This window comes from Leguminivora glycinivorella, chromosome 5 (assembly GCF_023078275.1).
Source record: "Leguminivora glycinivorella isolate SPB_JAAS2020 chromosome 5, LegGlyc_1.1, whole genome shotgun sequence".
NCBI classification, from domain to species: Eukaryota; Metazoa; Arthropoda; class Insecta; order Lepidoptera; family Tortricidae; genus Leguminivora; species Leguminivora glycinivorella.
The window spans coordinates 20667914-20812092 of NC_062975.1; the positions used below are offsets into that span (position 1 = coordinate 20667914).

The 144179-nt window shown below is 37.5% G+C and overlaps 6 protein-coding genes across 13 annotated transcripts in view; all 6 read right to left on the reverse strand.

Moving 5' to 3' along the window:
• Positions 1-4310: 4310 nt before the first annotated feature.
• LOC125226303 (proton-coupled folate transporter-like) lies at positions 4311-14113 on the reverse strand. Of its 2 annotated transcripts, XM_048130243.1 has the most exons (8): positions 14022-14107; positions 13230-13797; positions 12674-12830; positions 11723-11824; positions 10947-11084; positions 6503-6586; positions 5374-5530; positions 4311-4436 (listed from the first exon to the last, which is right to left on the reverse strand). In XM_048130243.1, the coding sequence occupies exons 1-8, from the start codon at positions 14039-14041 to the stop codon at positions 4367-4369; spliced, it is 1296 nt and encodes a 431-aa protein (XP_047986200.1). In that variant the 5' UTR covers positions 14042-14107; the 3' UTR covers positions 4311-4366. The 2 variants fall into 2 exon arrangements, with proteins under 2 accessions (XP_047986200.1, XP_047986199.1); XM_048130242.1 differs by having other exon boundaries at positions 13230-14113.
• Positions 14114-18583: 4470 nt separating this feature from the next.
• On the reverse strand, positions 18584-31399 carry LOC125226575 (solute carrier family 46 member 3-like). 2 transcript variants are annotated; one of them, XM_048130574.1, is made up of 7 exons: positions 30425-31399; positions 29790-29949; positions 28189-28290; positions 27060-27197; positions 24743-24826; positions 21160-21316; positions 18584-18724 (listed from the first exon to the last, which is right to left on the reverse strand). In XM_048130574.1, the coding sequence occupies exons 1-7, from the start codon at positions 31217-31219 to the stop codon at positions 18601-18603; spliced, it is 1560 nt and encodes a 519-aa protein (XP_047986531.1). In that variant the 5' UTR covers positions 31220-31399; the 3' UTR covers positions 18584-18600. The 2 variants fall into 2 exon arrangements, with proteins under 2 accessions (XP_047986531.1, XP_047986532.1); XM_048130575.1 differs by lacking the exon at positions 27060-27197 and having other exon boundaries at positions 30425-31395.
• Positions 31400-34364: 2965 nt separating this feature from the next.
• LOC125226125 (solute carrier family 46 member 3-like) lies at positions 34365-51958 on the reverse strand. Of its 2 annotated transcripts, none has more exons than XM_048130000.1 (7): positions 51087-51958; positions 46662-46821; positions 44903-45004; positions 43038-43175; positions 41643-41726; positions 40561-40717; positions 34365-34579 (listed from the first exon to the last, which is right to left on the reverse strand). In XM_048130000.1, exons 1-7 carry the CDS (start codon positions 51876-51878, stop codon positions 34459-34461), a joined length of 1554 nt encoding a protein of 517 aa, XP_047985957.1. In that variant the 5' UTR covers positions 51879-51958; the 3' UTR covers positions 34365-34458. The 2 variants fall into 2 exon arrangements, with proteins under 2 accessions (XP_047985957.1, XP_047985958.1); XM_048130001.1 differs by lacking the exon at positions 51087-51958 and adding an exon at positions 47946-48765.
• A 2826-nt stretch (positions 51959-54784) lies between these two features.
• On the reverse strand, positions 54785-90639 carry LOC125226123 (proton-coupled folate transporter-like). Of its 3 annotated transcripts, none has more exons than XM_048129998.1 (8): positions 90581-90639; positions 68834-70058; positions 66591-66744; positions 64120-64221; positions 61893-62030; positions 60986-61069; positions 60076-60232; positions 54785-55034 (listed from the first exon to the last, which is right to left on the reverse strand). In XM_048129998.1, the coding sequence occupies exons 2-8, from the start codon at positions 69638-69640 to the stop codon at positions 54878-54880; spliced, it is 1599 nt and encodes a 532-aa protein (XP_047985955.1). In that variant the 5' UTR covers positions 69641-70058; positions 90581-90639; the 3' UTR covers positions 54785-54877. The 3 variants fall into 3 exon arrangements, with proteins under 3 accessions (XP_047985955.1, XP_047985953.1, XP_047985954.1); XM_048129996.1 differs by lacking the exon at positions 90581-90639 and adding an exon at positions 86437-86529; XM_048129997.1 differs by lacking the exon at positions 90581-90639 and adding an exon at positions 75511-75620.
• Positions 90640-103309: 12670 nt separating this feature from the next.
• On the reverse strand, positions 103310-134906 carry LOC125226411 (proton-coupled folate transporter-like). 3 transcript variants are annotated; one of them, XM_048130393.1, is made up of 9 exons: positions 134856-134898; positions 131800-131825; positions 116315-117117; positions 115894-116035; positions 112434-112535; positions 111118-111255; positions 110485-110568; positions 104144-104300; positions 103310-103440 (listed from the first exon to the last, which is right to left on the reverse strand). In XM_048130393.1, exons 3-9 carry the CDS (start codon positions 117098-117100, stop codon positions 103335-103337), a joined length of 1515 nt encoding a protein of 504 aa, XP_047986350.1. In that variant the 5' UTR covers positions 117101-117117; positions 131800-131825; positions 134856-134898; the 3' UTR covers positions 103310-103334. The 3 variants fall into 3 exon arrangements, with proteins under 3 accessions (XP_047986350.1, XP_047986349.1, XP_047986348.1); XM_048130392.1 differs by lacking the exon at positions 131800-131825 and having other exon boundaries at positions 134856-134906; XM_048130391.1 differs by lacking the exons at positions 131800-131825; positions 134856-134898 and adding an exon at positions 134810-134831.
• A 1073-nt stretch (positions 134907-135979) lies between these two features.
• LOC125226294 (proton-coupled folate transporter-like) overlaps positions 135980-144179 on the reverse strand; it is a 13329-nt gene continuing 5129 nt past the window's right edge. Inside the window, exons 4-7 of the mRNA XM_048130232.1 lie at positions 142845-142982; positions 142148-142231; positions 140294-140450; positions 135980-136112 (exon numbers count right to left, since the gene is read on the reverse strand). Coding sequence (XP_047986189.1) covers positions 136016-136112; positions 140294-140450; positions 142148-142231; positions 142845-142982 — 476 coding nt within the window. The 3' untranslated portion in view covers positions 135980-136015. The remainder of the gene's footprint in view (positions 136113-140293; positions 140451-142147; positions 142232-142844; positions 142983-144179) is intronic.

Here is a 144179-nt window from a genome sequence, read left to right on the forward strand (position 1 = left end):
ACGTCCCTTTTAGTGCTACAAAATATGCACAAAACCAATGCAAGATTCAGGCAAATTTCAACCGTATCACGTGGGAGTAAGGTTTATACGGAGGATGTTATAAGGACTGGCGCACACTGGTAAAGTCTTAAGTGTAGTGTGAATGCCGACTCGACTCCTCATTAACTTGTCTGTCGGTTTTAGACTAGTGTGGCCATAATTAAAAAAATAGAGGGATAAAATAAACAAGTTTTCGTTGAGGTTGTTTTATAATGTATTGTATTTGTATTGTATTTATTTATTAACGCACAAATAAACAGTTTTCATTAGAACAGTGTCCCACAAAACAGTTTTCACGGTTTGACTGTGGGATCGAGCAGTCTCTATTCTCTTACATTATCACTATGATCATGTATATATAATCTACATGTAACTATATTATCTATAATACTAATTATTATATGCAGTTTTTAAGTTAACTACGTAGCTTTTTCGAAAACTTCACTTTACATGTTTCCTGTCTGATGTCAGAGGGCAGGATGTAAGGCATGTAAGGAAGGCGTTTCTGAATAATGTGTGTATTTGAGTCACCTGCTAGTTTACGGGGTAAAACAAGCCAAAAAGAGCAAAAAAGGATAAAGATAACCTTTAGTAAAAGTTGCTATAGCGTATGTATATTATTAGAACCGTAAACCGGGTGAAATATTACGATGTACTATTCAAGAAGCGCTATTGGCCTAGCGGCTCGTACCAATGAGTTTTTCTGAACTTATGTGCGAAATGTAATTTGATATTTGCCAGTCACTTTTCGGTGAAGGAAAACATCGTGAGGGAACCGGACTAACTCCAATAAGGCCTAATTACCCTTCGGGTTGGAAGGTCAGATGGCAGCCGCTTTCGTAAAACTAGTGCCTACGCCAAATCTTGGGATAAGTTGTCAAAGCGGACCCCAGGCTCCCGTGAGTCGTGGAAAATGCCGGGATAACGCAAGGAGGATGACAGTGTTTTTTTTCTAAATTTCATACAACATAGTGCCGTGAAACCCTATCAGGTTTGTGTCGACACTCGATTCGTGGATACATTATAATTTAATTGATAATATATTATAGTATAAGCAGAACAAATCAGTTGACGCCTTAGTTGACTGTCAATGACGTCACTGCCTATACCTGGGTGCATAGCTATAGCGCCGTGCGCGCAGCTGGCACCCGGGCTGTCCGGCATTGGGTTTACCCTTGAATCGCCGACAGACACTTGTTCGAATATTATTTCAAATACAACGTTTCAAATAATTTCATTTCATCGACAGTTCATATCGTAGAACAATCGACACAAGTAAAATCAAACCGTAGACTTTTACTTCGTAGATAAGTTATTCCGAGTATACTTTATATCGTGGTATTTCAATTAGTGTTTTTTCATTTCATTTTGTTTTACAATAAATACAATTCATTACGCATAGTATTATTTCAATTATGATTTCTTCTAAAATTTTACAATTTAACTGTTTGTTTGGTCACAGTTCTAATCTAACCTAAACCTACTTTAAAAAAGGTTCTTTGTTGTGTAGGGTCGCAGTTCTAACCTAACCTAAATCTACTCTGAAAGCCGTTTGTTTCTGTTTGATCACAGTTCTAACCTAACCTAAACCTACTCTGTAAACTGTTGGTTTTTGTGTGTGGTCACAGTTCTAACCTAACCCTACTATATGTATAGACCGTTCGTTGGTGTTTAGGGCCGCAGTTCTAGCCTAACCTAAACCTACTCTGCAATACGTTTGCTTCTGTGTAAATCACAAGTCGAACCTAACCTAAACCTACTCTGTAAACTATTTCTTTACGCGTGTGTGTGGTCACAGTTCTAACCTAACCTAAACCTAATTTAAAAGCTATTCGTTGTCGTGTAGGTCGCAGTTCTAACCTAACCTAAACCTACTCTGTAAGCTGGTCGTTTTTGTGTGTGGTCACAGTTCTAACCTAACCTAAACCTACTGGTACTCTTATATAGGATTTAAGCCAATGGTCATAGTTTAATTATGGACGTATGTGATCTGCCACGATAAAATCGACAATTTGAAGTTTCCTAGAATAAATCATTTATAAATGTGTAGTACGACAAATGAGACAGTCTTGTAATAATACGTCGAATAAATGAATTGCGATGTTTTGTAGTTCTACTATTTGAAGTACTTTGAAATGAATCAGCGATGGAGAAATATTAGTTGAATAGTATTTATAATAACTAAGAAAATTTCAAATAAATAGTAGTTGAAACAAAATTACTCGAAACAATTTTACTCGAACTAAACTTTCGATGATTTGTTGTCGATGAAATGATATTCGATGAAAAGTTTGTCGGCGAAACAAGGGTACACCCCGGCATTGACTTCGTGGCGCTTGCAGCGAGCGGACGTCTCCTGAATCTCTGTGGTCGAAGGGTCGCGTGAGCCATACTTTTGTGTTCAGTGCAGTGCAGTGAATAAATAAGCAATCGTGTTAAAGTTAAGGCTAGTAGATTTTAAGCTTGTTCTGATAAATTATTGTTTGCGTTTAGCTTATGCTTGCTTAGATAATTAAATTGCTTTAAACTTAAATAAAACGGTTTCTAGATTAAATCATTTTTTATTTAGTGCAATCCTGTTGTTTATATCCTTATAATAGGATAAATGAAATTAAAGGTCTGGTCCGTTGCCAGGTACTCCTACCAGGTACTACCTACATTTGTTCACGGTTCGTTTTGGATCGTAGCGTAGTTATCTATCTCTATCTGCTCTTCCGTATTAGTGCGATACGGAAGGGGATTAAAATGTCCCAATTCTTTTTTTACTTACCTGCGTGCATAGCCGAATGCACAAACGCTCACGAAACGAAACGCTCGTAGATATCTATCTCTATTGCTCTAGCGTATTGGCGCGACAGAGCCATACTTGGCGTTTGGAAAAAGTTCTATGGAAAACTGTAACTAAGAAAAAACAATATGAAGATTCCCTCATTTGAAAGAAGGTAAAACAGACCACAAAATAAAAATCTGTCCAGGGGGGTTACCATGACGTGCTAAAGCCGTTCAGTTTAGGTTGAGAGCTGAGCTATGTAACTGCTATAGCTGTGTCCCTTTCTCTCAACCTAAACTGAACGTCTTTAGTACGTCATGGTAACCCCCTGTTCGTAGTTTCCAAAGAGTTTTTGACTTAAGAATAACTCGTGGGAACCCTACATTAAGGGCTCTTGTCAAACACAAGCTTTAATTTGACACTCGACGTGGATTCCGCTAAAGAATTGTAGGTCCAATTAAATAGTGAATGTGTCTACCCTCGAAATTTACTTTTAGTTCCAGACTTCACTGCGGAATGCAATATCTCTTAGATTACATTCCGTAAAGGTGGCTATGAGTAGATTGGAATCAAATTGAAACTAAAACATTTAAGGATTTAAAGTTGTAAGCTCAAACTAAATTAGAAAGTAGGGTGCTATTTATGAACCTATGCATGGTTTCTGACCCAGGTATCTAGCCGAGGTATTAACTTCATCACTTGTAACTTGTAAGCCTTTCATATTAGCATTGTTTGTACAATACCATTTGTATTGTAGATTAAATATAAGAAAATCATACCATCCCATACATTAAAATGCGACCGCCTAAGAACGTGCATACACTACACCACACATAGATGGCGCCACAAAAAATGCATTGTTGCATCGATTATTTGTAGATTGGCGTTAAGTGTCACTTTCGAGCTATAAATCTATGTCAAAAGTGACACGGCCATCTACAAGTATAATCGAAAGCTACAAGACATTTTTTGTGGCGCCATCTATGTGTTTTGTAGTGTATGCGCGCGTTCTTAGACGGTCGCATTTTAATGTATGGGATGGTATGATCTTCTTATATTTAGGGCTGGTTTTTCAATCGCCAGATAAATAATATCTGTCAGATAAATGTTAGCTGTCATTGTCATTTATACGTGTGATGAAAAGGATAGTGATAACTTTATCTGGTAGATATATTTATCTGGCGACTGAAAAACCGGTCCTTAATCTATGATATTCGTTAGACATTTTGAGCGCCTTAAAGTATGAACTTTTGCGCGGAAAGGCGATATGTGCTAGCAGAAAAAGAACACAATTCCTATCTATGCTATGAAACTATGATAGAGTGATTTTGAATCAAGACTGCGAGTCCCTATCGCACCTACACATAGTGCGATAGAGACGGCCAGATGTTTTATCATTTATCGCGCGACCATACTTGCCTGCCTGAGATGAGGTGGCAGGGTGGCAGTTAGGCTCGTCACGTCAGTTTATCCGTTCAGTGGGGAACAATCGGAAGTATAATATTGAGCAAGGATTTATTCGAAAATTCACCTATAAAAATATACAAACAATTTTCTTTAATCCACATTTTCTACGTCGGTCGATTTTTGTAGTTTTCGGTCTTTCATGTGTTCAAAGTAGAGCCACCTGAAAATAATAAATATATAAATAAATATTACTCACAAATGATAGCCCCAAGAGAAGACTATCTAGGTGTTATAGTTAAGTAGTAGTTGCAAAGCTAGCGACAAAAACATAGCGCCTGGTAGGATGTCCACTACCTGTCCATAACCCTATGCGGGATTAGGGCCAGTTGCATCAACGCCATTTAACAGACACATCATCGTCACGCAGTAAATGTCTATGGAACTTCCCATACAATAAAATTTAACGAACGCTTTAACGGTGACAGACGGTTTGATGCAACCGGCCCTTAAGCAGACTCATATCGTTGAAGGCATGAGACCTCAGGCCTCTCCCCCTACTAGATGGTGTGTTCAAGAGGAACAGACTCATAGGAGGGATATAGTCTTCAACAGAATGACATGATGTCATGATCCTCAGCATTAAGGGAATGATTAAGAAGAGATACTATGGAGACAACTGCCTATATAATACTTGAACAACTTACCATATGGCGATCGAAGGTAGCGTCAAGACAGCGCCTAGTAGAAACACCGCTCCTAATAGTAGGATGTTTAGCGTGGCATATATATGTACGGGAATAGAGGGGGCCATATACTATCTGTCCTTGCGTCTATCTGTTTCTGCCTATTTTTGAACAGCTTTGCTTGCCAAATTATGTGGTTATCGAACATTACCTACTTGAGGACAGTACCGAGCAAAAACTGTGTGCCTTTCAGTGTGTCCACTGTAGCCCTACGGGCATAGCCAGGCATATAAATATACCCGGCTGTAGCCGAATGGCATTTCTGCGACGCGAAACGAAAACGAAACGCCGCGAAAGGTAGTCTGCATAGAGATAGATATCCACGAGCGTTTCGTTTCGTGAGCGTCTCGTGAAAGTTTGTGCCATTCGGCTACGTACCCAGGGACATTGTGTTCTGCCTTTATTTGTACGTACCCAAATATGGCGATCGAAGGTAACGTCAAGACAGCGCCTAGTAGAAACACCGCTCCTGGTAGGATGTCCAGGGTGGCCATGTATACACGGGAATAGAGCGGGCCATACACTAGAGGCATTGTGGCCTCTGCCAGCCCGAAGAGGGAGTTCATTTTACCTGTAAATTGTTAAATTTGAATAATTTTATTATCTTGTAATAGCTGTTACTACCGACTATCGTCCTTCAGTAATTACATGTACGGAAAATTAAAAGTAAACGAATGGCGATCAAATAAATATGACCAAAGGCAGTGTTTGAAATAAACGCGAGATGAACATATTTCCCTGTTTTTCACACACATGTACTATACATGTCTGATTTTTTTTTACAGTTAATGTTATGGTTCCTCAAATGTCGATATTATTAAGTGTCAATAAAATAACTAGTACTACTATGTGTACGTGACGACAATTTAAACACTCGACACGAGTTATGAATTTCCTCTATACACGTGTATTATTCGTCGTTTTTCAGGAGCTACATAAATTATGGCCTCTTAAAGTTTCGATAGGTTACTAGTGTGATAAAGTAGCTTCCGGCAAAGGGGACATAGTGACGAAAGTGCGTTGGACATGGTCACAAGTTCGTCGATGAGACCTAGTTTGCGGCACTTGCTGACAAAAGGGAAAGAAGACACCATAGCGAAACGTCGCAATCGGTTGCAAGCTTCCCTTGTCAGCTATGTGGCAAAATATGTCGCTCTCGCATAGGTCTCATTAGTCATCAAAAGCGATGTCTCTCGGACATTAACACCATAAATCGTCTGAAATAGACGCTAAGGCCAGTAGTAAATAAATAACAAATAAATATAATATTATAGGACATTATTACACAAATTGACTGAGTCCTACGGTAAGCTCAAGAAGGCTTGCGTGGCGGAGTACTCAGACAGCGATATAAATTATACAAATACTTATATACATAGAAAACATCCATGACTCAGGAACAAATATCTGTGCTCATCACACAAATAAATACCCTCACCGGGATTCGAACCCTGGACCGCGGCTAAGCAGGCAGGGTCACTACGCGCTAGGCCAGACCGGTCGTCTAGTAAAGTAGCATCATGTGTACTGTAAAGCCACTTACCAAATTCTTCCCCGCTGACGAGTTTGGTGGCGATCGAGCGCATGGCAATAAACGAAGTTCCGTTCAGAATCTCCAGCAACGGAGCTGTAATGAAACCAAAGTGAATGCATTACTGCGCTAACTCGACTTCGAGTTTCACAGTGAGTAAATCCAATAGAAACGATAGACTAAATCGGACAAATCTTTGTGGCTGTCCGATATTACAGAAACTAAGTGTGCTATAGGTATTACTTCGAAATATAGTACCTAAGTATGTACATTGAAGTGCATTGTGGAACATGGGTCAAATATTGTAAACGAGTGTATAGTTCACGACGGCTTGCCGGAGCGATTTAAAGATTCGAGTTTGCAATTCTTACTTACCGATAGACACACAGTGTTTTCCATTACAATCGTATTAAAAAAAATAGGCAAAAAAATGTGGAGCTAGAAATTTCGTAACTCCCCCAGGACAAATCTTTTTCTATAACTCTCGATGACACCACCAGACCCTTTAGCATAACTTGCCTTGGCGCGTGCGAGTCCATAAAGTCGCCGTCAATAGAATTTGTGAACAATGTAAACCTTGTAGTCAAAATGTCTTTAATTTCTATTCTAAGGGCCTTATCACACTTGCGATTTGCGGGCGATTTGAAAGCGAAGCGAACACGCAGCGAGTACGCAGCGTGTTCGCCGCGAGTGCGCAGCGAGTTCGCCGTGTCTAGAGTCGAGACGTCATGCTGTATTCGTCAGCAAAATTAATTTCTATATTTTCTATCCACTTTTGTTTAAGTCGATTTTGTAGTAGCTTATTATCTACGAATGGGCAGATGGACAAGCAACAATAACGGCACCGTCAGAAGATTCAAACACTGTTGCAATGGATATTGCGGTGAACACGCTGCGCACTCGCGGCGAACGCTCTGCGCACTCGCGGCCAACTCGCTGCGCATTCGCTTCGCTTTCAAATCGCCCGCAAATCGCAAATGTGATAAGGCCCTAACCCATCAGATACTGGCTAAATCCATGTGTTATTTAATCAATTCATATCACATTATGATCCTAAACCTTTAAAATAATAAAATTGTGCTAATAGTTTGTTTACATTCTTGACAATTTCTATTGCAGGCGATTTTACATCAAGCGCGACTTCAAGTATGGACTTGCGCGCGACAAAGCAAGTTGTGCTAGAGGGGCAGATTTAGCGGAGAATTGCCTATCGAAGACTGCAATCGAATACCTCACATTTTAAACATTTAAAGTAGATATGATTTGCCATAAATAAATAAATAAATATTATAGGACATTCTTACACAGATTGACTGAGCCCCACGGTAAGCTCAAGAAGGCTTGTATTGTGGGTACTCGGACAACGATATAATATATAATATACAAATACTTATATACATAGAAAACGTCCATGACTCAGGAACAAATATCTGTGATCATCACACAAATAACTGCCCTTACCGGGATTCGAACCCAGGACCGCGGCTCAGCAGGCAGGGTCACTACAGACTGAGCCAGACCGGTCGTCAAACCATACGATCAATAAATAATGAATGACACACTTAATGAACAAGTGTGATGAAAAGCTACTTTCCATCTGAAATTCCAACACTAAAGTTCTTATAGCATAGCAAGGACCCTTCTGTAATGGAATGTATCCGTGCAAATGCAAGCGACATGTCCGTGTCGTAAGCCACGGTGTTTTCAGTCAAAGGAAAAATCAACGATAGGACGTGAAAAACAATTATATGCCGTAGTGCAAGTTGTTCGCTAGATGTCACTGTTACTCCTGCAAACTGGGTAATGACTTGCTGTCGTAATAGTACATTGTGCAACAAGGGGAGGAAGTTGAATATTACTAACGAGAGTAAGTTAAATCGCGACGGCTTGCCGGAGCGATTTAAAGACTCGAGTTAGTAATATTCATACTCCCCGAGTTACACACAATGGTTTTCATCACACTCGCAATGTAAAAAATATGTAAATAGATGTCAAAAAGTTAAGTACGGCACAAGAAATTTCATTATTCCCTTGGGAGAACGATTTTTCTATAACTCACGCCCCGCCTGCGTGCAATAATACATTTAAAGTGCGGGTGTGATGAAAAATATATAAGTATCTTTTGATGTCCAAATTTTTCGCTAGATGTCGCTGTACCACCCGCAAACTAGCGAACGGCATTCTACGGTTAATTATATGTAATTAAATGGTAATAGTTATTTGTTATACAATGGGGCAAAGTTGTATTTTAACGCCGAGTGTGGAATTGGTGGAAAATCAAGGTGTACATCTGGAGTATAGCCCTTTATGGATGTGAAACGTGGACAATGACCCTAAGAGATAGGAAGAGAATGGAAGCGTTTGAAATGTGGTGCTGGAGACGAATGGAGGGAGTTAGTTGGAGAGACAAGATTACGAATGAGGAGGTGTTACGAAGAGTAAATGAAAGACGAGCCATCCTGAAAACGATTGAAAATAGACGCGGAAAAATGATCGGACATTTGATGCGACACGACCACTTTTTTATTACTATTCTGGAGGGACGGATTGGTCGTAAGAGAGGTCGAGGAAAGCCCAGACGCAGCTACATGGACCAAATAAAAGAAAAAGTAGGGGCCGTGTCGTATCAAAGTGTCAAAGAGCTGGCACAGGATAGAAAAAGCTGGAAAATACTCCACCGACAAGAGATTAACTCTTAAGTTTGTGATGTGTGTGGAATTGAAAAACGAGCAAGTGAAAGGATTCTACACCGTGTTTCACTTAACACTAAAAACCTGAAAACAGTTTGTTCAGAATCGAGAGTAGAATCGATTGAGCTATATCTTGATGGGGGTAATATTTTTATTTAAATTTGTATTATTAGTTATTTTTAACGTGCCCATTCTATTGTACTCGTAATACAACATTGTGTATATCGCATTGCTAGAGGTTGTTTACCTTTTTTCAGTATTTAGGGGTATTAATACTGGCCGGTTACTTGGACGATTATTTTTTCCGCTACTAGTTTGACGTTGTTTGTCAGTTTAATCTTAATGTATATCATAAGTCATAACAAATTGAACTCGTACCTAATTACAACCTTGTCATTTTGAATATTGAGTTTATTTGCTTACTGCGATTACCTGTCCAATTTGAAATTTACTGTGACAAAGCTTTAAAGTGTTTTACAGTGACATCTTAGCTGTCTATTGGTAAACCTTATGTTGTTGCAGTAACGTACACAAATAAATAGTCTTATGGTTTATGATGGTAGTTAGCAATTATTTCATTGAGTGTAGAGCTAAAAGTCAAGTAGAGCTGTACAGAAAATTAAAAATTCAATTTAAAAAAAAGTAACGATCAGATTAAAAGATGAATACTCTAGATGAGTTTAAAAAAATAAAAATCAGTTGGGGTGTCTGAGGTTTTGAGTGATACCGGAAACACCGTGTATAGTTGAACCACGAGCGAAGCGAGTGGTTCGAGAATAGAATCCCGAACTTGCGAGTTTTTTAACACACGAGAAGTAAAATATATTTGCACCCGAGTGTAACACAAAACTTTTCCCCTCACTATAGCGAGGAAACTACAACGCAAAAAATGCGTTTATCACTGTTTCCAGTAGTTCCACAGGTGGTAAATCATCTTTATTACTAGATTCACCTACTTTTATCAATTTTAAAGCAGTCAATTTAACTTTATTCAAGGTCAAATTACTTTACCCACTAGTGGATAAAATGCGTTTTTACCCGCTGGTATTAAAGGACAAAACACGTGTTTCCGAGATAGTGAGGGGAAAAATATATTATCGTCATCTTTTTGGCAAATAAGTCCATGTAGAAATAGTTATATTAGTGACTGGTTGATGGATGATTACATCAAACTTAAAGATCCCGCCATATGTATGTGGCGTTCCACGTTTAAAGGGTCCACATGCTTTATTTGCTATAAGGAACCTTTAGGCATGGAAAGTCACATGAAAAGTTGTCGTAACTTAATAATAGATGGCGCTGCATTCGAAAATCTTGACTGATAACTCTATACCATACTATTCAATACAGTCGTAAGCATCGAACGCATCTCGTCAGACAGTGTTTGGTTAGAAACGTCACTTTTGAGTTTGACACTGACGTAATTTATCTGATCGTTTTATCGTATCTAGAGCTAATATGTGACGTATATTTAAATCAGACTATTTAGAAGGAAATTTATTTCTACCTCGAATCACGAGTTATTACAAATTATTATTTCATACCTTCTAAGGAGATGGGAAAAAAGTAACTTCTCAAGTATTTTCCGTTTTTTTTTGTCTCTGCTTGGTTGTAACGGAATTTAATGATCCAATAATTTTGAGTACCTAATTCTGCAGCAATGATTTTCTTCTACAATGATTTAAAGAGCTCGTGAGTCTGTGTAGAAAAAGTATAACATTATGAATGAAAATAAAATGAGCAACATAAGTACTATTTCTTCTTACCTAAATATATTTCCAAGTCGTTTCTAGCAAACGCATACGCGAAGGCCGCTACAATTTTACTGGTGTTCGATATTATGCCCAGGATGGTGTCGTCCAGTTTCATGTATTTGCTAAACAGGCTTATCGAAAATATTGTACCTGAAAATAGTTACCAAATGTAACGATGAATAATTGAGTTTTGGATTGGATTTCTTTTCTGATAAAAGAAACTGATAAAAAGGTAAAATGCAAGCTAAGCGAATACTGTTATGTACAATAAAATAATATTATTGTACACTATAAACACCGAAATTATTGATGCTATAATGGGTTGTAAAAGTTCATTCAGTAAAAATTGATAAAGGAACTCGTGACTGCTACATATTTACGAGGTATCATCAACATCTGAAAAAAAAATTACCATGAACTCCTACAGATCTGGGTACGTAGCCGAATGACACAAACGCTCACGAAACGCTCACGAAACGAATCGCTCGTAGATATCTACCTCTATCGCTCTTGCATATTGGCGCGACAGGGCCAGACTACCTTTCGCGGCGTTTCGTTTTCGTTTCGCGTCGCAGAAATGCCATTCGGCTACGGCACCTGGACCGACGCCACAAGGTATAATTGTACCATTTCTTTTATTTGAAGAGGTTAAATATTACAATACTGTTTGTTTCTTTCGTGTATTAATTTGAGCAAAAATTAAGCATTAAAAGTAATGTTGCGCTGACATTTATTTTTACTTACCCAAATATAATAAATATAGGATATTTGTATAATTGTGTTCTTACCAAGCAAATTCGTTACAATACTGTATGTTGACCAAATACTGTATTGCATTTCATCCCAATTGAATCTGTACCTTGTAAAGAGGTAGATAATGGAATATTCCCCTGAAACACAAAAATTAATTTAAGCATACCTAAGTCATTTTAGATGCTGAAAATAAAAATTATACATACACTGTAGGGCCAGTTGCATCAACCACATTCTACAGACACGTCATCGTCGCGCAGCAGATGTCTATGGAACTTCCCATATTTACAATTTAACGAACGCTTTAACGGTGACAGACGGTTTGATGCAACCGGCCCTAATTCTAACAGCGTATTCTTGATTACATTTCGAGATTAAAATATCGTATAAACTTTTCTGATTGTCGCCTAAGTAAATAGTTTCAGAGTTAATACAATTAAAAAGCAAATATTTCTAAGTATTTCTAAGCACAAAATGCTATTTACATGGCGATAATGCCATTATGGATCATAATCTAACTAGAAAGGTTGAACGACGTCAAAAAGTAACAAGTAAGACATTAAAAAAAAAGTTTTTACAAAAGTTTTTTTCGACAAAATAGTTTCATGTTCTCACTTTTGGCCTCATTAATGCGTAGTCTTTTGGTTTACTCATACTTATCACACTGCATATGCAAACATAAATTCACGCCTGTTGTATACCCAGAAGGGGTAGCCGAAGTACATATGTTGGTGGCACTTCTAGCGAAAAATAATAGCAATTAATTATAAAAAATATACTTAATGGGAATCCCACACTGGCTGCTATGAATGTTATATAACACAGTGTGACAGCTGTCTATAACTTTTATAACAGCCAGTGTGGGAGCTCCATAATTAGTAAAATTAAAAACGTAAATACCGCTGGTGACGCTGTTGACGCCGGTGAGCCTTAAATAAATAAGTGCTCCTTAAGCAATCGTTACTACCAATATTTACAGTGCTTACCGTGCATTGGACCAAATATAACACAGACAACTATAAGCAGCAGGCAAACTCGTAGGCGTCTATTGCCTTCTCCTTTTTTGAGGACAACTCGCAACGTCTCGGACACAAGTTTTACGTCGAAGAATTCGGCCACATGTTCTTTGCAGCTTTTTGTTTTCTGTAAATTTAAGTTGTTATTATGAAAATTATATTTATAGTTTTGAAGTAGGACCTGGTTGGTCATGCTCATGTCTATCGAAAGTCAGACGACTAGTGGAGGAGTCGATAGACCCAGAAATAGGTTAGCCAAGTAAAAGTACTTTAAATTAAGCCTAGGACGACTAGGACAGACAAACAATAAGCTTTGAGCATAAGACAGACTTTGAACATTTTAACATACTCAATGACAGAACAAGTTTAATTCATAGATTTTATTGTGATGTAGATGATGGATACTAATTGTACGATAAAATTAGTTCAGCGGGTTTAAACGTCGTTAGGGTATAGACAGGTAAATAGGCATAGTAGGAGATCATTATCATTAGGTGAAATAATGAATTCAAGTATACATTTTTACCTTTTTCTCTGGATTGTCTCGTTTCACATCTTCCAAATAGTAGTATCCATAAATAAGGCTAAACAAATACAGTCCGGCTGAAATTGAAAACACCCCATAGTATCCCACCCAAGTTAATAATACACCACTTAGAGCACTAGCGATAGGGTAGCCCAGTGACATGCAGAGATTCACTATTCCTACTCTGTACGTTCTGTTTTCCACAGATGTGATATCACCGATGTAGCTGAAGACACCTATGAAATTGGTGAACCAGCCTCCAGTGATGGCAGGGAATATAGCCTCCGTCAACGCCGCCGCCTCCACGGGCAATTCTTTAAAGTAGTATGTGTTCACCATGAATCCTAGACACGTTAGAAACTCGCCAACTATAGGCAAAAGTATGCATGGCTTCCTTTTACCGGTTTTGTCGCTCCATGCACCGACAAATAGGATTAGTAATACTGGCAAAGCTGTCTGTATCACGTTCTTCCAAGCTTGCACACTTGCTGTCAACTTCTGGACTTCTTCTTCATAGTATGTATAATTTTCTGTCTGCCGTAAATATAACGCGTCACAGATTTCATCACTGAAATTCAAATTGACACGACAAGCCTTTTCTAAATTTAAGTTCTGGGTTGCTAATGATGCTAATACACTTGGCATTACATAGCATGCCATCACTGGCTCTACTGTTGTATTGTCTTTTATTAATTTCAACCTTTCTCGTAACGTTAGTTTTGCTTTTGTTTTTGATTCATTTTTAACTTTATCTTCCGAATCATTTTTAAGCGGTGATGTTTCGTTACTTTCATTTTTGTTGCCGATTTCATTATTATGTTCTTCTATTTCTTTAATTTTTTTATCCATGTTCGTCTTTGTTATGTCCTGTTTGTCAGTATTGTGAACAATGAGAACTGAATAAAATTATGCTCTTCAATTATCTTTGCTTGTTGAATTTTAATCTTTAATAACTATAAATGTCAGTCTAGTTCAATATTGACTTGATATCGCCGTGTATGCCGAGATAAAAGATATTTCTTAGTATTTGTTTGTATACTAACAGTAATGGGACTGTAGTATTTAATTGTTAAAGTCCCTTGTCATAGATGATAACGTGGGTATTATCGAGTGCTATGCAATATACGTGTTAATAATATTATGAAGGTGAGCATGTAAATATTGACATCGACTTTGATATTTTTAATTAATACATACGCACGCCTATATTCCTATAAGGGGTAGGAAAGACTTATGCAATTGCTAAAATTCAGTTCCACTCTTCAATCAAGTTCCGGAACTTCTGCACCACTTAAAATACATTTTAGTACATTTGTAAATTTGCCCACCGGTCTGGCCTAGCGCGTAGTGAACCTGCCTGCTACGCCGCGGTCCCGGGTTCGAATCCCGGTAAGGGCATTTGTGTGATGACTGTGATGAGCACAGATATTGGTTCCTGAGAATCCTGAGTCTTGGATGTTTTCTAATATGCATATATTTGTATCTTATATATATATCGTTGTCTGAGTGCCTGCAACACAAGCCATCTTGAACTTACCGTGGGACTCAGTCAATCTGTGTAAGAATATCCTGTAATAAGTACCTATTTATTTATTTATTTGCGGCCCAAAGATGGGCGTTAAGGGGTGGAATGGCGAAATTGTGACATTGCAGTGACAGGTTGCTAGCCATGAGGCAATAATAATTGGGTTCATTTATGGCGTAGGCATGAGCCTACGCCATAAATGAACCCAATTATTATTATTATTTATTGATATAATTAAGTACTAATAGTAATTTACGCCACACGAATTGTAACTCGATATTACGTAAAGAAAGTAAGTTACGCAGACATTATAAGGCAGTGGCATATTCGTAGTAAAGTAACTTGATGTACCTGTGTGCGTAGCCGAATGCATAAACGCTCACGAAACGCTCACGATAATATCTCTTTCGTAGCTCTCTATCTCTATCGCTCTTGCGTATTGGCGCGACAGAGCCAGACTACATTTCTGCGGCGTTTCGTTGGCGTTTAGCGTCTCAGAAATGCCATTCGGCTACGGGGCCTGAAATCTGTTACATTTAAAGACGCAGCGTAGACTGAGTGAACGCTAGAAACGGAGCGTTCGGCGGGGCGTGAAGCGTCGACTCAGGACACTTGTGTGAGCTTCAATTGCTTGAAATGCACGCCACACGCCCCGCCCCGCTTCACGCCCTATACGAGCCTGCACTCAGGCCTAACTCCATCATCCTGTCCCGGCCGGTTTCGGTCTCAGCGACTGGGTATTGGCTTATTATTGAGAGCGACGGTCGTGAGCTCTCAGGTGGCTGACGTAGCCTATTTTTGCAGTGAATGTACGACCACACTCACTGCATGTCAGCACCCCTCCGATGAAATTATAGTTGATGGCTGCAGGTGGTCGGGCCTTTATCTCTCAGGCCTAACTACTGAGTCTTTAACTGAATAACGTAAATACTGTCGTTGATTTCAGTTACGTCAAGTTGTAATTATTTAAAACATCACCAACAAGTTTACTCAGTTTAGGTTGCCTCAAATTCAAAACTAATAAACACTTAACTTTGTCCAGATTTAACTCTAATTCATGTTCAAAATTAAACCATAAGATATCCATAACTTAAGTGCAACTGCGCCAAAGTTCGGAGTTTGGACTTAATGTTTTCGGCAAGTGAGCTTAGCTTAGGTATAAGGCCCGCTATCCATTAAATACTGACATTTATAGCTTCAATAGCCCTTTAATAGCTTAAGTTTGGATTACAAGTTGTATGGGGACCAATACAAGTCTACTATTTCTAATACAAATAACGTTAATGTTATATGCCGTTTTTTTATTTACATAAATTACGATATAATTAAATTATGGCAATTATTAGGTACCGTTTTTTACACATAAGTAGCTAAATAACTAAAGGAGAATTACGATACTATATACATATATATTTTTCCATTAACTGGTTTCTGCTGGCTCGATCCAAGGCTCTACTTCATAATATCCAAAATGCCTGCGCGCGGTTCTGATTCCCTATCCCCCGCCTACTCACATCACCGCTTACCTTAACAGCGGTGGCATGTTAAAGATGGAAGCGCCACACGCTTTTTGCATTTTCTCTTTTTGCTCTTCGGAGTGGTGCGCCATCAGCAACCACCGTACCTCTTTCACAGGCTAACTTTCTCTACACGGCCAACGAGAGAAGCTACCCGACTAGTTTGTCTGAAACACGGCAGCTCAGCAGCATTTCCTGGCAGTTTTAGATATTCTGCTACGAAGTGCTGGAATAATATACCACCCCCTAATCGCAACTCTAATGGTCTTGGCTCATTTTAGTGTGAACTAAAACAACATCTTTTAACCCTGCAGCTGTCGTGACATCTGCGAAGTGTGATCCGTGTGAGTGTTACGGATCGCGGTGTCCTATATTTGTTTATTTATTTATTGTTGTTAGTTTGTGTATCGTTACATCCCCCTCGCTCCTTTTTTATTCCCTCCCCCCCATATTTCATTTTCTTCTCCTCGCGACTCCTGATATTTTTTGTCTCAAGTTTTAAAAGTAAGTATATATTTTTCTGACTTTTTTTTGCTTTTTGTCTGTATTGTATTTCTATAAATATTATCTTACTGTGTTGCTTACTGCACCTACGCTTATTGTGTTGCACTATCGCCCGATCCTGGGCCCCACGGAAGACCAGCGCTGTGGCACCATCTGTGCCAGAGCATATGCTGAGTGGTGTCTAATTGCGGCCACTATACAAAACTTTATGTCCCTTCATGTTGTGATTATGTAATTTAGTACATAAGTATTTTCTTGGTTGCAATAAATGTATTTTCTTTCTTTCTTCTTTTTTCAGTACATACAAGAATGACGAATGTGATCAAGAAACAGTGTATTGTACTTACTTATTTCATAATACAGAACGGACACGACCTGAATGGGAGATTATCCATTTCACTAGCAGAAAGTTTCAAATATAAAGATTTCCGGTAAAGATCACACTTGTACCCAGCCGTGTGCGTAGCCGAATGCACAAACGCTCACGAAACGCTCACAATACCTCTAATATCTCTTTCGTAGCTATCAAACTCTATCGCTCTTGCGTATTGGCGTGACAGAGCCAGACTACATTTCGGCGGCATTTCGGTGGCGTTTCGCACCGCAGAAATGCCATTCAAATACGGGGCCTGGCACAGATATCTATGAGCGTTTCGTGAGAAGGCGAGAGTAGCGGTTAAATTAGCGGCGTTGCAGAAGCGACCAGTATTTGGGCGAATGAAGGCTATGTTTTTCGTGCGTCATCGTGAAATAAACCATCTTTAATGCATAGTGGACTGTGGCCCTAAACAGCGCATAACTAACAGCGCTAATCTCCCGGGTTGAGCAGAAGTCGGACAGCTCTGACGGGATTTAAGCTGTGCTTCAGTTGAAACTTTTTGATTTACCTCACTCCGTTGGTTAGTTCTTACTCGTGATAAAAAATAAGGTGCAAAAATATGGATAGTCAACCAAATCCTGGCACTAAAAAAGGCGCCAAATTTGAAAAATGTAGGGGGCTCACCGCCCAATTGCCTTCATAGAACGCGTGGCTCCCCTAAACCTTGATGATGACGAAATCATCGACGGCCCATAACACTTAAAATTGATTAAATATGTACAGTAAAAGTGGATACTATTAAATCTATTTGTACGTAGGGGTAAAGGTTTAATTTCAATAAAAATATTTGATTTTTGCGCCATTTTTTAGTGCAATGTCGGAATGCATGACGACCGGTCTAGCTCAGTCGGTAGTGACCCTGCCTGCTCAGCCGCAGTCCTGGGTTCGAATGCCGGTAAGGGCTTATTTGTGTGATGAGCACAGGTATTTGTCCCAGAGTCATGGATGTTTTCTATGTATATTACGTATATTATGTATTTATTTATTTAAGTATGTATATCGTTGCTTTACTTAGTTTGGGGCTAAGTTAATCTGTGTGAGGTATCCCCAATAAAAAGAGAAAAACAAGAAAAGAAAGAAAAGAAAAAAAAGAAAATATGTCAGGGACTGATTGTTAAATCAAACCAATGTAAATGTATGATAAATTGGTTAGATAGCTTGAGATGCCCGAAGGTGAAGGCCTTGATGACAATCGTTGGCGCTACGTGCCGCTGCCGATCAAAACTGAGTTTCGCACGCAAATGCAGTCTGGCTCTTCCTAACATATGTAAGGTAAACTAGTTTTGATGATTGTTTTGGTGTCATTTGCTGTATTATGATAGCAAGACTTTGGTTTCATTTGACATTCATTTGGAGTTTTATACATGGTGCATCAAATCAAAAATGTGAAATTTTTTAAATCTGGTGATCGGCTAAACATAAAAAATGATACTACATGTCACTGGGTTATCCAGCTTCTTTATTATCTATATTGAAAGATATTTCTGCGTCTCTATTAAGGGGCTCCATAACACCACGTTCTTCTTTTTTTAACCGACGTACTTCTCTTCTGTGTTCACATAACAGCCAACTGAAAAGAAGAGGAAAAATTAAATTTAGATTTTTAAACAGGAAAGTAGGTTGAGCGTGAAAAAGTTTATTTTATCCTCTTTTGACATTGTATTCACACTTTGATGAAAAATCACAGGAAAGAAAGTTTTAATTTTCGATTTATGCCTATGCGGAAAAATATTATGGAAAATAGTCCACAAGATGTACGGGTATTATATATCCAAATTTTCCTTCTTCATATAGGTATTATTACTTCATAAATAAATGTTAACGATTTTTTGGCAAAACTTCATAATGTATTATTATTTATCTAATAAGGAGTAAACGTACACGTTTAACAGTACACTGTTATAGGTATATTGAAACTATTAATTAATTAATAAACTATATTCAATATCATTTTGTAAGCTACATGACAACTGACGTGTGAATGAATGGTAAACGCGCTTGGGGTGGGGCTCGTAAGAGATGGTCTGACTGTGTGTAGAAGTCGACTGGCGGCAGCCTATATCGTGCAGTCCACATGGCTTATGACCGCGTTCAATGGAGACACGCTACTTGTAGTCGCGATCCCCAGCATTGAGGGAACGAGGAAGAAGAAGACAACTGTGTATGAAAAACAAATGAGTTCGATTGACAGTTCGCATCGTTCTGGAAAGTCTAGAACCATAGACCCAAGAGAAGAGCGGCCTGCTGTCCTTCCTGTAGTCTTTAACCATTACTTTCTGACCTATTAAATACAAAGCTGATCTCACTTCTCCCATGGTCCCTTTTTCCACTCTCTCCTGCACCACTTCTCAGGGGTTTATTAAGAAGCAAGGTATGCGCTAAGTGCTATGTACCTAACATCTTATATAAATGAAATTAGTTCCATCGGCTGCTGCTAGTATTAGCACCACTTCTACACTGAGAGAAAATACAACCAGTTTTCATGATCGTTCAACAAGTTTTTTTGGTTAAAATAGCGCCTACGTGCTCTTTGGTTCAAAGAACAAGCTACTTGTCATTTGAATCGGCAATATATTTGAATCAACAAGTCGATTTTATAAAAACAACCTGACACATATTGTTACATACGTTTGGCTGATTCAAACGGATAAACCGCAACAAGTCGAACTTGTTAAATTCACAATGCAAATTTCTCTCAGTGTACGCACCTTTAATAAATTTAATAAACTTTGAGGTAGAGATTTGAACTAACTCCTGATACTCACTAAGTACTTAACTTAGCTAGCAAGACAATCTACTTAAGTGTAAGGCTTGAATGCACGCACATATTTGGCGTGCAGCAAGGCGGTGCAAGTCAAGTCAAGTCAAGTGCGGCGTGCGTGTCAAACTATTGAAGCTCATACAAGTGTCCTGAGTCACAGTTTAATAAAGATCATACAGTAAGGCCACACCCGTTCCCCGCTGACAGTGCCGCCCACCCGCTCTCAGGTACCTCACAGTTACCGCCTGTCAAGAACGCGACCAGGCCCCGTAGCCGAATGGCACAGAGGCTCACTAAACGCTCACAAAACGAAATTCTCGTAGATATCTATCTTTCTCACATCTACCTATGTCACAGTTTCGTTTTCTTTCAACCCCTTATTTGCCAGGAGTGGCACTGAAGCCTTGGTAGTTTCGTGTGCTCTGCCTATCCCTTTATGGGATACAGGCGTGATTGTATGTATGTATGTTTGTATCTATCTCTACTGCTCCTGGGTATTGGCGCGACAGAGCCAGACTACCTTTCGCGGCGTTTCGTTTTTTTTTTTTTTTTTTTATTATAAAAGTACGTCCACATCATATATATTGTAGATTACATTAACAAGCATTCAAACAGGCATTAAGTACTGATATATATGACAATTACGGAGTACATAACATTCTCTCATATAATGCAGCGAGCTCCAACTAATACTATTATCTAACCTAGAATTACACAAGAACTAAATTTAAATTACTTAGTTTAAAAATATACGTTTTCGTTTCGCGTCGCAGAAATGCCATTCAGCTACGGCACCTGTCGACCTGTCATATCTCAGTCATACAAGCATACGGGTATGGTACACGTTTACCTACAGGAGTTTGGACTGGAATCTGCAATATGTTTCGTTAGTGTTTTAGATATGGCTGTATATTTATGTTATTGTAATTTTATTTAAAGACAACTAAGTGAATAATTGAACGACATCGAACTCGAGACCAATCTTTGCAATATCGTATCGAGTACGGCTATGTTCGTTGAAATATAATGAATAATAACATATTATTTACTCGCCTTACTAAAACTAATAGTTTGTCTTAAAAACTGCGCAAGTAACAGGTTTCATGGCACTCTGGTGTATGAACAAATGTAAGATTTTTAATATAGAATAAAAAAAAACACATCAATTTTGCGTAATTGGGTGTTGTCAGCCCCTTAAGGAAGGCAGTAATACAGTTTGAACAGCTAAGGGATTTTTTACTTACACGAAAACCGCGACCGCTGGCACAGACAAGCCAGCTCCCATGAGGTACACAGCGCCTGGCAGTACTTCCATAGTGTGGGTATACACTGTGGTGTATAGCGGCACGTAGATCAGAGGCATCAGGTTCTCCGTCAGTCCAAATATGGAGTTCACTTTACCTGAAGAAGTTACATAAATATGACATAATAGCGGGTCACAACTGGATGAGACTAGCCCAGGACCGGGAGAAGAGGTGTACTAGAAGAGGGTAAAGTGTACTAAAAAGGCCTACGCAGTGGGCGATAATGGGTTGATAAGATGATGATGATGATAAAAATAAAAATGTAATAGTTATTTGTATCTATACAAGGGGGCAAAGTTGTATGTTAACGCCGAGTGTGGAATTGAAAAACGAGCAAGTGAAAGGATTCTATAGTTGAACCACGAGCGAAGCGAGTGGTTCGAGAATAGAATCCTGAACTTGCGAGTTTTTTAACACACGAGAAGTAAAATACATTTGCACCCGAGTGTAACACAAAACTTTTCCCCTCACTATAGCGAGGAAACTACAACGCAAAAAATGCGTTTATCACTGCTTCCAGTATTTCCACAGGTGGTAAATCATCTTTATAACTAGATTCACCTACTTTTATCAATTTTAAAATAGTTAATTTTACTTTATTCAAGGTCAAATTATATGACCCACCAGTGGATAAAATGCGTTTTTACCCGCTGGTATTAAAGGACAAAACACGTGTTTCCGAGCTAGTGAGGGGAAAAATTCTTTATTCTCTTTAAGAAAGACACACACAGTTTAAGTGTCGGTGCCCCTTTTTAAGTAATAAATACCTGTGTTAAGGGGCGCCACTCTTCCTTAAGTGGTAATTAAACGGATTTTTTTTATTGTTACAATAGAAATACGAAATGAAATGATGATATAATACATTTGTTCATTTTGTAGTTTTAAACTGGAACCGGGACTCGTGTAACGCCGTGATGAATTTATTGGAAAACAAAAAATAGAAAAAAAACACCGAGAGATAGCCACGTTACGAAACTCTTATGTGCTCATCATTGGAATAAATTCCTTTATAGGGATTACACTCAGGAACTCTCTCAAATTCCTCCTTCAAAATAGCTTCAAAGCATGGTTTAGAACAAAATTTCGCCATGAAAATCTAGGCTTTAGGTTTTTAGTACACGAAATTACGAAACAAATACGGAAAAGAAAATTGTGTCGCTCTCTCGGTTAAATCTATTGTTTTAAGGTTGATTATGTATTGGGTTGGTAAGAAAGTAATGAGCGATCGATTGAATTCCACATAAAATTTTTGAGAGAGTTCTAGAATCTTCTATGGTCGAAAGTATATAAAGGGCGAGTCGCACAGTTTCTCGTCAGTCATTCACTAGCTGTCGCCGAGCTAATATAAGGAAGAAAATGGACGAATTAAAAGTGCATGTAAGGCATTGCTTACTATATGAATTTCAGTCTGGCCATTCAGCCGCCGAAGCAGTGCGTAATATATGTCAGCGTGTTGCTCCTGAAGTTGTGTCTGAGGCCACGGCGAAACGATGGTTCCAGCGGTTTCGTAGTGGCGACTTTTCATTATCAGATCAACCTAAGTCTGGTCGACCGGTGAAGATTGATGTAGCCAAATTAAAAACCTTAATTGAAGGAAATCCGAGGCTAACGAGTCGTACTCTTGCTACCGAGTTAGGCTGCTCTCATGTCACCATAGAAACACATTTACACGAGTTGGGAAAAAACTACAAATACAGTGTTTGGATACCGCACGAACTTGATAGAGATCAACTAAACCGCCGTGCCGATATCTGCATACAACTTCTGTCTTTTCGCCGCACATTCAACTGGTTGGACCATCTTATCACTGGAGATGAAAAATGGGTTTTATATATAAATCACACACGCAAACGTCAGTGGCTAGCTCCAAACGAAAAAGGAATAGAGGCACCAAAAACAGAGCCTCACCCGAAAAAAGTTATGCTGTCCGTTTGGTGGGATATTCATGGTATTATTCACTGGGAACTCCTACCAAGTGAAATGCCTGTTACCGCATCAGTATACTGTAATCAGCTTGAAAATTTAAACCAAAAAATCTGTCAGAATCGTCCACAGCATGCTAAAGTTTTTTTCTTACACGACAATGCTCGCCCACACATTGCAAAAGTGACTCGGCTAAAGCTATTGGAGCTAGGTTGGAAAGTGATACCTCATCCACCGTACTCTCCAGACTTGGCACCTACGGATTACGCATTGTTCAGATCGCTAAGCAATGCCTTGAATGAAAAAAAGTTCGATGATCAAGCCCATCTACGACAGTACACAGCTGAGTTTTTTGAATCTAACCCTAAGAACTTCTTCGCCGATGCTATTCATTCTTTACCAGAACGATAGAGACAAGTAGTAGATAACGAAGGCCGTTATATTTTTGATAAATGATTAAAATAATAAATTAAATAAAAATTACAATATTGGTTATGATTCGCTCATTACTTTCTTACCAACCCAATATAAAAATATATATATAATCTGAAAAAAAAATAACCTTTATAAATAGCAGAATGGATTTACCCTAGTTTTAAGTTAAGCGACACAATCCAAAATCGAAAACTCCCTTTGGTCGCGTTTTAAATCGTCACAAGTTGCGTACTTTTTTCTCTATTGGAATTTGGTTTGATTTTATATATAAACAAATAAAATAAATGTACTAATAGGTTAGCGTGCTGACAGATAACGTTCTGAGTGCGTAGCCAAAAGCACAAACGCTTACGATGATATCGTTATTGTACGAGTAGCTACCTATCTCTATCGCTCTTCCGTATTGGCGCGACAGAGCCAAACTACGTTTCGATCGGCATCTAGCGTCAACGGTTGTCATTTCGGCTAGACCGGCTGGAGATAAAGTATCAAGTTGTTTTTCTTCCGAAGTGACGTCACTTACTATGAACTAGGTAATTTATTGCTGGATTAAGATAAAGTATTTGAATTGAAATAGATAATTATGGGGATTTCTATTGTCAGGCTATTTCAGGTTATCTTTTGTTATTCATTTATAATATTTATTTTCATTCTAGTTATAACTAAGGACACAAGTAGCTTGCTAGATTTTCCTTTAAATCCTTTTTATTGTATTATCGTATACCGTTTTGCAACAATTTCCATTTTTCGATTATAGTGTTTTATTTTTTTACTCAAAGATTGTCTCAAAGTAAACGCTATACCGGTATAGTGGAAAATTGTAGTCTGTTATTTTCAAATATAAATAAATACAAACAAATTTATTAATTGTTGGAATGTGAGTAGTTATAAATTGGGTTAAGCAAAATACTAAATTTTGTATTATCTCAATCAATCAGACAGAATTTGAACTTGATTTAGTTTTTTTGTCGAGAAAGTTTTTGTGCGATAGGGATAATGATATTACCGTAAGCGTTTGTGGAACTAGCTAAGGGTACGTACATACGTAATTATGTACACACACACGTATTATCTATCACATGATAGATGCGCAGGATTTGATAAAATATTGAGTGCCTGATAACAGTTCGTAACTATCACGAGAATTTCGGCAACTGCTACTCACCTAATTCATCAGGCGTCACAACTTTTGACATTATGGATCTCATCGCTAGAAGAGACGTTCCATTCAATATTTCAACCAAAGGAGCTGTAAAATAAAAATATTACGTTGAATTAATTAATTTTGCCAATGAAATGACTTCTTCGGAACTTATGTGCGAATTGTCATTTGATATATTTTATTTGCCCGCCGATTTTCGGTGAAGGAAAACATCGTGAGGAGACTGGGCTAATCACAATGAGGCCTAGTTACCTTTCGAGTTGGAAGGTCAGAAGGCAGCCGCTTTCGTAAAACTAGTGTCTACGCCAAATCTTGGGATTAGTTGCCTAAGCGGACCCCAGGCTCCCACGAGCCGTGGCAAATGCCGGGATAACGCAAGGAGGATGATGATGATGAAATGGAATTTATTCCTCCTCATTACAGTCGAGTTCATAAATATGTGCACAACTGCACATTTTTTCACCTTATTGCGATTAATTAAGATGAAGAAAATATATTTGAACTCTACTGTACAATTGTACATGCCCGTACCACGCTAATCTACTTTTCATTTTCTCCATCATCGGCGCTACTTTGAAACTTACCCTAATGCATGCATTCCTAATCCGATCCATTTTAGTCACTCCATACATCCATCTCAACATTCTCATTTCCGTTGCGTGCACTCTTCTTTAATCCTCCAAACATGACAACAGGCAGGTCTTACGATCAATATATGAATCATCTTTAAAACATACTGCCAAATCATATATTCCATTCAAATAATTATGTATTGAAGATTAATTTTAGTCGTAAAATCTGAGCAAATAAAAGACTCAAGTCGTAAATACATATAGACGTCATGAGGACGTAGTTATTTAACGAACCTACAAACTGTGTTACATACACGTGTAAAAATATGTGACGTACTCGATATACAATCAATCTGTTGCTTAAGACGCAACAGGAGCGAAAATGCTAAAATGAAAAGGAGCCTCCCCTTCAATTTGGGAATTTTAGTTAAATATACTCGTGTTATTAACTAGATTTAAAAAAAATGACCATCAACTCAGTTAAAAGACAGATATTGCAAAATATGTTTAAAATCCAAGTGCCGCTCTCGACTGTTTCTTCCTCCAAAACTTCAATCAGAACGAAATTTGAGAATCTGAATAATAATGAAATACTTTATCTGCGTCGGAACGTTTAGTTTTTTAGGCTAATTGTGATCAATTTTTAATATCACACTTTTTTGCACCATAATGAAAAAGGCCGTTCTTGGAAATTTTTGATGGGCTCTTTAAAAATCAAAATATCAAAATAATCAAAACGGTCCGACACAGATAAAAATAATAAAATAAAATTAAATATGTGTTGAAAAAATCATTGCTCTGGCTTCAAAAACAAGGAAGGAAATAGTCGAAAACCCCCGAGTCGAGGAGTTTGTATGGAAAATTTACACCTCCAGGAAACGCTGCAGAAATGTAGTCTGGCTCTGTCGCGTCAATATGCAAGAGCGATAGAGATAGATAGGTAGCTTCGAAAGAGATATTATCGTGACCGTTTCGTGAGCGTTTCTGCTTTCGACTACGCACACTGTTGCGTCTTAAGAATGTCGTGTATCTCCAAAGCAATGAATCTTATTTTATTTTATTTAAACGTTATTGTTGTATGAGTGTAGCGCAGTGTGCATCTTAGACGAGAAGAATGTGTAATTACATTGACTTTTCATATATTTAGAAGAAGAATGCTAAATGGGCCCGTTTCTCGAAAGGTACAAGCCTTGTATTACAAGTGTGTTTCCATGACAACCCATACGATTTGACAGTTCGAGCACATGTAATACAAGGCTTGTACCTTTCGAGAAACGGGCCGGGGCCCTAGGACGTACGTAATATGGGACTCAAAGGATTTTAAAGCCGATTGAGGGTCCTACGGTAATAATACATGATTATAATATAAATACATAAATCAGATGCAGCATCTTGAGAGACACTGGTAGTGCACACATCACTAGTCAACCGCATCGACCCGTAAGTGATTCTACTGTGTACAAAACGGTATAATTTTGGTTAAAAACTAAAAACTAATAGAAATGAAATGAAAAAAATTAAACGTTTATTTTCCAAGTAGGCATATTACAATGCGCATATGAACGTCGAATAAAGCTACACCGGCTCTAACCCTACGCCTCAGCCTCGAGAAGATTTCAGTCCCCCCTCAGTTGGAGGGGGTATCCACTATGGGACCGGCAAGAAACTCGGCGGGCCAGTTCTTTTCAAAACATTATATCTTATAATTAACATGCATTAAAAAACAAGATACAGAGAAAATAACAAACCCATGTAGAATACCATTGCCGTAGCCGCAAAGCAGTATACAAAGCAGCCAATGATCTTGCTGGTCGTGGAAATGATGCCCAGCAAGGAATCGTGCCATTTCAATATCTTGCTGAATACGACAAGAGAGAATACAGTACCTGGAACAATAATTGAGGTGGTTGGGAAAGATGTAGATGTATAAAGCCTTCGCCACACATAAAGCGTTTTGATAGCGTAGCGTTAGCGGAGCGCAATGATAGCGATGCGCTTTCCACTCGCAATCCGCGCTCGTTAGTTCCCGTCGGCGTCCGCTACCGCTCCGCATACGTTATCAAAACGCGCATGTGTGGCCGAGCTTTAAGTGTTGCACCAAACCGTCTGTCGCTGTATTTAGTATTGGCATTTTTTTGTATGACAATTTCCATTGACTTTGCTGCTTTACGTTGTCGTGTCTATTAACTGTGGTTGATGCAACTGGTCCTTAGTCTAACTAATATAACATGCTTTTAATCGGTTCGGAAATTATTGTTTTCCCATTTAAACATACAGTATTCTTTCCACGCGGGAAATTTCACCTAAATCCTTGTAGCTGTTATTATTATTCAACTTTGTATCTCCTTTTTACAGCTTTAAGTTCTTCTCCTCTTAAGTGTTTCTTCCAAATTTGAACAGAATAGATTTAGCTATAGCGAACTTTACGTGAAGAAGAATTTAAAAATGTAATAAGTATATCATGTTAAAAATAGACAACCTTACAAATTAGGAAAAAAACGTTACACCTACTGATAACGTGATATCTGTTAAATACACGTGAATGGTCATTAAAATATTATTTATAAACGAGTAGGTATTTCGCACAATGGTACTTTACAATGTCAGATTACTACAAAAATATCGGACAACAAAGCACATCTACAACCCTATTGATTATTTTTTATAACAAATGACGAGACTTTATTCTCACATGAACACATCCATTTAATCCTATTGATTAAATTTAAGACACATTATTATATTACATAACGATAAATTACTTTTCAACACACTTCCTCAGTAAGTGTGAGATTACTAGCAGCGGGAATTATAGAAACAAGCTTTTTCTGGCGACGGAGATAGTTTTAAATAAAAGAAAACTACACAAATACTTACCGAGGGTATGAATGATAAAGTTGTATGTCTGGTAGATGCTAAACTGCAATTCATCCCAACCGAACCGGTACCTCGTTGACATGTATATTACTGATAGTTCGCCTGCAATATAAATATATAATAGTACATTACTACAGAGGCCGGGACAAAGGGCAACCCCATTTCCCGCCGAGGTATGTATAGTGCTTTTCTCAAACATGGTATGAAATAAATAAAGTCTACTGAAAATAGTAACTTTGGATGGCTGTATCTCCTAAACGGTGCGTCGTAGCGCAAAAATAATCGAATTTTCGTTCCCCTTTGTTGCCCCGTATACGCTTATAAAAAAACAAAAAGTTAAAAAAAAAATTAAAAAAAAACGAAAAAATTTTTTTTTGTATGAAAACGCACCCAAAATCAAATATTGTCTAGGGCCCGTACCAGTTGCAGTCGGCACGTCTATAAAGCCCCTTATAGTTTTTTTTAATTGGCTAAATACCTGGATGTTATGTCACAATTATCTGTGTTTGGAAATTAAAAAAGAGGACTTTGCCGGCCTTGGCCTGCAAGGTTTGTATGAAATTCCATTATCTATCAATCGTCCTAGCCGCACCTGCAACGTCATACTTCGCTGCCAATTATAAGGCACATAACATCAATATTTCATACCATGTTTGAGAAAATAAATATAAATATAAATCAATATAAATAAATATAAATATTGGGGACACCTTAAACAGATCAACTTAGCTCCAAACTAAGCAAAGCTTGTACTATGGGTCCTAAGCGACGATATACAATACTTAAATAGATAAATACATACTTATATACATTTAAAATATCCATGACTCAGGAACAAATATATGTGCAATATATGCAAGTTTTTAAAGAAATATTATAATATTATTTAGTTTGGTTAATAAATTGTTAGTCAAACCTTTCATGAGCTGTGAGTAAACCTATTTCACAATAGCAAAGATATGTAACTCCGTATAGACAGATAAAGTCTAAGAAAAAAACGTACCTCAGAACCATACAGAAAAAGGTACGGTGACCTAGATGGCGATACACCTTTGGAGGAGGTTCGGCTAGATGGCGCTTTATATAACCTAAGAATGACGACCGGTCTGGCTCAGTCGGCAGTGACCCTGCCTGCTGAGCCGCTGTCCCAGGTTCGAATCCCGGTAAGGGCATTTATTTGTGTGATGTTCCTAAGTCATGGATGTTTTCTATGTATATAAGTATGTATTTATCTATTTAAGTATGTATATCGTCGCTTAACACCCATAGTACAAGCTTTGCTTAGTTTGGGGCTAAGTTGATCTGTGTAAGGGTGTCCCCCAAAAGTTTTAAGTTTGTGTCGAGAGATAGCAGTCTATGCACTGTGATTACACATTTTACTTTGACAGTATAATAATAATACTCGATTCTCTTTGACAATAGTGAACATTATCGCCCGACAGTGACACTTCGCCTGTTTAAGAAAAAAAAATTGACGCAATGTTACTTATCAATTCAGAAATAAGCACAAAATTGTCAGTGTCAAGTGTCAATGTCACTGTGGTCTGTGAAATTCCGGGATAAAGCAAGGAAGAAGAAGTTTGTAGACACCATCAGCTCACCATACATAGGTCCAAACAGGACGCTGACTATGCCCAGCATGATAAAGATGCGTACGCGCCGATTATTAGGTCCATCCTTAAACACGACGCGCAGCGTCTCCTTGACGTTACTGAAGGTGAAGTAGAGGCGGACGAAATAGACGAATCCTCGGCGGTCGTGCTAAAAACCACTTCAGTTAGGGTAGATGGAAAAATCACAGGTACATATAATGGACATGTTCAGCACGGGAAGCATGGTCGCGCGATAGACGATAAAATAGCAGACCGTCCCTATCGCACTTACAAATAGTGCGATAGGGACGGCCTGCTATTTTATCGTCTATCGCGCGACCATGCTTCCCGTGCAGGAAAGGGAACGAACGATATGGGGCTTAATAAAAACATTGTTTAGACAACGATATCAATTGTATTATCTGTAATATAGAAAGATTGTAAGTAATAACATGTGTATAAGTTTATATTTTGTCGCTCTTACCAGTTCTTACGTAGCGCTGTAGGTGGGAAGTAGTCTCCTGCGCTACTATTGTCGTCATGTTTGCACACATGTGCATTGAGGATATTATATATTATTGGAAGGATTGGGTGGAATGAACTATACTATTCGTGGTAAATAACTAATTAAAAATTTTACTAACCTGTTTTTGTTCAATACTTCTTTTCGCTTCTTTAATCCAATACAAGTTGTACATTAAATTTATGAAATTTAAGCAGCCAGATAAACTGTAGCACCAATAATACCCATAATGTTTCAGTAAAGGGCCAACAATAGCCAGACCTACTGGCATAGATACCGAGTGAGAGAAGTACAGTAGACCGATTCTAAACGTTCTCTCTTCTACGCTCGTCACTTTTGCCATGTAGGAAAAGGCTGTCATCTGCACACTGGCGTACCCTCCTCCCAACCCTTCCAGCAAAGCTTCAGCTGCCACAAAGAAAAACAGGCCGGTCTCTTTCATGAAATATACTTGCACTAAATTGTTCACGCAAATGAGCATCTGTGCCACTATCTGAATCATAGGTATAACCTTTCTATATCCAGTATTATCACTGAAGAAACCTGTCAATAGTAGTAGTATGCATGGAACAGTAAGAATAGTGTATGTTCTCAGAGTGACACTGGGAGCTACATATTTCTGCAGAATTTCTTCGTGGTGCTTGAGGCTTTCACTTTGGTTCTGAAGTCTGAGAGAGGTGCAGATGTTGTTCCCGAGGTCTAAGTCCACTCTGCATGCTTTCTCGAGCATCACGTTTTGGGATGTTGCGATTGTGATCATGTAACACAATTGGTACAGGAATAGTACAGGTTCGTATGTCGCTGACTTTAAATTTGATCGAAAAATGTTGAATGCCTCATTCTTTTTCTTTTTCTCAGTAACATTTTCGGTAAAATCTGGCTCATTATGTTGTGATTCTACTAGTTTTTGTGCCATGAATGTTCACTTTACACTTGCACAAACAGTACTGGCAGTGGATATTACAATATAATAATGGATTGGCGGTCACGGTTTTGTAATGAAATAACATCGGAATAATGTTATTAGATACGTAAAAGTCTCGTATTCAAACGAAATAATGCCCATTTAATTTATATAGAACTAGCTATGATACCCGGCTTCGCTCGTTTATATAGAATGTATTTTGATAGTTGAGCATTTCTTTTTTTTGCCAATAAAAAATTTTTGATTGTTTTAGGGAATTTTAGGTCAATTGTATTCAGAAGTCAGAATTCAAAGTGTCCCAGAATTTCCATACCTACATATCGTCGCTGCGCGTGCAAAATTCGCTATGTGATTTTTAACGATTTTTCGTTTTCAATGCCATTTTAAACCTTATTTCTAAATACATATGCTCCAAAAACAGCGTCGAGCTCATTTCAGTATTACAGGTTTTATCAAAAGTAGGTATGTGATGCCCATACATTGAATGTTCTTCTTATAATCGCTAACTGCAATAAATCACATAACTACATTATCTTCTTATAACAGCAGTTTTGGAATTGCGCCTGCTATGTGAATTATGACACATAGCTATATTTTCGGAAATATTGTATAAAAAGATGTGTTAGATGTTTGTGCCCGATTTTTACAATCTCATACATATCGATAATTTTGTACTATTTGTAGAAATCGTGAATGTTTCCAAATCGTGTGTTTTGCGTCACATAGCAGGCTTTTCTTATAAAAATCTAGCCTACTCTCTTAAAACTTGTTTAAATGGTGTATGGTAGGTGGGTTTGTCGTCAAGTATAACCTCTATAAATGAGACAGAGAGTGTAGTTTCCCTTTTTATTGAGACTATGTCTGAAAGTACAGTCGCCATCAGATATATCGGAGCGCCCAAGGTACTCAAAAATATCTGAACACGCCTCTAACGCCATGGCAATACAGGCGTGTTCAGATATTTGTGAGCACCTCGGGCGCTCCTATATATCTGATGGCGACTGTACTCACTCTGACCGAATAGTTATTTTTTAATATTTGTTAAAAATAAATCATTTCAAATTGATTTTTAAGATTAACTGTCAGAAATTTATTAGTGTTTAGTATACTGACAAATTCCGTGTAGGGTTCAGTGTTCGTAAACGTACTTATATTACAAACTATCTAAATAAGATAAATTTATGCTAAGTAACTCAAAAAAACAGCAAGTGATTTAACATTGCCTTGAAGTGGTAAGACATCGTTTTGTATGAAATTTTGTGTGATAAGATCTATCTATCCTTTCTGGAAACATTTTATAAGAAATTAATGAAAATGAAATGTTTAATAAATGAAAAAACGCTGACTTGAGAAAATCACATAAAGTTTTGAATGACAAAGATTTTTTTATCTTTTTCGAATCAAAAGGGAAAAAATGGAACCCTTATACAATTAAGTATGTACTTTCTTGTCAATCCGTTTATCTATTTGTCAATATTCTTTATTTCGGAAAAACCCTATACTCAAGTGTACTGTCACAGTATAATTTATTTATTTATTTATTTATTTATTATTGTTCGGAGAACCAACAGCTATTAATACAGAAAGGTTAACTTAATTAGGTTACAAAAAGCCAATTACAGGTTCCCACCAATAGTAACATACTGGGAGTTATTAGGTGGTTTACACTATCACATTGCAATACTAAGCAACCTACTTAATCTAACTAGATTTTAAACAAAACAAAACAAAAAATATCATGCTTAAATGACACACTCGCTTTAAAAAACTACAGTCATCGGGTAGGGCAAGCTCACTCAAAGCTATTGTTCACTAATAAAGAGTACTATCGTACAGTATGGCCACTCCTGCTCCCCGCTGAAAGTGCCTCCCACCCCCTCTCGGTTACCTCACAGTTACCGCCTGTCAAAAACACGAACAGTCGACCTGTCATATGTCACTCATACAAGCATGGTACGCGTTCACCTACACTAGCTTAGACTTTGTGCTAGGAACGCGCCTCTTTCATATATGTGATCGCCAGTGTCCGAGGTGTGGTACTGTACCGTTCCTTGAAGCTGTATAAAAACCTTATTTCTAAGTACATAGGTTAATTGAGTTGAAAAAAAATCTATACTCTCAAGGAAGTCAAAATTAATAGGGTACTTCCGGTTGACTTAAACTATGAAATTTGGAAAATAAATCGTATTACACCATACATCAGTACATGATTATTAATATAGTTGTGAGAAAAAAAATAGTAAAATGTACACGTAACTTTCGGTGTTCGAGCCAGACTAGCATTATCCGGTTTTTTCAAGTTAAACATGCATAGTGAAAACTTATTCAATACATAAACGTTTACATAATACCACATTGAGCAACTTTGTAACTGAAATAACTTCCATTCATAAAAAATAATGGAATAAATATATTATTATAGTTGTAATATATTGGTAGTAATATATTAATTTAATCGAGTTTTTTATTATGGTATTGTGTATTAAGCTTATAGTTCTAATTCGTGTTTTTTCTGAAATAATTAATTCGAAAATTAATTGATAAATTACAAATAAACAACAACATAGTTAATTCAAATCATATCATTAAATAACTATGTGACGATAAAGTGCACAAATTGTATTTTGTTCCTTAAGAATAAAATCTAGTTATGTGATTGTAAGACACATACCGGTTATTTACGACTCAAATTATAATCGCTATGTAACATATTTATGAAAAAATATTTTTTTAACCTTATAATAACTAAAATATAATTTCAAGTAATTTCTTAATGTATGCAAAAGTGAAAATACTTATTCCATAAAAATATTGATTTATTTATGTTCAATAATTGCCGAAATAAACAGTTTTTTGTGTCTCCTGTAAAGTAGGTTAAAAACACATAGCGAAATTTGCACGCGCAGCGACGATATTTGTTACTTTCCATACATTTTTGTAACAAAATAGGAAAAAATCGTATGGGACAATTTTTTTAACTACTAGGATTGAAAAAGCTGGTAATTCTGAGTAGAAATAGCATTTTTTTTTTCAAAAATATCACACTTCATAAAAGTGGCAAAAAAAAAGAATTGCTCAGTTACTGTTGAACCCTAGGAGACTATTGATACTAGATACTAATGGAATAAATACCCCATTATGTTTATCAATATTTATTTTGTAATAACTTACACCTACGTATTTTATTCACACAATAAAACAACAATATTAATATATAATATGGCACTTGGCTAACTAAGGTCACTATTAACTTTAGCAGGAATTTCTACGGTCCCTTTAAGGGGCTCTGTAACTCCATTTTCTTCTTTTTTTAACCGTCGCACTCCTTTTCTGTGTTCATACAATAACCAGCTGCAAAAAAAGAAATTAATAGTTATATTAATACGATTTGCTCAATTTAAATAACTTCAAAATAATTACAAAAAAAGATTTCCTATTATTTACTTTATTAACACAGCACAGCATTACAGTTTGGATTTCTTTTAACCCCTTTTTGCCAAGAGTGGCGCTGAAACTTAGTAGTTCATGTGCTCTGCCTACCCCTTTATGGGATATAGGCGTGATTATATGTATGTATGTATGTACTTTATTAATTGTTTTTTACTCTGCTTCAGTATACAAAGGTAATAAACTTATTTTTATCATATCTTATCTTTATACAAAACATACGAGTATTCATTATAATAATCATATTTTCCCCTCACTAGCTCGGAAACACGTGTTTTGTTCTTTAATACCAGCGGGTAAAAACGCATTTTATCCACTAGTGGATAAAGTAATTTGACCTTGAAAAGAGGCAAATTTTCTGCTTTAAAATTGATAAATGTGGGTTAATCTAGTGATGAAGATGTTTTACCACCTGTGGAACTACTGGAAGCAGTGATAAACGCGTTTTTTGCGTTGTACTTTCCTCGCTATAGTGAGGGGAAATAATATTTAAGTGTCCCATTCTGAGTAACATAAATAGTTCTTCATCACCAAATAGCGCTGTGTCAGTGCTAATGCTTTAATACTGGAGGAGTATCTTCATTTCATGCTAGAACCTAGTTATTTTGAGAACTAGGGATCGAATTTACACATATTAAAAAAGCAAAAATCATCAAAAATAAATATATTTGTTTTGTAAGGGCGTTCTATTCTGTTTTCCATCAGCAGTTCTACTTCATTCACTCTGTGATACTCCCACCTAATAATATCATAATCAAGACTGTGACAGGAGTAGTACTCATTCCTAAGTCTTCTAGGATTTTACATGGGACTATTGTCATATCTTGTTTTTATTTATTTCTACAGAATATGCCTCTGTACAACCAGTACATGCCTAAAGAGGCTCCTGCTAGTGAAAAGATCCAATTTATCAGATTTTCTGTTGCAACTTGTGTGTAATAAAATTCTGTATATTATAGAAACTAGTTATAAGGAAAATTGCTACACCCCACCGGGGTCCATGTGTAACTATACTAACTATCCACAATATGTAACATCTATGTAAATACCATAAGTAAGTAAGTAAGTAAGTAAGTTTATTTGCGAAGAATAAGTAGGTACATTAGTGTCTTAGTTGGTAGGTGACATTTGGTTGCTTATTCTGCTATTTGTACTATACAGGTTGTATTAGCATGCAAAAATCTTAAATTAACTACTATTCTATCTGTATATCTTCAAAGAGGAAATCTTTTACACTGTAATAGCTCTTTTCAGTCAGCAACTGCATCAACTTATTTCTAAATCTATGTACAGGTAGCTCTCTTAAAGATTTTGGTAACTTATTAAAAACTTTCATACACATGACAAAACAGTGATTGGAATATAATGCTGTCCTGGGAACATAATTATGTACTAGTCTTCCAGGATCACGTTGGTTTCTAGTAGAGGCGCTTTCAGCTGTTGTAAATAAATACATATGCCTCTTTACAAACATGCATATTTCTAAAATATATAAACTTGGCAGTGTTAAGAGCTTAAGCTTTTTGAAGGATGGCTTGCATGTTTTGTAGGGGGCTAGATTACAGACAGCACGTATACATTTTTTCTGCGCTATAAAACCTCGCGCTGGGCCTCACGGCGTAGAGGAGCGTCCCCCGGTTGGTGGATGGGGGAATGGTCGGTAGCACAGCCTAGCTACGCTATCCGGCTAAGTCCGATGGACTCGCTGACCAAAGTAGGATGTGGTCCTCCAGCAGTTTGGGGGTTGTGCGGCGGGTTAACACCCCTCCCACAGAAAAAACAAAACGTTACGAAACCGACACAGAGAAAAATACGATCTGATCCCAATGACGACTTTCGGCGCGGAATAAAGGAACTTCGATTTGCCTCCTGGAATGTTCGTAGTTTGTATAGGCCGGGTGCTGTTTACCAAGTAAGCAAGGAACTCCACCGTTATAACATCCCGATTGCAGCATTGCAAGAAGTAAGGTGGCCCGGGAGTGGGGAGAGTAATATTGATAACAATCATGTTCTATTCTACAGCGGGGGGGAATATGGAAGACATGATAGAGGAACTGGTTTTATGGTATCGAAACAGGTGGTGGGAAATGTTATTCGATTCCAGGCAATTTCTGACAGGCTGAGTCTCCTGCGTATTAAAAGTACCTTTTACAATATCACAATCATCAATGCATACGCCCCAACTGAACTCTCCGACGATGATACCAAAGATAGCTTTTATGAAGAACTTGAGGCAGCTTATGACCTGATCCCGGAATACGATGCCAAGGTTGTTTTAGGAGACATGAATGCTCAAATAGGACGCGAGGATATATTTATCCCCACTATAGGTAAGCACAGTAAGCACGTGAAGTCCAATGATAATGGCGTACGCCTGATAAGTTTTGCTGCTGCCAAATCGATGGTCGTAACGAGCACCATGTTCCCACATAAAGATATCCATAAGGGAACATGGAAACATCCTAACGGGATCACAGTCAACCAAATCGATCACGTCTTAATTGACAGTCGTCACAAACGTATAATAGAAGACGTGAAAACTTACCGGGGTGCTGATTGTGATAGCGACCACTACTTGCTGGGAATAAAACTTAAAGCCAGAATTAAAGTAGTACGCGGAGAACGTAAAATGGAGAATGAAGGAATTAATCTGGAAAATATCAAAGATAAGGATATATTGCAAAAGTTTCAACTCGAATTAAGTAACAAATTTAAAGGTTTGGAAATGCAAGAGGATATTAACAAAATGTGGGAAGAGACAAGAGAAATAGTAACAAGAGCAGGGGTAGAAATACTAGGCAAGAAGAAGCGAAAGAAAAGGAGAAAATGGTGGAATGAGGAATGCGATCTAGCTATGGCAGAAAGACGACAACTTAAGATTCTTGTGGAACAAGACCTCAGATGGAACGATAAGTATCGAGAGACATGCCGTAGGTTTAGGAACTTAATGAGAAACTTGAAGAGGCAACATCTGGAATATCAACTCAGAGATATCGAAACTTTAATAAGGGCTAACAAGAGCAGAAAGTTCTATCAAGAACTGGGATTTATTAAGAAAGGATACCAACCTAGGGCGCAGTTTCTAGAAGACGATAACGGAGACCTTGTAGTAGAGACAGAAGCAATAAAAGGTCAGTGGCGTCAATATTTCATGAGCCTGCTCAACTGTCAACCGGTGAACAGTCGTATTGATGCGCAGACAACGGAAGGGAATGTGGATATTGTAGAAGAACCAACCTTCGACGAAGTTAGAAAGGCTATCATGAGGCTGAAAAACAATAAGTCCCCAGGGGTGGACGGAATATGTGCAGAGGTATGGAAATATGGCGGCGGGGCAGTGCAATCCAGATTATATGAGCTAATCACCAAGATCTGGAAAGAAGAGCAACAACCCGAAGAGTGGAACACTGGAGTGATATGCCCCATCCACAAAAAAGGATCCAGGAAAAAGTGTAACAACTACAGGGGCATTGCACTGCTCCCAACGGCATATAAAGTCCTCTCATATGTCTTACTGGGTCGACTCCAGCCTTATGCTGAAACCATTCTCGGCGACTACCAGTGTGGCTTCCGTCAGAACCGCAGCACCGTGGATCAGATTTTTCTGTTGAAACAACTGATGGAGAAGAAATGGGAGTACGCACAGCCAATCCACATTCTATTCGTGGATTTTGCCAAAGCATACGACAGTGTTGACAGAGAGATGTTATATAAAATATTAAAATATTTCAAAGTGCCTGAAAAACTAGTTAACATGATTATTGTCGCCACCAGAGTGAGCAAGATGAAGGTAAGAGCTTGCGGAGAACTGTCAGCAGAATTCGAAGTTGTTACTGGTCTAAAACAAGGAGACGCCCTTTCGCCAATGCTGTTCAACTTGGTACTCGAATACGTCATCCGAGAAGTTCTTAGGTATGAAGGGGGTGTGGAGTTGAACGGCAAACATAAGATCATTGGCTATGCTGATGACCTGGGGCTATTGGCTCAAAATGGGGACCTGGAGGCCATGGCTGGAATTGTTGAGCAGGAAGGGGAAAGATTGGTCTCGCAATCAACCGCCAGAAGACCGAATATCTACAGATGAGAAGATACAAGAACACCAGAATGAAAAGAGAAGATCTAGTAGTTGGAACAAGTACCTACAAAGGTGTGGATCATTTCAGGTACCTCGGATGCACTGTGACTGATACCAACCAAAGGGAAGAGGAGATAGATATTCGGATCCAGAACGCCCTAAGATGCTCGGCAGCGCTCCACCGAGTGTTAGTGTCCAAGCTGATCAGTAGACCAACCAAAATTCGAGTCTACAAGACTGTTATTAGACCAATTTTGATGTATGGGTGTGAAGCTTGGACACTGACACAGAAAGAAGAGAACAAGCTTTTAGTGGCGGAAAGGAAAATCTGGCGGAAGATTCTAGGGCCAATCAAAGAGGGAGATGGAACCTGGAGGCGCAGGAGAAATAGAGAGCTGGAAGAGCTAATGGCGGTGCCTAATATAATTGGCGAGATCAAAGCTACACGACTCCGCTGGCTTGGCCACCTGGAAAGGATGGGAGAGGATCGTGGTGTGAGAAGAGCATATGTGGGACGCCCAGGTGGAAAACGTCCGCGTGGGCGTCCCAGATATCGCTGGTGCGAGGAAGCCCTGAAAGACCTGTCCGCACTTGGTGTACCCAACTGGCGTGAAGTGGCGCAGGATAGGGCAGAGTGGCGATCTCTTGTGTCGGAGGCCAAGATCCTTTTTGGGTCGCTGAGCCAGTGAAGTAAGTAAGTAAGTAAGTAAGATATTAATTTGCAGATTTTTTAAAGTATCATTTATTTTACATTCATGTTCTTCAATATTTTCATTCTTTTTTGTTGTAACAATAAAGGATATGTCATCAGCAAACATAACAGTTTTATAGGGAATTATATCTGGTAATTCATTTATATACGCTATGAATAGTAAAGGCCCAAGCACACTGCCTTGCGGTACACCATAGTTGTTACATTTTAGCTCCGATCTGTATCCGGTCTCTACATTAAATTCATTTAGTTTGACAATTTCTACGCATTGTTTCCGATTCTGTAGATTTCTACGCATTGTTTAGATTCATAGTTTGCAATAACAATTTTACTTACTTACTTACGACATAGAAAGCCACTTATAACTACGTACACGGTGTAACATGAGAAATCCGTATCATTTCAACAGCGTAGGTATTCCTCATCATATTATAGGAGTAAAATGTCATACAAACTTTTCTGGATTTCGCCTACAGAGATTTTATTATCGATTAGATTATAAGCATTTAAATAAATAACAATTACTTATTATTTTTCAGAACAAAACGCTATTTTGATGGCGATAATGCCGTTATCGGAGATAATATAACTATCCTCGTTGATAGATATCAAAAAATAACTAGTAACGGGTTAAGAATTTCACCACCCCCTTTCTTCCCGTGGGTGTCGTAGAAGGCGACTGTGGGATATGGGTTAAATTGTGGCGTAGGCGAGAGGCGCTGGCAACCTGTCACTGCAATGTCACAATTTCGTTTTCTGTCAACCCCTTATTTGCCAAGAGTGGCACTGAAACTTGAGTTGTTTCATGTGCTCTGCCTACTCCTTCATGGGATACAGGCGTGATTGTATGTATGTATGTACCAACTAGTAACTCATTTCAAAAAGTATTAAAAAAAAAATGTTTTTATTTTATTTCAAGTGCCAGTTTTACAAATAACATTGACTTTTTATGTGAAAATACATCCAAAAAAATAAAATAAAAATTTTTTTTTTTGGCGAAATTAGCTTGACGTCATATAACATTTTATCTTTATTTTGCCCTCAGAAATGCGTAGTTAAAATCTTTCGGTTCTCTGTTACACCGTGTATAATACTTACAAGAAGACAGCGATCGCTGGCACGGACATGCCGGCACCCATGAGAAACACTGCGCCTGGCAGCACGTCCATGGTGCGAGTATACACTGTGGTGTACAGCGGCACGTAAATTAAAGGCATCAGGTTCTCAGTTAGCCCGAATATGGAATTCACTTTACCTGTAAAAAAACAGTATTTTAAATACAAACCATCAGACAACCGGATTATGTTCATAATCTAAACAGATCCGGCCGGATCGGATTGCAAATAGTTATTTGGGGTAAATCGTTGCTGAACTTCTCGTTATTTTAATATCGAAGAAAACAAAAAAAGGAGACTCTTCGAGTGACGATTTCCAAGCACACGTAATAAATGGAACTTGAACAGGAAAATCTTAATATTTTAAACTAAAATTAAAAGTAAATAAGTATACACCGTGTTTTTTTTATTTCCGTTAACTTTAAGGGAAAGTTCTTTTGATCAAATACAATTAATTTCTCTAAGAAACTGGCGTCTTAACTCTTACGGTTATCGAGTTATTAAAAAAATAAAGATAATTACTGAACTCGTGTTACTTGTTACGATGTTATTTGTTTTGACATGTGCCGTCAATCACTTGACACTTTTAACTTGAACGTTATTCTTAAGGGTCTCTCACACTAATTAAATTCATTAATTATGTATGAAAATGAAAACTTTTTTTTGCGAATTTAACTAAAAATTATATACGGGGTGGTTCCTGATAATGAACCTAACGACGTGTCTAATTTAACGGAAGACAAAAAAAACACGGTGTATAATTATGTAATGTAATTGAGTCAAGGATGCTTGTGTGGTTGTCCTTTGAACCGTCAGACTTATTTTGGTCATGATGATAAGGATATCTTTCCTACTCGTTGTTTTTTATAGTCGTGGTTGATACTAGAGATTAAGGAAATATATAATCAATATATAATCATACACTAATCCGTACGGTAGATATATTTAAAAATGATCTTTATTTACATGAACATAATTACATAACTAGCTAAAGTCTAAAATAAACCCTTGAGCCATTGTACCAAGGATACTGGCGACATTTCCTCCATTATTGGTTTTACTTACCTAATTCATCAGGGGCCACTAGTTTCGACATAATGGATCTCATCGCTAGAAGAGACGTTCCATTTAGAATTTCCACCAAAGGAGCTGTGAAAGAAAAAAAAACATTAATAAAGAGAATACAAACTTCCCGTATGTAAAGAGTACTTTATTAATAAGTTTTTTGCAAAAAAAAAACATTTTTGGCACAAGCTTTTATCACCGACTGTACCTTTCTTTCAACAGTCGTCTACTCCTCTCCGAGACGTTTCTAAAGTCCCCTTACTCGATGGGGATACGACGTTTCATAACAGAGTTCCTATGACCACCTTTCTGCTCCATCATCAAATCAGCTCCATGATACCATAATATTGCATTGTCACGTGATTTACATTTATGTAACATGCAAAATTTCAGCTCAATCATCAGAAACCGGGAAGTGGGTCAAATTTAGCTTCTACGTTTTGACGCACACTAACATACAAGGCAAGTTGAATAAAAACTTTTAAAATCGGGACTTAATCGCGTATTTTTAACTAGGTACATTTTTAAACTAACTTCTAACAGGGGACGGCGTTGTCCCCGTTAAAAATGTAGTTATACGCGATATTTAAAGTTATTACGTGCAATAATCGTGAAAGTTTAAACCAGTGCAAAGGCACCATGGTTTACGTACGTGCGTGCGTGCGTGCGTGCGTGCGTGCGTGCGTGCGTGCGTGCGTGTGTGCGTGTGTGTGTGTGTGTTTTTAGATTATTTTTTTCTGCTTTTATAACCCACTGGGTTTCTGAATTCTAATCAGAACAGAATAAAGATAGCAAAGTAGTTACATTATATACGTAAGTGGTATTTTGCATCTCAGAAATAAATTGGACACTAAAACAACCGAATAGGATCATTGATATGGCTCCTCTTTAACATGTGACCAAATTTGCAGTTTTACATAGACTTTACTTGTACTCGTAATATTTATGTGGTCTTATGGTAGTGTAAATAAGTGTTAAATTCTATTTTTTTTGACGGCCGGTCTGGCCTTGCGGATAGTGACCCTGTCGCCGTTTATTTATCTACTACTAGTAGTAATCTATATAATTATATAAACGGCAAAGTCCTGAGTGACTGACTGACTGATTGACTGACTTAAATAAACGCACAGCCCAAACCGCTGGTGCTAAAGATTCCAAATTTGGTACGTAGGTTACTTTTAAGGTCTAGGGGCGCACTAATCACTACATAGTATAAAACAAAGTCGCTTTCTCTGTTCCTATGTCCCTGTGTATGCTTAAATCTTTAAAACTACGCAACGGATTTTGATGCGGTTTTTTTTAAATAGATAGAGTGATTCTAGAGGAAGGTTTACATGTAGGTATAGTACCCGTGCGAAGCCGGGGTGGGTCGCTAGTGATTGATAATATACAAACCTATGTAGAACACCGTGGCCGTTGCCGCGAAGCAGTAGATGAACGAGCCGACGATCTTGCTGCTCGTGGAAATGATGCCCAGCACCGAGTCGTGCCATTTCAACATTTTACTGAATACGATGAGGGAGAACACCGTTCCTGTAACAAGAAGAAGAAGAATAAGAAAACATTTATTGACACACAAATAAAGATTGAACATTTACACAAATATTCATTTATTTATCTTTTCTCTTAGGCTAGGTTTTTTACAATATGAGTATAAAAGTAAAATAAAAAAAACGCTTACAAAACAATATTTAAAACATATAAAAACATTATAAAAAACCTAACCTAGGGTGCCGCCAGCATCGGGGTAGGGTCCAAGCTGTCGGTGATTAGGGCTGCAGCAGAGAGAGGAACCGTCGGACTATCCGCGCTGTGTCCAAGATCACCGCCTTCTGCATCTGACCCTTGATCCAGCCACCTAGCGAGAGTCTCTTAAGATGTTGGTCGAGACTCTTCGCTATGAGACCGTTCGCTGAAACGACTATCGGGACAATGATCGTCGAATCAACATCCCACATGGCGGTTATCTCGTAAGCCAACACTGGATACAATATTATTATTAAAAATAAGACAATTTGAACGCATGCCTAAAGGAACAGGCTCAACATATTATGCTGCGTCAGCCATTTTATCACAAATTGACCGCGCAGCGCTGATTTTACAGTCCATCCCCTTTTCTGAACCTCATTAACAACTATTCGGTGTAGGTGATAAAGGTACATATGTATTGATACTGACAGTATTAACAGATTGGTAAACATTAGAAACATATTTTCTGGCTCATTTTGAACTTTGAAACACATCGCTTTAGATAGGATATGGAAAAATCAATCTGATATGATAATATCCGCGACGTTTAAAGATCCATATCATATCTAGAGGAAAGATTTTACGTACAATTATCTTAATTACAATCGAGCTGTCTACCGCGGACTGACGCGGCGAGCGGCGTGACAAGCCAACGTCACCATTTCCATGCATTCATTGTATGGCCTTTAAAAATCTGTTTTCGCGTTTCAAATAGAATCGGGATGAAAAGTCGTCATTTCATGATCTGACTAAGATTAACCCAGGCATATCAGCCAGTCTCTATCGCACTATTTGTAAGTGCGATAGGGACGGCCACTAGACGTTTTATCATTTATCGCGCGACCATACTTGCCTGCCAGGATTTTCAGGATCTGTCTAATAAAACAGCAAATCGATAAAAGCATTGTATAAATCGATTTTTGTCTAGCTTCATTCCGGAAGGTTACATAAGGTTGCCAGTTTTGCAAAAATAATCGATTGTCTTGGAGCCACATGTAGGTACAAATCATTTAAAAGTGGAAAAACCTAAGCAGTGTGTCTACTGAATGCATGATATCTATTAATGAACATTAATGCACGTGATTGTAAATTTTCAATGTACGTTGACTATGAGACTGACACACTAAATATGATCCCTGACACCAAAATTTACAATGCGTCTTAATTTGCTGATAATTCAGCCATGCCAAAGTCACAATCGTGAACTCTTTGTGGCAAAAGAAACGCAACTGTCTCAGTCGATGTCGTACCAATACGGAAGAGTTATAGAGAGAGATGCACTATTGAGCATGATTGATTTACAACTTTTTAGTAAGAGGACGCCAAAGGACCGCATACGTCTTTAAGTATGAGGGCGCTGACGGCGTCCCGCTTTGAACCGCCTATATCGGGCCTCGCCGAATTTTTAAGTATGATGGCACGGAAGACGCCAGTCTTTACACTGCGTCATCATACAGCATCATCAGCGGGATAAAACTGTTTTACCTTAGAAAACATCTAATTTTACTTACCAACGGTGTGGGTGACGAAGTTGTATGTCTGGTATATGCTGAACTGCAGCTCGTCCCAACCGAATCGGTACCTCGTTGACATGTACATAACAGCAATTTCACCTGGAATCATAAAGCGTGTTTTAAAAAATAACATATCAAAGAAGTACAACACTATTTTTGAATTCAGCAAAGAATTATTCCCCTTCATTAGCAGTTGAAATTCTTGCGTTTAATAGGTACACACACCCGTATCACTGGCAGAAATGTCGGAAGAAAAAGTAATAGTTATTAGTTTTACAAGGGGGCAAAGTTGTTGTTTAACCGCACGTGTTTATATTGATACCCGAACAAGCGAAAGATTCCAATGATCTCTAAGACTCGCTAAGCTCGTGGGTCAAAAAGTGGAATATTGACCGTTGCGAGGGTCTTAAAGCACGAACGTAAGCCTGTGTGGTGACGGGTTAAGAATTTCACCACCCCCTTTCTTCCCGTGGGTGTCGTAGAAGGCGACTATGGGATATGGGTTAAATTGTGGCGTAGGCGAGAGGCTGGCAACCTGTCACTGTAATGTCACAGTTTCGTTTTCTTTCAACCCCTTATTTGCCAAGAGTGGCACTGAAGCTTTAGTAGTTTCATGTGTTCTGCCTACCCCTTTATGGGATACAGGCGTGATTGTATGTATGTATGTATTATATTTGAAAAATATTAGGTATATTTAAACTTCCATCCAGTTGGGGGGTTAGAAGAAAAAGACAAAAAGTCACTCTCCATTCTTTCAACCATGTCCACTTTAAAAATCACTTCAATGCGTCGCTCTGTTTTGCCGTGAAAGACGGACAAACAAACAGACACACACACTTTCCCATTTATAATATTATACTTCCCATTTATATTAAACGAATAGCAATTAAAATAATTGTATTATGTATAGAGGACACAGTTCAGATAAGAAAGCACATCAAATATTTTATATTTTATGTTGTGTAGGTAAATTACATATTTAATGATATTGAGATTCATATTATCTTTTTCTTCTGTGACAATTTGATATGTTTTCTCTGAAGAAAAACGACGTATTATTAACACTTTCGAAACCGGGCTCTACGCGGCGCTACGACATTTTCGCTACATACGGGGAAACCCATGTAATCGGCTACGCTTCTACGAGCGTTGTACCCGACAGTCGGGTTCTTGGTAGCGAAAGTGGCAATAATATAATTTATTGAAATTAATTTTCATAGAGTACCTAGTCTGTTCATATTCTTTGATGAATACTTTTGCATGTTAAATTGTATCTTGTTATTTAATGCATGTTAGTTATAAGATGTAATGTTTTGAAAAGAAGTTGCCCGCCGAGTTTCTTGCCGGTCCCATAGTGGATACCCCCCTCCCAACTGAGGGGGGACTGAAATCTTCTCGAGGCTGAGGCGTAGGGTTAGAGCCGGCGTAGCTTTATTTGACGTTCATATGCGCATTGTAATATGCCTACTTGAAAAATAAATATTTCATTTTCATTTTACTAATACTAATATTATAAATGGGAAAGTGTGTGTGTCTGTTTGTTTGTTCGTCTTCCACGGCAAAACGGAGCGACGAATTGACATGATTTTTTAAGTGGAGATAGTTGAAGGGATGGAGAGTGACATAGGCTACTTTTTGTCTCTTTCTAACGCGAGCGAAGCCGCGGGCAAAAGCTAGTATTATACAAAATAAAGTATAGTATATAGTATGGATTGTATATTCCATTTTGCACAAAATAAGTCACTGCCTGACTCACCGTACATAGGCCCAAACAGGATGCTCACAGTGCCCAGCAGTATACAGATGCGCACGCGTCGATTATTCGGCCCGTCCTTGAAGACGACGCGCACTGTCTCCTTGATGTTTGTGAAGTCGAAGAACAGGCGAAGGAAGTAGCAGAAACCTTTTCCATCGTGCTGCAAATATGATACAAATAATTTATTCAGAAACCACCATACAACTTTAAATTCTGAAAGAAAAGAACACTCTCGACTGATTCAGATTTCTTTAAAAAAAATCGGTTCATCTGTTCGGGAGCGGTTCGTTCGATGCCACAGACAGACAGACACGTCAAACTTATAACACTTAAAGATTAACAATTGAAAATATCAATTCTAAGTATAAACAATATATAAAAAGAAACCACAAACAGGTATTACAAACAAAAATAATCTAAAATACCTTTAGAGGTATAAAGGACTAAATATATTACACAGGTATTACAAACAAAAATAATCTAAAATACCTTTAGAGGTATAAAGGACTAAATGTCTTAAGTAAAAATATCTTGCCTACGCCACCACCACAACTGAACTCATATCCTACAGTCGATTTTTATGAAACCCACGGGAGGAAAAGGGGTGGAAAAATGAATTACTCGTTTTATTCCTATTGGCTAAATCGATTTGTGAAGGATGTCCCGCAATATTCGTTACGATTATTATCACTTAGACGTAGAGGTTTCTAAACAAATAAGTTTTCACCACACCAACTGGTAAAAATCCATTTTGCTATTCGAAATCGGATAGCAAAATTGCATTTTATGCACAAGAGTGCAAAGTAATTTCATACAAATTTTAACTTGATGCCTTGAGCTGGCGGGTAGAATTTACCTATAAATAATTAGTTTTGTAATCATAAATATTGAATTATAAGTATTTTGTTCGTGTTGGTGTGGTGAAAAATGTTGTGTTTCATTCGGTGGCAAAGTTTGTTTAACCTACGTGCGTTGAAATCCTCGCAACGCTCAAGATTCCACTCTTTGAACCGCTCGCTACGCTCGCGGTTCAATATAGGAAACTTTCGCTTGCTCGGGTATCAATATTGGCACGTGCGGTTAAACAACCCCTTTGCCTCCTTGCAAAACAAATACTTAGCTTTTATTTTGTCGTTATTTGGTCGTTATAGATATATTTTAACAATCGCTTAATAATTGTGTTGCGCCAGACCATCAAAAAGGAAAGGCAAGTTAAGCTTTTAAAAGATTTTTTCAAAGTAAATGTCTTTAAAGCATCAAGAAATCTATACTTAGTTTACTTACATTTTTCTGTTGCTCCGTTCGTTCAGGATCTCTTAATTTGTAAATGAAATAAATTAAATTCAAAATGTGCATGGTTAGTGACGTGAAGTATACTGCATAATAACCGTATCTTTTCAAAATCACTCCAGAGAGGCTCAGGCCTATGGGTATTCCGACGAATGAGAAAAACTGCACAAAACCTAATCGATATGTCCTGTTTTCTTCAGAGGTGATGTCTCCAATGAAACTGAAGACGCCCAGAAAGAATGTAGCCCATCCACCACCGCAACCTATTATAAGACAGTCAGCGAAAATTTGAACTTCAACAGGCAACGCATGGAAAAAGAACACATTCAGTATTGTGCTTATAGTTGCCAATATATCAGCGAACATGGGCACTTTCATCAAGACGATCCGTCTGCCCGTTTTGTCACTCCAGGCTCCGACGAACAGAAGAATCGTGCACGGTAGTAAAGAGTAAAGAACATATTTCACTGCCAACCTCTGGGCCACATATGTTTGCGCTTGTTTCTCATACACGGAGCTGACGTTGGCGTCTTGGTTTCTGAGGGAAGTGCAAATTTCGTCTCCCAGATTCAGATTAACACGGCAAGCTTTTTCTAACTGCAGAGTTTGGTTGGTGATCATCGCCAGCATAGCAGCCGTTATATAAATGATACCAGTCGGCTCAACTGTAACGCTTTTGAATATGTTTTTAAAAGCATTGTTTTTTTGTTTTTCTGGTTTAGCTCTCAAAGGTTCTATTTCGGATGCACTGGTTTCGGTCATTGCAAAATCTAACTACTAATAAGTGTTCTTATCTACGTAGACTACATATTACTGATGGTTTGCGATATTTGTATTGTAATTATAAATCAACGAATCAGATAAATTATTACACATTAGATAAGGACCGTAATCATTTCTATGTATTCATTTTAATGATATCTATTAATGTCTACGTATTCATTATTTGCGGTAAGATTAAATGAATATACAAATATTGAAACCCGAGATTAATTTCATTTAGGTTATATAAATACAATGTAATGCAAAAATATTATTTCAATTCAAAACGTTTAAACGTGTACGACAAACCCAAGTTAAAAACAATTGCAATTTATCTGAACTCCCTGTGTAGTGACTGGTTAAGAGTTTGACCACCACCTTTCCTCCCGTGTGTGTTGTAAAAGTTGACTGTGGAATATGGGTTTAATTTTGGTATAGGCAATGGGCTGTCAACCTGCCACTGCAATACACTACAATTTTGGTTTTTAGAGTGGCATTGAAGCTTACGCAGTATCGTGTATTCTGTCTACCCTTTTTAAGAATACAAACTCGTGTATGTGTTTTATTTGTACGTAAAGTCAAAACTCAGTAACAGTACTTTTTAACTGTTATCTATATAGGAGTGTGATTATCATTGTATCAGACCTTGATACCATCAAAATATAGTAAAAATATGATATATACACAATATTGAGTTGCCGCATTAATCACTACTATTCAGAATAAAGAATGTAATTTTAATTCAGGCAAGAATTTTGTCATAAAAATAAAATATAAAAACTAAAGTACCTTAAAAAAATTGAAAACTAAATTAAAATATACAAACTAATCAAAAAGACCTCCGCGAGCTGTACCGGATGCAAAGGTGCCCATCAAACTTGCCGCATTGCCACGGCAATTGACAACCTTTTGTCATTTTATTTTTGCTGTTCTTTTTTATTAAAGTAATACAATGAGCTCAACCATTACGACACTAATTAAGACGATTAAGATTTTAATGTATTGTATAGGTACCTAAACTTATTTGTGGGTAGTTGAATCTAGGATTTGTGATCGATCTGGGTTTTATGTAGTATATGCAGGTTGTGGTTTTTCTCCTTATTCTCCTCATCATCAGCATTTAACAGAAATTTTATAAATAAAAGCTTAAACGATCGGTTTTTATGTATGTAATCCAACTTAATATTCATTCAGCACATTTCTTCTGCAGGTACTCGATCGAACAACCACGAAGAGGGTACTCAGGTAACGTGTTCTGGTATCATACCTATTAACCGTTACCCCCTTATTCGTAATAAACGTAAAGTTATCAAGCCGATAAAGTCCATTTGTCCCTTTCTGTCACACCAATACGTCGAAAAGGGACAAACGAGCTTAAAACGAAGGGGGTTAGGATGTTAATGTAAATGGTGCTAAAACAATGTAGTGCTAAAACAATGTAGTTTAAAACATGTGTATAACATGATGACTAAGTTTTAGCTGTATCCATTGCTAACGATAGTCTTCAATGATAGAGGCATTAGCATTACATGTAGGAATAAAGGCATTGAATTCAATAACAGCGATAATTGTGCTATCGTTGTAATAATAGATTAAAAGGAGGTAGATGAAATAAATGTCACGCTCGTATTTTGACCACAGTCGCATTAAGACGCTACAGAAGCGAAAATGCTAAAATGGAAAGGAGTCCCCCTTTCAATTTGGGAATTTCAGTTAAATTTACTACTTAGTGTTGTTGTTATTAACTAGATTTATCGAAAAAAAATGTCCATTAAGAACAACTCAGTTAAAAGATATTGCGAAAAAATCTTTAAAATCGAGGTTTCGCTCTCGACTGTTTCCTCCTTCAAAACTTATTTAAACGGAACGATATTTGAGAATCTGAATAACAATGAAATAATCTGTGTCGAACCGTTTAGATTTTTTGGCTAATTGTTACCGATCTTGAGTATCACACCTTTTTTTGAGCCATATTGAAAAAGGCCGTTTTTAGAAATTTTTGATTGGCTCTAGCGTCTTTTAAAATAAAAATAGCAAAAAAATCAAAACGGTCCGACACAGATAAAAATAATAATAATCTGTGTTGAAAAAATCATTGCTCTATCTTCAAAAACCAGGGAGGAAATAGTCGAGAGCGTTTGTATGGAGAATTGACCTGTATCGTATCGTCTTATGTTTATTATAATGTCAAATGTTATATTTTTTTGTACAAACACATTTCTTTTTTGTTTAGCGATTACAGAATGATAGTTACCTACTTCTGAAACGTTATTTGATCCGCTACTAACTGACGTACACTCACCAGTCCACTTATACTACTAGTATAATATACTAGGTACTTTTAAAAATATATTATCTGCAAAAACATCATACCTTTTTTTGTTCTTCATTTCGCTCTGGATCCTTGAGTTTCAAAGTAATATAGATCATATTGCAAATGTGCATAGTCAACGCAGTGCCGTACACCGCATAGTAACCAAAATTTTTCAAAACAATTCCGGACAATCCCAGGCCTATGGGCATGCCGATGAATGTGAAAAACTGCACAAAACCCAGACGGTGCGTCCTGTTCTCTACCGTAGTTATGTCTCCTATGTAACTAAACAAGCCCAGAAATAAGGTAGCCCAGCCTCCGGCCAGTCCTACTAAAATTACATCCGAAAAAATTTGGACTTCCACAGGTAGTTCGTAGAAAAAGAAAACGTTTATGATGTTACTAATACAGTGTAAAATCTCTCCAATCATAGGTATTGCTATTATTATAATTCTTTTTCCAGTTTTGTCACTCCAAGCTCCGACAAAAAACAGTGTGATACATGGTAACACAGATTGTAGGACACTTTTCCATGCCAACCTTCGAGCCACATATTGCTGTACCTGTTTCTCGTACACGCTGATATTAGCAGTGGTATCTTGATTTCTAAGCGCAGTACATATATCGTCTCCAAGATTCAGGTTTACTCGACAGGTTTTCTCCAACTGAAGTGTTTGGGAACTGGTGACAACAAAGATACAGCCACAAAGAAAGATAGCACCAGTTGGTTCAACCGTAATGTGTTTGAATACTTTGAAGAAGTTACTGACACGTTTGTTGCCACTATCATTCGCTTTTACTTGCGTTCCAGCGTTTAAAGGCTCGGATTCTTGTTTACTATGATCTGCCATGGTCTTTCTCTATACTCTTACACCCGAAATTGATTAATTGTTACATTAATCAGTGTTTCGATCTACGCGTCCCACTTATCACTAAGGTGCTATTGGACGTTTTAGTAACACAAGCCGAAATTATCGTTAGATTAAGTGTAATCGTTGACTGGTATCATTTCATTAACAAGGTAAAATGTACGTATTCACCATTATAAGCAACAATAGCCACGAGTATTGATAACAGTTGTCCTATATGTCAAATTCTAGCTCAAAGTCACCACAAATAAAAATTCAATCACCTAGTTTTTCAAACCACGTCCAGCGCTTCGCCCATAATCCGGAGATCGCTACGGAAAACAACCGGCTTAGCAAGTGCGGCAAATATGCATTTTTCAAACAACTAAGTTTAGTATTTGCGGTACTTTCATTTGAAACCTTTGGACCACGGTAATGAGGCTTGCAGTTTGTGAAGGAGGTTGTCAATAAACTTGTCTATGTGTCTGATGACCTTGGAGCAGGTCATTTTTATGCATAACCACAGAGCCTGGTTATGCCACGGGGAAGCAAGCATCCTGGCGACAATGCCAATCCTAAGATGTACATAGATAAATTATATTTTAGTTCTATGTGTACTTCAAATGATTTAAACAATGTTTAGTATTTGGTTGGTCATAGTCAAAAACTATGATGAAAGTACTATCGTGTTTCAAGTTATCTAAATTAACTTGAATCACGATAGAGATAGGAATTTGTGTCGCGATTAGTGATGTATATCTTAATAAAAAAAAGTAATGAAGTTTTTACCACACTATTAATTATCAAGATAATGGGAAAAGCTAGTAGATATTCTCATCACAAACATAAAAATTAAATGAGAGCTAATATTTTTTTTATTAAGTACACATTACAAATGAGCTTACTCATGGTCATAGACTAGCCTAGGCGAAGAAATGACCTACGATGCTAGCTCGTCCAAAAGGCCTGTTCACAGAAATGAAATAGAATGTAATCAAAAAATCTAATTTTGAGTAAGAAATAAATACTACAAATTGCAGAATTGACGTTGGGATGCGGACTGCAGCATTACTATTCCAATGTTACTTCAGCGTGTACCTCTTTTTAGTTGCATCTGTGTTGATATTGACCATGGCTTTACCTGTTTCAACATTGCAGCCACACGTTACTGGGGTACTTGGCATCCGTTGGCTCGTTGGGTCGACGACATCCGGAAAATCATCGACATCCTAGCTCACGATAAGGATAAGTGGCGTACCAGAACAGAGGAGTGGGCGATAAGGGGCTGATATTCTCAAAAATAGTTACTTTAGAAGCAAAGATAATGGATATAGTCAATGTGAAATTTGTAGTCACAATGAATTTACTGCCAACTTATCACAATGTAAAGCGCTGGTAGCTTAGCGGTAAGTACGTGCGACTTTCGTTCCGGAGGTCGTGAGTTCGAACGTTATTTATTTAATGAGCTCTCTAATGAAATTTTTTTTGTAACAATAGGACCGATAACAGACAGATAATTCCAGAAATACCACGTGCACCCGTGCTCAGCTCTTTGTAATTTTGAAATTGCCGCCATTTAATTACCGTTGACACAAAAAAATTCGCTGGTAATTTATCGATAAAATTGATTGTAGTTTACGTCCTTAAAAACTCCGACGTCCGCTAACCAAACACACTGTATACATACCTATTGATCTTATAAACTAATAAAAAATCCAACAATTATCTACTTTTAAATACTTTTAATTTCAGTCTTCAAAATAATTGAAGGCAATCATAAAGTCGTTACATCCAGGGACCTATTTCTCAAAGTGAAAGTTACAAGCGGAAGTCCATTGACCATGTAAATTGTAATTTATCTTCGAGAAATAGGCCCCAGGTTGAATTAAGATTTATAATGTTATGTTTTCAAGCAAAAGAAAGCCCAAGCAGGTTTTTTGTTTGAAAACGCAACTGTGACGTAACATACAAAAAGTAACCGGCACCTCCAAATGGTCACTTTTAGAAAAAATACATAAAATTTTGTGTGACGTTTGCGCCGTCGAGACGTTACATATAAAACTGTTAAAAAGCTCATGATACGTATACGTATAGAAGTCGATGTTCACTTCGCCAAATAATTGGCCTGAAAATTGTGAATTTGGACACAATAGTGACACTCCGCCGTTCATTGTCACTTCAACAAGGAAATCGTCACTACTTTTAAAAAAACTTGTATCTTCGTCTGCCAATGAAAAGAAAATTGTAGTAAGTATGTATGGAACGCATATAGACTTACTGCGTTTTAACTTTGAGGAGCAGCGTGAGATACGAGATTTTTTCAAAGTAGTGACGAAATATTGACGCTGAAGTAACAATGTTTCTTATAAACCCCATATCAAAATAGGCCCCCATAACCCCATAACAGAATTGTCAATGTCAAGCGTCAATATCACTGCGGTGAAGACCACTGTCAGTTATTCGGCATTGTTGGGAGAATTGGTAATCAGCGAATGTAATTAACTTTATGTGGAAATTATCTATTATTGGCTTTCGTTCAGAAATACCTACTATTTCAAAAATTGGTAAATAATATTTATAGCACAATATTATAGGTACCTATAATACTGATTTCAACTGAAGTAGTCTTCTATAGAAAAAAAATTGGCATCAGAGTGGACATACATACTACGATGTTTACTACATTTTTATGCAGTGTATAGAATTGTAGTTAATTTTTTGGTAACAAATCATTGCTTACAGACTCGTAAATCGTAAAGTGTGTTGATATATATTATTAAAATGATGTCCGAAATTAAAATTCTAGACACTTTGACATTGGAGTCTCGAAAACTTTTTTTTGATCTGATTAATTTTTAAAAATACAGCGTCAAGTAAAATGTCAGTTACGTTACATTTTCATGCAAGTACTTTATTAACTAAATTTATTAAGAATCACCACTCAAGAAACACACAATATTGTGCAAAATCACTTTGAAACTGCGCGAGTTAAACTAAAATAGTTATTTTATAATTTCTGTATTTTCAATAGGTTCTATGTTGGGTCTCAGAAAGTCCAGAGGCTCCGCTTTTTTCTCCTCTGCGTCTCGTTTTTCTTGTGCTTCAAAAGCGATTTTTCTTGCACTCCTAGATTCCATTTTTATCTTAATGTAGAACATTCTGAAAATGAAAACGAACATTGTTAAAGTTTCCCGTAGGCAGAAAACCTTCGCAAATTATTACGTTAAAAGAAAACGTGATCTTGCGTTGTTCTCAAACTTTGAAGTCTATTTCTGCCTTCAATTATTATTATCTTAGACCTTTAAACGAGCAATTCTTGTATATTTATTTATATATATATATATATAAATATTATATTTATATATATATATATATATATATATACCGACGATCTCGGAAACCGCTCTAACGATTTCGCTGAAATTTGTTGTGGGGGTTTTCGGAGGTGAAAAATCGATTTAGATCCCGGATTAGCCTTAGATCCCGGAACGTGAATTTTCGTGTTTTCATACATTTTTCTTTCGCGTTAGTAAACGCAAAACATGGTCGTTAATTTCGCCGACCGCGCATCGGCTGGGCGTAGCTCAGTCTTAAGAGGTGGGTCTAATGTTCGCAAGCACATCGCAGGTGCCAGGGTTTCGATTTTTTTTTGTATTTATAAGAGTTTTTTTTATCTAAAGACGTGATATAATAAAATAGCCGCCCAGATTAACCTTAAAATATTTTAATACGAACAAAGAGACAATAAATCATTTCTTCGTATGAAATAAATAATTATGTAGATAATATTATTTCCTTGCTCTAATTACGATTTTGTTTTTATTGTTTTACGTTCTTTTTTACAAGCGACTAGATAACATGATTAGGTATCATATTGCCTTCGTGTTTCGTGTGTATGATAGTTGAATAATTTAACCGCCTAATTAGCTTCCTGTCTAAATGTTTCGTCGACTTTGCCATCACATACATACATATAATCTCGCCTGTATCACATAAAGGCGTAGGTAGGCAGAGCACATGACTAGTAAGTTTCAGTGTCACTCTTGGCAAAAAGGGTTGAAAGAAATCCAAATTGTGACATTGCAGTGACCGGTTGCCAGCCTCTCGCCTACACCACAATTTAACCCATTTCCACAGTCGACTTCTACGACACCCACGGGAAGAAAGGGGGTGGTGAAATTTTTAACCCGTCACCACATGGGTGACTTTGCCATTTGCCATATATAATTTATTTAGATCGATATGTTTAGTTTGGCTACCCGCTGTTGTACCTTTGACTTAATTTGATTTTTTCGGAATTTCAGCGGGTACGGATATTTATAGAAACTATTGCATTAATATTTAACCTGGAATATACTTTTTCCATAGAAATATTACACATAGAATAGTAGTTTCCATACAACTCATCGGCCAACAATGAAGCCAAAACCCGATCGATGTGTGCGTGGAACGCTCCTGTTTTACGCTCACCCCACGCTCACATGCATATAAAAATGTTGCCAGAGAAAAATGATTTCGCTCGAAGTTGGGATTTTTACAAAGTTACTTGTTACTTGGTTATATTAATTAATTACTACTTAATAAGTTTTTGTGTGTGTTCTATGGATATGTTGTAAGTAATGGTTGAAATGAATTTATTTTAATGAACATATTGTGTGCCTATACAAATAAATTTCTGTTTGGTTACCTATTAAGTATCTGAAGTTACCGGGTACATCAGAAACCCTTTTGATATGCTGCGACTCTGTCCGTCTGTCTGTCTGTCACATTTCTAAATATCTTAAGAACTGTTCTACTTATGATATTGATTTGTTTTTAACATCTACAAATTGGGAGCGTTATTATAGTGCTAACACATGACCGTACGAGGACCCTGCTGCACCAAAGTTATGCAATTACTATCCTGTAAGTGGGAGCGAGAAAGAATTATTCTTTTCTAGCTCCCACGTAGGTACAGGAATTCATGTGTAAACACATTTACTTTTAATTTATTAACATTGATTATCAGCGCAATATTTACACATGAAATAAAACTGTGAAATATCGAAAGTTTTAGTAGTGTGAAAAGCTTTTCCTTCGTATTTTTCCGGAAACGTTTGTATTTCTCATGATAGTTCAGTCAATTTCAGCATTTATTATACTGAGACTGACTGAAATACGAGTACCATGACATTCGTACGTTGCACAGACAGAAGCAGATTAGTCGGAAATCTAAAATGAAAAAACATTATGCTATAATTCTTAGCAAGAATTAGAATTTCGATAAAACAACAAAATTTATGTCTTTGAGAAAACTTAGGAAAATATTTTTTCATTTTAAAATGTATTTCTTTAAATATACATACAAAGAACCTAAAATTCCTGTAACTTATATTTTAAAAATCATTTGGCGGAAAAGAAAATCATTGGACTGGCAACATTTGTAAGAAATGGCGGACAATAAAAATTGCAATTTTAGTATTTACAATTTCGTAAAAATATCACATACTTTCGCGTGGAATGTAATATCGGGCGGTTTATTTTTATTATATGTTGTGTTATAACATCCATTCTCGACACAAACTACAATATTACTCGCAAATGAAATTTTTTTTCGGGAGATGTTTTTAGAACGACTTGAAATTGAGTACTGCGAGGGCCGTTCGGATACAATCACACAAGTGCGAAAAAAATTCGCACTTGGCATGGCTGCACTAGGACGTTCGGACTTCGGACACACCATCTGGTGTTATTAATCTAAGACTTTTTCAGTACCTACAGATGGTGCTTTTTTATCGCACTAGTGCGAGCAGTGGTTCATTTCATGTCAAGTCAAAACTTTGGAGGGCCATCTGTACTGTCTCACGCCGTGTCTTGCGTGGGCGACGGTCCCGTGACCGTCGCCGTCGCGTCTCATCGCATCGTCTACTTCCATATCGATAAGGTTTGATTTCGTATGCGTCACATCGCCGTCGCGCGACCATCGCGCGACCGTCGCCCACGCAAGCCACGGCGTTACGATATGCGCGCGGAAAGGAAATTCGTAACTCGTGTCGATTTAAAACACCCCATTCGGCCGTAAAATTTATCGCCACTCGTTTCGAACTTCCTTTTCTCCGCACTTACAATAATTGAACTTACTATAATTCTTTTAATATGATCTTACATGAATGCAATCGTAAATATCGATACTTTATTAACAAGCTGCTACAAGCTGTTACAGTAAACGTGTCAAGCAGTTCCCGACCAATTTCATCATTAGTAAGCCAATTTAGTCATTATTACCTTTTCCGTTGGAGCTATTCTAAGCTGACCTTCTCATTCAAGATAACGTCCTACTAACTACTTTTGCTAAAAGAAAATTAGTCTAAATAGTGTCAATCCATACTTATACTTACTAATTTTATAAATGGAAAGTGTGTGTGTCTGTTTATTTGTCCGTCTTTCACTCCAAAACGGAGCGACGATTTGACGTGATTTTTTATGTGGAGATAGTTGAAGGGATGGAGAGTGACATTGGCTACATTTTGTCTCTTTCTAACACCCCACTTACCTAAAATGGGGGTGGACTTGTATGGAGCATTCCGCATATTTGCGAATTTAACGCGATCGAAGACGCGGGCAAAAGCTAGTTTAACTATGTATGTAAATGTGACACAGATAATAAACGGATTCGATTCCCGGCTTCGCCACCAGTGGGCTTGATCGCTTTTTCTTTAGTGTATGGTATCTATTTCAGTTTATAACGTATAATAAAATTAAATAATATAGGTATGTATTTATACAGGATGATAGAAAAAGGACCGTTCAAACTTTACATTGTGAATTTGGAGGTTATAAATGTTATAATGAACAACTTTTATTACGGGACCAATGCTGAATCGCGAAAAAAAATTGGCTCTTCCATAGAAATGAGCGGCACCATGACAGTCAATGAAACATACATTTTTTTTGCGATTTCAGCGTTGATCCCATAATAAACATTGTTCATTATGACCTCAAAAGTCACTATGCAAAGTTTCAAAGGTCTTTTTTATATTACCGTGTCTAGAAAATACAACTGATGTCAAGAGATTCATAAAAAAATAAGTATTGTTACTAAAGTATCTCGCGGGACCGTAATATGAGTAGATTTTGTTTTTCTGTCTCTAAGACGGTCTATTATCAAATACCTTAGTACTGATAAATTGGATTTATCCATAGATAATAATATAGGTTTTGATTAGATCAAGGCCTGACACTACCATAACGACCTTAATTACTTTTATAGGTATTTGGAACAATGCCCGTGCAATGCGTGCATATACGATACGATACGATATGCTTTGCTGTGAGTAATTGTAAAGATGTAATAAAATAATTACAATGAATAAAGATAGGACTGGAACTGCAGCTATATAGATAAGGCAAAATAAAAGTGTCGATGAAGACAATTTTGGGGAATCTTTTCAAGCTCGCTCCAGACTATGCGTCAATCACAGCGCGACGCCGCGAACACGAGTGTGGAACTCTCTGCGTATCGAATCCACACTCGCGTTCGCGGCGTCGCGCCGTGATTCGCGCGCATAGTCTGGAGCGGGCTTAAGGGTTCGCTCGAAAATGCAAAAGGGAAATCTCTTATAAACTTTTTTAAATTTGAAAAAGCATTTATACACTTATTTAAGTATATAACAGTTGATGCTGCACTTAATATGATAACTATTGTTTCAGGGTGCAGTCTGCATGTAGATAATCGTGAAATAAGACCCCTCTTTTTTGTCTTTTTCTTTTGTTTTGTTTTTTTTTCGTTTTCTAAGCAAAATAACAGCAAGTGTCATGAACCCGAAGCTAAGACTGTTCATGAGAAATTTTTGAAATGACATGAAGATCCATGGGGAGCCATTTTTTGAACCACCAAAGGGTGTGTTCCACTGTGGATGAACAGTGCAGTGCAGGCACAGTGTCATCATCATAAGGCCTCGTACATCTCTTGATAGACGATTTAAACAAAGTCTGAATGCGAGAAAGAACTCTTTTCATGACTATATTATAGACCTATCTCATGATGAAGACTGTTCATCATCACGGCTACCATATCCGTGAGAGAGAACAAGTTTACCTCACAATATGCACACATTTTGGTTTCATAATTCGTCCACCATATCACGACAATATTCTGCCGACGGAGAGTAGTGTAATGCCAGATTATGACTGAGTCCAGAACATGGAACAAAACACTCACATCAGCACAATAGCAGCCGGAATGATGAAGCCAGCACTCATGATGAAGACTGTTCCAGGGAAGACGTTCAGGGTCCGCATGTAGATCCAGGTGTAGAGTGGCTGGAACATCAGTGCCGCTAATGTCTCCGTGAGTGAGAACAGTGAGTTTACTTTCGCTGAAAAAAAAAATGTTTTACAGACGATGGCAAGATCAATAAAAAAGGTTTTGAACTAGATAATGAAAGAAATATGGAACGGAAACAAGTGAATGATGAGATGAGGGGTGATAGAGAGGTATGGAAAAAAAGGACATGCTGCGCCGACACTAAATGACTGGGATAAGGACAGGTGAATGATGAATCAAATCAAGGGTGAACAGGCATCTTCTGCATTTTAACGTTATCTTGAGAAGCGGTAAATATTAATGTTAGGATAAGCCCTTGGAACTAATTTGACTAAATATAAGTATAAAAGCTGGCTTAATGAGAGCCGGTCGAGTAGCGCTCCATACACAGATATTATGTATCGTTCATTAAAGACAAGGTACTTTATTTTAGAACCAAAAGCAAAAGATTTGGGTGACAATACAGAGAGTATTGTCATCCAAATCTTTGTATTGTCACCCAAATCTTGCTTTTGGTTCTAAAATAAAGTACCTTGTCTTTAATGAACGATACATAATATCTATGTATGGAGCGCTACTCCACCGGCTTTCGCTATGCCAGCTTTTTTATATTTAGTCAATTTAGTTCCAAGGGCTTCTCCTAAAATTAATATTTATCGCTTCGTAAGATAATGTGAAAATTCAGAAGATGCCTGTTCACCCTTGATTTTGATTCATCATTCGCCTGTCATTATCCCAGTCATTTGGGATCGTCGCAGCATGTCCTTCTTTTCCATAAAGCGTATTTCCCATATGGTGTAAGTACCTGTTTCATCTTTTTCGACCAGTTTCGAAATAATGGACCGCAACGATGTGAAGGTACTTGCATTGAAAAATTCGACGACAGGAACTGAAACAGAATAAGTACGGATTTTATAATGGTGTTTTTAGTTAAGTTGCAAACAAGCAATACCTTGGTTAATGCCATAGGCAAAATGTAGCTGTACGATTCAGAATTATAGAGAAAAACACTGTTGATAGTCTTAACCATCTTAGTGGTGAATATGGGAATCCTACAGCAAAGACAGATTATAACAATGAGCGACGAGCGTTTCTTCAAAGACTTTTTTTTCTCGTACTAGTAAGCTATAAAAGTAACTGTTGTCTAGCTCTCATTGGGGTCTGTTGTCTCGCTGTCATTGGGGCTAAATTATACAACGCGCTTCCCGCCGAAATTATCGAATTGAACGATTCATTGTTCGATAAAAAACTCAAATCGCTATTAATTGAACTGGTGTGTTATAACATGGACGAATTCATGAACAGAGAAGTGGCCAACCCAACCACAAAAAATTGATAAAATCAAAGTTCATATAAATAGGTAAAAATAAAACTTTATAATGTAGATTTTTATCATGTGAAATGTCTTAATACTAATTTACTTAAGTATAAATTATTGTATTTATACTTACTTATAAAAAATTACGTGTAAAATATCATATTTTATCAATAAAAAATCTGAATCTGAATCTAGATATGCATAGTAATTTATTTGTTGCATATCCACGATATTGCAATAGTCCCTCTCATCCTCTAATCTCCAAGATATGAACAAACTCCAATTTTAAACTATTGCACGGCACCATTTGCCCCTCTGATTTTGGAGGTGTCCATGACCTGTAACCTAAGGCTTCCGCACTTATTAGAAATCATAAAAAAGGTTGCTTACATACCTAGATACATCTCGATATCAGTGGTCACGAAAGCAATCCAAATGGAGCCGACAAACTTGCTCATAATGGAGATGGTACAGAGCAACGAGTCTTCCACCTGGAGCTTCTTGCTTAGCACTGTTATTATAAACATTGCACCTGGGAACAATAAAATAGCATTCATGTATGACCTTCATAATATTTTGTCAGTTGAAGAAGATAAGAAGAAGCAGAAACAGGTTTTAGGGTACTTTTGATTCAATTCACCTTGAATATGGATGAATTTGGAATAAGTGCATTCACAAAGTCTTTTCGTCTATTTATATGATATATTGTGTAAAAAAAGTTTTTTTTGTATCTCTGATTTTTTTAATTAAATAGGCAGCAAACGAGCAGACGAGCCGCCTGATGGGAAGCAGTCATCGCCGCCCATGGACATAAGCAACATCAGGGGAGTCACTTATGCGTTGTTGACCTTTGAGAACCCTAAATATTCCAATTTTGCCATGTCATCCTATATTAATATGTTCAAGGCTTCAGATTAGATGCACTGATAGGATAGGTACCAAATTTACCCATCTTTGATATAGGTTGTGCGAAAATCGATTGAGAACAAAACGTTGATTGACTTTACGTGGAATTCACATCAACCGCTCGAAGTCGGCCTATTGTAAAATTAATAGAGGAATAAATAAGTAGAAATCTCTCTATATATCACTGAAAGAGGAAAATTTTATTGGCATTTTGCTATGCCACTGCGAGTTACAACTTGTCTGAAGTCATACCACGTCGCCACTTTGTAAAGTCGACGAAATATAATCTGAACCTACTGGGATTATATTTCCTAAACCAGACCTTTAATAATATTGAATTCGTATCGGCTTCAGGGTCTAGGATAGGTAAGCAATATATACCGGGTCCGTTTATAATTTGCGATAAGGAATAAGTTATGGATAACGCATTGACATGTTGCAGATGCACATAGGTTATCTACTTATCTATGATAAATTGCGTACCTAAATTATGTCACTTGACAGCCATGTACATTTTATCGTTGATTCGTTTTAGCAACTGAACACATACTTTTAATGGTTACAGAGTCGACATCTGTCAAAGCCTTTCAGTTTGTCTACTAACCAATTTCACCATTCCCTTTCCTCCCGTGGGTGTTGTAGAAGTCAATTGTGGGTTATGTTAGAGATGAATGTTGATGGATGGAGAGGGAGGGGTAAACCCAAAAAACGATGGATGCATTGTGTGAAAGAGGATATGAGAAAGAAAGATGTGAGTGTTGAGATGACGAAACAGAGAGAACGGAAGAGGAAGACATGTTGTACCGACCCCAAATAATATGGGATAAGGGTAGGAGGAAGAGAGGGCAGCAATTAGCAACACAGTCACTTAAGAGGGCTTTCATGTTAAAAATAGTGAAATCGCAGCCGAGCGCTCGATCATACCGTGTGTGGTATCAAATTAAAGGGCTTTGCGAGTAGTTTATAAATATATATCACATTATAGGACTTTTTCTACTTGGTCTAACAAAATTTGAGAAAATGTCCAAAAGTGGTAATAATTGTACCGGTGAAGGCTCGTTTTCAAAAAATTGGCAAAAATCAATAATAGCAATTTATAATCACTAAGGCGTAACAGCAATTTAAGTAAACGTTGCAGATTAATTTAGTACAAAACTTACTTCGATGTGATGTAGATTTTCAAAGAAATTGTCACTTAATTTTAGGTAATTTCTGAAAAAAATTGAATTCGCCTTAGGCTAGTTTACTCTTTTTCAAAAACTTAAAATAAAAATCTAGTATGAAATGATTGTGGTACAGGATATACAAATTATAAATTTACCCGTTTTAATATTCAAAATTGTCCAAATTTTACAAATAAGATCGACTGATTCAGCTCTATACGTGCGTTTTTCTAAACGTCCATTAGAGAAAAATTCATAATTAATTTAGTGAGTTAGTTTTCAAAAATCCAGTCTTATAAAAATCAAGATAATAGTATGCTCTAACTGGAACTTGAATTAAATAAATCTATTGGATAACGGAAAGTGTAGTATTTCACCGACTAAAACTATCAATTTTACATTCTTTTGACGTTTTTTTTGAAAGCAGCCTTAAATATTATAATCGGTCTTTTTCAATCCCTTCATCGCTAAAAGTGGCACTGAAGCAGTTTCATTTGTTTTCCCTACTCTTTTTGGCAATACAGGCGTGAGCTTATATGTATGTATACTAACCGATGGAATGCAATACGATGGAGTAACTGGTGAAGACACCGTATTTCACCATGTCCCAGTTGAGTTGGTTTCTCAGGTACAGATAAAATACTGAGTGTTCCGCTGAAAATAATAAATAATTCGTCATTAGTGTTAAAATAACAAATTAAACGTTAATTTTAATACCTATTCACTAAAATATTTTGTACGCATTTCAATTTGTAAATGGAGACTAGGTACGTGTTTATGGATAGTCGGTTTCTTCTCTATGTGCACGAATTTCACACAATAAAGATTATTCATTCTAGAACGGGAAGAGATGGCTCAGAATTGACGTAGGTGACTAATGGAAATAGTCATGTGATTTCTGAGCTATCAATAGAGTCATATTACGGCCCTCTTGACACCATTTCTACCAAAAACATCTGGCGGGCAAGCATGGTAACGTGATATGGCCTAAATGCCGCTACCGTGCTTGCCCGCCAGAGCTTCACAAGGTCTTCGTCCATTTTATAATGAGGCTAAGGCGGTGGCTCAATATACAAAGGCGTGGAAGGATTTTATGAAGGCCCTATCGCCGTGTGCCTGCTATACGGCCACAACTCAAAATTTTTAATTTTCTGGATTATTGCAGATTCGTATTTAAAATTGTTCAATTTACGACCTTATTTCGAGAGCCATAGCAAAAAAGGTCCTTAAGAGCCTTTTTCTCACAAGTGGCCGTATGGAATTGACCATAAATTGTCAGAATATTCCCTGCAATACGGCCACTTGCCAGTTTGTTCCCATGTAAACCGACGGCCGTTTTGAGTTGTGGCTGTATAGCACACGTTTTAAATGTAAGTTTTGAGTTGCGTCCTAAAAACTTGAGTGATAATTGCGATAAATCCCTTTAAATATTATGTCAAACAGTCAGTATCACACTAATTATTACAAAATTACCAGCCCGACGCCGAAACTACTACACAAAATGATTAAACAAATCTCAACTTTGTTTTCTTACAAGTGCAGTTCAATATGTCTCATTACTAAGGTCATCATTATTTTTAGCAGTCAGCACACGTTGTTCTCTACTTAAATTATTAAAAAAACTAGACTTAAGATATTTAACGGCATTTGTCGAAAGTGTCTTAGTTGTCAAAGCGGACCCCAGGCTTCCATGAGCCGTGGCAAATGCCGGGATAACACACAGTCAAGGAGGATGATGATTTGTCGAAAGTGTCTTAAGATCTGCCCTTTTTCCGCTAAACTTGGTTATGGGGCACTCGAAGGCTATATGGTGCACCGTCAGATCTGGGTGGCCACACTGTCACTCCACAGACTCGCACCATCCCCATCTGCACCAAAAAGATGAGCAGTTTCCGATGCCTGTCCTGATACGGTTCAGCCCCAGTATCGAACTCGTACAGCTCTGTAGGAAGAGCTCTGGCTACCCAGCCCATTATCCATGCCTCTAAGGGGCTTACTTGTGACCCACTTTAGTAGAATTCAATTTGAGGGGGTAGTCGAGACTTCAGTCTGAGAGCCTTTATAGCGCGTCGAGGTCTCGGTGGATGGGTAAACTTGTGTCTGCTCGAATCTTGGCGATTTCACGAAATAGGCACTTTTCTCGGCGGAAGTTTAGAGGTAAAATATGAGTCAGCACCGGCAACCAGTGTGTGGGAGTTGGTTTTAGGCAGCCTCTGATGAGTCGCATAGCTGGGCGTTACCGCGGTAGTATGGGTGCTGTTTGGCCACACCGCTGAGCAGTACTCGGCAGAGCAATAGACTAGGGATAGCGCGGTTGTCCGAAATGTTGCTGCGCTGGCACTCCAGGTAGTTCCAATAAGCTTGTGAATGATGCTGTTCCGGGTCTTGAGCTTCTCAGAGAGGCTGGTCAGGTGTTTCTTGAAATTCAGGCTTCTATCCCGGGTGACATCAAGATACGTAAGCTACAAAGTTTTGTTTGTTTCAATTTTAAATAAATAATTAATATTATTTGGTAATGACGTAATATAATGTTGATGATTACAAGCTAGTTACACATAATTATTGCTATCGTTACTTTCAAAGTTCGTAAATAAAATTATTTTAACTATTTGGTGTTTTTTCATATATATTTGCATGATACCTTTATTGAATAATATCGTTTAATTTTGGACGCATCTCAAAATCATAAAAAAATGTTTCTGCAATACAGCCATAACTCTAAATACCTGTCTTTCAGGCATTGTATCTTTAAAAAAAGATTTTTTTTGCGAAAAGTGGCGTGATCTTATGGAGGGTTATATCATTCCGAGTAAAAATAGCTAAATTTCAAATTCATAGACCTAAAACTCAAGAAGTAAGATCCTATTTAACATCCTCAACTATACTCTCAAAACTTTGAGACGCGATTTCTCGAAAAAATGGTTTTTTGAATTGTGGCCGTATAGCAGGCACACGGCGACTATGCACCTATGGGGTGCCCTAGGCAACAACAACAATTAACAAATCAAAATAAGTCAACTCACACATGCTTGGTCCGTAAAGTATGAAGACGCAGAATAGAGTGAGTAGTACTTTTGTCCTTCCATTGCGTTCACGTTGCCGATAGGCAACAACCACTGTGTCTGATACGTGTGTTATATCGAAGAAGGAGACGTTTTCTTCTTTTTTTCGTTCAATCTGCGGAAAAATTTAATATATAATAAACATAACGAAATCTGGCACAGATAATGAAAGGAGATCGGACATGTCGGGCTATTTGTATTGAGTACGCCTGTCGGAAGTTCTTGAACCCACACATTTGTAGATGGACCTTCCTATTGCGCAATACATCATTTCCAAGTCTGTGTATGTACATGCGAACGACCAGCGAGACATGTCACGCACGCACACGACGACTACAGTATGCTCAATGAGCTAAGTGGCTAAGTGTGAACCTGATAATTAGAAATTACAAAAAATAAGTCCCAAAGTAAGTTCAGAAAGTGACTAATTATTTCAATTGTGATGTAATATAATATGTATAAGTATGTCCATCCATGTCCAAGATAGCCATACTCAAGGATCGTTATTGCTCGTTTGTTTAGAATTAAGATACAATATAGGAGGTATATTCAAAATCAATTACTTTCGGTTGCTTTTTTATTTTGTTTCGTGTTTTTCTACACATTTTTACTAAGGTACTGGGGGGCAAATCTCGACTGGGGGTTAAATGTAACTGGCCAATTTTTTCCATGTTTTACAATGTTTGCATTATTAAAAAGATTTTCCTCCGGTTATATACATATATGGTAGGCGTGTTCAGTGGATACATGTAGAACTCAACATCATAGTGAAATAATGGAAAAAAATGGATTTGTTGCAATGGCCCCAGTCGAGATTTGCCCCGCTGTACCGTACTTAAAAAAGACGGTGCAACAATTTTTGAATATAAAGTTATTTATGTTTATTGTTTCCGAGTACGCAACGTGTCAAAAGGCGCCAATAGCCCAACAATATCTAAAATGTAAATCAATATTATACCTACAAATAATAAATATAATTATCAATGTTAGGTCAATGACCAAAACAAAAGTTAAAGGCCACAGTAACAGTAATAGGCGTAAAAGACAGATGTTTTCGATAATTATAATTATTATCCTCATTTAAAATAATTGTTTGTTTTCTCAAATTGTCCTTTAAATGTACAGTCGATTTCATAAATAAATGATTAAATCTAAGCCTACATAAATGATAAATGAGGTTAGAAAGGTACAATTTAAAACACTTTGACGACCGGTCTGGCGCAGTCGGTAGTGACCCTGCCTGCTGCGCCGCGGTCCCGGGTTCGAATCCCGGTAAGGGCATTTATTTGTGTGATGAGCACAGATATTTGTTCCTGAGTCATGGATGTTTTCTATGTATATAAGTATTTGTATATTATATATATCGTTGTCTGAGTACCCACAGCACAAGCCTTCTTGAGCTTACCGTGGGGCTCAGTCAATCTGTGTAAGAATGTCCTATAATATTTATTTATTATTTATTTATTTACTCCCTTCGGTCGTGTTTTAATTTATCGTCACTCGTTCCGAACTTCCTTTTTTGCGCACTTGTATCGTAATGTACTATTTCAGCATAGATGATGCTTTTTTATCGCACTAAATAGTGCGAGAAGTGGGTCTTTTTTGTCCGGTCGTTACTTCAGATGGCCGTAGTTTTACTAGCCTTGCGTTAAAAGTACCGTTTAATGAGCCTATTTATATAAATCTTTGTTTTTTATATGTCTCTTCAATTATGATGGACAAAAATGGACATCTATGACATTATGCAATTTACTTAAAATAAATAAATAAATTATTATAGGACATTCTTACACAGATTGACTGAGTCCCACGGTAAGCTCAAGAAGGCTTGTGTTGCAAGTACTCAGGCAACGATATATCCATACTAATATTATAAATGGGAAAGTGTGTGTGTCTGTTTATTTGTCCGTCTTGCACGACAAAACGGAGCAACAAAAATAACGTGATTTTTTTAAAGTGGAGATAGGTGAAGCCGCGGGCAAAAGCTAGTATATAAGTAATATACAAATACAAATACATAGAAAATATCCATGACTCAGGAAGAAATATCTGTGCTCATCACACAAGTAAATGCCCTTACCGGGATTCGAACCCGGGACCGCGGCATAGCAGGCAGGGTAGCTTACTGCTATAATATAGAAATCAAGAGTTAACGTATATGCACCGACTAGTAGGTATTAGACAATAAATGCATTCACACTTACCACAGGAAGGCCTTTGTCTCGCAACCACTGTTCTGGCTCTTTTAAGCAAAAACATCCGTATGCAAGAATCACAATAAACCCCACCAATGTCATACTGAAAATGCCGTAGTATCCCATGTTCTTTAACAGATATCCACTTATGCCGATCCCAAGAGGCAGGCCTGCTGTCATACAGAAGTTGACAAGACCCACTCGAAAAGTCCTTGTTTCCACTGAAGTGATATCACTGATATAACTGAACACACCAAGAAACATTGTCACCCAACCGCCGGTAAATGCTGGGAATATAGTCTCCATCAACACAGTAATTTCAACAGGGATTTCGTAGAAGAAGTACACATTGATCAGGTTACTGATGGACGTCAGTATTTCTCCAAGAATCGGGAGCAAGATGCAAATTTTCCGCTTTCCTGTTCTGTCACTCCACGCTCCTAAAAATATTATGATTATACACGGAATCGCTGTTTGCACCAGTCCTCTCCAAATGTCGATAGACGAGATCAATTTCTGAACTTCTTGTTCGTAATATGTGTAGTTGTTACTGGTCTTCTTTACTAGAGCATCACAGATTTCATCACCGAAGGCCTTATTTACTCTGCAAGCTTTGTCTAAATTAAAATTTCCCATTGCAAACCTTGAGATTACGCTTGGTATAATAAGTCCAGCTAACATAGGTTCAACTGTTATGTTGTCTTTGATATATGCTAGCTTTTCTTTGAACGTTTTATCTTTAAACTGTCCAGTTTCTGTTTCACGTAATGGATCATCTTCTAATTTTTCTGTAGATTTCTTCTTTTCTTCTACCATTTTGTTGTGGTTTGATACTAACAGTTTATTATCTATCACTACTCTTCCGAGTGTTATATTGTATACCGGCACATTATTGACTGATTAGCCAGTTCGATATCAATTTCGTACTCATAGACGGAGATAATATATAGTACTTCTTCCTTGATAGCAAGTTTTGATTTACAAATACTCGTGAGCTAGTTACTATTGATAGTCATAAGTGCTTTATTGCGATGTACCTTTCCGTTGATAATATTGTTACTCTTTGTAAATAGTTAATTTAACAATACATCGCAGACATCTCATTAGATAATTGAAGCACGTGTTTAGTATCACAAGTCATTAAGAGTTGTTGTCACATTAATAGGTACTAGTTTATAATGTTATTTTGATTTTAATTTTCCTTGTTCACGAAATTGCCATATAATAGAATTATCTGAAACAAAAAATAATGAGATGATGAATAACGCTAATCTAATCGTGCACTTATTCTATTTATAGTAAGAAAGTTGTTTACAAAAAGCGCGTAGGCTTTTTTTTTCATTACCTAATTAACAGTCTATAAATAAAAGAAGAAAACAAGTCTACTTATTTCATTAGGACTTGTATGAGTTCAACCAAAGACCTACATAACTTCGTATAGACACTAGACAGATAAAGTCTAAGAAAAAAACGTACCCCAAACCCATACAGAAAAAGGTACGGTGAGTTAGATGGCGATACACCTTTGGGATACGCTCGGCTAGATGGCGCTAATATTAATATTTGTCATTTTAAAACATATCAAGCTAAGAATATGTAAATCAATTATAAGTAAGTATATTTATTTTTGTTTGCATATATTTATATTTATGTATTATATAAGTATTTTTATGAAGTTAATCAGTTGTTTTCGATAATTGTCATTGTCATTTTTCTTTCTCCTTGCACCATTTTTACATGTCTCTGTTTGGCCCGATGGTTGACTAGTAGAGAATGCCATTAGGCATTAAGTTCGCCATTTGTACATTTTTGTTTTATTTGTGCAATAAAGTTTAAATAAATAAATAAATAAATATGAGCCAAATTGTCAAAACTGAGGTTCAAAAGTTTTAAGCCTGTGTCGAGAGATGGCAGTCTATGCACTGTGATTACACATTTTACTTTGACAGTAACTCTCTTTAATACTCTATCCTCTTTGGTTCAACCAATGCATGTGTGAAGAATTAATGATATAATACATTATACCTATAAGAAAACAAGGTAGGTTTGTGAAAACAAGTTTCATACTAGCACACCTCGGACACTGGCGATCAAATATATGAAAGAGGCGTGTTCCTAGCACACAGTCTAAGCTCGTGTAGGTGAACGCGTGCTATGTTTGTATGAGTGAAATGTGACAGGTCGACTGTTTGCGTTTTGACAGGCGGTAACTGTGAGGAAACCGAGAGGGGGTGGGCGGCACTTTCAGCGAGGAGCGGGAGTGGCCATACTGTACGACGGTACTCTTTATTATCCAGGAAAAGTGACATCCTGCGATTCAGGCATAGCCTTGTGCAGGTGTTACAGGCAACATCTATATTTTATATATTTAGCAGTGTTTAACTATAAGTAATACTGTAACATATCATGTCTAATCATAAGTTTCACTGTATCAATAAACTATTTTCATTTTTTCATTTTTCATTTTATTATACTGTGGTACTAGTAAAAGTGGTAAATCATGACACGAACTAACCACGCTAAGTCAGACCAGTACCGTTACCATGGGCTGCCCAAGTGAGAGCCGTATTACTTTACTCAGAAAGTAAGTGAGTTTACGTTTGTTTACAATATATTGTGCCTAACTTCACGCCAAAGAAGCTGCTTCTATCCCTTTCTAAGTTTATCAATAAACGGAGAAAGAACTATAGGCGCATGCTACGCCTCTGGCGTTTACGCGATGGAACTAAAATCATAAGTAAATGTAATTTACCTATCGAAATCTGTCAATATAGGTCTTCTGCAAATTTCTAAACATACGCACTGAGGGATTCTTCCTCTTTCACTTTATACTGATAAGAGTAAAAGAGACGCATGTCCACATGTCGATAACTTCGGTATTCGGTAGTAGGCCTCAAACCATAGGCCAAGTCATTCTGACGTGGCATTTCTGTCAAGTTACACAAAAATCCACAAATCACACGGAATTTTTACAATTATATTTGCAGTTTTAAATAAAATAATGCATTAATTTGCAACATGCAACATATTGCATTAATTTATAATATTACGTGAAATTCAAGATTAGCTAAAATTGAATAAAAAGATAAACCAGTGAACAAATCAAATAAGGTAATGAGTTATTTTTGGCCATCATATTGTACTATTTACAATTGAGATTATTATAATGCTCAAAGCAGTTTTTGGTTTCAGAAAGATGACGGAAGCTATGATTGAAATCAATATTTCCGAACAAACCCGTATGGTATTCAGTCAACATGGAAGATGGTTCAATTGATATTAATACTGTGGCACTCTGGCAGTTACGCTACTCAAAACCTTAGGGCAGCAGAGGGGAGCAGTACCAATTTATAGGTGTTTTTGTTCCGCGAATAATAAAATTTTCATTTGGATCCGTAGCTTTCTATGCAGACGTTTGTCTGCGTTTTTTTCGATTACTCATATTACTATTGTTTTTAAAAAAGAAATGCTTGCAGTGGTTGTACAAATGTTACACAGCGACGTAGGTAGTAGGTACGAGTAGGTATGTATTCTATATACACTGCAGAGGAAACTACATATTGTACAACAGAACTCACATAGCTCCGTATCTCGGCACTATTGTCGGTGGGTAAAAAGTACTTTCTCGCATTATCCCTTACAATTACCGATTGCCGACCGATTACCCCTATCCCTATCCCTAACCCTACCCCTATCCCTATCCCTATTAGGGTTTGCTCCCGGGAAATATCGGTACCGAAAGTACCGGGAATTCCCGGGATTTTCAGCCAAGCAAAGAACCGGGAAATGAACTTGAAGGCTGTAGGCATAAACCATATAATTTATGAATTTATTATGCACACTATTGGCGCTTTGTAAATAATTTGTAATTGTTCAAAAATATTTCTTTTCATTCATAAAACATTGTATTGTGTAGTTACTAAATAGTCATAAGTAAAGCATTTCAATATGTGCAATATTACTTTTATGATTAACAAAGTTATTGTTATTCCTGTAATTGTTTCTTCTGCTGTATGTTGTATTAAATATTGTATGTTTGCGCTGATGGCCAAGTTGCCAATGCTCCCAATAAATTTAAAAAAAAATTAGCTTTGTCAATTTTGATACAAGGACTTAGCTGAAATGTCAATCGTTGACGCTAAACCATGGACTTTAAATCTATGCGCTAAACGCCGATCGAAATTCAGTCTAGCTCTGTCATGTCAATACGGAAAAGTGATAGAGATAGCTAAGCTACGATAACGATGTTAATCATAATCGTTTGTGCATTTGGCTACGTGCCCTGCCAAAAAATTAGATACAATTTTTACTTGTTTCAAAATGCTTTTTCAACTCACTTTTGTATCAAATTATAATCTTCATATACACCCCATAATGGCCTAATCGCCTTCAAAAGTTCTACACCTTACCTTAGACTTTGTCGTTACCTATGTCGATGTCGTTGTAATTGATGTTTGATAAGTACGTAAACGCCGAATTTTAGGTTTTTAGTTTTCGTTTCACGTCAATTTATTAAATAATTAGCCTGTTACTCAAGAATATTACAAAATAAACAAAGTCACAGAATGAGATACTTTATTTCAGTAATAGGATAATTTTTTTGAAGCTTTTTTCCTTTGGTTCACTTCTAATATATACCCACGAGATATGGTGTTATGGTGACTATAGGTACAAGTATTGTGCATTGAGGAACTAACATGCCCATGAATTGGTACTGCCTGCTGCTGTAGGTAATCAGTTGATTCTTAACTGCCTCATTCATTATCAATTTGAACAATCTTCTACGTTGGGTTTGCTGAATACCATACGGCTGGCATGGAAATATTGTTTTCAATAATATCTTCTTTTTCTGAAAGCAACCAATATAATCATCTCAACTGTAGCTAAACAGTACAAAATGATGAATAAATATAAGCTTTGTAATAAGTATCAAACACTGGTTTCATCACTGGTTTATCTTTTTATCGAACTACTGACTAACTGGTACATTTAAGCTGTTCTTGAATTTCATGTAAGTAATATTATAAATTAATACATATTAGTCATAATTGTATTTAAAATTGCAAATATAATCGTGAAAATGTTGTGGGATTGTTATATAATTTGACAGTAATGACACATCACAGTGAATTGGTGGTTTACTTTTACGCTAGTGACTGTCAATGATTACTCACGTAAAGTATTGAGTTTTCACTAGAGACTGTCAAATAGTTCTGGTTCTATTGACTTCATACAATCAGAAAGAGAGCGCCTTAGCTGTAAAGTTAGGAACGTATTGAAAACTCGGAGTAAACACGTTAATAACTTATGGTACCGATGAAAATTTTAGTACGTGAGCGTTTCCGCTTGGAGCGCTGTTCAGTTTTTCCATACATTTTCCGTAACTCTCACTGAAAACGTAACGTATTTTTTAACTCAAAAAAGTCATGGTAAGGCTACAGATTAGAACCACGCATGCTAACGCTTAAGTTTTTTATTTTATTTCGCGCAATAAATATGTAGAGTGCCATATCAATCTAGTTAATAATATACATTATGGATAATATTTTAATTGGGTGAAATTACCCGCCAGACGAAGTTGTTCTCCTGTTTCTTACCTATGTAAGTTTTGTAAAACCATAAATTAAATATAACAAGATCATACCACCCCATACATTAAAATGCGACCGCCTACGAACGCGCTTACACTCCACCACACATAGCGAGGTGGCCTAGGGGTTCATGGCGTTTGGCCCGGATTGCTAAAAGACGCCGGTTCGAATCCGGCCTTCACCACTGGTGGTGCTCGTCATTTTTTCTTTAATATATGACATCTTATTTCGATTTTTAATTTATATATATATAGTAGTGTGACTACATAAAAAAAACACAAATCAAAATATTTGTTAAAATAATTTGATTTGTTCCCATAGTTGCGTACATAATTTCTATTTAATAAGTCAAAGAGAAAGATAAAAAGTAAATGAATTGACCGTGACTTCACTCTTCAGTATTTCATAGTAATTCCATAATAGCAAATCGTTTTGACAGTTCTTAAAAAGAAGCTGATTTGACTAGTAGGAAACTAGCCTATTGTATCACGTAAGTGTTAATATGCAAGTCACAGTTAAACTCACGAATTTGGTATTGGAAATCCCATAACATTGAGGAAGTATTGAGATCGGGAATTATTAGTACATTACGATACGAGTGCGGAATTTCCTATTCGCACGTGTATCTTATGACGTTTTTCACTACATGTTTTGTTATGTTTCGAACTGACAAGAAATGATCTACTTTGCGAACTAGTGCGTAGGAAAAGCACCATAATTATCTACTAAAAAAATATTACCTATTAGTTGTTTTTGTTACGATGCACCTACACTAGACCGCTTTATTCTGCAGCAACACTTTTTATTACAACGATAATATTAGGTAACTTACCTAGTTATTTTCTGTGTTGCCATTCCTCCACTATTACAAACAGGTTTTCATAACAGTAGGTAAATATATAATTACTATTTATTAGTTTAACACTACATAAAAAAATGGGATAGCAAACTATGCCTATGCAACCTTTTACTACACCGACCGGTTAAATGATATTTAGCAATATTTATTGTTTTAATAATTCATTTACCTTCTCGCAGTTTTTTTTTACCTATTGTTTTTTTTTCTAAGAAGTCTTACTTTTTTTAGGTACTTACAAAAATGTCAAGCTTCACAGCTCACAGCCGGCCAACTGCGCTTTGCGGTTGCGACTGTATTCCTGCCCGTTGCTGTCTCTTCGTATATCATTAAACTGTGAATCCAACTAAAACGTTCGTATCACGCTGATGTACAGTCAACAACACAGATGTGAGTACAGCCAAATTGCCAAAAGTTACACACCTTAACACTTTCGAAACCGGGCTCTACGCGGCGCTACGACATTTTCGCTACATACGGGGAAACCCATGTAATCGGCTACGCTTCTACGAGCGGTGTGCCCGACAGTCGGGTTCTTGGTAGCGAAAGTGTTAATGTGCAGGCAATAAACTTCTGTATACATACTTTTGGTACTTTGGCCAGTGGCGGCTAACTCCGCGATTCTATCGCCGCGCTACAAGTACATGCTGGCGGCCGCGAGTTCGCGGCCTAATCAGGGGTGGCGCGCGTTCTCACGGAATGCACGTTCGCACTTTCTATTGTTACATTACGTAGCGAGTTTTTTTCAAGGTTCATATACGATGTCCACATGTGGAATGGCTAATAATGCTTAGTTAAATAGATATCATGAATAAAATAGGACAATCTTACACTGATCTTATTGATTAAGTCCAACGGAAAAGTTCAATAAGGCTTGTGATGTGAGGCTGTAACAAAAATATATAAATACGGTATTTATACCTAGAAAGTACCCAAGACTTGAATATATAGTATAACTATTTATCTGAGAATTAATGCGTTTTAAACCATAGGCATTATCCTCAGACGCTGCGCACGTGCGGCTCGTTTCTTTGTTAGAATTTTGTAGGCATTTAAAAAGGCGGCATTTCGTGAACATCAAAGCAGTGGGCCTTCGGTACTTGTACTATTACATATTCTGTGCTTTGGCTGTATTCACAGCTGTGTTGTTGACTGTACCCGACCGGCTGTAGCTACTGCCGGCATTGTCGAAATGACAATCGTTAGGGCTTTAACACACTTACGATTTGCGGGCGATTTGAAATCGAAGCGAACGCGCAGCGAGTCCGCAGCGTGTTCGCCGCGATATCCAATGCGACAGTTTGAATTTTCCGGCAGTGCCATTATTGTTGCTTGTCCATCTGCCCACATTCGTAGGTAATAAACTACTACAAATATCGAGAAACTGAAATGGATAGAAATTAATTTTGCTGACGAATACAGCATGACGTCTCGACTCTAGACGCGGGGAACACGCTGCGCACTCGCGGCGAACTCGCTGCGCGTTCGCTTCGCTCTCATATCGCAATTGTGATAAGACCCTTACGGCCCAGCCACGACATTGGTCTAAGCGCGACAGCGGTGAGCGGCATCCATACGTACGAATGAAAAGTCCCATCGCTGTGTCTCGCTCCAATGTATGGCCGCCGCTCACCGCTGTCGCGCTTAGCCCAATGTCGTGGCTGAGCCGTTACGTGGCTATCGAAACGCAGTCTGGCTCTGTTGCGCTACAGCCGGCTTAGCCGCAATGCGAATCGTTGACGCTAATATATATAGATATATATATATATATATAGTCCTCCTCGCCGTGTCCGGCGACGGTGACTCCTCCAACGGTTATTGATCCGAAGCATGGAACGCTCTGATGTGGCTTGCGAAGCCAAACTTGGTTTTGAAAGTGCGATCACAGGTTGCGCAATGAAGCTGGCCGGCGGGGTTGTAGGTATAGCTATACGAGGGCTTCGGTCGTGTCTTACGGAGATGGCGTTTAGCATCCAGGTCTTCTAAACGTTGCCGCTCGTATTGTTCAACTTTTTTATACACAGTTGCGCGCCATTCAGTTCTACGCAACGCCATCTCCTCCCAGGAGTCACTCGGTATGCCGCAAGTGGTTAGGTGACGCTTGAGGACGTCCTTGTGGCGTAGGTACTGACCCCCCTGTTTCCTCTTTCCGACAGCGAGTTCGGAATAGAAAACCGCTTTGGGTAATCTACTATCGTCCATGAGTACGACGCTAAACGCAGTCTGGCTCTGTTGCGCCTAAATGGATGAGCGATAAAGATATATAGAGGCATTTTCAGAAATTGGAACCCAAAATTTGTGACAGTTCTTAACAAAAATTAACTCGATGTAAGTTTTGTGACGACAATTAAGAATAAAATTTGTCTCAAAACCAGCTTTTTACATGTTATAAATGTAGATTATTGCTTATAGTTTATATAATTAACACAAAGCATCGCCATTCAGCGAGGCAATGCGGCCAGCCTTTTGGGCACGCTGCCTGTTGGTGGCGACTTGCAGGGTGTTTTTGAGTTGTAGGTGTGTGTGTGTGTGTGTGTTTTTTTTAGTATGTACTTTTAGGTTTAGTTTATTGACGATGCATGTTGCGGATTTTCCATTGTCTTACTTTTTGACGAAGCTTGTAGCTAATAACGGATTTTGTATTCAGTTGACGAAGCCTGCGTTGCGGATTTGAGAATATGGTCTCTGAATAAATTATTATTATATTTACTGGCTTAAATTAACACAAAAGCAACATTTTTATTAAAATTTCATGCTTACTTTTATTGTCGTCACAAAACTGACATAGAGTTAATTTTTGTTAACAACTTAGACTAATTTTGGGTCCCAATTTTTGAAAATGCCCATTCTCCTCATTTGGCTACGTACCCAGAACAGCGATATAGACTAGCTAGCTACGATACGCTTACGAAGCATAACGCCTTGCGTGGGCGACGGTCGCGCGATGGTCGCGCGACGGCGATGCGACGCATACAAAATCAAAATTTATCGATTATGAAGTATGAGACGCGACGGCGACGGTCGCGCGACCGTCGCCCACGCAAGACACGGCGTTGCAATCATGGAACTTGCAATGGAGGATTTACCTACAAAGTCTACAAACTTCCCATAAAAATAGGTATAGGCACTTATATAAAAATGTTGGGATCACCATTAAGTAAACACTTTATATTAACAGTCATCATTTTAACCATTGAATAGAGTTTTTATCGATACAAAAACATAAGTAAAATGACGTGCGATTAGATGTACAGTCACCGTCAATAACATCGCACAAATAAAACCTGCAAAAATATCCGACACAATCTTGTTTCTAGAACCACAAAAACGTTTTTGTGGGTCTAGAAACACGCACGCAGCATAGATATCTGGCACGTGCCAGATATCTATGCTGCCTTCTTTTTGTACTCGGAAGGGAGTATCGGAAAATATCTCATAAACTACTTATGAGTATGCTATTGATTTGAAGCTTTATTAAAAAAAATGTCAACCGTTGATACAAAGAGTGAATAACGGTTGACATAACAAACGTTTCTTTTTTATATCTAAATTTTTTTAAACACAATTCTTTTTTAGACCAACATTTGACTTGACTAGGAACACTGTCAATAACAATGTCATTCCCAGTGAATGTGTAACTTTTAGTACCTATGTATAGTTGCTTCAATTGTCGTGAGCAGTCAAATATAATCTAGCCTTTATGGGACATCTTTTGTACGCGCAATCGACTCGTTGTATATTGTAGGTCTCGGCACAGAATATATAATAGTACAAGTACAGAAGGCCCACTGCTTTGATGTTCACGACATGCCGCCTTTCTGGGGACGCTATTGCACAACACCCTGCATTTTATGATTAAGCACTGAGACTTGGCACAGGTTGTTCCTTGGGTGGCCCTGAGTAGATAAAGATCGGGAGGCATTGAGAGCCCCCTTAATTTAGGAGGGAAGAGGGGGAAGGCTGGCGCCGCCGCGCTTCCTTTGAAACCATATTTCTCTAAAACTATACAAAATAGGGCATGCGATATATCATTTTCGGATAAATGAAGGACGAGGAATTCATTTTTGGAACAAAAAAAAAGTATTTTAGAACAAAAATACAAAATAAAATGGGAAAATCTGAAAACGAGTTTTTTTTTTTATACATATTATTGCACATTTTATGAAAACTGTAATGGTTTTTTCTAAATAAAAAATATTATTTAATAGCTACATTTATCTACTTTTAGAAAATGTATAATTTGTTATAGAAATATATTATAGGACCAGTGATAAAAAATAATTTACATCGCCCGATAGGGTGATTTGAATGCTCATTTCAATAAGTTTTGTCAATGATTTCAGGTATAATCACTATTTTTAACACACGAAAGCCGTAATCATTGTAGTTTATGGCTATTTTAGTGATTAATGTACTTAAAATAAAAAAATACAAAATTTTTAAAAAATATTAAAAATGTGATATTTTTTTTTAACATTATCCTATTTTGTTCTTTCTACACAATATATATCTAAAAGCAATAAATATCAATAAAAAGCCACATTTATACAGTTTATAAAAATATATAGTTTGTTATATAAATATATTACGAAACGCGAGATAAAAAATAATGAAAATGAAAATTTTAATGTACATCTTACGTTGCATTATTCGATGAGGTGAGGTAAAGGTACTACCCGCTATGCAGTGGAGTTCGTCTAGTAATACAGAAATATACTTATTCTAATAACGTTTACACATGTAGGTATATCACGACCCAGTACAGAAAATTGTAAAGTCCTATAATATAGTTTATTTTGATTGTAAAATAAAATTGCATGTGACTTATATTGCAAAAAAATGTCTTAATCACGTTCTCCTCTCCTAAAGCAGTTCTGCATGCATAGGCTTGAAGATTTTTTAGTTTACTAGCAGAATTTAGTTACTTCCTTTGGGCCCCCTTAAATCGGTTTTACCCATCCATAAAAGATAAAATAAAAATCGTCATATTCTTCCTTTCAGTATCAATGATAGTTAGTTATTGCGCAATAGTGCCATAAAAAATAAACTAGATTCGTATTAGCATTAAACATTAATGATTTTTGAACTAAGACATTGCTTTTGTACAAAGGAGAACCTCAAAAAATGGTCTGACTAGACGAAAACATGTGTATCGGGGCTAGTACTCAAGGCTCTCAAAAAGTGTAGCTATTTTGAGTTATTCAAATAAAACAACATGAATAGTCTGAATTTAATTATGTATATATCAGAACATCCACTGCATAAGCACATCAGCTCCGAACATTTAATTTAAAAAGTATTTTTTTACGGTTGCACCTTACGCGGCACTGTTTTTTATTACACCTGCATCCGACAATTTCGAGGCATGTTTCTGCAGCAACAGGCAACGTTGCGGGCAAGTAGGCTCCCAAATCCCAATTGTTACAGACTTTCGTCCAGCCACAAGTAGAAAATAATGGCAAATTTTGAATTGGGTTTAGTTGACCCCATACATGGACACCTTGATATACCTATAACCCTTACAAAAATGGTGCAAGGCAGCTTTTGTCGGTGAAATGCTGTTAATTTGGCGGTCTTTTTTGGTTAATAACTATTTTCGGCACTCGTTAACCAAAGTACAGGACGCAGATCTGGAATAATAAATATGTCAAGTAAGAATTATCCATAAATTATGCAAATGATATAGATAACTACTATTTCACAAGATGTATGTATTAGGATCAGATGTATATATCTGACCTATCATATCAATCGATCATTTCATGTAATATAAATAGTTAAATTCAGATTATATAGGAGTATGTTGTTTAATTTGAAGTACTCTAAATAACTACACTTTTTGAGAGCTTTGAGTACCTTTACCTCACCTCATCGAATCATACAAGCTGACCCGTACCGTACATCAAGATCGCCCTGCCACGTCACTTTCATTATTTTTTATCTCGCGTTTCGTAATATATTTATATAACAAACTATATATTTTTATAAACTGTATAAATGTGGCTTTTTATTGATATTTATTGCTTTTAGATATATATTGTGTAGAAAGAACAAAATAGGATAATGTTAAAAAAAATTATCACATTTTTAATATTTTTTAAAATTTTTGTATTTTTTTTTATTTTAAGTACATTAATCACTAAAATAGCCATAAACTACAATGATTACGGCTTTCGTGTGTAAAATAGTGATTATACCTGAAATCATTGACAAAACTTATTGAAATGAGCATTCCTATCACCCTATCGGGCGATGTAAATTATTTTTTATCACTCATCCTATAATATATTTCTATAACAAATTATACATTTTCTAAAACTAGATAAATGTAGCTATTAAATAATATTTTTTATTTAGAAAAAACCATTACAGTTTTCATAAAATGTGCAATAATATGTATAAAAAAAAATCTCGTTTTCAGATTTTCCCATTTTATTTTGTATTTTTGTTCTAAAATACATTTTTTTTGTTCCAAAACTGAATTCCTCGTCCTTCATTTATCCGAAAATGATATATCGCATGCCCTATTTTGTATAGTTTTAGAGAAATATGGTTTCAAAGGAAGCGCGGAGGCGCCAGCCTTCCCCCCTCCTCCCTCCTAAATTAAGGGGGGCTCTCGATGCCTCCCGATCTTTATCTACTCAGGGCCACCCAATGAACAACTGTGCCAAGTCTCAGTGCTTAATCATAAAATGCAGGGTTCCCATACAAGACATAGCAATAGCGTCCCCAGTATTTTTAAATGCCTACAATATTCTTACAAAGAAACGAGCCGCACGTGCGCGGCGTCCGGCGATAGGGTTGCCTATGAATTAAAACGAATTAATACTCAGATAAAATGTTATACTATTCTATTCAGGTCTTGGGTACTTTCTAAGTATATATATAGTGTTTATATATTTTTGTTTAAGTTCCAACATCACAAGCCTTATTGAACCTTTCCGGGGGACTTAAGCAATAGTAGATCTGTGTAAAAATGTCTTATGGTATTTATTTTATTCATGATATTTATTTAACTAAGCTTTATTAGCCATTCCACACGCGGACAACGCATATGAACCCTAAAAAAAACTCGCGACGTAAAGTAACTACAGAAAGTGTGAACGTGCGTTCCGTGAGAATGCGCGCCACCCCTGAGTAGGCCGCGAACTCGCGGCCGCCAGAATGTACTTGTAGCGCGGCAATAGAATCGCAGAGTGAGCCGCCCCTGGTCTCGGTCAATGGATGATGTCTCGTGATAACTATTCTAAAATTGTAAGAGTGCTATGGTTAACCTCTACAAAATTTGGAAGACCAGGGGAATCAGACGTCAAAGATTCTAAAATTACATATACGTAGTGTGAGTTAAGGTAACGTTCTAAATTCGTATGATCTGGGATATATATAATTATTATATAAAGTTCATGATATTAAAATGTCATATATCACATATCTGACTGGCAGACAAACGTTTCTGTTTGATAAAACAATATTTCTTGTATAGTCTTCTAATTCGCTAAGGGCAAATTGCATAGAAAAACAAACTTCGAAAACAAGAAACTAATTTTTACGTTTCAAGATGTACAGTGACCGGCAATAAACTCGCATAGAAAGAAGCATAATAATCTGACACAATTTTATTTAAATAAATAAATATTGGGGACACCTTACACAGATCAACGTAGCCCCAAACTAAGCAAAGCTTGTAATATGGGTGCTAAGCGACGATATACATACTTAAATAGATAAATACATACTTATACAGTGCGTAAACGTAATAAGGGCGATAAATGAAACCAGGCATATAATTCAATATTGTTATCATTTATTAAGAGGTGTTTTTGAGTTACTCTTAATTTTCAGCCCATAATTAATTTTTGAAAAATTTCCCAGCGGCAATATACTGTAAACGTGGTTGCGATGACAATCAATGACAACTGTCAACGAGCGTTAAACGCGAGTGTGTTTGCATTACGTTGCGGGCCGAATTAATTTGTAAGGATAAAAAAAAATTTCAATTTTAAGTAAAAGCTATATAATTCCATTTTTTATGTCCTATACTCACCACCGTTAAGAGGTTCGTCCATATTAGGTTTACACCCTGTATACATAGAAAACATCCATGACTCAGGAACAAATATCTGTGCTCATCACACAAATAAATGCCCACGCAAATAATTTCTGAGTTAAAAGAGATAATATTATTGCAGCCTTCATTTTATACGTTGTTATTGCCGGTGACTGTAGCTAACAAACCTATGAGCTCTTGCCGACAACAAGGGTAAAAAAATAAGCCGTCAGTAATTTGAATATTTTCATCAAATGTTCAGTTTTACCAGGCAAACTATTAGTTTTTTTTTAAAGAAAAATTTCATATTATTCTACATTATAATGTAGATAAATCGATAAGACTGCAAAAACTTGTCAATGTACATATTTATTGGTCTGTTAGATTTTGGCAGGGTCGCCCTGTAAGTACGTAAAGCGTCAATTTATTGCACTTACACCTTACACGTATATTATATTTAACATTATCATTTAAGTTAAAATATGTCGCCGTGTGGAATGATAGTTAATGCAAGATACTATAAAATCATGTAGGTATATATAAATATTGTATTTGCAAGAGTATTGCGTAAGAATTGATAGTGATCTGTAGGTAAGTACAGTAATATTATTATTTTATGTCATAATGATCCATTATTAACTATATTACACAAAATTACAATGTAGAGTGATTTAATACCTATAATCTTTTGGTGTTTGCACATCTGAATGCATTTATCAAGTGTTTGCTTTTGTTTACGTATATTATTGGCCAAGGCCATAAAATAAAATAAACAATACACACATACAGTACACGGAAGTCGCATTGTCTTCTAAAAGTGTTTATTTAACGGTCGTATCAGAATTTTTTTATAAGAAATGACTGTGATACGTATGGTACGATATCTTTCTGCCAGTGTCTATACTAATGTTTCATTTTTACTTAAAGAAACGTCACTTTGACACTGAGATTATGTATCCGACGTATGTCGTAGGTATCTAGAAATTATTTTTTTGACATAAGTATAATTTAATGACGCTGATCATAATACTGAAGTATAAATACATACATAATTAGTAGCTACTGATTCTCGTAACCACGGCTTAGAATTTGTTGTCTAGTTTACGCATCATCGATTGACATCTTCTATTAAATCATGCGTGATTTATATCTATGTATCTCCCTCGCACGCTTAATTATTGTATTCGTGCGCACTGATTGAAAAAATGACACATTTGAAACTATCATTTAGATGGTATTTATCAGAATCGCGAAAAGTGCTTACTTCCGCCGGTAACATAAAATGATCTTCTAAAATCTGTCATTCAGTTTTTTCGCCATTTCATATCCTGTTTGTGCACAATTCACATGTGCGACTAATGATTATACCTATTATTAAAATAACTGAATAGCTTCCATAGAAAATTAACAATTGTCAACGCGTATTACAGTAATTTTGTCAATTTTGCACTAAACACACTAATATTTTATTTCATGATAAATATTTGTTCCTGAGTCATAATAATTGAAGATATCCATGGATGTTTTCTTTTCTGTGTAAGTATTCATACGAGTATATTACCGTCCAAAATTTGTAAGTTCCTCTTTTTGGCATATGATAGCGACCATAGAACGTAAACGCACACCACCCTCTCAAGTTATAATAAATAAAACCCCGTAATAAAGTTTGTACTACTTAACACAATACATATTTCGTGGTAACTTATATGTTTAATTTATTTTATTTGCTGTTTCTGTTTTCTTACTTGTGTATTTTGTAGTTATCACGAATAAATAATGATTGATTGAATGATAAGTATCTCAAAAATACATATGTATTAAACTAAAAAAAAACTAAACTATGAACTAATAAATTAAACTATGACTAACCTAAATAAACCCTATAAATAACCTAACTAAAATAAATCCCTATAAATAAAAAATAGAACCTAAGTCGGAGCCGGCCGGTAGGGTGCCCAGAAGGCTGGGGGCATTGCCGCGTTGAACAGCAATGCCGATGCGCTGGGCACTTGGGCAGCCATCTGGTCACCCGACGCGTCTATTAGGCGTTTGGCCAGCTCTGTGAAAATGCCGTGCGCGCCCTGACCCCACGGCCCAAACGTCTCTATACCAAACGATTCAAACATGTAGCCTTTAACTATAATCTAACACATGTTACGTTTTTGTAAATATTCTTTAATGAATATTTTACGATATTGATTGATCACGCTAGCAGTTTTACATATTGTGACATTTATATTTTAAAACTAGTGGCTGTGGTAGTCTGTCATTTCTGTTCAAATGACATTGTTGACAAGTTGAAAATCTTGCAAAAATAAAAACCAAAAAAATATTTTTATGAGAACTCTATGAAGAAATAATCAAACCAAAACATTTTTAGGGTTTTAATATAGCTTCGATGAGTTACATACATAATTGTGTCATGACTGCTGTGGTAAGAAAAGTGTAGTCAGCGTTAAAACAAAAAAAAAAAAACTCTTCTTGCAAAAACGTAAAGAGTACGTAGCCAATGTATACAGATTCCTAACCATTGTTGTATTGCAAAATAAAGAATGCCAGCGACATTTTTTCTATTGCTACATGCTTAATGTTTTGAAGTGGACACTTATGTTGTTTTCATTCTTGTCATAAAGAATTAAGTATTGCAATACATCAATATGACATTTCAGCACCTTTAGTTGGATGCACAGGAGCTCAAAACGGAGAACAAAGCAGTCAAGAAAATAAGATGTATTTAAGAAGTGAAACCTTCCATTTGGGGGGTATTTTTATGGTCAGAAATGTATAAATTTAGTATTTAAGTAATTTTTAGTGGCATTATTCAAGTCGGTCAATATAAATCTAATGAAAATAACTGTGAATCATTCAGAACTCTTACATAGAAAACACGCAGAACTTAGACACAAATAGCTGTGCTCATCACACGAAAAAATACCCTAACCGGGATTCGAACACAGGACCGCCAGCTTAGCAGACAGTGTCACTACAAACTTTTTCAGACAATAATCACACTAACTTGCTTTAAAAATTTAGTCATACAAGTTTTAAAGAGTTTGTAAACGTTCTACAAGTTCTGGAACTTTCACAATACGAGTATGTAATAATTTATAAACATTACCTGCACTTATTTCAAGATTATCGTCCACTCACAACCACTTGTCTGCCCGTTATCACTCGCAGTGCACCTGTTGTCAACGTCTGAATACAATCGATTAACTACTTGACCGCGCGTTGAGCAATTTCCTATCGCGACCGTATCTTGTAGGCGACAAGGCGACTCGAAAGGCTCTTTGTTAAGCAAGATGCGAAATTGTGGGATAACCTTAAGGATACACTGAGAGAAATTTGCATTGTGAATTTAACAAGTTCGACTTGTTGCGGTTTATCCGTTTGAATCAGCCAAACGTATGTTTAAAACAATATGTGTCAGGTTGTTTTTATAAAATCGACTTGTTGATTCAAATATACGAGTATTGCCGATTCAAATGACAAGTAGCTTGTTGTTTGAACCAAAGAGCACGTAGGCGCTATTTTAACCAAAAAACTTGTTGAACGAACATGAAAACTGGTTGTATTTTCTCTCAGTGTATATACATACGAGTACATACGATATGGCCGTGATTAATAATCGGTAAAGGAAGCCTCGGGCCATTTACATACAGGGAAGACGCGCAGCCACCTATGTCTCTGACCTGTCGGCCCAGATGACCAAATTTTGGGAGACAGGAGCTACCGTCTGAAGCGGACTCCATCAAAAATGGGAATGAGTTCGATCTCACCCTATAAACCAACACTGTTGAAAACACTTTTTTTTATGGGATAGGAGGCAAACGAGCAGACAGGTCGCCTGATGGTAAGCGATCACCGCCGCCCATGGACACCCGAAACACCAGAGGTGTTGGAGGTGCGTTGCCGGCCTTTAAGATGGGTGTACGCTCTTTTCTTGAAGATTTGAAGGTCGCAAAACCTTACCGCCAATCTGACGGCAGCACACGCCTGTTGCTCGGAGAGGTAGGCAGAGATCACGGATTTCCATTTGCTACGATCCTGACAAATCACTTTCGCTTTAGGTACGCCGTACTTCTGCCCTGTTTCTTTTTGCAATATTTCCCCAATTTGGTAGGGGGAAAATTGCTTAGGCCTTCCACTTTCAACTGAACCTTCCACTCTCTTTTCATACACTTTCTTCGTTAATATCCTCTCATCCGTCCTCTCTACATGCCCGAACCATCTCAATCTTTGTCACTACATCTACATCCACTCTGCACTTAGGATACATTTAATTTTAAAAAAAACGGCCCGGAACTGTAACGCTGTAATGGTAGATGTCGCTAAGATTTCTGTAAGAGCATGGTAGATATAGGAATTTTTTCTGTTTATGAATGAGGCTTCTTTCTCGGCTCAGATGGCAGCTATCCAGAAGCTGTGTGTTCAAGTCTTAAGCAAGGCAGTATTTCTTTACATTTTTAGTTTGATAGCATTGTTTAGTGACGTTTCTGCTTCTTGAAAATGAACAAAGAGAAATGTTTAAACTTACTTTTGATATCAACGCAAATTGAAGCGATTAAACGATGTCAGACAAAAAATGCCAAGTAAAAGTAAATGCATCCATCGCAGCGTTTATTAATTTTAAACCTGTTAGTCTCTGATGCTTGACAAAATTCCCATTTTTGTAAAATTAGAGACAAATAATTTAATTAACGTTTAGTCATAGTGCGCTAACTGACATGCCGATATTTTCCCGAAACCTGGAACTGTTGGCAATGTTGGTCCTTTTAAAAACTTAGTTTCTTGATTTTTATAATTACAATACATTTACCTATTAAGTAGGTATGTTTATAATATATGGTGCTATTTTCTCATTTTAGTGCGAAACTTCAAAAATGGTTGTCTGTACTCTAAACTGTAAAACAGCAATTCCCGTCAACTTTGTACAATGCCACGTCAGCAAATTTTAATTGATCCTATTTTGTTACCAACATTTAGTAATATAATTCGACTTTCGTAAGATATATACAGGATAATTGTTATAATTAAGAAAATATAGATACTAGAGAACCTTAATGACGAAATAAAACTTAATAAAATCTCAATTCATCAACAAAATCTTGGTAACAAAATAGGAATTAATAAAAACAAATTTAACTTTTCCCTTAATTTTTGTACAAAGTTGACGGGAATTGCTGAAAACATCGTCCTAGGATAATTACACGTGCTATGAGGGAATTCGTAATTCTTGTTGATTTTTTTTTCCTTCAGCCGTGTTTTTTTTAATTAATCGTTCTTTCATATTATTAAATTAAAACGGGACTTAATCGCGTAAAACTTACGTTTTATATTTAACCCGACGTTTCGGACATGACATTACGTCCGTGGTCACGGGTAGACTGGCTGGGAGTTGTATCAACATCTTCTAGCTGTACGAGTTTTTCGAACTACCCGCACTTGATTGTCATCAGTCACTTTTACGCTAGGGTTGCCACTCTGCCTACATACAACACTCACGACATCCGATGGTATGAGACGGGGAGAGACGGGGACGAGAAGTATTCGATACAGACTGTGTACATGCCGTTGTCGAAGGTGGCGGGGCAACTAAGGTCAGCAAAGGATGTTATTCCATATCAGACGCCAGGCGTTTATAAGATTGACTGTAGCTGTGGTAGTTCTTATATTGGAGAAACCAAACGCACCATAGCGGAAAGGGTCAAAGAACATATCGCGGCGGTCAAAAAACGACAAATAAATAAGTCTGCGGTTGCCGAGCATTTGCTAGAGTCAGGACCGAACCACTGGATTGAACTGCATAATCCCAAAGTCCTTTCAACTGAACGTCTTTACTATAGCAGGAAAGTACGTGAAGCGATTGAAATCAGGAAACATCGTAATTTCAATCAAAATGAAGGGCAAGGGATTTCATCTTCGTGGAATCCAGTGATTAGCAAGTGTAAACGTGAGAAAACTTCCCGTCTCATACCATCGGATGTCGTGAGTGTTGTATGTAGGCAGAGTGGCAACCCTAGCGTAAAAGTGACTGATGACAATCAAGTGCGGGTAGTTCGAAAAACTCGTACAGCTAGAAGATGTTGATACAACTCCCAGCCAGTCTACCCGTGACCACGGACGTAATGTCATGTCCGAAACGTCGGGTTAAATATAAAACGTAAGTTTTACGCGATTAAGTCCCGTTTTAATTTAATAATATGAGTGAAGATCGTGTTAGTTTAAATCAATATAATCGTTCTTTGTTTCTTTTCACACTTATACTTTTGCACTTGAATTGTATATTATGATGACTCATATTAATTGTCAAAATTCAGTTATTTACTATTTTTGTGACCGTTCGATAAGTATTCCTAATCGCCATTGATAAATGACGTGACGCTATAAATAAATCATACGCTTAGGTCATAAACAAGCGTACGGTTTGCCTGATTGGATCGTTTTTGAATACGTTATTGTATAGTGTAAACGTCACGGCAAATGTATGTCATTTCATTTTTGGTTCCTGTAAGTTGATATAATTAAGTACAGTACCTACTTAACCGTTTGGAGCACTGTTCAATTTCTCCATAAAATCAATACATCTTTCGTTTCTTTATGCTATGAGCGTCTTTAAATCCATCCTGCTTTAAGGTTATGTATACAAATATATATAATCTGAAAAAGAGTCAACCCAATAGCAGAATGGATGTACCCGAGTTTAAGTTAAGCGACACAATTCATACAGATCATAGATATTTTTATCCATGTAATAAAATGTGGACTATGACATTTTATTACATGGTGCATGGATAAAAATACTTTAAAAGACTTTGGTAATTATATTTCATGGAATAATATTAATAAAATACCTCTAGAAGAAGATTTTTTATTCAATTTATGAATACTGTTTTGACTCCTAATTTTTACAATAGGTAGTCATCAAAAGAACAATAGCAGAAAGATATTTTTCAGAGAGAAACTGTGAACTCTAATCTTAATTTTTTATCCATGGGTCATTCCTTCTCCCTTTGAAAAATAACCATTTTTTTAAACCTTTCATGAATAACTTTTGAAAAACCTATCCGTATTTGTAGTCCTAGTGTGAAAAATTGAAATTGATGGCGAAGAAATTACCAAGAGCACTTACAGAGCAAGGCCAAGAAATTTCTTGTTTCGCAGTAGACTCTTTTATAGAATTTGTCAGTTGCCTGTCTTCCATTGGTATCGGTAGTATATGTCTACCTCAATGCTATACTCATATAAAATTAGGTACTTACAATTCTACATTTCCTTTATCAATTCCCTCTGCCACTAAAATGCGTACGTTTCACTAAGCCGTATCGCTAGCGACTGGAGTTTGGATAACACTTTGAATTGTTGATGTTTCAAACAGGTTTCACGCGGCCATAGTAGAAAAAGAAAAGTAGGTCTTCCAATACAAGATCTAATGAATAGCGATGCTATTAACTTTCATTTTTGGGTTCAATGTGGTTCAATCCAAAATAAAAAGTCTTGACATAAGTATGCATAAACACGGTCAACAAAGTGTATAAGGGGTATTGTCTTTATTCTCATATCTCTTTTTATTTTAGATTTATTTTAAAAATTGAAGGAAGTCTATTTTCTTGTAAAACTTCTGTCTGAAGCTTGTTTGAGTCCCTTGCGTATTATATTTTTTATCTCTTGAGTTTCTCTGGAAAAATTACAATATACTTAACTACTTACCGTAGCTGTACACAAAAATTTGTTACCAGGCAGGCAAGTATGGGCGCGCGATAAATGATAAAACATCTGACCGTCCCTATCGCACTTACAAATAGTAGTAATACGTTGCGTGCCGAATTAATTTGTATGGATAAAAAAAATCAATTTTAAGTAAAAGTATCTAATTACATTTTTTATGTCCTATACTCACCACTGTTAAGAGGTTCTACGTTCGCCCGTATTAGGTTTACACCTTGTATAAGTACCTAACCTAAAAATTTAAAAGGTTAGAGAGTAACTACTTGTCTGTTTTAACTGTGGTCAGGTTAAATGTTGCTGTGGATTACAAGTATTAACATAATTGATACCTATACCGTTACAGATCTGTGGTAGAGTAAGTAAAGATAATTCATACAAAAATATTCAGGTAAAAAAATAACTACAGTGATGCATACAGTTCGTTCCTAATTTCCTATCTACCTACATCAAGTATCTGAGTTTAAATAAACGCTATTATAAACATCAGGTGCCGTAGCCGAATGGCATTTCTCCGACGCGAAACGAAAACGAAACCCCGCGAAAGGTAGTCTGGCTCTGCCACGCCAATACGCAAGAGCAATAGAGATAGATATCTAGGAACGTTTCGTTTCGTGAGCGTTTCGTGAGCGTTTGTGCCGTTCGACTACGTACCCAGAACCTCATGGTCCTCTTAAAAAAAAAAAGAAAATAGGTATGAACGGCTGGAAAGAAAGAATAGCTAGAAACGGAACAATTTTTTTTTTATTATTCTCATACAAAAGTGACTCAATAGCTGCCACATGCAAAACGGTTTATGAAGACGGTGCCGCCCCCATTCATTTTTAATCTTTTTTGTCAAGCTGTACATTCGACTACAAAGAGATGTATCCATTTTTTCACCTTAATACAATGCAATAAGGTGAAAAACCGGCCAAGAGCGTGTCGGGCCACGCTCAGTGTAGGGTTCCGTAGTTTCCCGTATTTTTTTCAAAAACTGTTCAACCTATCAAGTACAAAATAATTTTCCTAGAAAGTCTTTATAAACTTTTGTGATTTTTTTCATATTTTTTAAACTTATGGTTCAAAAGGGGGGGGGGGGGGCATATTTTTTTTTACTTTAGGAGCGATTATTCCCGAAAATATTAACAATATCAAAAAATAGTTTTCGCAAATCCCTATTCAATTTTAAATACCTTTTCAACAATATATCACACGTTAGGTTCAAATAAAAAAAAACACTCCCCATTTCACGTGTTGGGGGGGGTACCCTACTAAAACATTTTTTCCACTTTTTATTTTACCACTTTGTCGGCGTGATCGATATACATATTGGTACCAAGTTTAAGCTTTCTACTTCTAGTGCTAACGGTCACTGAGATTATCTGCAGACGGACGGACGGACGGACAGACATGGCGGAACTATAAGGGTTCCTAGTTGACTACGGAACCCTAAAAATGGATACATCTCTTTGTAGTCGACTGTACGAGTACTAAGTATGGAACACCACTCAAGAATCCCTCATCCGAACTTAACAGGACTGACTTATTTTTGTCTATGCTTTATAGATTTTGCAATTGAGTACAGCGATGAATATAAATGACCATGGCTAATAGGAGACCATCATCCTCCTTGCGTTATCCCGGCATTTGCCACGGCTCGGGAGCCTGGGGTCCGCTTTGACATCTAATCCCAAGATTTGGCGTAGGCACTAGTTTTTACAAAAGCGACTGCCATCTGACCTTCCAACCCGAAGGGTAAACTAGACCTTATTGGAATTAGTCCGGTTTCCTCACGATGTTTTTCTTCAGCGAAAAGCAACTGGCAAATATCAAATGACATTTCGCACATAAATTCCGAAAAACTCATTGGTGCGAGCGGGGGTTTGAACCCGCGACCTCCGGAACGAAAGTCATACGTGTACTTACCGCTAGGCTATCAGCGCTTGACCGTCAATGTAAAAAAATAAAACATGTACGTAAGTAGAGAATTCTTGATTACGAGCGATCTCCACTTATTATGTAGTCCAGTTCTCCTTGTCCTATCACAACCTTGTCCTGATTGATACGTATACTTACGAGCAATATACGCAGTGGAAAGCAGTCAAGGAGCTCCTTAGAGTTGTACAGTCAGCAGCAGAAGTTGCTATACACCCAGGGTGCTCAAAGAGCGGTTAGCGTTTAAATTGTCAAAAAGTTGTTGACTGTCATGGTAGCATTTATTTGTGAGCGCTCAGCATGGCACAAATATCTTAACAGTCGCTATTCATTAATTGCTATACTTACAACAAGTCATTCTTACCTGAGCTGTCAGAAAACCATTGATATCTAAGCGGTTAACGTGTCAAATATACCTGAACAATTTGGCAAAATAGACGTTTAGCGCATACAAATATGTTCAAATATTGAATGAATAATAGTTCCGGGCAAGCGTTTTGACAGCCATCGAAAGCAGTACAGTCTTGTCATCCCATACATCCGTCTCACGTTTTTCTCTTCAATAATTTGACAGGTGCAATTTACTAACGTAAGTATTTAATTTACTTTTCAGCATGAACATCGAAACGCCTGACACATAGCGAAAACTAAATGATGCCGAATTTCGGGACAGTTGTCAAGGCACGTTATGGTCTCATTTAAAGTTCGTTTGCTTTTCAAACCTGAGGTTACTGGTTCAAGTCTCGGCGGAGACACGCGTAAAGATGATAGTTTTTTTGGGTTTTATTTTTATCTTGTTTTTTTATTTGTTTTGAGTTTTTTTTGCATAAGTTTTAACGATAATTCTAAATTATCTTGAACGTACATTCCAGAACCAGAATAGGCAAAATATTCTGCGTAAAATATTACCGATATCAGATGTATGGCTTAAATATACGGCTGAAATATATCGGTATCGGTCCTACATCGGATATCGGATCGGATAATGTGAAAACGCACTAAGACGGAAGTATTACTTTCAGATTATTTTATTTTTATTAGTTTAAAAAATGTTTTACCACAAACAGCTAAGGTACAGCGGGACAAATCTTGACTTGTAACTGGTCCATGTTTGACAATGTTTGCATTATTAAATAAAGTGTCCATCGGTTATATTATGGTAGGCGTGTTCAGTGTTTTACCGACATAGTAATTAAGACTCCAAAGCGGGTTCTTCGTGCTATTTATTATAATTTTACGAAGCGTCACAAAAACAAAGTTCACTTCTTCACGCGAAAGAACTAACTGACAGCTCGCCGTTCGGGTAGCCAAATTACAAAAATATATCAATCTTTGGGTAAAATTACGAGATATTTAACACTGCCTTAGAATAATCATATCAATAATTTGTGAAGTTATGAGATTCTTAACAAGTGGATACATGTAGAGCTCAACATCATAGTGTAATAATAAAAAAATGGATTAGTTACAATTGCCCCCCAGTCGAAATTTGCCCCGCTGCACCTTACATATATATCAGCACGACAGATTCAGACGGCACTATAATCAGAATGAGACAAAAGTTGTCAAACGATTTACGGCTAATTTATCGAGCATTACTTAACCCCACACTCAGCTTGGATTTTTTAAAATATCGTATATTCTTAATGGGGAATAAAACAATAAATTTATAGGCCAATTTTATTCATCAAATTCTTTGAAAAGTTTTTTGATTATCATGCTAAGCGTTGGTACCTCCTGCCAATTGCAAAGTATGCGTTATAGCAAAATAGTTTAATGTTTTGTGAAGATTATAAGAAATATTGTTTGTTGATAACTATGACGAGAACTATTCCTTTCACTTCTTGTCACCAATAAAATTATCACTGCATTTAGTTTTCGGTGCCTTGGCGAGCTATCAATACTGAAACAGAAACGAAAAGAGATAATTCAAATTGCATTTTGATTTAGATTACTATAAAATACATTATTTAAATAAGGCTTTGTTCTTACTTTCTTTTGACTGCAACTATCTATTTCTTTATTTCCTGCAATTGTCAACTAACTTATGGAAAGCAATAAATAAATAAATATTCGAAATATTGCTTTTTACAGCACAATAACTATCGTGAACCGTTTTTATTAAAGAATACGGCGATAGATGAAAATGATAAAATAATACGTATGAATATTTATCATATTTGTCAATTTTGACATTTTTGGGATTTTTTTTAAGTTAAGTTGGAGCATAAGCAACTAGGCTATCGTCCACGAGCTCGAAAATAAATAAATAATTATACGCAATATAAACGCACTACGCTCAATTAAAATTATTACATCAACTCGCTAGCAAACCGCAGCAACTAATAAACGGCTGCACTGAAATAACAACTGCTTAGCAACTGGTGGCACCCTGGCTGCTGACGTGCGTGATTGACAGGGCGTGTAAGTATTAATGACAGCGGCTTGTATTCGACTGCTTAGTTACCACTGACATTCTAACCGTTGTTGTCATTGTGATTAAATAAGAGTGTATGTGTTAAAGAAAAACTCAGGTGTTAAGATATATGTGACGAACTGAAAGCCTACGTGAAAATGACAACTTAGAAGTCACTATTTTTGTGACGATTGAAGAGTATAGGTTTTCTTGGACACCCTGCCCGCTCAGGTATATCTGCTGCTGACTGTACCTGCTCGTTCACTGAAAAGATCGCTCCTAACTAGTACGATCTTCGAAGTGTACTAGTTCGTTCATTTAGTACAGTAGTACACCGAGAGAGCGAGAGACACCTGCTCGGCCGTTTTCGCGCGCTCTCGGTCCGAGTCAGTCGTTTCTAGTTCGGTTGCGGTCGGATCACACGGATCGCTTTGCTGTCATTGTCACTCCTCGGCTCTTCGCTCCTTTCGCTCCCATTCTATTGCGCGCGTGTGTGTACTAAATGTACTAGAGAGCAGAATCTTTTGGGAGTAGTTTGGTCTAGTACAGTGTCTTTTGTACTATTAGTACATATACTACACAAGCCTACCATGGAGATAAGTAAAGAGGAGACGAAACAAGACCCAGATTGCGCCTCTCAATGCGATGGACAGACCAAAGGCTCACCGAGTCACTCTTATATCTGTGCTAGCGGATTGCAACAAATAGAAATATGATGGGAAAACTTAAAACGCATGTACAGTGAGGTCCAAATTGCATGGCGAAATTATGAATGGATTCATTGATAAATTCGCCATGCATTTTTCAGCCCACTGTACAACGATGTCAATGACCACGACTACACTGTAGAGTGTCTTCTTCTTCAGTCGTTCCCTCAATGCTGAGGATCGTGACATCATATCATTCTGTTGAAGACTAGGTCCCTCCATAGGCATCTGTTCCTCAAAATCAAAATCAAAAAATCAAAATAATTTATTCAGCAAATAGGCCACAGGGGCACTTTTACAGCACGTCACATCACCAAGCGCATGGCCTCGAGCAGTTTTAATTGCATGGGTGCCGTAATTTGAATGCACCATATAGTACGGGGAGAAGCCTGAGGTCTCGTGCACTCAACTTTGCCCGTCATATTTATTCTCTCCAGGCTATCTGACGGACGACGGGAGATGTGACCGAAATAACGAAGGATTTGGTCCTGGCAAATTGTTGACAGCCGGCGCTTTATGCGTAAATCCTCAATTATGGACTAGTTAGTGCGCATTGCCGTCCATGGTATCCGTAAAAGCCGGCACCAGCATCACATCTCAAACATATCGATACGCTTTTTTCAAATTTGCTCGGATGGTCCGAACCTTAGAGTGTGTGACTAAGAAAAACTCAAGCAATTAGGGCTATCCAAAGTGGCAATCGTTAACGCTGCATGGCTATCGAAACTCAGTCTGGCTCTGTCGTAATCTTGATCTGATGATCTTGGTACTGACATAATGAAATGCATGTGATGACTGACATTTTTGGTGGGTTTGAAATGTTTTGTTAATAACCCAATGGCCACCCAGATCAGACGGTGCACCATATAGTCTTCGAGTGCCCCATCACCAAGTTTAGCGGAAAAAGGGCTGATCTTAAGACACTTTCGACAATCGACAAATGCCACTTTCGACAGTCTAGTTTTTTTTAATATAAGTAGAGAACAACCTGTAAGCCATAGGATAAATAAATAAATACCCCATGTTACACGAAAGTATTTACAATACAACGACAATATTCCACGTATCCCCAGAGACGGTTTGCACCGCCCGTCCAATTTTGTTAGAATTCGTTATTCGAAAATAATTCGCTGAGGGCTTTTTGATGCAAATTCTCTTTTTAGCTTGAACTTTATAAATTCATGTGTGATTTTTATTCGGACACCGTAACAGGGAAATGCGAGTCGTGTTAAAAATTGTCAGTGAATAACGTCCTGTATTGTATGGCTTACAAAATACTAGGCTTGTGTAGTACATGTACTAATAGTACAAGAGACACGATTCCCTGCACTGTACTAGACTGAGCTACATCCAAATGATTCTGCTCTCTAGTACATTTAGTACACTCACACACGCGCAACAGAATGGGAGCGAAAGGAGCGAAGAGCCGAGGAGTGACAATGGCAGCAAAGCGATCCATGTGATCCAACCGCAACCGAACTAGAACCGACTGACTCGGACCGAGAGCGCGCGAAAACGGTCGATCAGCTCTCGGCTACGTCATATGCACAATTTGTCTCTCGCTCTCTCGGCGTACCACTGTACTAAATGTCCTAAAAGAACGAACTAGTACACTTCGGAGATCGTACTAGTTGGGAGCGATCTTTTCAGTGAACGAGCAGGCACAACTCTACAAAATACATAGGTAAGTTAAAAAAACGTCCTGTATGTGACTGTTTGAAATTGCAGCTATTATGTTTTGAAACGGCATGAATGGATGTTTTTGAAAGAACATAATTGTCAAAGCTAGTCCACACTGTATTTATACTTAGGCAGGTGATAATAAGGCCTTCTACGTATTTTTTTATTCTCCTGTAACTAATGCTTTTAATTAGGACCTTTGTTGTTAAAACAGGAAACTTATTCTTCGATTAGCAACAAAGCATCATTCTCAATATTATCTATACAAATGTCCGAAGTTTTAAATAAAAACAAGATTCACACAGCTTACGATTTGTTTTCCCTTGTATTATATAGGCGACGGAACTACCAACCTCCGTGTTGCGCGCGTGTTGGCAGGCTGGCCGGTACGGATGCCGCTGCCAGCGCGCGTCTTTTTTTTTTTGTATTTGTCATCGGTGTAAGTAACATGATAACTTGTGAGATACATTGTATTTTCATGCGATTGCCTAGGCAGTCCATTTTTTTAAAACATGAAATATTTTTCATATTGATATGGTCGCTATAAATAATTATGTTATTAGGTTAGCTATAGGTAAACTACGTAATAACTTATGGCAGAAGGTACTTTAAGTAGAGACTGAATAAATTAACCGACTTGGTATTACAGGGATCTTAACTCTTTTTACGCCAGAAGAACTGAGTTGCGAAGACTTGGTGTTTTTACAAGTTTTGTTTTTGATGGGTTATTTATATAAATGTCAGAAGTTTTAAATAAAAACAAGATTTACACAACTTACGATTTGTTTTCCCTTGTATAGGCGACGGAACTAACAACCTCCGTGCTGCGCGCGCGCTGGCAGCCTGGCTGGTACGGATGCCGCTGCCAGCGCGCGTCTTTTTTAGGGTTCCGTACCTCAAAAAGGAAAAACGGAACCCTTATAGGATCACTCGTGTGTCTGTCTGTCCGTTGTCACAGCCAATTTTCTCCGAAACTACTGAACCGATTAACTTGAAATTTGGCACACATATGTAAACCTGCGACCCAAAGACGGACATGTAATTTAAATTAAGAAAATTCAATTATAGGGGCCACTTTTGGGGGGTAAACGTGAAAATTAAAAATCAAAGTTTCTAGAACTATATTGTGTTACATAATATATCAAAAAAAAAATAGCTTTTTATAATTTTTAGTAAAGTAATTTAAGAAAATAGGCAAAAAATGACCACCCCCCTTATCTCCGACATTACAAAGCGTCAAATTTTCAAAAAAATACACGAGATAGTTTTCAATCTATAGATTACAGGAAAACCTATTAGAAATCTACAGTAAAGCGTAAGTCGGACTTAAAAGAAAAAAACTCAAATTACGAATTTCACTCACTGCCGCTGCAAGGGGATACCAAATCTCTTGAAATTGTGTGAGCGCGTTTGAATATTACATATAAACTCATTTCTGTTTCGTTTTGTTCAAAATATCGATTATTCGCAAAAATGACTTAAGTTCCTACTAAAAAGGAGGCGCTTAAGCCCTTTTTGTAGTGTACGGAAACCTTGCAACGCGAGTACAACTCGCACTTGGCCGGTTTTTTGTACAGATTTTTTCTCTCAGATTGTCAATGAAGCACAAATGTTTCGTTTGCACATACCTACTTTTGTAAAATATTGTGTAAATAACTAAGCTTTTTGTATATACTTTTGTCTTGTTCCGTGTGTGTTGTTTACATAAGTGTAATATACTGTAGTACAGCTGAAGTTTTTACTTTTTACGCATTTCATTCACCATCAGCGGCCCGATCACCTACACCTTAGATGTCCGCAATTATTATTATCCCATCTCCCCTAAGCTTACAATCGAGAACATTAATTTAAAGATTTTAAAGAATAGTAATAAAATATACAGAGTGGGGCCTGTAACCAAGGTGAAGAATTGAACTGTAGGCTATTCTCCTTATACTGATCAACATTTGTTCGGCGACTTTTAAAAATAACTTGTATTTTGATTTTTATTACCCTTGAAAGTTTTTTCTAAGAGGTTTATTACCCTTGAAAGTTTTTTCCCGGGCCTTTACCACGTGACCCCCCCACCCCCTGGGCACTATGACATGAAAATGAAATGAAAATGAAAATGAAATATTTATTTTTCAAGTAGGCATATTACAATGCGCATATGAACGTCAAATAAAGCTACGCCGGCTCTAACCCTACGCCTCAGCCTCGAGAAGATTTCAGTCCCCCCTCAGTTGGGTGGGGGGTATCCACTATGGGACCGGCAAGAAACTCGGCGGGCAACTTCTTTTCAAAACATTACATCTTATAATTAACATGCATTAAATAACAAGATACAATTTAACATGCAAAAGTATTCATCAAAGAATATGAACAGACTAGGTACTCTATGGAAATTAATTTCAATAAATTATATTATTGCTTAATAATACGTCGTTCTTCTTCAGAGAAAACATATCAAATTGTCACAGAAGAAAAAGATAATATGAATCTCAATATCATTAAATATGTAATTTACCTACACAACATAAAATATAAAATATTTGATGTGCTTTCTTATCTGAACTGTGTCCTCTATACATAATACAATTATTTTAATTGCTATTCGTTTTTTGTAGTTTCTGGTTCGGGCCATGCATGTTTGTCTGTCAAATAGTCCTCGACTCTGTAATAAGCCTTTAACATCAATGTTTTTTTTAAGTAGTTCTTAAGAGCTGGGAGGGGTAATCTCAAAGCAGTGTCAGGTAACTTATTATAAAAATGAATGCATTGCCCAACAAATGACTTCTGTACTTTACGGACACGAAACTTCTTTATGGCAAGCTTATTTTTGTTTCTAGTGTTATAATTATGGATATCAGAATTCTTAGTGAAACAGTCTAAATTCTTAACAACATAAATTATACTATCATAAATGTATTGGGAAGCTACAGTTAAGATATTAATTTCTTTGAAGAGTTCTCTTACTGATTCACGTGTTCCTAAGTTGTAAATAGAACGAATGGCTCTCTTTTGTAATACAAAGATAGTCTGTATGTCAGCTACTTTGCCCCAAACCAGAATACCGTATGACATTACACTGTGAAAATAACTATGATACACTAGGCGAGCTGTCTCAACATTAGTCAGTTGCCTGATTCTCCTAACGGCGTATGCGGCTGAACTTAATTTGCTTGCTAGTTTCTTTATATGAGGACTCCATTGTAGATTTTTGTCCAATGTTAAACCAAGGAACAGTGTTGTATCTACCATCTCTAAGCATTCATCATTCAAAAGTATTTTTGTATCGATTGGTTTAACATTCGGCAGAGAAAATCGAATACATTTGGTTTTCTTAGAATTAAGAAGTAAATTGTTGACAGTAAACCACTGCAGTACATCAGCTAACGTGCTATTAATTACATTGTAATCCGTAGATTTTCGGTCAACATTAAAAAGCAGTGATGTATCATCAGCAAAAAGTACTATTTCACAAAAGTTTTTTACTATATATGGCAAATCATTTATATAAACCAAAAACAGGAATGGACCTAAAATTGAGCCTTGTGGCACTCCTAATTGGACTACAGTCCCGCTAGAGCGAGTTTTGTTAACAACTACTGTTTGTGTTCTATTGCTAAGGTAAGAAGACATAAAGTTTAGGGCATTTATAGACAAACCATAGTGTTCTAATTTCAAAATGAGCGTTCCATGATCCACACAATCAAAGGCTTTTGAAAGATCACAAAATATGCCAATTGCATCACAAGAATTTTCCCAAAAATTATATATATGTTTAATGAGTACCGAAGCAGCATCGGTCGTGGAACGGCCCCTTGTGAAACCGAACTGTTTGCTTGTAAGTAATCTATGTCTGTTGAAGTGTCCCAGTAGATCATTTAACATTAGCTTCTCAAAGACTTTACTTAGTACAGGAAGTATTGATATGGGACGGAAATTGGTTATATCACTCGAATCACCCGATTTAAAAAGCGGTATGACTTTGCTACATTTCATAAGATCTGGAAAGGTGCCTTGTGAAATTGAAATATTATATATTACGGCCAAGTAAGGTGCTATTATATCTATGACATGACTAATTACTTTAACATAGTTCTACAGTTGCCTAGGTTTCCAATTGGTTGACTGTACGTACGAAGTATGGATACAACCGCTATATGACGAGATCGCCAACTAGGAAACTTCTGCTTAGAGGGTGACCGTTAGATGACGCTTACGGCTCAGCCACGACATTGGTCTAAGCGCGACAGCGGTGAGCGGCGGCCATACATTGGAGCGAGACACAGCGATGGGACTTGTCATTCGTACGTATGGCTGCCGCCCACCGCTGTCGCGCTTAGGCCAATGTCGTGGCTGGGCTGTTAGGCTTAGTGCTTGGTCTGAGCGCACGCACGTGGTTTAAATCCGCCGCATGCGTCTTCTTCTTTTCGTGTCGAGGTTCCTTTCTTTTGTTTTATATACAGTAGATTTATGCCGCATGCGTAACACTTTGTTAATAAAAACTTCATTCAGCGGCGCTCATATTGTTTCTGATCCACCCGCTCTGCACACACGTGGCAGTGGGTGTCATTGCGACTGGAGGTAATTGTCAACTGACTGATTTTTTTCCATATTTTACACTATTAACTCTTGATCTCCAAAGGAAACGTGAAAACGTGTGTCATATATGACCAGTGGGTTCTACATGATGTCCCAGAAGTACCACGCCACAGTGACACCGGAGGTAGGGCAACTCAAGAGGACCCTAACCAACCTAACACGACCTCAGTAAAATGTTCACCGTTTTCGAGTAATTTTTAAAATAAGTTTTTTTTAGAATCGGCTTCTTTCTAACATTTTTAATTCCAGCGTCCAATTTAAATCGTCTAAACGTTATTTTTTTGTATGTATTAAATCATGATTAGTTAATTTAGAAGTCAGAGATCTTACTTTGTCAGCAATTCATGGATAAAGGCTAAAAAAGATCATTAGATTTGAATAACTAGTTACTTAAAAACGTTAATTTCATTGACCGTCCCACATCCCATGTTCCCCAGTCGTAATTATCCCGCTGTAGCTTTTTACGCCAACGTTGCGTCGGCAGCAGCAGTAATAGCATTGATGAACCGCTGACGCTTGAAAAATTGTGTAAATATTTTTTTTACATACATACATACAATCACGCCTGTATCCCATAAAGGGGTAGGCAAAGCACATGAAACTACTAAAGTTGCAGGGCCACTCTTGGCAAATAAGGGGTTAAAAGAAAACGAAACTGTGGCATTGCAGTGACAGGTTGCCAGCCTCTCGCCTACACCACAATTTAACCCATATCCCATAGTCGCCTTCTACGACACCCACGGGAAGAAAGGGGGTGGTGAAATTCTTAACCCGTCACCACACAGGTATTTTTTTTTATTATTATGAATGGGCTTACTCTTGACCACAGACTAGCCAAAGGCAAAGACGTAGCCTATGATGGAGTAAGCTCGTCCAGAAGATGCCTGTTTACCCTTGATTTGAAGGTGGCCTAGTTATATGAGCTTGGAGGGGAGGAATTCCACAAAAGAGAGGAGAAATAATGTAAGTAGTATAATAAGTATTTCAGACTGATTTCTCGGGCGTAGGAGTACAAATGGCGTCAAGCTTCTGAGTAATAATTTCAGTTTTTTTTTCTTTCACTTCTAGGCGATGTTGTCTGAAGAACCATCTGTAAGAATTAGGAAGAATATTATTTACTAACCTGATTTGCAGATAACTAAGAAGGTGGACTTTCAAATAACCTAACCAAAAAATTAAAATGTACACAAAATTAAACCCCGACATAGTGGACCGATTTTCATGAAACATAGCTAATAACTCTCCCGACTAACTCAGCTTTCAAACAAAAAAAACTAAATCTAAATCGGTTCACCCGTTCGGGAGCTACAATGCCACAGACACACACACACAGACAAAGAGACAGACAGACAGACAGACAAACAGACAGACAGATACGTCAAACTTATAACATCCCGTCGTTTTTGCGTCGGGGGTTAAAAATGGCCCATATTATATTTATTTCAGTTTAACTATTGAATATCATACATAACTCATTTTAACACCAACAGCGCCACCACAACCATGCCCACGCTAGCCCGAGCTGCCGGTCCCCTTCACTGCGGCCCCGAACCTGGCCCCGCTCAAACGGTATCACCAGGCTAGGAGTCGCGGGGTTGGATAACGGCGGGTAGCGGTAGGGCTAGCAATCACCGGATCGCCAAGTCGTCCACAAATAGACGGCGCGGCGTCAGACTGCCCCACATCATGGATGGAGCGCGCCCCGACACAGCCCCCACAGCGCCCAGCGCGGAAGGGGTCACTCACACCCCACTAGGGGTGTCGAACGAAAACTCACCACCTACATAACTCACATTAGTATCGATATCGCCGGTAAGGTGTTGCACGCGCTGTATAGAAACACGGCGCCAGTGAAGGTCTTCATGGTAGCCCCGTACAGCAACGTGTATGTGGGGTCGAATGCCAACGCCGCCAGCGTCTCCACGAGACTGAAGAGGGAGTTCATTTTACCTGGAAAAGTTACAATTATAAAAATAAAAAAAATTGTTCTGTGTACCTATCTAAAAAGTTTATAACAGTTACTGCGCCGTGTGCGTAGCCGAATGCACAAACGCTCACGATAATATCTATTTCGTAGCTCTCTATCTCTATCGCTCTTGCGTATTGGCGCGACAGAGCCAGACTACATTTCTGCGGCGTTTCGCGTCGCAAAAATGCCATTCGGCTACGGGGCCTGGTGCCTCTTAATAAGTGAGAAAACACCTGTGCTAAGAGAGCACCGCTCTTCCACATTTAAATTAATGAGACTGAAGGGGGAGCTTATTTTTCCTGGAAAAGGTGACAATTAGATGTGAAAATATGCGAACAAAATGATATTTATGACGGTATTCTGGGTAAGGATCGACTTTGCTATAAGGCAGATAAATATTATAAGCGTTTTGACGAATAAATTCTCGGAAAAGGTGGAAATCACCTTCACTTGCTTAAAATTGGTATTATTTGAATTTGTTCCATTCCAAGAGTTGCATACAACTTTTGGGAGTCTAGACAGATATTTTTTTTCCTTGGATTGTTATATTACTTGACGTAAAAAGAACTAAAAATCGAAACAAGATGTCATATATTAAAGAAAAAATGACGGACACCACCAGTGGCGAAGGCCGGATTCGAACCGGCGTCTTTCTAGCTATAACGTAAACCTTTTCGTATAGGAGGTGCAAGCACCTACTGCTTGCCCTTAGAGTTGGTCAAAGATGCCTAGTGTTACAAAGATGGCATATAGAAGAGAAATTTCGACGGCTTCCGCTGTGACGGGGTGGTCTTCTAGGGGTTCATGGCGTTAGCCCGGATTGCTAAAGACGCCGGTTCGAATCCGGCCTTCGCCACTGGTGGACTGGTGTCCGTCAGTTTTTCTTTAATATATTACATCTTGTTTCGATTTTTAATGTATATAATTTAAGTAGTCACACTACTATAATATAGTAGTCACACTACTATATTATAGTAGTGTGACTACTTAAAAATACAAAATCAAAATATTTGTTAAAATAATTTGGTTTGTTCCCATAGTTGCGTAAAAAGAACTATCAATGTTAGTAGGACTCTGTGGGACTATTAGCAAGGTTTAGTGGATCGAAGACTGGTAAAAAGCATTTTCCCCTCAATAGCTCGGAAACACGTGTTTTGTCCTTTAATACCAGCGGGTAAAAACGCATTTTATCCACTAGTGGGTAAAGTAATTTGACATTGAATAAAGTCAAATTAACTGGTTTAAAATTGATAAAAGTAGGTGAATCTAGTAATAAAGATGATTTACCACCTGTGGAAATACTGGAAGCAGTGATAAACGCATTTTTTGCGTTGTAGTTTCCTCGCTATAGTGAGGAGAAAAGTTTTGTGTTACACTCGGGTGCAAATATATTTTACTTCTCGTGTGTTAAAAAACTCGCAAGTTCAGGATTCTATTCTCGAACCACTCGCTTCGCTCGTGGTTCAACTATAGAATCCTTTCACTTACTCGTTTTTCAATTCCACACTCGGCGTTAAAATACAACTTTGCCCCCTTGTATATATAACACCCGAAACCCGAGTCGAGGTCTCGGACGTGAGAACGTGAGGACGTGAGGACTCGGGTCGAGGTGACCCGAAACCGCGGGTCCTACTAGATTAATTTAGTTTTAGTTTTATTAATTTTAATTTAATTTAGTTAATTTATTATGTTAATATTAGTAATAATCTATGGAATGTATTTCCGGCAATAAATAATTTCAATATTTAATATTTATTCAATTTCAATAACAAATAACTATTAAATTTTTCATCATTATGAACAATTATAAAATCCAACTGTGACGGTTATTTCGTACAACCTTTGAATATTTGCGAATTCACATCGTTTTGAAGAATAAATTCCCAGAAAGATGGAAATCTAAAAGGGTCTTATCGCACTTGTCATTTGCAAGCAAGTTAAAAGCGGAGCGAACGTGCAGCGAGTTCGCCGCGAGTACGCAGCGAGTTCGCCGCGCTAGAACGTTTTTAGGGCTTTATTACACTTGCGATTTGCGGGCAATTTGAAAGCGAAGTGAACGCACAGCGAGTTCACCGCGCGTGCGCAGCGTATTGGCACCCTCGGAAGATTCAAACAGTGTTGCAATGGATGATGATGATTTTGACGGCCGGTCTGGCGCAGTCGTTAGTGACCCTGCCTGCTACGCCGCGGTCCCGGGTTCGAATCCCGGTAAGGGCATTTATTTGTGTGATGAGCACAGATATTTGTTCCTGAGAATCCTGAGTCATGGAGTTTTCTACGTATATAAGTATTTATATATTATATATATCGTTGTCTGAGTACCCACAACACAAGCCTTCTTGAGCTTACCGTAGACCTCAGTCAATCTGAGTAAAAATGTCCTATAATATTTCTTCTTCTTCTTCTTTACATCCTGTTACCCTCTGCTGGGGTGTAGGGCTCGAATCATATTTTTCCATTTACTCCGGTCTTGGGCAGTTTGAGTGACCTCCTCCCACCCCATGTCTAGCACCCTGAGCTCCTGCTGAACCGAACGACGCCAGGTCGATTTAGGGCGGCATGGTTTGCGCTTTCCGGGTACATTCCAGGTGAGGGCCATTTTGGATAGGTGGGTATCAGGTTTTCTGAGGATGTGTCCAATCCAATGCCATTTCCGCATCTGTATTTCTTCTTGTACGGGTGCTTGTCCAGTTATTCTCCATAAGTGGGCGTTTGTGATCCAGTTAGGCCAAAAGATACGCAGGATCTGCCTCAAGCATTTGTTCACAAACACTTGGAGTTTTGACATTAGGTCTTTGCGGACAAACCAGGTCTCACACCCGTACAGTAATACGGCCTTTACATTGGAATTGAAAATCCTCAGTTTAGTTCTTCTGGTCAGGGTCGAGGAGCTCCACACCGGTTTAAGCTGACCGAAAGCGGCTCGGGCTTTGTTTATTCGAGATTCAATGTCAGCTTCAGTTCCTCCACTCTGGTCAACGATACTGCCCAGGTAGCAAAAGCTGGTCACTTTTTCGATTGGGTTCCCTTTGATTAGCATTGGAGTTGAATCGGTAGTATTTTGGCGCATTTCCTTTGTCTTTCGGTAGTTAATGCGCAGACCTTCCTTTTCAGCCTCTTCTGCTAGTTCTTCTGCCTTGTTCTGGAGTTGCTCACGCGTGGTTGCTATAAGGCAAAGGTCATCTGCGAAGTCGATATCTTCTAGGTCCTTTTCAGATGTCCAAGGTAAACCTCTTCGTTCTCTGCTAGTGACCCTGCACATCACGTCGTCGAGCACCATTAAAAAGAGCAGAGGGGAAAGCAAACAACCTTGTTTGACGCCTGCCGTGACACTTATACTCTCGGTGAGTTTACCCTTGTGAAGCACTCTACAGGATGATCCATGGTAGAGTGCTTTGATGATGTTGATTAGCTTGTCTGGCACGCCTTTGAGCTTCAGAACCCTCCATATGCTTGTCCATTTTACCCTATCGAAAGCTTTCTCAAAGTCTACGAATAGGGTAAAAACCTCACACTGCATCTCCTGACATTGTTCTAGGACCATTCGCAAAAGGTTTATCTGGTCCGCACAGGAACGCCCTGGTCTAAATCCCGCCTGTTCCTCCCTAAGCTTACTGTCAACTACTTTTGCCATCCTCGAGAGTAAGATCTTACACAGCACTTTTGAGCAAATGGGTAACAGATTGATACCCCTCCAGTTAGAGCATTGGGATAGGTCTCCTTTTTTGGGTAACTTTACAATGACGCCTTCCTTCCATGATGCTGGTACTTGTTCCTGTTCCCAAATGCGTGTCAATAGTGGCTCGAGAATGTCACCAGTCAGATGCACATCCGCTTTCAGAACTTCAGCCGTGATTCCGTCATTCCCTGGTGCCTTGCCAGACTTTAATGTTGCAACTGCTTTGATGATCTCGCTTAAGTTCGGAGGGTTTTCATCGATATCGAGCAGGGCCTGGCAATGCACAGCTGTGGTCTCCGTCGTAGAAGTCGGGGCCTTGAACACTTCAGCAAAATGCTCTCTCCACGTACATAGTTGCTGCTCCAGAGTAACCTGCAAGTTTCCGGCTGCGTCTTTCAGCGGTTTGTCAGCAAGGGGCTTGTTGCAGAGAGTCCTTGTAGACTTATACAACTCTCTCATGTTTCCAGAGTACGCGGCGAGCTCCGCTTTTTGCGCTATTGCGTCCGTCCAAGTCCTTTTGTCCTTTTTGAGGTTGTGCTTTATTTTTGACTCACATAAATAGTACTCATATGCTAGTTCTTCCTTGACTTCTATAGATGGAGCTGAATTAATCAAGTTTTTCTTCTCTCGCCTCGCTTGGATCAAATCCCAAGTGGTTCCTGAGATCCATTGCTTCTTTGGCCTTTCTTTGTAACCAAGCACAACCTCACAACTTTCCCGAAAAGCGTCTCTAACAGAGTTCCAGTGCTCTTCCAGTACACTCTGACTATGACGTATGTTCCCGCAGCGTTCTCGGAGTTCATTTTGGAATTGCACCCTAGTGGGAGGTTTTTGAAGCTCTTCGATATTGAACCTGCGGTTAGCCGATTTAAGGCTCTGTTGGACACTTGCTACCTTAAGTTTGATTTTGGCAACAACCAGGTGGTGATCGCTGTTCATGTCAGCCCCGCGCTTATTTCGGACGTCTAAGAGAGATCGTCTCCACTTCCGGCTTATCATTACATGATCGATTTGGTTCTCTGTACGACGATCGGGTGAGACCCATGTCACTTTGTGGCATTTCTTGTGTGGGAATATAGAACCTCCTACTACTAAGTCGTTTTGGCAACAAAGATCTATGAGCATGTCACCGTTTTCTGTTCGGTGTCCTTCCGCGTGCTTGCCTATCCACGGTTCAATATCTGAATTGTTCTTTCCTATTTGGGCATTGAAGTCTCCCATACATATAACAATATCTTGCCGCTTTGTTTTCTGTAGTGTGGCCTGGAGTTGGCTGTAGAACTTATCTTTTGTTCTTGCGTCGGCTGCATTTGTAGGCGCGTAACATTGTATAACAGTTATGTTTCTTACTTTCGAGTAAAAGCGAGCTGTTATAATGCGATCCGAGACCGGATGCCATTCCAACAAGCTATTCTTTGCTTTGGGCGTCATTAAAAATCCTACGCCATACTCGTGCTTGTCAGTGGCCTCCTTGCCAGAATAAATAAATGTCATCCCATCAGCCAGTTGCTCTCCGAACCCCTTCCATCTGGTCTCTGAAATGCCTAGAATCTCGAGCTTGTAATTTCGCATAACTTTGGTAAGTTGATGTAGGCGGCTTTCCTCCCTCAAGGTCCTCACATTCCAGCAACCAATCGTTGTCCGTTGTTTCATGCCAAAGGTTGTTAGAGTTTTATCAGTCCGGTTTCTTTTGATTCGAGTTTCAGTAATAGTGCAGTTTCAGGCATACAGGTTATTAGCCCATAGTGCCCTAGGCTGATGGCAGGGCTGCTGCCTCAAAGCGTACCGCCACGCTTGATTTGTACCAGAGTTTACTCTCCTCTCATTCATTTATCAGTTATTTGAACCGAAAGGCCGATGAATGCCTCTTCCAGCGGGCTGGGTGTATGGTTATACCGCCATGGCTCGGTCGCCAGAGCCTCGTCTGTTATCCTATAATATTTATTTATTTATTTAATGGATATCGCGGCGAACTCGCTGCGCACTCGCGGCGAACTCGCTGCATGCTCGCTTCGCTTTCAAATCGCCCGCAAATCGCAAGTGTGATAAGGCCCTTAAGGTGGGCATTTCTCAGAGCGTTTCAACTTTTTTGATTTCGGTGGCAGCATTATTATCCGAACCCCGTAAGCGTAGCATGAGTTTTATTTGTTTCTGGTAGAAATCCGCGACTTCTATTTAAATTGACAAAATTTCATGTGACTTTCATTTGACTGGCCTATGTGCACAAATTGATTCTAGGTATCGCAAAAAAGAATTTTGTATAAGTATATAAAGAAAATCCTCTTCCAAATATTCCTCACGTTTACACGTGAATAATTTCCTTCGATAATTCAATGTCGTCTGAGGGATTTATTGTGATTATAAAGCTGATAAAATAGTAGCAAGACTAGCCAGACATGTTTTTTTCGGAATGTTCGTTTGCGTATCTCTTCTACTCTTCACGATTATATTGTATAAGAACATAGAAAAAAATCAGAAATCGTTACCCATTTCTTGACTAGGCACTAATTTCGAAGCCATTGATCTTAATGATGTAAACGTCGTGGCGTTTAGTATTTCAACGAAAGGAACTGAAACATAGAAAAATAATAATATGTCAAGAACATCAACAACTCTAAAAACTTTTTAATTTCAATCAAAATGTGTGTTAAATTTAGAGGAAAAATGGGTTAATAAATTATTTTTAAAAACCTTATAGGAATCCTTCCTATTACCTTATAATTTATAACAATATAACCTAACCACAAAATTAATATTTTGAAAAAACCTCCGACATAGTGGACCGATTTTCATGAAACATGGCTACAACACTCCCGACTAACTCAGCTTTCAAACAAAAAAAAAACTAAATCTAAATCGGTTCAATCGTTCGGGAGCTATGATGCCACAGACAGACACACACACACACACACACAGACAGACAGACAAAAAGACAGACAGACACGTCAAACTTATAACTCCCCGTCGTTTTTGCGTCGGGAGTTAAAACCAATAATATTATAAAGTTCAATAAGTGGTTAAACATGCCACAACTGTGTCTCGTAAAACAAGCACCTGCCTAACTTTACCATTACATAAACAACAGAAATAAATATTTTGCACTATGGTTACAAACTTACCCATATACATTTGGAAGTCCGTGGCGACAAATGCAATGAAGACGGAGCCGACCATCTTGCTCACGATGGAGATGAGACACAGCACGGAATCATCCCAGCCCCACTGCTTACTGAACACGCTGATAGAGAAGAGAGCACCTGAAGAAAAACTCAATTAGAACTCCGAACTGTAAAAGAAACTGAGCCTCAAGAAATAGATGGTACAAGTTATCCAACTATCTCAAGAAAACTCCAACAAGAAGTGAAGGCTAACTAGAGATTGAGAGCAATACACAAGCATGAGCTGCTTACGTAAGTGGTCACAATCCTAAGTAAAGAATGAGGGACTGCCAAAGGAATCAACTTTTTTTTTGAAGCTGCATATCTCTTCAACGTACATTTGTGTCATCATATTTGAAAAAAAAAAACAGTTTTGGGACAATTTTATAAATACATTTTACAGGCTGAATGGTTGAATGGCTTTCAACTCCACTTAATTTATGGTCAAGTATTTTATATTATGACTATCGCCTTTCTCATTTATTATGGGTTTAACGTTGTCATCGCAAAGATTATGATGTTCTACATTAGACTCGTTAGAAATATCTATATAAACCACCTATCCTTGTTAAATATTATTTATACAGTAGTTACTAGGTAAGAGCATGCAGAAAATATGTTTTTTTATTGGGTTTTTGTTGGGATGAATAAATTGTATTCATCATCATCATATCAGCCCTTTATCGCCCACTGCTGGGCCCTCTTCTAGTACGCCACTTGACCCGGTCCTGAGCTAGTTTCATACAGTTGAGACCCAAAATTTTCCGAATGTCGTCCACCCAACGAGTTAACGGATGCCAAGCGCTTCTTACATCTGAGAGCGGCCACCATTATGTTAACATTTTAGTCCATCTGCCATCACTCTGCCTAGCAACATGTCCCGCCCAACTCCATTTTAGTTTGGTAATGACGAAGCCCACGTCTTGCACCTTAGTGCGACTACGGATCTCGGCATTGTATATACCCCTGTAAACCTAATACGGGCGAACCTCTTAACGGTGGTGAGTATAGGACATAAAAAATGGAATTAGATAACTTTTACTTAAAATTGAAATATTTTTTTTATCCATACACATTAATTCGGCCCGCAACGTAATGCAAACACACTCGCGTTTAACGCTCGTTGACAGTTGTCATTGATTGTCATCGCAACAACGTTTACAGTACATTGCTGCTGGTATTTTTTTCAAAAATTCATTATGGGGTGAAAATTAAGAGTAACTCAAAAACACCTCTTAATTAATGATAACAATATTGAATTATATGTATATACTTACCTAAAGAATGCGTCATTATGTTGCACGTAGAATATAGGCTGTACTTCACTGCATCCCAGTTGAGCCGGTATCGCAGAAACAAATATAACACCTTAGATTCTCCTGAAAGCAGATAACGCAATATATTAGACACCAATATAAGTATTTAATTTATTTGATTATAATCATTTTAACAAAACACTAATATATCAACTTCAATGTGTTTGTGTGAGGTTGTTGGTCACCAATTTCAGTCAAAAGTTTGATAAAATTCTTCCTTTATTTATACAATGATGTATAGGTACTACGTTGCTTTTTCGTACCACAGACAAAGACAACACTACGTCGGTTTATTGCTAAAATATTTACAAACATAACCTTAGCCATCTAAGAAATAAAATAAATAATTAAAAAATTAAAAAACACGACTGCGGTTTTAAAGCGAACTGAAAAGATGAAAATAATCTTTAGATATGCTGGTCAATCAACTTGATTAATATAAATTAGAATAATGAGTGTTTAGTCAGGTTCATAAATAGCTAAAGCAAAAGTTAATGCTCATGGAGGATATCGTGACCGTACCTGGATATTTTATTTCCATTGCAGTCGGGGGACAATGGACAAAAGCCTGACATGAAGGTCCCCCGACTGCAATTGAAATAAAATATCCAGGTACGGTCACGATATCCTCCATGAGCATTAACTTTTGCTTTAGCTGTTTATGAACCTGACTAAACACTCATTATTCTAATTTATATTAATCAAGTTGATTGACCAGCATATCTAAAGATTATTTTCATCTTTTCAGTTCGCTTTAAAACCGCAGTCGTGTTTTTTAATTTTTTAATTATTTATTTTATTTCTTACATTTTAGTGACCACTCAAACGAACCATAATTAATATTGTCTTCGGTTACCGCGATAGTTACTCATGAAATAAAACTATGGAAATGGATTAAATCGCGTATAATGAATTTAAAATTAATCCGTTTCCATAGTTTTATTTCATGAACCATAATTATTTTATTTAGGTTGGTTCTTGATATTTTAGCATGAAACGTGTAGGTAACTTTATTTAACGGCATTCGCTTTTAGACACTTGTACTTTTGTTGTGTGCTTTAAGCACTGACAACATACCTATTGCATAGCCATAACTCGAGTACGGAGTACAGAGAGAATGGCACACCGTAACAACAACACTCTTTCTCTGCATCCCCACATAAACAGATCCTTCACTTGCCCGCAAAACTACAAATACTTACGCTTTTTTTAACTAATGCTAATGAGTTACCACGTAAAACTCAGCAGAATAGTAGTGACGCAGCCCTGGCCCGGCGTTGGACCGCGTACAAGCCTCACTCGATTCTAACTATGAGGGCCTTCAACCACGTGCGTCGGGCTTCGTCCGACTCTATGTATGAGGGTGCCTTGGGCGCCCGGCCTTCAACCGAGTGCGTCAGGCTTCGCCCAACTCTATATGTGTCGCTTAACTTCAAACCTGGGTAAATCCATTTTGCTTTAAGGTTGAATATATAAAAAATATAATATGATCTGAAAGATAATCAACCTTATAGCAGAATGGATTTACCCAGTTTTGAAGTTAAGCGACACATATATGAGGGCGCCTTAGGCGCCCGGCCTTCAACCGCGTGCGTCGGGTTTCGTCCGACTCTATGTATGAGGGCGCCTTCGGCGCCCGGCCTTGGACCACGTGCGTCCTGCTTCGCCTGACTATATGTATGAGGGTGCCTTCGGCGCCCGGCCATGGACCGCGTGCGTCGGGCGTCGCCTGATTCTAAGTATGAGGGCGCCTTCTTCGGCGCCCGGTCTTGGACCGCGTCCGTCGGGCTTTGCATGACTCTAAGTATGTGGGCGCCTTCCGGCCTTCGGCCTCAGGAAATTAGTCAATATGCTATCTCAGGCTTGGAATAAAGTTAAGCTAGATTAAGTTTTAACGTTTTCAACCCTATTCGCGCCATTCATAGTCTATTAACTATTAGGACCCCGAATAACACCTATTGTTATTCCGGATACCTATATTTTCTATTATCCTCTATCTAAAGTCTTCATTTGATTGTCTCATTCAATAATATTTGTTTTTATTAGATTTGTTTATTTAAGTTACATATTTTGAAAACTGTTAATCTCTCAAAAAAAGACATAAACGCATATAATGTGTATATATTATTAATCGCCTTTAAAAGCTCTTCATTTTGATACCCCACTTGATAGGTTTGCAAAAAATTTTTTTCTAAAGTTTGCGCATTATGACGTAATACGCCCGCCATATTGAATTTTAAGTGACGTCACATATCCTATGTTCATTGGGGTGACGTAAGGATTCCAATGATACATCACTCATTGAAATCGGTTAAGGCATTCAGAAGTTATGGTGGAACAAAGAAACTCACATACATACATACTTACATACAAACATGAACGCTGAAAACAATACACTCTTTTTTTGGGGCAGTCGTGTAAAAAAATAGAACGACCCATATTTTTATCAGTACAAAATGTTTCAATCTAAGCTAGTTTCTGACCGGGTATCAGAAAACACATGAAGTATACATTTCTTGTATGCAAAAGGAAAAAAACGTAAGTACCTACGTCAAATGCTGCAACTTTGCCTACCCTGCCCAGCATTGTCTGGCTCAAAAACAGTGATTCTTTACCGAATAGCCATTTATAATGTCTGCCAAGAATTCGACTAGACAACTATTTTATGGAGAACTACTATTTTCAAGCCAGGCAATGTCAAGCAGGGTGGGCAAAGTGGCAGCATTTGACGCTATATTGTGAACTCCACCAAGGCTATTTATTAAACCAGAGCAACTACCAACTAGAGGAAGCAACATATTATCAAGTGTATCACGCACGGAAACGAATACAAAAGCAGTGCCCGGATATTATTTTATAAATAGCTGATTTATGATGATTTGTTTTTGCCCGTGTGGTGACGGGTTAAGAATTTCACCACCCCCTTTCTTCCCGTGGGTGACGTAGAAGGCGACTGTGGGATATGGGTTAAATTGTGGCGTAGGCGAGAGGCTGGCAACCTGTCACTGCAATGTCACAGTTTAGTTTTCTTTCAACCCCTTATTTGCCAAGAGTGGCACTGAAACCTGAGTAGTTTCATGTGCTCTGCCTACCCCTTCATGGGACACAGGCGTGATTGTATGTATTGTATGTATGTATGTTGATTTTTCTTCATATGAAATTTGTCCGGTCAGGGAAAACGTCGCACAATACACGTATATAGTAATGTATGTAGTATTACGATACAATCCGGACGTTTCCATACTATGCACTTGAGCATTACTAGCGCAAAATGTCCAAATAGAACATTGCTGCCCTTTAACTTTAACATTTTCGCAATATACTCGACTGTAATATTGCTCCGTAGTAGCAGCAGTAATGCAGGCGAATTCTGTATTAGAATGTAAAATTAAAAAAAAAGGTATAGTAATAGTAATCTTACCGTGATTCGGACCATAAGCCATCGCTACAACTATGAGCGTTAATATGATCTTCAGTCTAATATTGCCTTCCCGTTTTCTGGTTACAACTGAAGCTGTCTCTTTCTGCACCGTGATAAGGTATTTGACTGTCATAGGGTCTTTCTGCAAAAGAAAACTAACAGTTGGACAAAATATTTTTAGGATGCAGAAAGAGAGAGTATGTTTCACTCTATCCATGTTGAATGGTACCTACAATCAAATCCATAAATTGATAGTAGGTAATTGTCTGTAGGTATTGCGTTGTTTGTTTTTTTCCTAAATGTAACGTTAGTGTTTCTGTTTGGCTCATCGTTAAGGTAAAATATATCTTCTGGTATTAGTCACGCAATTTAAATATTGCTATTAATGAATAATTTAATGTCTTGCATAAAAAATAATTACCTTCTCATCTACATCATGATCAGGTTTAGTGTTTTTCTTCAAATATATACATCCATACGTAGCAATAGCTAAATTCAAGATGCCTGTTATAATAAATACTCCATAGTATCCGCCAAATTTCAAGAGAAATCCACTTAACGACGTACCGACGAGAATGCCACATGTCATGCAAAGATTAACCAAGCCAACCCGGAAAGTCCTGGATTCTGCCGTTGTGATGTCACTAATGTAACTAAAGACTCCAAGAAACATCATAACCCATCCACCAGTAACAGCAGGAAATATAGATTCAAGCAACATTGTCACTTCTACAGGAATCTCGTCGAAAAAGTAAGTGCTGAGTATATTGCTTAAGCAAACGAGGATCTCTCCTGCCACCGGCAATAGTATGCAAAACTTTCTATTCCCTGTCCTGTCACTCCAAGCACCCATGAAAATCACAAGCAAGGTAGGCACTGCAGTCTGTATTACACTCCTCCACGTTTCTATTTGAGATATTATCTTCTGAATCTCTCCTTCTTGTTCAGTATGGTTACCTTTTCTTTCAATAAGTTCATCACAAACAAAATCTCCATAATCTTGTTTCACTCTGCACGTTTTATCCAAGTTAAGATTTTGTATTGCTATTCTGGAAAGCATGGATCCTATAACGAGTCCAGCAAATATTGGTTCAACAGTGATGTTTTGTTTGATATAACATATTTTCTCATAAAGCGTTTTGGTTTTAAATTCATTTTTATTATCTTTTAAAGGTTTTTCTTCCACAGTTGTTTTCTGATCGCTCATGTTTCTGTCGAAGGTGCCTGTTGATGAAACACTTTCGCTTTAATGAAGTTAAAAGTTTATTTGTACACAGATAACTCTTAATTTGCTTTTGTATATAGCATGTTCCATAATATTTTTACAGCGTATCCTTAAAGTAACCATTTTAAATGATTCTCCAAAAATTGTTTTGTTGTGTTTTCATTTTCATGTCGCACTTTTAGTGTTAGTTAAATAAATGTTTCTTTGTTATTCACTACTTGCATATTACAGACTACGGCTTTGTTGCCGTCGCATGATTGTCGTTGAATGAAAACGTTTACAAACAGATCCGATGTATGTCATTAGTATCCGTTACAGACAAGTACAGAATAAACTGCCAATTTGAAAGAAGCTTTTGATATTGATCTTATCTTTTTCAATTGTTACAAATGATTTAGAAAAGAGAACTCGTAGTTAACCTAAAGGGTGCTGAAATGCTGATAAAATTATCATGTCTTTGTCAATTTTATTACATGTGGAATCTCGGAACTAACAGAATCGTCGATTCAGTTACCCCACGTTTAATCTCACAGCTCGATCATCTCCAATCGCGTCTAGATGGTGATGCAGGCAGATCTCTATCGTACTAAAATGGAAGAGTGACGCCTATAGAAAAAACAACCTCGCACATCGGCTGACATCAAACGAAATAAAATGTACCAGGCACTTCGAAATCATACGTGATTAGTTTTAATGGCGTTTTAGATTAAAAAAATATTTTTATCTAGACCTGTTACACCTCGGACAATGGCGGTCATATAAATGAAAGAATCGCGTTCCTACCCACAGATTCTACTCGTGTAGTTTAGTGAGATATGACAGGTCGACTGATCGCGTTCTTGACAGGCGGTAACTGTGACGTAACCGAAAGTGGATGGCACTTTGAGCGGGACGCAGGGAGTGGCCATACTGTACGGTAGTAGTCGTTATTATACTGTGCTTATATGTAAAGATCGTTATCAGCGTGCTGTATTGGTGGCAGAGTATGGTTGGCAAAAAAACAAATACACAAGTATTTAAAACATTATATACTTAACAAATTATGAAATATATACACACATTTATAATTACTTTTCCAAATTACATTGAATAAATAACTAAAATTTGTTCAACAGATTTGGCTGTCAGTCGTTCACGTCTATTAGAAAAAATCCATTTTAAATAACTAAATGACCTTTCTACGTTGACAGAAGTTACAGGAAGGTAATTTAACTCTTTAAAATACTGCACGCAATTTTTGTCGATGCCCTCCGGCATATCCACTAGTGAATATTTAAATGCAAGTATTTGTTTTTTTTGCCAACCGTACCATTTTCCACGAAAAGTGCACCTTGATAACGATCTTTACTTATATGATTGAGTAAAAGTAAAATACCCTTGCAGTCTTTCTTATTTACGCGTCTCTCACGTTCATACACAGTTATTCATTATGCTCGTCACATAATTGGCGCACACTGTAAGTGAGTCGTTATCAATTTAAATGATAGTTAAATAATACTGTTTGCTAGAAGTATTTGTACGGCTCCTTGTAAGTAGGCTATTGAAGTTAATGCAGTCCTTGGTATGAAGTAAGATTATTTAATCATTATTTATAATGTGAGACTCCCTTGTATTTATTCAAGTTATATGATTGTTTTTAGGGTTCCGTAGTCAACTAGGAACCCTTATAGTTTCGCCATGTCTGTCTGTCCGTCCGTCCGTCCGTCCGTCCGTCCGTCCGTCCGTCCGTCCGCGGATAATCTCAGTAACCGTTAGTACTAGAAAGCTGAAATTTGGTACCAATATGTATATCAATCACGCCAACAAAGTGCAAAAATAAAAAATGGAAAGAAATGTTTTATTAGGGTACTCCCCCTACATGTAAAGTGGGGGCTGATTTTTTTTTTTCATTCCAACCCCAACGTGTGATATATTGTTGGATAGGTATTTAAAGATGAATAAGGGTTAACTAAGATCCTTTTTTGATAATATTAATAGTTTTAGAAATAATCGCTCCTAAAGGAAAAAAAAGTGTGTCCCCCCCCCCTCTAACTTTTGAACCATATGTTTAAAAAATATGAAAAAAATCACAAAAGTAGAACTTTATAAAGACTTTCTAGGAAAATTGTTTTGAACTTGATAGCTTCAGTAGTTTTTGAGAAAAATACGAAAAACTACGGAACCCTACACTGAGCGTGGCCCGACACGCTCTTGGCCGGTTTTTTTTTTTTTCTAAAATTAGAGTGCGTAGCATGACTTGCGATATCTGTACGCATATTAAGCCTTAAGACATGAGATAACGACTTGAGGTGCGACGTAGGTTTGGAGACGAAGTTAATGAAAAATTAGTGGTGCTTTTTTGTACCACAATACGACCACAACCTACCGATAAAGAGGCAACTCTGTTTATCTAAACAGTGCATCGGTTATCATGATCATAAATTCGCTACACATGCTACTGTTATCATCAGAAATCGGAAATCCCGAGAGATGTAAACATAACGCGGCATCAATGTTGAATGATATGGAGACGGACTCAATTTACCTTAATACTTCCTTAACAAATTCTTTAAAAAACAATGTTTTATTTTATACCAGCTTTTTCCCGCGGCTTCGTTTGCGTTAGAAAGAGACAAAAAGTAGCCTATGTCACTCTCCATCCCTTCAACTATCTCTACTTAAAAAATCACGTCAATTCGACGCTCCATTTTGCCGTGAAAGACTAGTGGAGTAAAAGTAAGGTACCCTGGACATAATTCAATAACTCGTCCTTTTTAATATTTTATTGGGTATTATTATTAAGCATCAAATAGTATTTATGTACATAGATAAAAAAAAATACGATCGTATTCATATATTATAAAAATCATGAGATAAAGTACATTATCCCACTTTTCGCTAACAGCAAAATAGTTAACCGAAAACTTTGTTAGATTAACTTTGTGGTGCACTCAGATGCGATCAGTTATTAGCGATATTACACAGAAAATAAATCTGATTGTGTACTTTTTTTTACCGTTTTCATTTAATGTGAATATCTAGGTAGGTAAAAATGGTGACCATGATAATATCAATTTGCATTGTATTGAGTATATATAGACATTTAGCACCGATCTTAAACATATATTTTTAACGCTTAAATAAACATGAATTTCTCAGTAGGTATAAATTGTAACTGAGATTTTTTTGCTTAAGACCAGGTTTTTGTGTACTATAATCATGATTTTATCAAAATTAATACTGTGAAGGTCGCGCTTAAGAAACTGTAAATGTCAGTAATTTAAAAGGGTGCAAAGTTGTCGTAGAGCGGCTGTCGCGGGGCGGGGGAGCGCGCGGGGCGCGGGCCTGGGAGAGCGCGCCGCGCACCGGCCGCGTCACCGCGGCGGATCGGTTAATAGGTTAGGGACGTAAGGTACCGGCCACACCAGAGCGTCGCGTGTCTCGGGGCGCGCAACGGATGTCCGCGCCACGCCACCTGAGTGTAATTCAAAAATCGTCTCCTGAGTACATTTTGTATAGGAAGGACGTAAGACGCGCCCCAGGCGGCGTGGCGGCGGCGTGGCGCGCGCCGCGCCGCCTGGGGGCGCGTCTTACGTCTAAAATAAACACAACGGACGTGGCGTGGCGCGGGCGTGGCGAGGACGAGGCGCGGACGGGGCGCGGACGCAATCTAAATTACACACAAGAGGTGAAAACACGGCTCGATGCGTCATTATACAGGCTGATTTCGTTGCGGAAACGTCTTCCTCGTCCGATGATGAAGATGCGTTTGCCTTGCTGCAAATTCTCAATATGCAGAGGCACAGGATATTGGGTTCACCCTATGCGAAAATTATCCGAACATTACAGATATTTCGAAACCATGGAAAAGTTGCATGAATATCCGGATCTTTTTCGTACAGTTTATAAAATGTCAAATAAAAATGCAAATAATAAACCTTTGAATTCAGATTTCTTATCCCTCATGCCTGTTTGCCCCACCCAACCCATACCCAGGCTGGCCCCGACTCCAAAAATAATTGATTTGTTTATAATTTGGATGTTTAGATTATTGCAATACGATAAGAAATCTGAATTCAAAGGTTTAATATTTTTTGCGTTTTAGTTTCTCCGTGTTTTGTAACGCGCTTATTTTTGAAGGCGGTTTTATATTAAAGAAAATTTATTTATTTATTGATTTTAGTGGTTCCTATTGATATTATATACGTACAGTAGTGAAAGAATTATCCTTTAACTCCTAACCATTGAGGAGTTGACCTTCCATCATCAGCTCAGCGACATTAAAATTTTTACCATCAATCGTAAATATTGGTGTACCTATTAAAAATACACTAAAAACATTACATGTGCCTATAACATTTGAAGAGTTCCCTCGATTTCTCCAAGATCCCATCATCAGACCCCGACTTGGTGCCAATAGGACCATCTCGGGGTTATACCCGTTCGATTAAAAAAAATAATTTGAAAATCGGTCCACGATTCTCGGAGATATCGAGTAACATACATACAAAAAAAACCGGCCAAGAGCGTGTCGGTCCACGCTCAGTGTAGGGTTCCGTAGTTTTCTCAAAACAATTTTCCTAGAAAGTCTTTATAAAGTTCTACTTTTTTGATCTTTTTTTAAACATAAGGTTCAAAATATAGAGGGGGGGGGGGACGCACTTTTTTTCCTTTAGGAGCGATTATTTCCGAAAATATTAATATGATCAAAAAACGATCTTAGCAAAAGTAAACCCTTATTCATTTTTAAATACCTATCCAACAATATATCATACGTTGGGGTTGGAATGAAAAAAAAAATCAGCCCCCACTTTACATGTAGGGGGGGTACCCTAATAAAACATTTTTTTCCATTTTTTATTTTTGCACTTTGTTGACGTGATTGATACATTGGTACCAAATTTCAGCTTTCTAGTGCTTAAGGTTACTGAGATTATCCGCGGACGGACGGACAGACAGACAGACAGGGGGAAACTATAAGGATTCCTAGTTGACTACGGAACCCTAAAAAACATTCAGTCGAATTGAGAACCTCCTACTTTTTTGAAGTCGGTTAAAAAAACAACCTTTATTGTCGGCTGGCAAACGGCTAACCGATTGAAACAGAAACATAAATGAAAAGAGAGGGCGAACGACGACACCTGCGTGTCGGCGATTTCAAAGGTAAGCGCACGTGCACCCGATCTCGCTACCTACGCCCAGGTGCGGGCGCGGCTTTCGACCTTCGCGCCGTGCAATAGAATTTAATGTCGGCTGCTCGTGTGCGGTCTGTTTGTTTTATAGAGTGGCGGCATTATCAACATCAAAGGGTTAGCCTATTTTGTGCAAAATTCTATTATATCAATAACTTCTCACGTCACTAGATTATCGACTTTGAATGTCGAGTATATTTATAGTATCATCACTTTATTTCAGTGTACGAATTTCGTATGTGTTAAATCATTGTTCTAGCTTCATAAACCAGGGAGGAAAAAATGGAGAGCGTTTATATGTCTTGTTTTGCCTTAATTCAATATCATCAGATATTTTTGTTGCTGATAAAATAATACATCCTATATATCAAGGCCTTGTAGCTCGGCGAAAGAATCGTGATCGCGGAGTGCGCCGGCACTGATTATAATTATTTTGTCCAGTTATTATAATAACCTATACAAAAAGTACCGATAGAATAGGTATTCTAATCTATATCTGCATAGAACTATTTAAAACAAACCACAAAAGTTCATAGTTGATCGTTATTGGTACAGTCAGCAACTCAGCTGTGAATACAGATAAAGTGCCAAATATATGTATACACACACCTTAATGTACCAAGTACCAACACTTGTACAGGAAATAAAATACTCTATACATATTTTTGGCACTTTGTCTTGCCAGCTGTGTTGTTGACTGTACACGATCTAAAAAGGAGCTGAACGGTTATTATAATTACGCGGTGACTTGCGTAGTTGGCGGCCGCGCGATACATAGTGCTGTCTCTGTTCAGGCCCCGTAGCCGAATGCCATTTCTCCGACGCGAAACGAAAACGAAACGCAGTCTGGCTCTGTCGCGCCAATACGCAAGAGCGATAGAGATAGATATCTACTAGCGTTTCGTTTCGTGAGCGTTTGTGCCATTCGGCTACGCACCCTGTTCTCACTACCACGAATTTGAAGAACAATATTGCTGACTCTCTCAATCTTTAGGCGTCATTCATATATTACGTCATACTAAATGTGACAATCCATGTTAAAGGATTAAAATAAAAAAGCGTGACATTGGGGGGTCCAAATAGTAGTCCATAAACCACGTCTTTGACCAACGTGAGTGATATCTCTGTCACTCTTTACGTCTTTACTAACAGAAATTTAAATAACAATAGTGTTATCTCTGTCACTCTTTACTAACAGAAATTTAAATAACAAAAATGATATCTCTGTCACTCTTTACTACCAGGAACTTAAATTATTATAGTGCTATCTCTGTCACTCTTTACTATCAGGAACTTAAATTGTTATAGTGCTATCTCTGTCACTTTTTACAACCAGGACCTTAAATTATTATAGTGCTATCTCTGTCACTCTTTACTGTGTGCGGGAAGTGCACATACCACGAGTTTGACTAACATGAGTGCTATCTCTATCACTCTTTACTACCAGGAACTTTAATTATGATAGTGCTATCTCTGTCACTCTTTACTACCAGGAACATAAATTTTATTATTATAGTGCTATCTCTGTCACTCTTTACTACCAGGAACTTAAATGATTATAGTGCTATCTCTGTCACTCTTTACTGTGTGCGGGAAGTGCACATACCACGAGTTTGACTAACATGAGTGCTATCTCTGTCACTCTTTACTACCAGGAACTTAAATGATTATAGTGCTATTTCTGTCACTCTTTACTTCTAGGAACTTAAATATTTTTTTCGGTTTCGGTTTTGGTCTTGGTTTCGGTGTCGGTTTTGGTGTAGGTTTCGGTGTCGGTTTCGGTTTCGATTTCGGTTTTCGTTTCCATTCCCGTTTCGATTTCCGTTTTCGTTTTCAGTTTTGTTTTTGTTTAAACTAACAGAACTAAAACTAAAACCAAAACCAAAACCAAACCAGAAACGGGAAACCGAACACGGGAAACCGGATATCGGATACCGTATATCGGATACTGGTTACCGGTTACTGTCTACCGTTTACCGGATACCGGTTACCGGATACCGGTCACCGTTTACCGGGTACCGGTTAACGGTCATTGGTTACTGGTTACCGGTTACCGGTCACCGAATACCGGAGACCTGTCACCGGTTACCGGTTAACGTTTACCGGATACCGGTTACCGGAGACCTGTCACCGGTTACCGGTTAACGGTTACCGGTTACCGGATACCGGATACCGGTTACCGGATACCGGTTACCGGTTACCGGATACCGGTTACCGGATACCGGATACCGGTTACCGGATACAGGATACCGGATACCGGTTACCGGTTACCGGGTACCAGATACCAGAAACCAGGTTTTGATTTCTGGTTTCTCATGTTACAACGTGTATAGATTAGTCGATACCAAGTCGGACACTTCCGATTAGGCGATTTCGGCTCGCATTGTTACGCAGCATTCCAGTGTTGAGTTTCTCACACATGAGGCCCCCTAATAAAATTTGTACCACTTATATTATTGATTTGACTCTCGCAACACAAACACCTCATGCCCACACAAATACACACAAAATAAAATCATTCACAAACTTCAAATCATTCAAAAACTCAACAGTCACACGCGCTCCTCGCGGTCCTCTAAGAACTCCCTTGCGAGAGTCGACACTTCAAAATGAAACGACATCGCATCGGCTCATCGTCCACAAATCCGAAAAGATCCACCGATAAATTTGTACCGGAAAGACCTCACCGCGACAATGTCACATTACCCAAATTATTTCAAAAATCCTCTGAAAGTGAAACAGTTCATTAGGTTTACCGTAAGAGTGAGTGAGACAGACACGCACTGTGCTTCAAATTTGCCTCGCCAAAATACGTTACACACGACTCGAAAGAATACAGTCTTAAGCGCCGCCGCAAGCTTTCATACATATTACGTTGTTGTGATCCAAGCATCTCGTCAAGCTCGATAGGTACTATTATTGAGCTAACGACTTGACCAGTTTAACGTGACCTATCGGACTAATTGATTTGTATGACTTTTGTCACTTGTAATAAGGGAGCTCTCTTATACTGGACGGTGAAATATTTGTTATCGAAGCGTTTTGAAAACGCGGCGCCCTTGATATCGCCGAGCGAAACACGTGTCGACGACTCGCCGCCCGTTCCCGCTACTACTATACTAGCTATACCTACTCTGTGCACGACCTTATTCTGCAGGTAATAACGTTCATATTAAAGCGCAAGTAAGAAAAATATCAATTAAGTAATGAATCTTACATATTTGTTGTTTAATTGATTTCGTATAGTACTAAGAATATATTAATGGCAAAATTTACCATCTTTCAATTTAGTTAAGTATTTTTCCTTTCCTAAAATTATCAATATTTAAGATTTTGAACAAGCGCCAAAAGTATTGGTATAAGTTTTAATAATTTATCAACACACGTAATATTATATTCATAATAAATTGCAGGATTACGGTTAACAATATTTTCTAGTGAAATACGCCTGAAAATGTGTAACTTACTAAACCTTCTTTATAAATGATAGTTCTGTATGAATTATTTATAAAAATTAGATGTTTTTTATATGAAATGCAGGTGTCACAACATAATACAAGCACTTTTTCCGGATTACATTTAATACTTTAGTTATAAAATCAAAAATTATTCAAAGTTCGTTTTTATTTTTTTTTTAATTGAATCAGAACCCTAATTTGATTAATAATTTGTATTTTAACTATCACTAATGATACTTTATACGACAGAAAAAGAAAATTACGGTTATCGAATTATGTCCAGGTCAAGCTATTTTTACTGGTCTGGTCGGACAAACAAACAGTATGGATTCTCTTATGTTACATACTGCTGCTACTGCTTTTGCCTGCGGCTTCGCTCGCGTCAAATTAGAAAATTGCGGAATGCTCCATAAAAACTTCCACCCCCCATTTTAGGAAAGAGGGTAGTTAGAAAGAGTCAAAAAGTAGCCTGCATCATTCTCTATCCCTTCAAATATATATCTTCACTTAAAAAATCACGTCAATTCGTAGCTGCGTTTTGCCGTGAAAGATGGACAAACAAACAGACCACACACTTTCCCAATATTATTAAAAACATAAATGTATGGTATGAAAATGTATGGGAAACCGCTCAAAGTCGTAACAGTCGTCGAAAAAATTAGAAAGCTACTGTATCGATTAAAGGAACCGCAACAGATACCTCCTTAAAAGGAGTAACGATACATAGGTATTTACATGGATGTTACAGTGAAACCTGGTTAAGTGGGACCTGGATAAGTGAGAAACCTCTTTAGTTGGGACCCAAGGTGTGGTCCCGACACTTTCGCACCGATTTACCTCTATTAGTGAGACAAAACAGACCTCTATAAGTCATATTAGCCTTTTCGATTTTATAGTCACATTTCCCTCTACACTACTCACACAACACCTGAATCCGTGATAAATCACCTAAATAGCGTTCATGGTGGTGTCCACTATACAGTAGAAAAAATACCATCCAAACGGGACAGTTATAACCACAGAGAACCTCCTATAGAGTGCCAGTATGGCTAATTTTGTTCCCGGTACAAATCGCCAAAACTTGAAGCGCGAGGCTCGGGCGGGGTGATATGTTAGCGCGCTGCGATTGGTCGTTTCAAGGACGGTGGGCGGGAGCACTGTTGCATAAGGATGGGACATGCTTGTTACCGTAATTTATGTTGACCGGTTTTGGTTGAATTATTTTACCAGAAATTATTGTTAGTTATTATTAATAACAATGCATACTATAAAAAGGTACATACATTTTACTTGGTATTTCATATGAAATCTTTTAAAGATAAAAGTAATGAGAGCTTTAATACTGAAATCAGACATCGTGTTCGTAACATCCTTTTTTACGCACTAGTATCGTAATGTACTATTAAATCCACTAGTATATATACAGACACCCTGTTTTTATTGAATTCTGCTTACTTTATATATTTTTCCATGACGCTTTTTGTCAAATCGATAATGTGATTGCAGTCCTCGTGATCGAATTGATGGGTTTTTAATTGCGGAAATAAATCTTCATTTACAAAACTTCTAAGTGCAAGCGTTACAAAACGAAGCTTGTCTTTATAAAACACCGTTGAGCGATTCGCGGTTTCGTCCATGGAGCTTCGTATTACTTGCTCGCAACGTTTGCAAATCCTTGTCACCATATCTGAAGGATACGTAAGACCACCGACATCTTTTGCGAATATCAAGCTCGTTTTGATTTCACTTGAAGACGCCAAAGCCTTAACGCATGTGTTGCATTTAATTTTTCTAGTCAAGTAATGCACTACCGCTCCCGATATGTATTCTATGATACTCTCAGAGAAGTGAGATAGTGGGATTTCCTCCAATGATTTTAAATACTCATCTTCCGCATCATCTTCATCTTGGATTTCTGACATATCGCCTCTTGCAGCAGTGGTAACATTAATACGTTTTATAGCCGATGAGCAATTAAGAATGGAAATTTCTTCCAGTGCGACGCAATTTCCTGTGTTCAGATCCTTTAACTCCATGTGCACTAGCATTTTTCTGTAAATCCCGTGAAATTGTTTAGCGGTTGGATTATTATTTGCTCCCCCTCGAGATCGGATGTTACAAAAAAGCAATTCGATATGGTCTTGACTGATTCGGTGGAACGACAGGTATCGACAATTTTTAGACTGTATTAAGTCTTTGAATAAAAACTTGGCACTTTCGATGCATGCACAAAATCCAACAAATCCAGTACTTCTCGGGGTTTTGACTAGCCAACACATTACCTCAAGCCAACTCCGAGTTCCGTCGCACTTCCTCCAAGTTCATCATCAGGCCTATCTTATGAGATTGAACCTAACTGCTCACTAAGATGATCCTAAAAAGCCAACATAACATTTATCGATTCTCGTACTGCCTTGGAGTTCATCATCGGGCCCACCAGTGGACTCGCATGGGCGTCACTGAGTCAAAAAACCTGCATTTAAAAACACTGTCCATGTTTTGATGATTGTTTCCAGGGCTCGGATACCGGTAAAATTTTCAAACCGTTATCATGTACTTGCGGCAAAACTAATTTCGTTAGTTAAAATTTCGTTTCCGCTCGAAAAACCGCTATTTTTAAACCGGTTTTAGGGGAACGCTTTCATAAAGGTATCGTTCGATTAACCGGTTTAGAACAAAATAAACCGGTTTATTCCACAGCATGATAGGTAATTACTGTTCAAACCAAACAAAAAAGTCGCTGTGTGAACGTAAGTATTTACGCGGTGCCGGTGCGTCTCGCCGCTCGTCGAATAAACCGGTTTATTTCGGTTAATATAAAGTTCTCATAACGTTCGCCTTCTTTAGAAACATCGGAGTAAAATCGAAATAAACCGTTTTTAACCGGTTCCAAGTCTTGATTGTTTCAGCTTTAGCAAAACTACTACCTACTTACGAAATAAACTATAATAAAAACTAAGAATTAAACTACTTGTTTACCTACTAACCAACCAACCATAAACTACAAACCAACTACCTAAATAAAAAAACTACACATTCTACAAATTACTACTTACTACTTAGTACGTACTGACTACTCTAACAAACATCGGAAAATATTATATTGGTAGAAATTATTATTTTCATCTCTACTTATTGCGTAAACAAATCCGGTAAAACGTTGTTAAAACAAAACACGAGGTCACGGTAATAAACAAAATCAACATTGTCACATCACTACGATACACGTGCTTCGTAAGAAAGGAATAGCACATTGCATTTTTAATTTGATGAAAAGGGACAGAGTATGACTGTCGCGTCAACTACTTCTAGTGGCCAGTGTAAGTTGACCTATGCTGGCTCGGAATAAATTATAAATATGACTTACCTGTGAAATGTAATTCCGTCTGTTTTTAAATTTGACTTTCTTGTGGTTTTTCCACACCATTTCACACTACAGGTGGACATTTTTAAGCATCAAATGCCCTTTTTCAATTTTTTTTTTGCGAAAAACACGCGCTCTTTGCGGATCTGCTACTTGGTCGCAACTGATCGGGCACGGCGAGCGCCCGCGCTTATATCAGTGCAAATACTAGGAAGGCTGGCAACCGCGAGTCGTCTTATAATTCATGTCTATAGGGGTTGGTCTGTGGTTATAACTCATTCAAGATAGGAATCCCCAGGGTTACCTATCAAAAAGTCGAAAATTATAATGTCGAATATTAGTAGCCCGAAAACGCTTCCCATTTTATTAATTGGCCTAATTTTTGTTTGCCCGAAAGTACTTTTCCCCTATTATTATTTTCCCCATTTTTATTTCGCTGTAATTTGGTTTCGGTTATGATTCGAATCAACACTTATTAAAATTCCGAAGAATCATTTGACAACTACTTTTTGTCGCGTAAAGTTTTTATTCCGAAATATTATTTAGCCGCTATATCAAAAGTTCGAAATTCGAATTAACACTTATCATTTGACAGCTATTTTATATGGCGTATAGTTTTATAATTCGAAATATTATTAAGCCGCTATATCAAAAGTTCAATAAATCCTTAATTTTCTAACAAAAGTTTGTTCCCGATCCTCATGGTCGTAGTTCTTACTAAACCTAAGAATCCTTGGCATAAGAGTTTATGGCAAAGGTTTATGGTTAGGGTCGCAGTTCTAACCTAACCTAACTTACCTAACCCACTTTTCTAGCAAATGTATGTTTCTGTGGGGGTCGCCGTTCTAACTTAACCTAACCCACTTTTCTTACAAATGTTTGTTTCCGTCAGGTTCGCAGTTTTAACCTAACCCAACCCACTTTTCTTGCAAATGTTTGTTTCTGTATGGTCGCAGTTCTAACCTAACCTAACCCACTTTTCTAGCACACGTTTGTTTCTGTATGGTCGCAGTTCTAACCTAACCTAACCCACTTTTCTAGCAAATGTTTGTTTCTGTAGGGTCGCAGTTCTAACCGAACCTAACCCACTTTAGCAAAAGTTTGTTTCCGTTCGATGTCGCGTAGCTTCGGATTATGAAAAGGTGGTTAGGAAACTGTTGTCAAATGATAAGATTTGCAACCGTTTTTCTGGTTATTGAGTTTCTATAAAATTATATTAGGGAAAATGACATTTCGATGTCACGTAGCATCGGATTAATGAAAAGGTGGTTAACAAATTGGTTGTCAAATGATAAAGTTGGCAACCGTTCTTCTGGCTATTGAGTTTCGGGAAAACGATAATGTGGGATAACAAACTAGCGATATTTTAAAAATATGGTAAACAATGTATTTGGATTATAAAAATTCTGTCAACCGATTTCGGACAAGTGATAATCGGACAAAAGATTTTCGAAATATCGATAGGTTACCATCCCCAGCAGTGTGTATGAAAAGTTTTTATCTACATCAGTTTGGCCTCTAAACATTAAAATCTCCGAATGGCAGCCGTTTCTCCGACGCAGGGAGACCATGTCTCCCTCCAACACCCCCGCACCAAATTAAATTAATTAAATTAAAAATCATTTATTGCCATAATTCACATGCAATACACGAACTAGGTAGGTACATTATATTTTCTATTTTAAACAAGTTACAATTAAGATAAACTTAAACATAATATTAGTATACTATGATTAATTTATTAATTACTTTACATTACATTTGTTTATAACTTATCTAATCTAATTATAATAAAATAAAATTCGGTATAACATAAGCATGGCAATGGGTACCAAACTCAGCATGTGCTGAACAGGTGTCCAGCGCTGATTTTCAGTTTGGGCGCGCATTACAACTCTTTCATTTGTAAAATTGTTCCGTACGAGTGTTAATTAATTATGATTAGGTAGCTTGCAAATGAAAACAAATGATAAAATGCTTGACGTACTACACTTAAATATTAATAGATTGCAGCATAATAAAACGTACAAAGTAGAAAGTGAACTGCAACTTCGTGATAAGGTTGATATTCTGTGCTTGTTCGAGCACTGGCTGGATACGAAACAAATAACCCCTGTTAACATAGTCAACTTCCGTCTGCGGGCCCACTACTGCCGACCGTCGAGGATGGGTGGAGGAGTCTGCATCTACGCCAGCCCCGAGATCATCACAATGGAGCGCAAAGAAATCACTAACTTGTCTGTTGAAATGCAGTTTGAAGTGTGTGCAATCGAGTGCGTTGGCCTTGACCTTATTATTGTTTGTATATATAGACCTCCTAACGGAGATTTATCCCTATATTTATCAAAGTTACATAAATGAATTATTAAATTTAAATGCTATACAAAATTATAATGTTTTAATAACTGGTGACATGAATATAGACTTATTAACAAAAAAATAATACGGTTAAGGATCTACTAGATATTATCAAAATAAACGGATTCAAAAGCCTTATCAATGTACCAACAAGGATAACCGAATACTCAAAAACGTGTATTGATCACGCGTATTCTAATTTAACTATTAAATTATAAATTAAATAAAAAAAGGGTGAAAAAAACTAAAAGTGCGACCTTTCAAAAAGTAATAAAATAACTAAATAAGTAGCTCTAGGAATACCTACCTTCCTTCTTACGAAATACCTACCTTCTTCTTCTTCATGTTGCGATCTGCTACGTTATAATACATGTATTGACTTCACAATTTGAAATAAAGGTTAGGCTAATATTGAGAGCGGTCCCCCGACGCGACAACACTTTACCATTAGTTAAGAATGGAAATCAATAAAGAGAATAATAATTAATAATTTATTTTGTCATATTTCTTGTGTTTTGGAATTCAAGTACCGAATTGTATGTTAAGTACTCTCGCGGCAATCATGTGCTAACCCTGCTGGTTTTATCATTTATCGCGCGATCATGCTTGCCTCTGTAATCCATAATAAATAAATAAATAATTTACCTACATTTTTTTACGTTCAAGATGTTCTAGACGTAAGTGCATGCTGTTCTTATAAAAATACCAAAGTCACTATAAGCGTGCCGTTCAGATTTGAGGAGTTCCGTTCTGACCATCATCAGGAGTTCCACTGCACCAAATGTAACTGTTCTGGACGTGAGGGCATGCTGTTCTTATAAAAATACCAAAGTTACTATAAGCGTGCCGTTCAGATTTGAGGAGTTCCGTTCTGACCATCATCAGGAGTTCCACTGCACCAAATGTCACTATTCTGGACGTAAGGGCATGCTGTTCTTATAAAAATACCAAAGTCACTATAAGCGTGCCGTTCAGATTTGAGGAGTTCCGTTCTGACCATCATCAGCAGTTCCACTGCGCGGCGATAGAATCGTGGAATGAGCCGCCCCTTTAGGCCTAGCACATGATTGCCGCGAGAGTATGTCGCCGCGAGATAGATGAGATGACACGTCTTTGTCGTAATTGTATTAATGACATAAGAACCGGTAGTCTATCTCGCGGTGACATACTCTCGCGGAAATCATGTGCTAACCCTGCTGGTTTTATCATTTATCGCGCGATCATGCTTGCCTCTGTAATCTATAATAAATAAATAAATAAATAATTTTGTGGCGGCGACCATCTTGGACCGGCGGCCATCACCTACAGCTACATACATACTGCATACATACAATCACGCCTGTGTCCCATGAAGGGGCACGCACGCACGCACGCACGCACGCACGCACGCACGCACGCACGCACGCACGCACGCACGCACGCACGCACGCACGCACGCACGCACGCACGCACGCACGCACGCACGCACGCACGCACGCACGCACGCACGCACGCACGCACGCACGCACGCACGCACGCACGCACGCACGCACGCACGCACGCACGCACGCACGCACGCACGCACGCACGCACGCACGCACGCACGCACGCACGCACGCACGCACACACACACACACACACACACACACACACACACACACACACACACAGACAGATAGACACGTCAAACTTATAACACCTCGTCGTTTTCGTCGGTTTCAAGTGCGAGTCGGATTTCGACTCTTCCATACAATTTAGTCATGAGCGCCTGATGGAGGTGTGATAGCAACAATTTCACAAACAAATAGTAGAAAGTTTCAAAACGTTATATCTCGGAAACGATAAGAGATAGACCAAAATGGACTTCAGATTTGGGCTTTCGGTGGCACAATTTTTTTTGAACCGATTTGGATAATTTTTTTTTTCAAAAAAATCTAACCCGGGTGTAAAATCTTTATTTTTTGAGCTAGAAGGCTAAAAAAAATAGTACTTAGGTGTTTTTGTAATACATTTCGGGCCGCTAAGAATCAGCCACATACCATTGTAATTTTTTTTTTATAAAAAAAAAACTAATTAAAATTTTGAAAAACCTCCGACATAGTGGACCGATTACCATCAAACATGGATAAGAACACCCCCGACTAATTCAGCTTTCAAACAAAAAAAAAATCAAAATCGGTTCATCCGTTCGAGAGCTACGATGCCACAGACAGACACACACACAGACAGACAAACAGACAGACAGACAGACACGTCAAACTTATAACACCCCGTCGTTTTTGCGTCGGGGGTTATAAAACTGGCATTGTTAACGTATTTTGTTATGACTTGCACTTATCGGATCACTTATCTGTAAATGTAATTTTAAATATATCTACAAACAAAATACACATTTTAAAAATAATGTTTTCACACAGTAACAGGTTGGACTTTACACGTAGTTTGGACCTTTATGATTGGGATTGTCTATTAGCAAAAAACCGGCCAAGAGCGTGTCGGGCCACGCTCAGTGTAGGGTTCCGTAGTTTTCCGTATTTTTCTCAAAAACTACTGAACCTATCAAGTTCAAAACAATTTTCCTAGAAAGTCTTTATAGAGTTCTAACTTTTGTGATTTTTTTCATATTTTTTAAACATATGGTTCAAAAGTTAGAGGTGGGGGGACGCACTTTTTTTTCCTTTAGGAGTGATTATTTCCGAAAATATTAATATTATCAAAAAACAATCTTAGTAAACCCTTATTTATTTTTAAATACCTATCCAACAATTGATCACATGTTGGGGTTGGAATGAAAAAAAATATCAGCCCCCACTTTACATGTAGGGGGTGTACCCTAATAAAATATTTTTTTCCATTTTTTATTTTTGCACTTTGTTGGCGTGATTGATATACATATTGGTACCAAATTTCAGCTTTCTAGTGCTAACGGTTACTGAGATTATCCGCGGACGGACGGACGGACGGACGGACGGACGGACGGACAGGCAGACATGGCGAAACTATAAGGGTTCCTAGTTGACTACGGAACCCTAAAACCTGTTGTCCAGTTAAAAGGTTTGAATCTGTATTAAACGTTATAAAGCATTATTTTGAAGTACATTTCCCTATAAAAAAACAGCCTGTTAAAACAAATCGCGATGTTTGGGTTAACGAACTTGTAAAAAATAAGCGAAATAAATTACACAGACTAAAAACTAATCTTGCACATAACCCTGATGATCACGAGTCACTTTCAGAACTTTTAAAAACAGAACCATTGTACTGGGCACTATTGAAAGAACTACGTAAGGATTATATAAATAGGCAAATTTCAAATAGTAGTGACAATATGTGTCGTAGTGTTTGGCGAGTAATTTCTGACGAAACATGCAGGAAAAACAAGACTGGGAACCGCGCAATAGACATACTGATAAGCCGGTCGGAGGGCGAGTGCGAGAGTGCGCGCGCATCTGTCGCTGCATCGCTACTGAACCAGTATTACGTTAACGCCAACGTAAACAATTTTTCCCCTCACTAGCTCGGAAACACGTGTTTTGTCCTTTAATACCAGCGGGTAAAAACGCATTTTATCCACTAGTGGGTAAAGTAATTTGACCTTGAACAAAGTCAAAGTAACTGCTTTAAAATTGATAAAAGTAGGTGAATCTAGTAATAAAGATGATTTACCACCTGTGGAACTACTGGAAGCAGTGATAAACGCATTTTTTGCGTTGTAGTTTCCTCGCTATAGTGAGGGGAAAAGTTTTGTGTTACACTCGGGTGCAAATGTATTTTACTTCTCGTGTGTTAAAAAACTCGTAAGTTCAGGATTCTATTCTCGAACCACTCGCTTCGCTCGTGGTTCAACTATAGAATCCTTTCACTTGCTCGTTTTTCAATTCCACACTCGGCGTTAAAATACAACTTTGCCCCCTTGTATAACAAATAACTATTAAACCATGCAGTGCAACTGCTTGCGAATATTTGAGTGATTACCTGGACAAAACACCTCCTACACTTGTTTTTACTGAATTTACCTTAAGTGAAATGATTGAGTCTATTGTTAAGAATCTCATAATTTCACAAATTATTTATATAACATTTGTAAGACAACGTTAAACATCTCATAATTTTACCCAAAGATTGATATATTTTTTGCATGTTAGCAACCCTGGCGAGAAGGCGGGCTGTCAGTTAGTCCTTTTTTCGGCGTAAAGTAGTGAACTTTGTTTCTGTGACGATTCGTAAAATAATAATAAATATCACGAAAAACCCGTTTTGCCGTCTTAATTACTACGTCGGTAAGAGATCAGAAGTGACAAACCTAATCCTACTAAAGTGGATTTACGCGTAAGTAAAGACGAACGAGTAATCAATTGGTAAGTTGATCACAGTTTTCTTTTCTCCAATAGCCGGCGAATAATTAATTAGCTACGAAAGAGATATTATTATGAGCGTTTCGTGAGAGTTTGTTCGTTCGGCTACGCACACTGTTTAGATTAGTTTATCATAAATATGTTAATAACAAAATATTCATTATATTGAAAAAGGAGAAGAAATGAAACAAAAAATATTGTATTTTTACTCTCTAATTTTGTAATTCTAAGCAAGGATCCACATCTGCATTTACAATTTTATTATTTATTTCAGTGTTATCGTTTTTCTTGCGCTGCGTGAAGAGCCATCTGTAAAAAAATAGTAAAATTATCATATCAAAAATTTTACACAAAAATGGTTTTGTTGGCATGGCGTTTCGTTTGTCATTCTGCAAAAGAAAACTAACAGTTGGACAAAATAGTTTCAGGATGCAGAAAGAGTATGATGTATATTAAGTAGTTACTTAGGGCACGCGCGCACTACTGATTCTTGACAAGCTTATTTTCCGCAAAATCTGTGAAGTATTCTCCTTGAAGTGCGCGCACTGCGGAAAATAATCCGTATGCGGATAAAAATCTGTGGTTTGTTGCAGATTGGTTGCGGTGCGGCGCCGCACTTTCTGCATCCTATGGACTATTGAGTGAATCCGCGCACTGCGGATAAAAATTCGTGCGGACGCCGCGCCGCCCGGCAGCCATCAAAGTGACGCTGTTCTCACGACACGGTACTGCGCGGTCATCAGAGATGTTAATTATTTGAACTAAATGTATTTGAAATACAAATACAAAATAGGTACCTATATTGTATTTTAAATACACATACATATACAATCACGCCTGTATCCCATAAAGGGGTAGGCAGAACACATGAAACTACTAAAGCTTCAGTGCCACTCTTGGCAAATAAGGGGTTGAAAAAAAACGAAACTGTGATATTGCAGTGACAGGTTGCCAGCCTCTCGCCTACGCCACAGTTTAACCCATATCCCATAGTCGCCTTCTACGACACCCACGGGAAGAAAGGGGTTGGTGAAATTCTTAACCCGTCACCACACAGGCAATAAATACTTTTATTTAGGTATCTTTTGTGATTTATCTAAGGCCTTCGACTGTGTTTGTCATGAAACATTAATCAGGAAACTACATTATTATGGAGTCAGAGGATCAGCACTAAATTTACTCAAGTCCTACTTAAATGGTAGAATACAAAGGGTAGATGTCAATGGACAGAGATCAACTGGGTCATTGGTCTCTATGGGTGTACCACAGGGATCAATATTGGGGCCTTTCCTGTTCCTTATCTACATAAATGACTTGCCATTCCTTGTAAAGACCCACCATGATATAGTATTGTTTGCAGACGACACCTCACTTATTTTCAAACTCAAACGACAGCAACAAGCTCACAGTGATGTAAACAATGCTATCTCTAAAGTAGTGAACTGGTTCAATGCTAATAATTTATTATTAAATGAAAAAAAGACTAAATGTATTAAGTTTGTCACTAATAGTAACGTAAGGAATGAGCAAACAAGTGTCGTTGTGAAGGATGAGGAATTGGAACTGGTAGATAGTACAGTTTTCCTTGGTATAACTTTAGATTCTAAACTTCAGTGGGGTCCCCATATTGTTAACCTCTCGAATAGACTTAGTTCTGCAGCTTTTGCAGTGAGCAAGATCCGTCAGTTAACAGACGTGAAAACAGCTCGATTAGTTTATTTTAGTTACTTTCACAGCATTATGTCATATGGTATTTTACTTTGGGGCAGTGCTTCAGAGATAAATACCATATTTATTCTGCAGAAGAGGGCTATTCGAGCAATATATAAAATGAACCATAGAGACTCACTTAGAGATAAGTTTAAGGACATTAATATAATGACAGTGCATTGTCAATATATTTATGAGAATATTATGTATGTATATAAAAACATTTGTAATTTTAAGAAAAACTGTGATGTACATAATATAAATACTAGAAATAAACATAAACTCGCGGTGCCCTTCACACGGCTCTGTAAAATTAAAAAATCATTCATGGGTAATTGTGTTCGATTTTATAATAAACTTCCGAATCATATTACTGACTTGTCAATTAATAAATTTAAGAATCATGTAAAGCGTGTACTCATTTCCAAAGCTTATTATACAACACAAGACTACATGAATGATAAAACAACGTGGGATTAATTGTTATTCGAAATGGTTTCTTATTTTTACGTTTTTTATTATTATTATTGTTGATGAAATTAATATTGTATTTTTTTGGACATTGGATTTTTCCTAGAAATATTCTAGACATGTATTTTTATATATACATATACCTAATTATATATTTTTTGTTTAACGATTATTTTTATATGAAATTGTATATTATAGACTCAATATTATTATGAACAATAATTACAACAATAAATTGCTCTGATAATTAGGTTAGATTAAGATCATAATATATATGTAATGAACTATTCATAAGAGCTTGTAAAGGCCTACATGAATAAAGATATTTTGAATTGAATTGAATTGAATATCAAAAATTATTTGGATTTAGTGTAGGTAATTTAACTATACTTATTATATAATAAACAGATATATTATAGAGGTATAGAAGCTACGCAATACAACAAGGTTTTTTCAGGATTTGATATTTTATAACTCGGTTTCAACGCGAGCGAAGCCGTGGGCAAAAGCTTATAACCTGTGAGATTATAACCGACTTCAAAAAAAGGAGGATCTTCTGGATCCTTTGTTGTCATGTTGTCGTCCTCCCGCGGGTCGATCCACTATTAAAATCTGGGATTAACCTCTTTTCTTCGAATTATAATCCCTTACTCACCAAGCTACGCTGGGCGGAACAGAATAACAACTAAAAACTGGATTTTCAGGTTAGGTATATTGTATTTTGACACAAACAAACGCCATGGCCCGATTCGAAGTATATGGGATCATCGGATTTAGATACGATATAATTCGGATATCTAAGATTAGATTTATATTGACTGGGATATAGACCGTGGTTACCTTTTTGTTTTTTTTTTGTCGAACTCCCGATATTTCGACGAAGCAGTTACATGCATCAATGGTCAGGGGTAATGCGGAAATGTATTTTTTTGTAATTGTAATTAAAACAAAAATTGGCTTTTGTTATAGACAGATCGATATTTAATTACAGTGATATCTTACTCACATCTCAGAACTATTTTTTGGAATACGACAAAGAGCACTGAAGGCTCGAAACCGAAACATACAAGTACAAGACTTACTCTTAAGGAGCATTCAATCTGCGATTATCTGATAGTGTGATAAAGAAACAAGTGAAAAATATGTGAAAAATTCAGTTCAACCCAGTGATTTCCTCCTCCAAAACATAACCAATCGTAACGATATTTTAAAAGCTGAATTATGGGCCATCTTTATCCAAGTTGTCCATGTCCACCCCACTTTTTTTGGATTTTGAATTTTTTATGTGGTTTCCGTTGATAATTGCGAGCTTTTTCAATCCTAACAGGAGAAAAAAGTGTCCCATGGTTTTTTTCCCATTCCGTTAACATTTTTCATACATTTTGTATGGCGGTAACGGAATGGAAGGTTTGAAAAATATATGGAAATCTTGGGACAATAAACTGAAATAAAAAAATGAAAAATGAAAAAAGGAAAATAGTGTGTCTACTAAAAAAATACAAATTAAATTATTTTCTATGAGGATAATTTAATTTGTTCTAAGAATCTTGGGACATTTTTTTACTCCTAATATCAGGATCGAAAGACCTCGCGATTCTGAGTATGAATCTCATAAAATTTACCCATGTTACAAAAAAAGTGGGGTGGACAACTTTGAAAAAAAAAATGGCCCTTATAGTAGTTAACTTAAGACAAATAAAATACAATTCAATTAAAAACTAATCTAAATTAAACTAAGTCAACTTAATAATTATAAAGATACATACATAATATACATATAATAAAATTATTTAAAATTTAATAAAATTATATAAAATATAATAAAATTATTTGTTTTCAAACAAAAAATGTCCCCAGAAGCTTAAATTTACAACAAGTAGTTCCGTTCAAGGTGTGTCGAAGATATCACTGCTTCAGAAACCAGATTGGAAATATTTTTGCGTTTTAAATTGTCATCCGGTAAACTAGTAAACTAAGAGCCCATTAAATAAATAAATAAATAAATATTATAGGACATTCTTACACAGATTGACTGAGGCCCACGGTAAGCTCAAGAAGGCTTGTGTTGTGGGTACTCAGACAACGATATATATAATATATAAATACTTATATACATAGAAAACATCAATGACTCGGGAACAAATATCTGTGCTCATCACACAAATAAATGCCCTTACCGGGATTCGAACCCGGGACCGCGGCGTAGCAGGCAGGGTCACTACCGACTGCGCCAGGCCAGTCGTCAAGGTCCCATTAGGGATAATCTTTTTTGAAATAATGAACTTCCCATTGATCTTTTTGATACTTACACAAAAATGATGATTGGAATCACAGTAATGGCCGCACTGACGTAATAAACGACACCGGGTTCTATTGAGAGGGTCTCTCGGTACAGCCAGGAATACACAGGACCGAACATCATGTTAGCCAGAACCTCAGTCAGGTTGAATACTGAAGTCATTTTACCTGTAATTTTACGATATTAGCTTTATGACCAGTTTGAAAATAGCATATTGGTAAATATTGGTCAAAGGTCAAACAAGTTTGTCACAAAAAAGGCGCGAAAATCAAATTTTCTATATGATAATAGGTACATATATACGCGCCTAATCTTTTTTTAAATTTGGCATTTTTTTTAAATAAAGACGTCACGAGTATTTTTTGTCTCGGTTAAAAAAACAACGTTGCATACAATAAGTACTGTTTCTACGACTATTATTAAAATAACTTATTTTTTTAATAGTTTTCTAGAAAAAATCGAATGACTTTCCTAAAATATACCTACACTGTTCAATGAATTGTCACTCAATGTTTGACAGTTAAAATTATCTCTATTGTTTCTTTTTAGCGTGAATGGTATGAATTTGCAGTACAGCGCATACTGCGTGTATGCACAAATGCGTTTTTGAGGAATATCCCTTAATTTGGCAGAGACTCTGGTGACATAAATTTTCCGATTTTACTTAATATATTGAATAACAGGTGTTTTTAAAGCGTCCGAAAAATATTTAAAAAAATCTAGATTTATTAGTTTTGGAAAAAAAATATGTCCGCCACAGCGGACTCTGCCAAATATTGGGATAAATTAATATGTCCGCTGAGGCGGACACTGCCAAACATACGGTCATTTAAAATAAACAAGTATTTCTTAACATATATTTATTTTAAAAATTAACAAATATAATAATTTTGTATGAAAATCAAACTGACACATATTTATAGTCAAATATCATTATTTTAACTTTTTTCCGACTTTTTGGCTAGGTTGCACATGCCGTGATCACGACAGACTGATGTGACAGTGATGTCCCAGCAAAATGTCGTCGAAGATGTAAACAACACAAAACTACCCGAAATTAATTATATCAATGTTCGGGGCAGACAAAGAAATTATAAATTTTGATCTACCCGGTTTTCTTTAATGTTTATTCCCCCTCGCGCGACATGTAACATTCACAATATCCGCGCACTACGTATACCTAAAAGTGCCAAAATTTTAACTGCTTGGTCCAGCACCACACGCTGTTGGATTAAATAAAAAATCTAAGCATAAAAGCAGGCCACCAAAACAAGAAAATCAAAATAATAAACAAAACAATATAATAATTTGTTACAACACGTGTCACCGCAACATTGGCATAGTCCGCCACGGCGGACAAATCGTATTTAGTATATATTTGGCACTGTCCGGTGCGGCGGACAACCTGTTTAGATGATGATTATGAGTATTAGAAATTGAGAAATAAATTGAAAACATAACCACTTGCAACTATTATGTAATATATTTTATTATTTATACAACAGAAATACCCTGTTCTTACAAAAACCAAAAGAAAAACGCATAAATATTTTGCTAAAAACAGTTGACTTCTGACGCGGTGCCATCTTGACGAGTAACTGTCAAACGAGTGTTGACAGTGGTCAAATAGTATTTTTATACAAAGCATGTATCATAAAAGAGTCTCTTTCCATATCTTAAATTAAATAAAATTATACCTAAAAAGCGAAATATTTTTTTTTATCACCTGTCCGTCCCACCGGACTTTGCCAAATTAAGGGATATGACTATAGATTTTATTGAAATATATAAGGTAGGGTTTTAAAGATGTGTGCACGAACCTATAAAATGACAAATAAAAGTACAGGAGTTGAATAAATGTTACCTAATTCATCGCTAGTGACTAGTTTAGATGTGATCGATCTCATTGCCGTGAATGTCGTTGCGTTGAACGTCTCCAGTAAAACCGCTGTAAATAAAGATAAATAAATAAATGTAGCTAAAAGTGGCACTGAACAATAAGCACTACCTTTATGTGTATTCATTTGTAGGAAAAGCACATGAAATTGCTGAAGTTTCAGTCCGACTTTTAGCAATTAAGGGATGAAAGAAAAAGAAATTGTGATGAATGAACTAGGGGGTTACCATGAAGTGCTAAAGCTGTTCAGTTTAGGTTGAGAGAAAGGGACGAAGCTATAGCAGTTCCATAGCTCCCACCCTCTCTCTCAACCTAAACTGAACGGCTTTAGCACTTCATGGTAGCCCCCCAGGTTCCTAGCCCGTCGCCTACATCACAATGAGGAGGCACACTGACATTTTTCCCGCCAGGCGGCATCAGTGCAAGTGTCTAGGCATGTCACTGTCATTCATATGTGTGAGAGAAAAGAAAATATCTTCTTTTCGCTCTCACGTATGACATTCGTTATCTGTGCAGTGGACTGTGACACCATCTGTCATAATCTTTGAGTGTGCCACCTCATTTAACCCATACCCCACAGTCGACTTCTACGACACCCACGAATAAAGGTGTTATGAAGTAACATACCAATATTATGCATGTCTGATAAGCGCTGATAACCTACCAATATACATATCCAATGAGGTAGTGGCGAGGGCCACGGCTATGGCTCCGACGAATTTGCTGCAAGTCGAGATGATGCCGAGAACCGAATCGTCCCACTTCAGATATCGGCTGAACAGGCTTATTGAGATCAATGCACCTGTAGTAGAAAAAAAATGACGATGAATGTCTAGTCAGAGGTTCTGCCAATTGCCACAACGATGAGATTGGATAGTTTTTAATACGATAATTGGTCAAAGCATCGGCAGTGAAAATTTGAGACTTTTTGCTTGGAAATGTGTACATAGCATTTAATATTAAACGACTACAGCGTCTATTTGCACTTTAAGATTAGGGCCAGTTGCATTAACCACACATTACAGATACATCAATATCACGCATCAGAAGTCTACGGAAAATTCCATACAAAACAATTGCGAACGCTAAATATGATTAAGGACCACCAGGTTCGATGCCAACGACTCTCGAAGCCAATCAGATTTTAGCGCTTGATATGACATGGGTCAGATGACTGTGAATCTGTGATAATGTCAAACATGACGTTTTTGTAGTTTAACTAAACGGCGATTGGTTTGGCCTAGGGTTGCAAAAAAACGGTTTTTTTTCTGGCTTGAAAAAAAAAAACATGAAAAAAAACCGTGAAAAAAAAGTTTTTTTTCTGGAATATGTTTTTTTTCTAAAGTACGAAATCTCAAAATTTGCTAAGTAGATAATACTTTTATAAGGTTTTTTAGACTTAATGTTAAGTATTAAACGAATTTAATCAAATAACTTTAATTTCTGGTCTTATAAAAGTAAGTTTTACGAAATTTGTAGTTGGTAGTTATCACTATTTACTGTTGGCAACACCACCGCCTCTCCACGCTACATGCAGCATCGGGGATTCCCCAATAAACGTTTGTATACTGAATGTTAATTGAATTAAAATGTACGTTATTGTTATTGAAACACGTTACAACTCACGAAAAACCGTTATTGTCGTATTATTTGTTCATCTGAAAAAAAACCACAATTAGAAAAAAAACCATAGTGCTCGGTTTTTTTTCATGTTTTTTTTCACAATTCTGAAAAAAAAACATTTGGTTTTTTTTCTATTTACAACCCTAGTTTGGCCAGTGTATCTCTAATACTCTTGGGTATTTCTCTTCTTAGTGTAGTTGGCACCTGTTTTGTGACTATCAGAAGAAAAAAACTAGGTATAAATAATATTAACTTAAGACGATACAGGAGGGGTCAATTCTCTATACAAACCCTCTCGACTATTTCCTACCTGGTTTTTGAAGATAGAGCATTTATTTTTTCAAAACAGGTTATTATTATTTTTATCTGCGTTTCA

Coding starts and splice junctions, on each gene's coding strand:
- LOC125226125 (XM_048130000.1), bottom strand. CDS start 51,878: ATGGCAGATCATAGTAAACAAGAATCCGAGCCTTTAAACGCTGGAACG. Junction 43,176..44,902: donor CTTCGTCACCCACACCGTTG/GTAAGTAAAATT, acceptor TTCTTGTTACAG/GAACGGTGTTCTCCCTCATC. Junction 34,580..40,560: donor CCAGCGATCGCTGTCTTCTT/GTAAGTATTATA, acceptor CTTTTTTTGCAG/CTGGTTATTGTATGAACACA.
- LOC125226411 (XM_048130391.1), bottom strand. Junction 116,036..116,314: donor ATCATGATGTAGATGAGAAG/GTAATTATTTTT, acceptor TTTCTTTTGCAG/AAAGACCCTATGACAGTCAA. Junction 110,569..111,117: donor GGACTTCCAAATGTATATGG/GTAAGTTTGTAA, acceptor TCTATGTTTCAG/TTCCTTTCGTTGAAATACTA.
- LOC125226303 (XM_048130242.1), bottom strand. CDS start 14,078: ATGGATAAAAAAATTAAAGAAATAGAAGAACATAATAATGAAATCGGC. Junction 11,825..12,673: donor TATATTTGGTCCAATGCACG/GTAAGCACTGTA, acceptor TTTGTGTTTCAG/GGGAATATTCCATTATCTAC. Junction 5,531..6,502: donor CGTCAGCGGGGAAGAATTTG/GTAAGTGGCTTT, acceptor AACAATTTACAG/GTAAAATGAACTCCCTCTTC.
- LOC125226575 (XM_048130574.1), bottom strand. CDS start 31,219: ATGGCACAAAAACTAGTAGAATCACAACATAATGAGCCAGATTTTACC. Junction 24,827..27,059: donor GGCAATGGTATTCTACATGG/GTTTGTTATTTT, acceptor TTTATTTTACAG/CTCCTTTGGTTGAAATATTG. Junction 18,725..21,159: donor CCAGCGGTCGCGGTTTTCGT/GTAAGTAAAAAA, acceptor TCTTCTTTTCAG/TTGGCTGTTATGTGAACACA.
- LOC125226123 (XM_048129998.1), bottom strand. CDS start 69,640: ATGGTAGAAGAAAAGAAGAAATCTACAGAAAAATTAGAAGATGATCCA. Junction 61,070..61,892: donor TGATATCGAGATGTATCTAG/GTATGTAAGCAA, acceptor ATTCTGTTTCAG/TTCCTGTCGTCGAATTTTTC. Junction 60,233..60,985: donor GGTCGAAAAAGATGAAACAG/GTACTTACACCA, acceptor TTTTTTTTTCAG/CGAAAGTAAACTCACTGTTC.